Below are 142,121 nucleotides of genomic sequence, written 5' to 3' on the forward strand. Positions count from 1 at the left end.
AAAGCTGGGTGGGGACTTCAGGGAAAATAAAATTATATTCACACCCACACAAGCTTTCCAAGTCTGTGCTAGACAGCATTACTTAAATATTTCTCTTTCCAAGCACCTGCAAAACATTTTCAGTTGCATTTGTTACAACTGTCTTGCAAACACAGACAGATTAAACACTTCTGTGGGAGATTATTGAGCTGGGAGCAACTTTTGGCTGTCAGTGATCTCCTCCATAGCCCTTCGCGTAGAAAGGTACCGCCTACAGCCATTTTTAGCCTAGTTTCCTAAGGGAACATGTGTTACCACTCTGTAAGCATGAGCCAGTCCTAGACTAATAGCTTAAGCCAGCTGACCAGTTGCCACCAAGTTTATCAGAGAGGTCAAGGTCCATCGCGAACACCAGATCCCCACTGGCAAAAAAGCAGCACACAGAGCTCATGGTAGGCACTGGACCATGCACGAGGAAGAGAGCGCTTAAGTGCTTTAATCATGTAAAACGCTGCAAAACCTGCACCTTGTTAGGTAATGATGTCTCTTATTTCACAGAACCATTTCCTTCATTTCCATACCCTTCAGGACCCGGCTCTCCCTTTGAAGTCAGGTACCCAAGCTAGAGCCAAAAGTCTCCGCATCGCAGCTCTCTTGGCAAGGTGGGCTGGACTTGTGGAGAGGTGTCCTCCTGGCCAACCTCTGCTGAGTATAAGTGAACATGAAGTTTGGGATAAGCAAAATGTTCGGTGCATATATTTTCACTAGAGAAAGCCCCATGTACCTTTCACAAAAGCTGCAATTTACTTATTAAACATATGGCAAGAACAACTCCATGCATTAAAAGGGAACACTGACTACTTTCATATCTTTCCACCCCACCTCCAGCACCCCCAGCAGGGGCTGTTTATAGCAACTCTTAAACAAGTTTTTGAGAAATCCCCTATAAATTGCAAGGGATTGTAGCTAGCAGGTAACCAGTGTGGGTAGGCAACTGCCTGCAACAGTCTCTAGCCTCTAGCATGGCTCCTCTCAAGAGTAAGGAGGTGTGTGGCAGACGTTTCCCACCTCAGCACATCCCTATGCTTCAAGGCTATTTATTGTGACCCGTTAAGTGTAATTTCAAAGGTGTAAACAATCTGTCTTTTCAAACAGGTAGCAGGCAATGCTATAGGAAAACCTTTCTTGTGGTTCACACTTGTATTCTTTTTGTAATTTAATCCCACTGTACTTAAAATGTTTATTGTATTCAGTAGTTATTGTCCCTCCTCAGTCTTTAGCACATGCTAATGTTCACCATCCCTTATCATCTGGGAGCCATTAATATTAAGCTTGTTTAATGTTTCCGAGCCAATCTCTGGAGTGTTTTAGCAATGTTAATAATTAATACAGGAAGACTAGCATTTTAGAAGCCTGAAGCAGTTCATGGCAGGCTTGGTTTTGAGCCTCAGTGTAAATGATGTGTTCATCATTACAACTCCACCTATGCTCAAAATATTTCTTAACTCTCTATCAGTGCAACAGTGAGAAGCCCAATCTTTTTTCATTAGCAAAGGCACAATCCTTCCTCCCCTCAAAACTGACAAAATGATCTTTTAATGCTCCATTGCAGTGGTGACAAACTGTGCCTGTATCATCACAAGTGGGCTACCATGGGTCTTTGGGCTACAATGGGTCTTTGGGCTTCAGCAGATGGACTTTGCATCAGTTCATGACATTACTGCAGGCACAGAAAAGGAGAAAAAACAAAGGCCAGGATGCTTAGAAAAAGCATTTCCATTCCAAGCTAGGCCTCTGTGATTAACTTCTTACCCATGTTTTCTACGAGAACCATCATGCAAACAAGGGATTACTGCTTAACAGCACAGGTACAGCGAACAGTTTTGAGAACATAATTTATTGTGACCTCTGGATGGACCAATTACTTTGAATTCATTTTGCTTACTGTGGTTTCAGATGTTTCTCCTTGAAACAAATAGGCTTTTAAAAATAGAAAAGCCCCAGCTTATTTCTGAGGCTTTGTATCTGCTGGCCACCGACAAGGGCCAGGCTGGCTTGTTCAGCATGCCCACCTCTCTCAAAGCTGGCCAGGGGCTCCCCAGACCAACATTTCACAGCCCTGCTCAAATGAGCACAGTGAGGAGACCTGCTCCGCAAGAGCAGGGTCAGGACCACAGGTGGAGTCTGATCAGTGAGCTCGTTTATAGCAATACCAGCTAAACCAAAATATTTATACCCCAAAAGCAAGGCATGCTATATATACTTGCACTCAAGTGACTGGTTCCTTTGAAGCTGGCGGTGCAGAGAGACAAGTTGTCTGTCCTACAGCTGGTCCAGGAGCCAAAATCACTTAGGCAAGGTCATAATGAAAGCCACATTTCTATGACCATTCATTCTAGGCTCTGCATGCCCATTGCCAGCTATCTAAATCTGACCATAACCTCACTTCTGTCCAGCTAGCCAGAGCTCACAATAGACACAGTGTTGGCTTTGCAACAGCATCAAGACAACGGGCAACACTCTCAGAAAGCCTGGCAATACAGAGGCAGCCCATCGAAGCCTGTATATAGAGCAGTTTGCAGCAGCAGAGGGTTTACATCAGGTCAGCAGTGGCCTGTGGCCACTGTGGGCTTTCAGCATAGCCCAGAGCCCTAAAGCCACCAGACCATGGCACAGGACAACAGCAGGATTCAGACACTATCAAATACGCACCCCATACTTTCTAAAATGCCTGCATAGATATGCACATGCATTGTAGATACGCAGCTTTCTGAAAAATCAAACAAGGATTTCCAGGCCACTGTATCTCATATTCATACTGCTCTATCCCTGTTGTGGCAACTTCAGTAACTTTAAAGCAGCTCTAGCAAATCCTGGCTCTGTGGTTTAGGTCAGAGAAGTTTCACAAAGTCCTTCTGGTGTAAAACACGTTTTTTTCTGCTCCTCTACATACCCCAGCAGCAGCAAGAAAAAAAACCAAAAGCCACTTATGCTTTCAGATGTTTTCTTCAGAGACTATGAGGCAAGGCAGACAGCAGTCCTCACGGTATAATCCGGGCAGCTGAAACATGCTCCAGTATCTGTGGCTGTTCTTTGTCAAACCAGCCAAATTCAGGAGTGAGGTCACAGCCACCTGTCCCCATGCGAAATCGTGCAGCAGTGCTGTGATGTGAGCAGAAAACAAGAACCTGGAGGTACCCAAGCAAGCAGCACAAACAGTGCTCAGCTGAGCAGGGCTGCCAAGACCACAGCCATACTCTTGAAACATGCTAAATAAGAAGAAATGGGAGCATTTAGGATGAAAACTGACTGATTGGGAACAACTTCACAGTATTCGGGGATCTCCGGTGTCCAAAAATGCCAAAGCTGAGGCTAAGCAGTTAACAAGTTCTAAACAACACAAGGTCTTAGTGTTGGTTCAGCGGTGTGGGACCCTCGATGGAGATCAGACCTCCTGCACAGGGCTGCCTGCACAGAGCACAACAAGGAGCACAGGTAAACCAAGTGGACAAGCCAAGAGGAGTGGGAGAAACAAGTGAGGAGAGACAAAATAACTCTTCCCACAGGCAGACAGCAGGCAAGTGGCAAAGCTGAGGTTTTAGTCTTTCTTTTCAGATCAGGGTAGTGCCCTTATTACTGGACCCTGCTGCCTTTTCTACCCAACTGCTCTTCCTTAAGCAAGGGTTGATTTACAGTGCTTATATCGATGAGCTAATGCTTCCTCACAACAGTCATAGTCAGGAGGTACCAAGTGCTACACAATCACTGAAAAAGAGCCCTCCAGGAGCTCCCAAACTGCTCCAGAAAGATCTGTGTCCTTGTGCCTCCTTTTACTCAGAGAAAGAGGGAAGGAGAGGCAACCTGCCCAAAGTTACATAGCAGGCAGAGCCAGAAATACAAGATTATTGGAATTATTCTTGCATGTTTACTCCACTTGTTTTATTTTGACCTGCTCTGGCATTTCTATGCACTACCGAAATGTCACCGTTTCCTTCAAATCAAAGAAAAAGGCTGAGGTGGAGCAGTGGGGGAAGGTCTACAAGGGGGTTCCAGGTGCTCACATCATGCATTGCTGGGCTGGAGTATTTGATCCATATCACCACCCCCGTGGCCAGACTTGTCCTGCAAATTCTTGTGGCATAATTACATCAGGCAAGCATAAAAGTAAATGCAATCTCTAACCTCAGAAAAACAAACAATGCCCAGGTTTTTACCAATAAAGTTTATTTCTGGTAAGGAACCCTTCACTGCACCAGCACAGGTGAGCAAGGTGCCTCTCTAGCTCCATGCAGGTTACACCGAGTGCTCTACCAATCCAGTTTGGATGGAGCCACAGTCTTTATTTGCAAAGCAGTCACTGCTGAAGGAGGTCTGATCCTGAGCATCCAGGACAGCAAGATATTCGCACGCTCTGGAAGCAGGCAAGCAGACCAAGACACTGTGCAAAAAAGCTCTGGCTTCCTGACGTTGCAACAGCGTTTATCACAAAGGTTCACATCCCGGTCGTTTGGAGAACAGAGCTCACCCAAAGAAAAGCTGGCTGTCCAGATGCAGTTCTGGCAGGAGACCTCAGTCCATCTCTCTCCTCACCCTCACTGACTGGTGGCTATTTGGTTGCCTAGTTCAGAAATGATACTCCGGAGCGGACATCCCCGTTGGCTTACATTGTAGATAAGCTGCGCCCTCTAGTGGGGTCTGCCTCACCAAGAGCAGGAGAAGAGCCCGTCCAGGAGGCAGATGCCCCAGCCCAGGCTCCAGAGGTCTCCGGAGGGCATTTACACCAGCCAGGCTATAGCGCTTTGTGTGGGCATCTCATATACAGCATCTCCTTTTATAAAAGCCCTTAACAAAGGCATCTGAGACATAACACCTGCTCGGGCAGATGAGATTGGTATGAAAATAACAGAGCACGAGATGAGAGCTTATTGCAGCAGCGCAAATTGGAAACGAAGCTGGTTTTAGCAGCTACAAAGCAATCCTTTCATAAGGCTTCAAAGCCTTCCAACCAAGACAGAGAGCCTCATTTTCTACTAACAATTAGACGCTTAGTTTAGGTGCATGATGTTACCATAGCTTGTAGGTCCAAAGCAGTGGGTAAACGGGAGCAGACTGCCTTTCAGCATCACTCACTGCTGTGGGTCAGACGCTCAAATAGCATTATAAGCACAAGATCCTTGCAGATGGAGTACATACCTCCAAAGATTAAACTGAATTTTGATGGTCATCTGCATTCCCTGAGACAATAAGCATCCTAAATGTACTGGTACAAGCAGGCTTTGTCAGAGGTCTACCAGGTTTATGTTCACAATGGGAAATGTCCTGCAGCAATTCCAGCCTAAGGTATTTATGCCCCCCAGCCCTTCCCAAACCCTGAAACACCTTTCTACCCTTCTGCTGTGCCAACATGGCTGTTCACAGGGTCACACACAGACTCCTGCTTAAGAACCGATCTACCCAAAGCCCTGGAAGAAAATAAGGCTTTAAGTCAGCTCATTTCACAGCACAGCCTTGTGAAACAGGTTATGGGAAAGGGATAGGAACACCTGAACTGCTTCTGTGCTGGAAAAATTGTACCAGCCTCAGACGGTTTGGGTTTTCATAGGGTTGTTAGGAATATCTTCAAAGGATCCTCAAATCCTCTTCTAGCCTCTGCAGACCTGATGGGAAGGGACCTGGGAAGGCAACACTTTCCTTCCTTTTGGCAAAAAAACTGCAGGGTAAGATCAGCTCTCAGGCTGGAGGCGTACATGGGTATGCTCAAGCCAGTCTTGCTGTGACAGTGCAAATCTGTGCATGGACACATTCCCAAACGAAGGAAAACACTTTCATTTGGCTTGCAGACCAAAACCTGTCATGCTGATCCCACTTGGTGGGGGCACTGCTCCCGTATGATATCGGTGCAACTCCCGGGCATCTGTACATGGCATTTCATCTTAGAAATGGGAAGTAATCTAGCCACAACAGTCAGGCCTTGGAAGTCACATGACATTCTTCATTTCAAAACTGGGGTAAGAATTTTTTAAGCTTGCTTGTAGGACTTCTGCTTTTCACTCTGCTCCCTATAACCATTAGGGATGGATATTTAGAGTCTGTTTCAATTAAAAAAAACTTTAGGAGTTGTTACTTTAAGGAAAGACACTGACTATCATCAGATGAGTGACAGAAATACAAAAACTATCTTTATTTAGATTTTTAATTATCAGATCTTCCTGTGTTCACTCCAGACCTGTTATCCCAATGCATTAACATGCTGTGATCTCTCTCTCAAGATACTAGAGCTTGAACAAGAGCAGCCTTCTCCAAAGCACCAAGCCCCAGCTGCCTGTGGTAACTAGCTATTACCTTAATCAAAAGGCAGTAAAAGCCCAAGTACTCAGTTTTTGCTCACTTTGCACCTCCCCAGTTCATCTGCTGAAGCACTTTGCAAGAGAAGCGGGTGTGCTCTTTCCTGCCAGCTGGTAAACCAGCCATGCTCCTGAAAACAAATCGCTTCAGCAATCCCAGGCTCAAGTTATCTGAGTCCTTACCTTGGCACTTGACCAAAGCCACGTCTAATGTGCATCAGCAGAAATTGCTGTATTACAAAAACCCAGAGAAGGCCAGATCCTTGGCACGCTGTGGCTCTGGCTAGCCCCGCACCCAGCCCTCCCTGGTCCTCAAACCCCCCCACAGCGGGGTGTGAGCTGCTTTTGCTCCCTGTGCCCCTGGTAGCTAGGCTGGCCTTGGACCCCGAAGCATGGGGAAAAAATCCACCCACCCATTCATCCGTTCATCCATCCACCCACTGCCAAACCCCAGCATGGGAAGTGGGGAAGGAGGGAGGGAGGGAGGGAGGGGGTGCAGTGGGGCACGGCCACTGGCTCTGCTGAACATGACGGCAGTCCTGTTGTCCCGCCTTGCCCTGCTCAATGACGGGTCTAAGGTTCACTGATCTCTGGTTGCCTCTTACCTTTGACACAGCTCCCCAGGAGCCGCTGGCTGTTTTCATTTTTATCTGCCCCCGGCGCAGAGAGGCTTGGGCGGCTGGACGGGGCTGTTGCCCCTGACACCACGGACCAGAGCACCCGGAGGAGAGCAAGACTTCAGGAAGGTAAAGGCATCCTCTGCCGGGGGATTCCCTGCAGGGCAGGCCACAGCCCCGACCCACCATCTCTGAGGTACCTTTCCCATACAAGCTCCTGGGATTCATCCTCCCACCAGGAAGCAGCCCCACATCCCAGCTGCAAAGGGGCATCCACTGGGGAGGGCGGCACCATCCCTGCCCAAGGGAAGAGATTTTAGGAAGACTTAAGAAGCCCTCTGCCCTACCCCCTCTCCCAGGCAGCTGAAGAGCTGCTGCAAAGGTCTTAGCAGAGCACTTTGTCTCACCCACAGCCCAGAGCAGTCTCCATTTATTGCTGCTTTACTTCCCCAACCCACTCTGGCTGCACAGTTAATGACCCTTATTCTGTTCCCCTCAGCTTTGAGGAGAGCTTATTGCATTGAGAAATCTCCACTATGTAAATCTAACACTGTTTACGCATTAAGTCTTTGCAGTTTGGATTTTCGTATCCCCTGGTAACCTTGGCTTAAGCAAACTTTCCAAGCGGCCATGCTCCTACACCAGCACTGTGAGAGCTTTAGCAGGTAGGAGGAGTGCTTTGAGCTGAATACTAGAAGTTAATTGGGGAGGTAGGTGCATGACCACTATCTGGGGGTAAAAACTAAACTAAAACATCTAAATTTGAAAGAACCTAAAACATCATGTCCAAAACTTGCAGGGCTAGATACTGCAGACTTATACAGGTAGCACTGGAGTCCTGTTTTTTTCTGAGGAGCTGCTTAACTGTGGTTCTTGTTCACTGCTGCACCCTCGCAGAAACTCAGCAAATATCTTTAATGTTTTTAGGATCTTCTTAGAGCTTGTGGTTTAGAAAAGCTTAGACATCAGTTTGACATCATTAGACTTAAACATCATTAATTTCCCAGGAAGTTAAATGGAGTCTTAAATAACACTTCTCAGTGGCTCCATCCCCTAAGGGATGCATTTCTTTTCTTTTTTTGCTGTTTTCCTTTGGAAATAAATGGCTTATCCCCTGGCAATAAATATACCAGGATCCCCCCTCCCCAGGTTAAAAATACTGTAGAGATACTAGCTTACTGTGTGGTGAAAGCCAAGCCCTTGCTGTTGCATTCCAGTGCAAATATCTACTCTGCCACTTCATGTTTCTGGTTTTTTTATTACTAGTGTTTATGCCCATAAAACATGGGTTTGAAAGGATGCTCCTTAGCTAAAGTCCACTTTCCTGCTAATTATAAACAACTGAGTCACCCTCATAAACAGATTTGTCAGGTTCCTTCTTGGAAACATTGAGGGCAGGCTGTTCAAGTGCAGTATCACTGATCTGGCGCTGCTGCCGTACCCGGCAAACAGATGACCTTTAAGTTGATTTACATTAAACCGGCAGGCTCCATAGGGGAATCTGGTTAACAGTGGTCAGAGCTGACTCCGCATACCCACCCATTGCCCATGGGAAGGAGAGAGGAGACATCGAGACAGGGGAACAGGGGTGTCTGGCTGAGAACACAATTTCCTGGCTGCAGCGATGCTTAATCCTCCATTAGGAAGTGAGAAATGATCTGTGTCGTGGCTGTTTCGGTACTCACCTTCTAGGTAAGTGTAAGATCAGGCAAGCCTGTCCCAAATATCTGCTGCTAGACACAGCTGTCAAAATATTAAGCTGTATCTGGAGACTAAATCCACCAACAGGATTTTTACAGTTGATTGAAGAGAAATGCTTGTCTAGACTAATCTCTTGCTCTTTATATTGAAACTGAGCAGGTTCAGCTTTCCCTGTCCCTCAATGTGGCCTTTAGGCATGAGGACAGGACTTGTAACACGTCAGCTATTCCCCAGGCTGCTCCCTAAACTGCTGAGTTATCCTCTACCAGGATCAAACTAAAAAGCCCTGAAATCCAGCATCTAAGCAGTCCCAGTTCAGGTTACACCTCAGCCTTTCAAAGCCTGCATGGGAAAATTTGCTGAAGACATTTTATGTGGAAGCATCAGTGACTCCTTCACAGTTTCAAGTTTGCAGTGAGATAAATCAAACTTACTCTATTTATACCAACAGAAACTTTCTGACACGCAAGTGCACTCTGCTGGGGCTTAATTCACAGAAACCAGCAGGAAAGTTGCTTTAAATGTTTCTCCTGGATATGTTCAGTCAGCCTCAGCCCAGGGGACTCAAGGAGGTTTCCAGATGAACGAGCTTCCTCCACTTCATTGGCAGTGCAGGCTGAAAGAACAGGGATGCTGTTTACTGTACGGCAACAGCACCCTTATCCACACCCAGAGCAGGCATTGGTAACCCTGTCAGAGCAATATCCTGGATTTGCAGAGCTGACTGTAACGCTAAGCTGGGTCTCACTGACAGGCTCTTCCCCAGGGCAGGGAGCAGCCACAGAAGGGTGACCACCAGCCACATGAGATGTCTGGAGGGTTTTTCCTGTAGTCCCTTAGCCAGCAAGCACAGGGTTTTATTCTGTATGCTCCTTTCTTCCAGAGAGAGAGAGAGAGAGAGACAGAGTTTCCCCTAAATCCTATTTTCCATTGAATCAGAATAAAGCCACTTGTTTTGCTTCCTTGCCGTTCTCCTAGGGTTGAAAGGGAGACTTACCTTCTGCCTCTTAACAAGGACAAGAAATTGTTTCAAATGAGCTTTGGCAAAACTCCCCATCTCCTATAGGTATTTGCTAGTATGAAAAGTTTGTAAGGGAACTTCCATCAATGGCAGTAATTCTCAGGTGATCTTTGTTCCAGTGTCAGTGCAATCTTCTAGGGTTAAACAGAGCAGGAGAGTAAAATAATGAGAAACTGAGTTTAAGACAATGTCAGGTGTTTTTCATGCAACTTCTTGCTTTCATAGAGAGTTTAATGGCATATCACCTACGGTAGCTAACGTTAACAGCCCAGAAAGGATAACAGTCTTATTTCCAGGCCTACAAAGAGGCAAATGTATGTAATTAATACCAGAAGGAGCACAGCCTTATGCTGCGCTGCAGTGTTTATCTTTTTCCTGCTTAAAAAAACCCCAACAAACAAACAACCCAAACCTATCAGTAACTAGCTGTTCTGCACAAACTGCAACCCTGCTCTTCATCACTGGGCTGTACGAGCTGGTGGACAAGATTTTACCCCTGTTTTTCAAGGGGATGAAAGCCCATCTCAGGGAACAGAAAAACCACAGATACAGACCCAGGTTCAGCCAGCACTAAGGACCGCTCTTAATGACAGCCCGCTTTGATAACAGGCTCAGGGAAGGGAGAATTAAAGGTCTGGAGCCTGCCAGATTGCAGGGGAAGACAGGCAAAATAAAGGAGACACATGGAATGAGCAGTGTGCAGGAACAAGAGGCTTTTGTCAGACAAGGGAGCTGCAGACCCTCCCGGGCCACCTTCTTGCTCACCTCCAAGTTCTGCATGTCAAACTCCTGCAAGCCCCAGGTAGAAATTGGAGTCATTGCACCAAATCTCCATTATTAGTCTTGCAGGTCCCTGCTCTCTGGCTGATCAGGGCTTTCTTCAAAAGCATGTGGAGGGAAGCACCCTATGCCAGCAGCGTTCATGCTGGCATGGGAGGCTTTTCATCTTGGCATGCAATAGCAGCGAGAGGATCAGGACACACAGACAAGGACCAGCAGCAGGACACTAATATTTCAGCATCCTTCACAAGGCTGCTCTGCTGCCTTTGGGTGTTAGAAGATCAGATCTATATAGGAGGCACACCCCACCTCTGCACACAGCAGTTACGGGCTTGCTCGTGGCATATTTCCCCTTTGCTGCTGCATGTGAGGTAGGATAAGTGCATGCAAGGTCGCATCATGCCCTTCTCCTGCTCAGTTCAACACCCCATGACACTTCATCTTCAAGCTCTGCATGAACCTCCCTCTTTCCTGCATAGCTCTCCCATGAGCTGAGTAATTTTAGAGGAGGAGCTTTGCAAGGAGGAGGGAAGGCAAAGCTTTGACTAGCTGCAAGACAGTGTTATTCACCATACTTTACTGACAGCTCCCGCTGACATAGAGGCAGCATCCCTTCCTTGAGCTCAAGGCTCGGAGAAGGGGAAATGTGCCACCCAGGAGGGCTCACACTGGCCATCCTCTTCCCAGGATATGGCCAACACTGTGCAGTGGCTCTCTTCGAGTCAGGTTTGAGGTGACCACTGTTATTTCGGGCCATGGTCCCCTGCTGTCCCTGATGACCATGCAGCGTAGCTCCACCCCTAGTGATGCAGAGTCACACTCCGTGGTGCAATGGTCATGAGGACATGAGACTTCATGGGCTTGGTCTGCCCAGGGTTTCTTAATCCATGGTGGAAGAGCATGTGCTGTCTGCTTTGTGTGCTGCTATCCTCAAGGGTGCTTGAATCAGGTCCTCTCACTCTTGCTTTTTCACCCTGGCGAGCAACATGCTGACTCAAAGCACTGCTGCCACAAAGCCCATCAGCTCTTGGGGTGTGCAGCCATTCCCTGGACAGTGTCCTTAGCAAGCTGGTAGCAGCATCACCTCCACAGCTGAGCTCACCTCCAGCCTGAGTTAGGCTCTCCTGGTATAACTTCTAACCAAGACCCACAAAGAACATGGAACATCAGCCTAAGCTCTTCACCAGGACTTTGATGAAAGAGGCATGCTCAAGAGCAAGTCACACCCATAAGTGATGTCCCTCTGCCATTAACTTTCTCCAGCATGTCCTCTTTAAAGGAGATGCACCCAGTCCAATCTCCTTGTCTACATCCAAGAAGGCCTCTTGTATCAAATTTCTTCCTAAAGATCTCCACCCTCTGGTCATAACTGACAGTGGCAGATGGTTTGATGTATTAAATTTGATTCAGGGTATTAATGATTTTATTCTAGCCTATTTTGAGGTTAAACTACACCTGCCCCACTGCCACCAGTCAGGAATTGAGGCAGGAGGCTCAGCTGATGGACCTGAGATCACTGCAGACACATGTTGAATGAAGCTGGTTTCCTTGCAGGGCACGGCACAGAAAGCAATGCTGGGCACCTCCCTGGAGGGGATTCGACCCACCTACACCTACAAGGTGGTTCTGCTGGGGAGCATGTCGGTGGGAAAGTCAAGCCTGGCCTACCGATACGTGAAAAATGACTTCAAGGAGTTGCTGCCAACTGTGGGATGTGAGTGAGTGGCTTCAACAGCTTGATGGCTCTGAACAAGAGACCAGGCCTGCTGCCCTTCCTTGCAATGGGGTAGGATGCAGGAGAACCTGTTGGTACATCTTGCAGTAGCACAGACCCACTTTTGAACATGATACGGACTTGCCCCAGAGCCAGACCTCCCAATTCACTGTCACCTTCAGACCTCTGCAGCCCACTTTCCTCAGCACCAGGCTGTAAGAAAATCCACATCCAAATTGCACAGGTTTGGCTTAGTGCTGCTTTTTGGAGGTGGATGAGCAGCAAAACAAGTGAAATCTGGGGTCCAAACTGTACAGCCCACCTGCCCTTCACATACTTGGTCCTGTGCTGCCCTCACAGCTACTCAGACACCCCAGGAGAGTGTCTCCTGTACACATGCTGCCCTAGCCCCAATGTCCCACTGGAGCAAGGAGGTTCTGGCTGGGGTGCAGGTGGGCAGGACAGCCCAGGAGGCGGCTGCCAGCTGTGGCAGGACTCCCCAGCACTGCCTGATGGTAGGCTCGCAGCAGTGCCTTGTTCCTCTAGCCTGCCTGCAGAGACGAGAGCGCAGACCTGCCCACGCTCTGCCCCACTGACAAAGGGGAGAGCATCTGCCCCAGCACATCGTGTCCTGTGAAGCCATGCTGACTAACCCACATCCAAAGGCAGGCTACGTGCATGCTCATGCTTCGATAAAAACCATCTGGAGGGCTGTGAGAGCTCTGCTCCCTCTATAAACTCCCTCAGGCCAACACACCTGCTGGGATCAAGCTACCTCCCCTGTACATTCACATCAGCACAGCTTCCTACAGCACCTAGACGTTATAGATATTAATTTTATATGATATACCTGGGTTTTGCCCCAAGAAGGCACAGAGGATGTGGGCCTACCCGGAGCCTGAAGAGCTAGCTGGTGGAGGAGACAGAGGTGCTGTGGAGCTGCTCCCCTTGTCCCTCTGCCTTGGCTCTGGCTGGTCCACAGGCAGCCATCTGCTCCCTGGGAGCAGGAATGGAGGCTCCCCTCAGTGGCTATTCCTATTCACAGCTCTCACAGGTCTGACCCACTAGCAAAGTGGAGGTGGCTCTCTATCTGGTGGCTATTCTGCAAAACTCAGAGCTATCTGACATCAAAACTGTTGTGCATGCACCCAAATCTGCTGCCAGGAAGGGCTCCCAGCCTGCCACAGGCTGCTCTGCTTTGCAGCACGCCATCCCATCATCAACAGTGCCAGTGCTTATGAGAAACCCGTCCCAGTTTTGTACATTAGAGCATTGTTACCAGTCCTCAGGATGGGTTTGACCTCACAGCAGTGGATCTGAGCTTTCTGCTATTGCTGCAAGCGAACATGCACCCTACATCTGGCTTGCAGGCTCCTTCTTCACACAGACGCTCAACCTGGAGGTAGCCACCGTCAAGTTTGAGATCTGGGACACGGCAGGCCAGGAGAAGTACCACAGCGTCTGCCACCTCTACTACCGGGGTGCCCATGCTGCTCTCCTCATTTACGACATCACTAACAAGGTAAGGCAGGGGATGCTGATCCCATCCGTGCCAAAACTATGCCATGCTGCAGCAGCACTGGTGGGGCAGAGGTGTCCAGATGATGATGATTTTCCTTAGTAGAGCAGAAAGCAGTACACAAGCACTGCTTGAGAAGATGGATGTCCCACCTGGGACATGCCAGGGGCTGTCCCTGCCCATGCAGGACCACGCCACATCCCCAGGGGCAATTTCTGCTGCCACTTAGAAAGGGTGTATCCCATCCAAGGCTGATTTATCCCTAAAGGTGTTTGAGGGCCGGTGACCTGTTTTCCTGAGAGAAGGCAACCAAAGCTTCCCCGCCACAGCTCTTCCACCCCCTTTGATTTCGTGCTACCCATCCAGCTTTGCTATGTCTGAGACAAAGGGATTAAATCAAAACCAGGTCACTGGGTGGGTTTGTCTCCATCTCTCCAGGAAACACTCAACAAAGCAAAGCTGTGGCTGAGGGACCTAGAGAAAGAATTCCTTCCTAATGAAATTGTCATTGCTTTGGTGGGCAACAAGATGGACCTTGCTGCTGAGCGAGAAGTTGCCACCCAGGTGAGCATCTGTGGTGGGCTCCCAGAACCCCTCATCACCCCCTTGCCAGCAAGCACTGGGATATGTCCTAGCAAAGCCAAAAATTTAAAAGGCTTTCATACACCTCTTAAGTCCCTATACAATTATTGACCTGCCATGAAATGCCACCGTAACCAAACAAGCAGCCCCAGAGAGGGCTGGGGGAATAACTCTGCTTGTCTCCACCTAGGAGGGGGAAGAATTTGCAAGAACAAAAGGCCTCCTGTTCATAGAGACATCTGCAAAATCCAGCCAACAAGTAAATGATATCTTTATGGCCATAGGTGAGTTGTGTGATGGCTCTAGGTGAGAGCAGAGGTGGGTGAACTACAGGCCCCAAACCTCTGCTTCAAGCCTGTAAATGCCTTCCCCCCTGCAGAGCTGACCCCCTTCATTGCTCATGCCTGCCACTGAGATTTTCTTCCTAGCTGGTCCAGCCTGCACTGCACCCAGCAGCTGCAAGGGTCACAGCCACAGCAGTCCATGGTTTCTGTGAAATATGCCAAACCTCTTAGGGAAGAAGCATGGACAGATTCATCCCAGGATGCACCAACATCAGAGATGGATTTCAGGCTCTCTCCCAAAGCCACAATTTCCTTTTTCTTTAGTATCCAATCTAGGTGTAACGGTGCCCCCAGCATAGCTGTTCAGTAGAGATCTAACTCTGTTACTGTGGGACAGTACCAGTGGCCATCAGTGGCTCCCCTGAGGTGGGACAGGACAACCATCACATCCCATCCCACCGACAGGAGAAATGAGCCTTTTCTCACCTTGTGTTTCTTCCTAGCCCAAGAGCTCCTGCAGCGGGAACAAGAGAAGGAATCCACCCTGTCCCTGCACAGGAGGTCAACAGTTGACCTGGGGGAGAGTGGGGCAAGGATGGGGTGCTGCCAGCTCTGAGGAGAGGCAGCTCTGAACCTCAGCAGTGGCTGGATGAGGTCTCCAAGAGGAGCAATGACAAAGCAGGGGGGATGCAGAAGCGCAGAGGCAGCTCAACCTAACCACACTCCCCCTCGGAGCAAGGTCAGAGCCCATCCTGGGGGCACAGGGCCTCTTCAACCCTCCAGCACTGGCTTCATCCAAGAGGTAAAGCACGGGGGTTTCTTCCACCAACTTTCCACTTCCAGAGAGGAGCTTGACCCCCCAGCACCACTGCCACTGGCCCTGACTGGTGATATCCCCCTGCCCCAGCTGCATGTCACCTCCTCCATCTCTCTTCCCATTTGAAAAGGGAGGGGTTAACTTTCCTGAGAGAAGCAGGTGCATCCCAGTGGCTTTACACCCAGGCTGCAAATAAAGAGAATATTGCCCTAAAGGTGTTATTTTTTTTTTTTCTTCCTGACCTGGATGTCAGCCCTCCGGTGGGGACCACAGGAAGCCTGGAGGTGGTAGGGACTGGAGCCTGTGCTCCACTCATCCCACTGGCCCCCACCTGACCCATCACAGGGGTCAGAGTCCATCCTCAGGAAAAAATCACCCATTTATTGCCAATATAAGAGCCAGGTCCTAAGGCAGGGCAGGGCCAAAGCAAACACCAGGCATTGCAGTAGTCTGTGCCTTGCAGTGCCTCCCCTTTGCACATTATGAATTATGCTGTGGGAGCACACCTTGGCTGGAAGAAGAGAAAAAAATAAAAGCACCGTGGCTCTCTCCAAAAGCACGCTGGTGCCCAGCAAGGCCAGGGGGTGTCAGGCTTAGGGAATATGTTGCCCTTTCTGAGAGAGCTGTAGCAACACTGGCATGGCCACAGGCAAAGAGCAGCACCACTCACCCTGTCTGCAGGGCAACATAACTGCTGAGTTTTTGGGGCATGCCCTGACGGCGATGCCAGCCCATGGGGCAATGCCTAGCCAGGCTGAGCTCAGCCACAACGCAGCAGACACCCTTGAAGATGTTCCCCATGGAGAGGAGAGGACCACAGCACCCTTTGCCAGGTCAGCTTCCCCCTGAGGGCCACCCCAGCAGCCCACACCAGCTGGGGACACCCACCTGCAATGCTTCCCCAGGGCTGAGCCATCCTGGAGTGGGACAGAGGCTCCTTTTCAGCAGGAAGGCAGATTTGCTGCCTCCTCTTGCTTAAATCCCCTGCCTTAGGGCAGCTGGGAGACATGGGTGCTAATTGCCACTCATCCCCCTATCTGCCCCCTCCCCTCCCAAGATTAACCCTTCCCTCCCCAAACAGCCCTAGACCCTCAATGCTGGGCCAGGAGCCACAGACAGGGATGCTGAGAGTCACTCTTCTCTGTGGCCCCTCTCGCCCCCAAACTGCAGAGGGGGTAAAATGGTCTGGCTTGGGGACACAGCTCGAGAGGGGACATTTGGGGACATGCAGCAAGATGGATGGGGCCCTCCGTGCTCCCCAAGTGTTTCTGACCTGGGCCATGGAAATGGGGTGGCTGTTTCTGACCTGGACACCATGGAAATAGAGGTGTCGGGGGCACCCATAGGTGCTGGCGTGGTGCAGACCCCAGGGGATGCACCTGGGAAAGGGGGCCCTCTGGGCCTTATTTTTAGGGTGTTTTTTGAGGTGTGTGGGGATAAACATGCCATGTTGTGCAGAAGGGAAGCATTGCCACACTGCACACATTGCCAGGGCAGGCTGCAAAACCATGGTGAGTCCAGCAATTCTGAGGGTCGCACAACCCCCCCCATGACCCCCTGCACCTTCCCACACTGCCGTTTCAGAGCAGAGAGGCTGGGACAAAGGGGTGAGGAGAAGGGCTTTTATTGTTGGCGTCAGCTCAGGGGCTCCACTCCTCCCGGGGGGGCTGGGGGTGCGGGTGGGGGGGGGCACAGGCTAGCCACTGGCTGGCCCCCCCAGGATGGGTGCCCTCGCCCAGGGCTTGCCGCCGCCCGAACCGCCCCACCGGCCTGATCCCACGCCCCGTGTACCAGGAGGGGTCGATGTCCGGGTCTGCAAGGCAAAAGGCGAGGAACTGTCAGGGGGTGATGGGGGAGGAGTGGAGGGAGAACAGGGCATTGCACCCGTGGGTGGGGGGGATGATGAATGCCAGGGGAGCGGGAAAGGGGGTTGAGGGGAATAAAAGCTGTTGCAAAGGCTGTTTCAAAGCAAACCTTTGCTTCTACATAGTGACCCCCCTCCCTCGCCCCCCCCCAAACGCAGCTGAATCTGGGGATGCAGAGGGGGCTGGAGGCAGGGGGTAGGCTGCGGGGAGTCCCTTACTCCTGCTCTCCTGACTCCTGATTTCCATGGAGCGCTCACGGATGCGGCCGTGGGCGACGGGCAGGGTCAGGCAGGCGAGCAGCAGGCACAGGAGGCAGGCAGCACCCAGCTTCATCCCTGGCACTCTCCAGCTGCTGTGGCTTGGCTCTGAAGCCTCCCAAGCCCCTGGGTCTTCCAGCTGGTGCCACGAAGATGATGGCCTCTGACGCAGCTGCGGGAGTGAAGGGGTTTGGCTGTGGCAGAGACACCCCGCTTGGGTTAAACGCTTGCAGGGTGAGCCCCCCATCAGGAGGGGAAGGCTGGAGGGGTTGGGGCAACTGTATCGCTGCTGCCAGGGGGCTGCAGTGCCCATCACAGCATCCTCAGGCTGGCAGGGATGCAAAGGGCTCAGGGCAGCTTGATCAAAACCTGGGGGTTTTGCTGGGGCTGATAGCTCTGGGGAAAATATCCCCTGCAAACATGAGTTGTACAAACCTCATGTTCTTTTAAATAGGTTTCTGTCCTAGCCTCACACCTTAGGCCAGGCCTGGCATCACTCTTTCTTTCCAGGACCCCCGGTGCGCCCATGGGACTCGCAGCCCTGGAGATGGGGAGAAGGGCCACCACCAACATGCAGGGCTAGCAGCACCAAGCAAAAGCTGCAGAGGCACAAATGGGTTTTGCTGCTGGATGCTGGGTGATGGATGGACCGCAGCCACCTCGGCACCCTTGGCACCCACCCCTGGACCCAGCTGCCAAAACGATAACCCGGGAGCACCCTGTAACATGCTTTATGGCACTGAGGTGATGAGCGAGACTGTGCAGGGCGGGCTGAGCGATGGGCTTGACTTCTGCAGCCACCTGCAACGAGGGAGCAGGGCAAGGGGCAGAAGCAGGAGAGCTGGCTTAAGCAGGACACAGTGGGGACATAGCAGCAGCTTTATTTCCAAGGACTTTAGCAAAGGAGAAGTTTGCAGCGTGCCAGGCAAGAGCCAGTCTGGGCTCCTGAGAGCTCAGGTTTGCTGCAGCTGCCGACTTTTCACAATCCTGTTTTGGACCCCCCCACAGCCGGCTGGACAGATACAAGGACACGCACACAGCAGCAAAGCAGTGCTTGGGAAATTACCCAGCAACAAAAGCATCACAAGAGGGAGAGAAAAGCGGTGCTCCCACTTACCGAGGTGTGGCGAGGCAAGGTGCCCAGCTGCCGTCCCCCTGAGCCGAGTGCCCGCTGTCTGAGCCAGAGTCCCCTCCAGTCACTGTTTTTATGGCCGGTTTCATGCTGATGTCAGAGGCGAGCCCCGGCGCGGACCAAGCCAGGGCATCTCCCCTCCCCGCCGTCCACTCTCATCAAATCAGCACAGGGATTTTCATGACTCAGAAGGGACCAGCATTTTATCTTCCACTGGCCAAGACAGACAGCTTAGGAATATGTTAATCCCTGTCCTCGACCCAGTGTTATTTCAAACAAGGGGAAGTTTTCTGCTCCACCACCCTGCCCACGGGGAGCCTCTCACCCAACGCTCACTGCAGGGGGTTGGTGGGTGATGCTCCCCTGGATGCTGGGGTCCCGCTGACACAAACCTGCTCCACTGCAGGAGTTACTTTGGGTGCTACCACCCTTTCTCCTTCAACTCTCCCCCCACCAAAAGCTGCTTCAAGGAAACCAGAAAATTAAATATAGAGAAGAGCGGAAGGTGACTTGCTGGGGCACATGGGCTGGCAGGAGCAGGCTCATCCGTGCAGCGTGAGGGTTTAAAACCTCCCATTTTAAATGGGTTAAACCACCCCCCAGGTAAAGATTTCTGATGATGTTTGTTCTGTTGGATGTGATACTGGAGGAGCCAGCTCAGGTCCCTGGCACGGAGGGCTGGTCGATATCTGAACACAGGTCTACCCCCAGGCAAAACTGGAATTACTGGGACTAGAGACATCCTGAGACAGGGACATCTCTGTGTTGGCAGGATGGGTAAGACATGGTCACTGGTGGGGTATGGGCAGGGGGAAGGTCTCTGTCTGCCACCCCCATGTGGGGCTGACATTGCCCTGGGACAGATCTCCATCTCATGCCGTGGTCGGCTCCAATGCCCAAGCACAGCCACTGTTGGGGGATGGTCATGGGAGCAGCATGGGACACAGGGCAAGTGCTGCAGAAGAGCATCAAAGGCAGGGGAAAGGGATGAAGAGAGGCGAAAAAAACCCATCAGCCAAGGAAACCCAGACCCTGGGCTCAGCGGGGCTCTCTCCACCTCAGCTTTGTTGCTATTATTTAATACAGATTTAAAGCAACCCCCTCAATGTTGTGGGCTTGTGTTTTGGGCAGCTTTGGCTGCCAGATTTGATCCTGGGCTTCCATGCAAGTCAAAGCAGTGTGTTTCAGGGTCAGCCCCTCCTTATCCCCACACCTTGCATCCCTTTTGCTGGCCTGGCCTCGCCACTGGGTACCACTGACCCATGCTCATCACACCCATGGCTCTGTGACCAGCCTCTAAGTCATATCGCCATTCTGTTTATCACCATCTCCCCACCATTCTGCTTCAGTGCCACTGATTCAGCTCCTGTCTGCTTTCACCTGCCTAGTTTTAAAGCCAGGGTTGTACCAGCTGGTTAAAGGAGAGGATGGGAAGAGAAAGGAGCCTTCACTAGAATGAGCTGAAAGAACAGACACTGCAAAATGGGTCCTAGGTTCTGGACACAAAATTGGCTTTATTGCATGATTTAGTGTACATATATAATCTCTACACAGGCAGATGGAGCAGGAAACTGGCAAATAACAACGTGGGTGACTACAGCCTGAACGATGTCTTAGTTTGCACTGCTGAGGCTCACTGTGAGAACTTCTTTGCAAGGGTCAAGCAATTGAGCGGTTGCAAGGAAGGACTCAAGTTACGGCTGCAACAAGATACAGCAAGAGATGCAGCTGGGGCAAAGGCTGAACCCTGACACCAGAAGGGTAGGTTCGAACCCATAGCATTGCCCAGAGCTCCCTTCTGCCAGCCAAGGAGCTGCCATCCTAGCACTGAGGCCAGCTGAGCAGCAAGAAAGGCACCTGGCAATGCCACAGTGTCTGGGAGAGTTTCTACAACAGCAGTGGTTTGCACTAACCCTTTAGAACTTCAGGCCAGAAGGATTTAATTTTAAAATAAGAAACTGGTTTTGTTTCCAGCTGGGAAGACCAGACTATGGACTTACAAGACTGCTCTGGAATGAGCACAGGACCAATTTCTAGGCAGTTAGCAGTCTCTACTACTACCAAAGCCAAACAAGTGTGTTACTTGCATGAGAATTCACACTACTGCTTGTAATTAAAGTGGTTTTAGTTCAGATGCACAGGAACGGCCTAAAATGGTCCAGCCCAAGCGGCCATCAATGGGAAACTGCCAGCATCGGTCTGACATCCTCACTCTGGCTGCGAGCAATCCTCCCTGCATCACCCACTGTGGAGGGAAGGAGGTGGGGGCTATAAAGGACAGGAACCAGCAGGTGCCAAGCAAAATTTTTTAACATGAACCTCATCCAGAGTGACCTGCAAGAGAAAGCAACCCTCTTCTCATCCCGACACCCTGGGCATGGGTACAGGGTTAGGCACTGATCCACTGGGGTTAGTGGATGTGGAGAATTAAATGTTGGAGGAAAGGAATTTGGAGTATCTGGGGGAGGGCGTTACCAATACCACTGTCACCTGGCAGGAGCCCAGGGCCACCGCAGCCCCCAAAGGCCATCACAGCCCCTCCAAAGAATTGGATAATCCTATCAGGTTCTCCCATCCCATTGTCAGGGACAGGGGACATGCTCATCCACAAAGCACCTCTTGGCAGGGGCTGACCCATCTTGTGGAGAGGGGAAAGACTCCAGAGAAGCACCTAAGCTCTGCTTGCTGGAGCCCTTCTAAACTTGCTGATATAGCCTCACATGGAGAGGGGATATCTCCAAGAGCTAGAAAAACAAACTGATTCCCAACAAGCCCTCCAGCCTTTCTTCCACCTTTCTTGCCACCACTTCCCACAAGCCTCGCCTCACTCACGTCCCCAGATGGTCACAGCTGCTTCAGACACGGTGGCCAGAAGCCTCAGTGGGTGTTTGCATGGCTTTGTGAAAAGATCTTGGCCAAGTGCTCACTGGGAGGGAGCCAGCACTGCTCTCACCCTGCTTTGCTCCTCAGGGAAGGGAAACAATTCTCCAAGGGACATCGCAGGGAGGTGGGACCAGCGCCAGGATGCAAATCCCAGCCTGGGATGCCTGGGTCCCTGCTCTAATTGGGGTACCCCAAGGGCATCCTGTACCTGCTGTCAGCTCCTGTTCCCACTCAGCACCAGCCTGGGAGAGAGCAGGGACAGGAACTGACAGTTTTTGCCAAGTGAGGGCTGTGTCACTGCCCCCAGTCCCCATGCTGGAAAGCCATGCTGATGTCCAGCTCCCTCTGATGTCACTCCTGCTCTGCATCTCTCTGGTCCCCTTGGTTGACCGGGTACCAAAGAGCTGCCCAAAGCCAAGATCTCATGCCTCCATCCTCCCATGAGAGCCCCTGGCCACATGTTTGTACCCCACTGCGTTGCTTCTCTCCCTGGCAGCTCCCAGCAAGACCTCCTGCCCACGGCCTCTGGCTTCCCTCCTGTCCAGGGTTTCAGGGAGAGACAGGCATGGGAGAAGGAAGAGCAAGCGTTGGGGGTAAGGCGGTGAGTCTTTGCGCTGTGGTCTTGTATCATCAGTGAAATGTGGTGGCAGGAGGGTCCTCCTCTCCTCAGGACAGGTGGGTCATCACAGGCTTCTGCAAAGCACCGGAGGGAGAAACCTCAGTTCACCACCATGCCCATGCCAACCCAAGCCACCATAGCTGAAGAGGCCAGCATGCTCCTTGTCCCCTCCAGCTGCCACCGGATGGAGTGAGGACCTGCCCCATCCCATGGACCACGCAGGCAGCAAGATTTCAAAGATGTACATCTTGTTTGGGCCCCCCACTCTGGGGCTTACGGCATCCCAGACCTCAGGTGGTGATGCCCAGATGTGTCTGCTCTCACCAGCAAGCACAGTGAGACCAATGCTGAGACCTGGGGTGACCACTGGGTTGAGGAGAGCATGGGGAGGGACAGGTCCCTCTGCTCAAGCCCAGGGAGGCAGGTCCCATGAGAAGCCCTGGCCAGCAACCTTCCTGAGTGGCTGGGCTCGTACCGCAAAAAGCCTCTCCACTCTCCTGTTCTTCCCGTTGGGGTTTCTCTGCGTCAGGGAGCCACGGTAAACAGACTTGCGGTCAAAGGAGTTGTCAAGACCTGTAGTGGAAGAAGAGAGATGGGCAGCTGGTCCTCATCCACCTCACTAGAGGTTTAAATTACCCAGCAAGTCACTTGGGTTTTACTGTCCCCCACTGGCTGTGGTTTTGGATGCATCACTGCACTTGTCTCTCCAGGAGGGCAGTGGGAAGTCCTCTGAGAACAGGGTGGCAAAAGCTGCTGCTACTTGGATTTCCAGAGTGCCATGCAAGCTGGGTCAGCCTGCCAGCAATCAACTGCCAAGACCTCTGCTTTGGAAAGCTCCATGGTATGGCAAAAGCCCAGCCCAAGAGGAGCTCTCACCACCCAAGCCTACGAGTCTCACTTGACCTACTAAGTCATCTCCTCTTCTCTGCCACTAACTTCCACCAGCTGCACCTTTGCAGGCCCAACTTTGCAAGTCATTGACCTGCAGGGAGGGCGGTCAGGAGACCAAGTCACCCCATCACCCAGCCCAGGCAGAGGGGATTAGCCTTGCCTGGTGACGTCCGTCCCTACTGCACATGCCTCTATCTCCTCGCGGGGCTGACGTGTCCCCCAGGCTGCCTTTATCTTCCTGCCCTTTGAAGAAAGGAGAGCAGATGACTCCTCAGCATGAAGAGGAGGGACCTTTCCACCTACCAGCCTCAGCTTGGGAAATGGCACTGTTAATTGTCTGCGTGCACAGGGGAACTGCAATTCCTTCTCTGCATTAAATGATCTTTCCCCCCTTCCCTCCCTTCATCTTCCATTATCTGGAAGGAGAGCCATTCTTTCTGCCTTTAAGCTTATGAGGTGAGATAAGAGAGAAATAGAAAAGTCATTTCCTAATGGGTCTCGCTGATATTGGTCAGGATGAAACAGTTCCAGTGATTGCCCCCTACCACACAGGCTGCTGTGCCAAGTTTCAGGTCGCTGTCTACTTTGAAGCACTTCCAAGCTGCTGTTTGTCATAGCTGGGCTGTGGAGGGCCTCTTGCCCCCCACCAGAGACCAGTGGCTGAGGCAGGTGGACAATAGGGGCAAGGATACCTTCCCCAAGATGACCAAGTGAGGAAGAAATTGCTATCAGAAGAGACTATGGGCTTTGGCGAGGCTTTGGGGTCTAATGGCCAATGGGATGCCACAAATGAAGTAACGCGGATGTCTCCCTGGACTCTGGGGTGGCAGGAGCCCAGGCTGCAGAGAAAGTCCTGGTTCTTGGAGGACTAAGCCAACTCAGCCTGACCTCCCACCACTGTCCCCAATCCTGCCAGTTGCCTCCTCCTTTCTAAGTTATCCACCACAGTTTTCCCCTGTGGCTTTCCTAACAGGAGGCCATGAGCACAGAAAAAGGGCCCCCCAATGCAGACTGTCCTGGTTTCAGCTGGGATATAGTTAACTGTCTTCCTAGTAGCTGGTACAGTGCTATGTTTTGAGTTCAGTATGTGAAGAATGTTGATAACACTGATGTTTTCAGTTGTTGCTCAGTAGTGTTTAGACCATAGTCAAGGATTTTTCAGCTTCTCATGCCCAGCCAGGGCACCTGACCCAAACTGGCCAACAGTGTATTCCATACCATGTGACGTCCCATCTAGTTTAGGAACTGGGAAGTGGGGGGGCAGGGAATCGCTGCTCGGGGACTGGCTGGGTGTCGGTCGGCAGGTGGTGAGCAATTGCCCTGCGCATCATTTGTACGTTCCAATCCTTTTATTACTACTGTTGTCATTTTATTAGTGTTATCATTATCATTATTAGTTTCTTCTTTTCTGTTCTATTAAACTGTTCTTATCCCAACCCAGGAGTTTTACTTCTTTTCCTGATTTTCTCCCCCATCCCACTGGATGGGGGGGAGTGAGTGAGCGGCTGCGTGGTGCTTAGTTGCTGGCTGGGGTTAAACCACGACACAGACACACAACTGGATGCAGAGGGAAAGGATCGAGCGTCCCTCAAAGACCAGCCCATCCACCCGCAGGGTCCCCACCTCCCACAGGCAGAGCTGTGGTCCTTACCGGTGATTTCGAGGGGGCTGTTGAACTTCCTCCTGAACTCCTGCAGTCCCGGCATTGCCTGCAAGAGAAGGGGAACAGTCTGCCATGGGGAAGGGGATGGGAAGACAGAGGTCCCCTCCAAGGCCACCACTTTGAAAGCAGCTCCCTGGAGACCCCGGTTTTCCCCAGGCTTAATGCCATGCCACATGCACTAGCGGGCACAGATTAAACACATACTCACTTTAACATCATCCGAAGACTCCGCTGGACTGCTGCTGGTGGGACCAGGGGAGCAGAGGCAGGCAGCCTGTGGGGAGAGGAAGGCAGAGGTTTCTCTGGGGGTGCGCAGAGGAGGCAGACAACTCGGTCTGCCTTTCTTTGCATTTTCACCTCTTTTGCTTGGCCGGGGTTGATCCTAAGGTGAGCAAAAGAGGCAACACGCTGCCACAGGAGCAACTCTGCCTGATGGATTAGAATTATAAAAATCAGTATGAAAATGCAGGAGTTGAGTCCAGGCTGTGTGGTGCATGCAGCAGCCCTGCATGCCCTCCCTGCAGTCCTTGGAGGAGCACCATCCCCAGATACAAAATCCTCCTTCGATGCATGTAAGGAATCAGCGTTGTCCCACATCCTCAGTGAGACATCCACTCTTGGAGTCTTGGGGCAGAGTGCCAGGCAGCAGGGAGGGAGCTGGGCACAGCTCAGCAAGCCAGGCAGCCCTTCCCAGCTCAGGGAGCACATACATCTCGGGGCTGGGACCTCTCATACCCACCATCCTCCATGCTCACCTGTTCGCTCGACTTCTTCCTTGCCTTTTCTACAGACTTCACTGTAAGCCCTGCAGCAGACAGAGCCGCAATTCGAGATTCGATGTCTGATATCTTTAGAGGGAGGAAAAAAAACATACAGATAGTGGCCAGAGGATCCATCACTGGCTTCGTTTGCTGTCACTGGCTGGGCAAAGCAGCTCTGAGAGCCAAGCCCTCACCTCGCTCTCAGCCTGCTGCACCTGAGCAGCTGCCGAGGCCACTTTGTCCTCCAGCTCCGACAGCTCCGAGTCCGTAGTGCCGCAGTGCTGGGCCCCTTCCTCAAGCTCCTTCAGGGTCTTCTCAAGCTGGTAGGTCTTCCCAGCAGTCAGGTACACCTGAAATGCAAGAAAAAAAACCCACATTGCAGAATTAACCTCCCTGGAGTCCTCCTCTCCTGGTGTGACCACAGCCCCAGACACGACAGTTCCTGCCACTATTTTACAACTGCCTTCTTGCCTTGCAGCACAGACAGTACCAGTCATCTCTGGCAGGGCTTTTAATCTCATTTCCTCCCTTCTCTGGGCTTTTTGAGAGCAATTACCAACCAGCTGAAGTGGTAAAAAGCTCAATGGGAACACAGGAAGGACCAAAACTCGGTGACCTACTCGAGAAGCATCAGCATCTTTATGCTGTGCGCTCAGAGAGGGGGCAGGTACCTGTAAACAAGTGCAGGCTGCCATGGCCCGTGGTGGCAGCAAGCTGGGAAGGAGATAGACTGACTTTCCAAATCTGATTGGTTTTTTTTATGGGTGTCTGTGCTGCTGGGTTGCCTGGGAGTAGGGTCAGGATTTGGAAGTTTGTCCCTGGGCAGTTAACCAGCCCAACCCCTGCAAAAGGCAGCTTTGCCCAGGAACTGCTCTGGACATGCAGGAATGATCCCAGCCAAGAGCCCCAGCAAACACGTGTACGAATGGAGCCCGGCATAACAGTGGGGTGGACATGGGAGTGCTGACTGGGGATCACAGTGGCTATGAGAAGCAATGTGCTACCTTTGCTGTCTAGATAAGAAGGGTAAGAGGACCTATCCCAATAAACGCACTGGTTTTACTGTCACTTGCTTCCTCCCGGGCTACTACAAGAATGTAAGTCCAAGTAAGGCAATTTAGGAAACATTAATATGTTGGTATGCAATCACATCAGATGATCAGATGGGTTGTGGCCACTGTTTTGCTGACTGATCCCAAAATCTTGGTACTGCTAATGGAATACCTGTGCCTACAATTTTCCTGGGCTGGGTATTGCGCACAGCTGCCTGGCACAAGCCCCCTGCATACACTGAAGTACTGAGCATCCACCCAAATCACAGCAACACACCCCATGTCCCATAGGTCCCACCCATCCCAGTGCAAAACCTGAGGCCATAACAGATTGCAATTGTTTGCGGGTGCTGCAGGTGAAGCTTCTCAACCTGTGAGTCACAGGGACACAGTTTGTCGTTGGGCCATCAAACTCTCCCAGAGCCCTTGGAGGCAGTGGCATCCCTCGGAGAGCAGAGTGGTGAGCCAGCCCTGACTCAGCCGGGGCCCCTGAGGGAATGGCAGGATGAGCAACGCACCTTCCAGGGCCATCATCTACCCACCGCCTCGCCCCTGCCCCGCCGCTGACGGCAGCAGCGCTAAGCCCAAAGTTCACATCCTTCCCAGCCCTATCCTCTCTCCCAGGAGAGGGGGAACCTCAAAACCTTCATACAGCTGCCCCTCTTGCCCTGGGATGTTGCATCTGGCCAGAAACCAGCCAGGTGGTACAGTTTCTGAGCACACTCTGCTCCCAGCAGCTCCCTGCTTTTATGTATAAGCTTTCCCCAATGAAAGACAAACCACAGAGTGTGTTATAAAACCCTGCTCCCCATTGCAGGATGTTTCTGACAGCGAAATCTGACCACCCAGATGGAGATGTGACTCTTCACCCCATCTTTGAACTGTTTCTTTGGAGCTTGGTAAATGGCACTGCGGATGCAATCCATTTCCCATGGGGAATCGATTCATACGGGTTTACAGTGGCTAAAAAAATTGTCAGTGCTTCACAGTGTCACACAAACCTAGCAGGGGATTATGCTCCAGATGTAAACTTATCACCTGTACAAGGCCATCAGCCCCAGGCACAAGTCAGCCTTAGCAAACAGATAGGTCATGCTACCCTCATTTGTAAAAGCCTTGCTGAAATGCAGTGCTGGGGAGGAACCAAAGAGAAGCAGGACAAAAGCTTTTGCTACAGCTGGAGCACAGGACTGCCAAAGTCCAGCAAAGCAACACTACAGCAAGCTGGGGACCGCGCTCATCCTCTCTCCCTTGCACTCACCCAGGGGGAACCAGGAACTGAGGCAAGGGAAGCCACAAGACAGAGCATCTGCACTTCCTGTTGTGCCACCTCCATCATAAGACAGCCCTGGCCACCATGGGACAAGACCAGACTCTTTAATCCCTCTGTGGTGCCCATCCTTTTAATGCTGACCTACCCGCTAACAAGAAATTTTGGGAGGTTTCCTCTGTATTCCCTCCCACCCCCGATACCCTCCCTACTTGCAGAAAGCTCTCGTGAACCTTACATTTTCTTCAAGCTCACGGTACACTTCGGCCACCTCTTTCCCATCTCCCAGGCTGAGAAGCTGCCCAGCAGGTAGGGCACAGCTGCCGTTGCACTGGCTCTCTCCATGCAACGACTCACACACTGCTTTCTCCGTGGCGTTTATGGCTCTCAGTACTTTGGCCGTGATTTCACTCAAAGCCTGAGCCGATGACCTCTGCGAATGCCCGGCACAGCCAAAGCACAGGGTGGGAGGGGGGAAAAAATAAGGACGTTATTTTAACATGGTGTACAAACCAGCCCAAGTCAGGGGTGAAAAGGGCATCAGACCCTCAGGAGCTGTAGAAAGATGGAGAAGCAATAATTAAAGGGCTTACACTATTCCTGAAGGGCTTTCCACTGGAGACGGATGCGTGGCTAAAGCAGGGCTTTGATCTCAGCCCGTGCTTTCTGGAGGATGGCTGTTACAAAAGAAGTAATCTCAAAAGCCTCGTAAAAGAGGTTGCTGGAAGCTGTGCCACTGGAGCTGTCTGACAGCAGCAGCACCTGGCCACCTGAAGGCCACTCAGTTACTCAGCAGTTAAGATCTAATTGCAGCATATTGCTTTACACTTCAGCAGGCCTAAGCATGGATGCAAATAACTCCTTAAGTTTGTGGCAAACCCCCCCCCCGCCGCCCCAAAACACCTATAAAATTATTGTATTGCCACGCTGCCAGATCTTGGAACTAATGTCCTCTCTTCCCACCCCAAGGAGCACTGATGGCAATAATGCTTGTAAGTGCTGCGTTTCAGTTAATAAGGCACTCAGCACATGTAAAAATAGACTGAAGAAACTCATAATCTCTCTCTCAACTGATAATTCCCTAGAAACCAAGGAGATGGGGGTGATATATGCACTGGCGACAAACAGTTGTGTTTACAACTGCACATATTTCCAGGTGAGCCGTCCTGCAGAGAAACAGCTAACTCAGTCCAGCTGATATTTTTATCATTTTATGGTGCCTTCATGGTACAGCAGAGTTTTTTCACATTTTCCATTAGGAGCATCTGCTTTCATCACAGTGTTCCTCGGTTAGAAGACTTCCTTGTGACTGGAGAGAAGACTTGCATAAAAACAAACTCAGAATTATGCAAAATCCAAGCCTGGATCTGGTATAAGGAAAATTGCTGTTAAAAAATCCACACTGACATAGCCTTTAACCAAGTCTTGTCCATTTACATCGCTGCAGGCATTTCTAACTCAAAACTGCATGGAGGTATTTGAGTATTACCACAAAGCAAAAAAGCTGAATTTTGTTTCACTTCTCAGATTTGGTTCTGCTTGAGCTGTTGCAACCCCACTGGGTCTCTCTTGGCTTAGGAGCTGTCATATAGCTCCTGTGTTACCTGCCTGTATGACTCCACTGAGAGACAACAACCGTGTCTGTATCCTCCCTGCTTCATAGCTGGGTTTTGGTCAAAGAAAGTAGCACATCTGGAGAATCTGGGCTTCGTTTTATAAGAATGAAGAAGCTTACATTGATACCTCACTAACGTCTCCCTATTCCTGAGTCCAGATCAGGGGTTGAGCTTCTGTCTGCTGCAAATCAGCAGCTCACACAGGAGTTAAGTGGTAACTCACCAAACCAAGTTAACTTATCCTCTGTGCTGCAGTTAACTGGAAATTGTTACTAAGAAGTTGCACATTATTTGACTGATGAGTGGTAGTGAAGTCTAGCTGCAGCAATCATCTAGAAGTAGCTTTTAGGAAAAATGAAGCAGTAAAGGAGGCTTTCGGTATGGATGCAGCGCACCGCTGATACAGTGTCGGTAAGAACGCAGCAACCATTACCCAAAACTGTGAAGGAAGCCATCCTGGGAACAGTTGCTTGCTCTAATCCTGAAATTTTATGTAGAGCCATGTGGAGACTCATAACTGAGACAGACTTATTATGTGCACCACATGCAGTACACGCAGCCACACTCTCCAAGCCCAGCAGCAGCCAGGTTTTGCCTTGCGAGGCTGAGGAACAAAAGCATATTGGAGAGAGGCCTTGCGGCACCACAAAAGTCTCTGCAACTTCAGATGAAAGGAGCTTTGCAGGAGAGGAGAGGGGCAGCACGGCCCCCACTCGCTTCCTTTGCCACACTCGCCAGTGACTGATGTGTCAGAGCAAAGGCACACGTAGCCCATGCACTGCCAGGGCAGAAGGGAGGGGATGTACAAATAAACCATTAGAGACCCAACAAGGAATGCTGACCTCTCCATTTTGTGCTAATGGACCATCTCGGGAGGCTCTGCACAACTGTAGACACACAAGATCTCCCTTTTCTTCTGAGTCACCTGGGCTGTCATCGGTTGGTCATCCCCAATGCTGTCACCCAGTGCTACTGCCTGCCAGGTGAGTGAGGGGGAAGCGGTCCAGTGCTTCTGTCTGCTCTTGCTCTCCAGCCAGGGAAGCAATTCTCCCCTGCAAGGCTGCACATAAATGAATGCCTCTCCAGCCCTGCCGTGGGGATACATGTGGGGAAAGAAGATCCCTGAAATGTACCCAGCAGGCAGAGGGATAAATCAGAGCCATGGGGGTGAGGGACCCTCTGGGGTGATGGGAACAGGGCTGCATAGATGCTGTGATCCCTCCTCCTCTCCCTGACTCATGTTCCCACTGGTCACCCACCACTGGGTAGGGGTCAGGAGCCAGCACAGTGCTGTAAGTACAGGAGATGCTGACCTAGCAGAGTGGAAGAGGGGCCAGGGATTTTGGAACTCAGGAGCACTGACAGGTCTGGAAGAGACACTTCAGGCTGTAGAAGGTGCCTGACAAAGGCTGCTAGTACTAAATCATCATCAAGCTCTTCTCCCACCCCAGGACCCTCTTCTCCATAATGACATCCAGATCCTGAGACCACTCTTCTAAATAGGTGTGGAGGTAGTGTACCTCTCCACGACAGGCAGTAGCCTGCAAGACCTCTAAGAGACTTTGCTTTTGACTCTTGGATGAGGCTGGGAAAGCCTACAGGGAGAAAAGTCCAGATCTAACACCCTGGGACTTCCCTATCCCTTGACACTCTGTTAAAGCAGGCAGCTAAGTCAGACACACCACAGCCCTGGGAGGCATCAAGGTGGAGGTGTGGGACAGAAGAAGAGTTGCATTATCACGGTGTAAGCCATAAACCACCAAGAGCAGAAGGAACCGCAGATGGAACCTAAAACGGTGTGGGTAGGAGAACACAGATTACCTTTCGAGCATCTCTGGCCATGTCATCACTGGAGGAACTCATCTCTGGTTTCTTTGCTCTCTTCTTTTCTTCATGCTCCTCTTCTTCAGAAGAGACTTCTTTGTCACTGATGTTGCTGGCTAACTCCTCCAGCTTCCTCTTCAACTCCTCCTCCTCAGCATTGGGATCAAGTTGGGACTCTGGGGCTGGAGACTGAAGGGGCAGAAGAAGAGAGTTGTGTAAGAGTCTCCTGTGGTGGACAATGAAGCATGCCCAGGTCCAGACATACTCACCAAGACGGGCCAGTGGAGGAGCTCAAGGAGTGCAACCACAGATGGATTTTTGCAAAGGGGACTTTGAGGCCCCTCTCCACACCCATTTTCACAAGGGACGGTCAGACCGCCCAGGAGAGCAGCAGAGCCCAGTGAAATGCGCTCCAGCTCCATGCTGAGGAATACAAACCCCTGATCTAAAAAACCTCCATTCCCATTCCGTGCCCCCCCCCCCGCCCCACTCAGAACTTGCTTGTTTTTCCCTGTGGAAAACTGCCTTTCCCCCCCCCTTAAAAAGGTGTGCATGGCGGATTTGGGGTCAAAAATCACTGCATTTTCATTAGGAACCATGGCACGGCTGGTGGCTCTGAGGGCAGAGATCACAGCGACCCAAAGACATGGTCCACCAGGGTGAGAGAAGCAGCCATGTGAACTACTGCTCCCCGAGGCAGCTTTCGGAGCCTCTAGGTAATCTTTTTTGCAATGAGAAAACATGCAGCAAATTTTCCTGTAGGATAGACAGCATATTCCCACCCAGTCCTGTTATTAGGTGCGATTCATGGTACCTGGAGAAGAATCCTATTAAACTCCCAGGCACTGGAAGGGATTTCCAGGAGTTACTGAACTCACTGTCCCTTGCGTTAAGATGGGAATACAATTATCTGTGTCATACCTGGTGGGTTTTTGTCTAAGCTGTTCTTAATGACCTTGAATAATGGCATCCACAGCAGGCAATCTTTCTCCCAGGCAACCTATTCCCTGGCTCTGCTGGAAAGCTTTGCTTAATAGTTAACCTCAACCTGTCCCACAGCAGTTTAGACCCATTGCCTCTACTCTGATCTGCCCTAGACATGGGAATAAAGCTCCCTTGGTCAGATTTACTGACAGAAACACTGAATGATTAAAAACATGGCCATCCCCATTACGAATTTTAGAAAAAAGAAGAAATTGCATTATTTCACTTATGCCTAGGGGACTTCTCTGTAATTATCACTGTCCATTCTACCAAGCCATCAGCTGCCAGAGCAGCTCATGGTGATGGATTCACATGAAGGAAAATAAGAGCACATAGTCTAAAATTAGAAACCCAAAATCAATGTTAAGCAACCTAAGTATTCACAGATTTTACATCACTGCCCAGCTTTAACTTAATTTAGCTGTTTTCTTCCAAGCTTGATGGCATGGTAGGACAAGGGCAGCTCAGAAGTGATACAGAAATCCTTTTTGACTCAGCTCTCCTATTCACAATAACCAGGTGACTTCCTCATATGCACTAATTGAGTCTCCCATGATTTCAAATGAGCTGTCACAGCTCTGTGGATGTACCAACACCCACTTAACAATACTCCCGAAATTAGCATTTCATAGAGTATCAACCTGAAACCCAATTTTCCTTGTGCAGAAGGGGCAGGGGAGGCACTACCTTGCACGGGGGCCTAAATGCCATGGGTTAAAGTCACTTCTGTTTCTGTCCTGCCATGCAATGTTTTCTAAGGCACTCCATCACCTGCAACTAGAGAAGAGCCTCCAAGGCCAAAACACAGGATTAAAATCAAACAACCTGAGTAATTTTGTCTCTCCGTCTTTCCCTCTGCAATGCTGGCAGTTTCAGAGAAGCCCCTCCAAGGGGAAGGAACCACCGCAGCCCACGCTCTCTCCCTGTTGAGAATGCCCCAGCTTTTCCCGGTTACCTCATCAGAGCGCACCAGAATTTTTTCCTCCAAGCGGTTCAGCATGCGTTCGATTGCGGACATGCGTTTGTTGAGCTCATGAATCTACAGGAAAGGAGAAAGAGAGAAAAGGAGTAGAGAACAGACCGGCCCCTGCTGCCAGGACAGTGAGAAAACGGTGCAACCAGCAGAAGAAAGCAAGCAGCAAGACACCACCACCAGGAGCTGAGTTAAAAGACATTAAAAAATAATGTCTTTAAAAAATGGCCCTGGATATGTCAATGAGCCGCAGGAGGTGTACAGCCTCTCTTTGAATCTGGAAAACTCAAAATGATGCTGAGTAAGTACCCAGCACATCGCAATTCCTCCCAAAGCATCGGTAGCTTTGGTGCAGTGAACATAAAACCACATCACTGGCCCCGTTGAGTCCCTTGTCCAGACAAAAGCATCAGGCTGTAACGTAGACAACTATCTTGCATGCTGCCCCAAATTCAAGTCAACATCAATTTTCAGTTCCTACTAACGTGTTTTTCAAGCAGCTACTACCCCATCACCCCACTGCCAGTACAGCACTGGAAAGGAAGAGGGGAGAAAGTAAGAATTTCCCATGAAAAACTAAATAGATATACAACTAAACTTGAAAGTTTTCCCCAAAACACTTTGAAATTTTCTGACTTCTCCATGCATTGATTTACCAAGATGCTTGCCCCTCCTTCCTCCCTCACTCTTTCAACTAAAAAGAGGGGCATGGAGAGAAGAGTAGAGAAGAGAAAGACAGACAAAATCCTGAAAATCAAAGAGAAGTTACTTTCTATGCTCAAGAGCCAAGACAAACTTTTGTGGTTAAATCACTGAAAACATTAAAGGAAGCTTTTATTTGTCCCTTTTAGAAACTGAAGTTTTGCTTTCTTTTTTTTTTTTTTTTTAAAAAAAAGTCTTTCTCCTTTGATCCAAACAAATAAAACACAAATGCTGAGGAATATTTCCCATTTAATAACACTACCTCCCACATCACTGCTGTTCTGAGTGGCTGCCTCCCATTCAAAGGGGAATGAGCAGCAAATGGAGTAAGTAAATGCAGTAACAAAGAGATGTGAGGGCTTGGCTTTCTTTTTATGACATTTCCATCCTCTCACTTAGTTTTTGTGCTTGCTAGCGTTTGATTAATTAGATACTCTCAACAGCTTGGAGAGATTGCGTCTGCTTAAGGGAAGATGAATACAAAAACCTGACACTCTGGAGAGTAGAGTGCTGTAATTACCATCCCGAACTGAATGCATCTTTAAGCAGCATTAAACCCACAGGCAGGAAGCAATCCAATCCATCTCTAAGTGGTTTCTCAGTCCTGTCTAAGGCCTGACTCTTGCATGGCCCCTGGTGACAATGAGAAGTCTGTGATGGGCCATCAGCTTCAGAGGAAGAGATGGTGATGAACCAAGCACCGGCACTACCCTGTCTCCATAATGCAGAGGCTGGGAGAGGTCAGAGCATAACGCACAGTCTGCTGTTGATGGGCTACAAGGATAGGAGCTGAAAAGCTTGCTTTCTTTGTCCTTCCCAAGCAAGGCTGGTTTTAATGCATGGTGGTCACCCCATTAGGGTGCATCCCCATCAGGGGCTGGACTGCCCTGCACTGCTCTCTGCATGACAAAGAACTGGCAAACGGTGCCCTATATTGAAACATTTAAAGTGAAGAAACTTGAAACACAACCCATAAGGAGGGCATCAATTAGGGCAAACTATCACTTGCTGCTGGGGAGGGAAGACAGGTTACTCTAGCAGAGGTGCCGCCTCCAGTCTCTCAAATACCCAAGATCTCTAACAGAAGCTTTATGTAAAGAAGAAGAGCCAGACAGCATCAAAGTTTTGGGAATCCAGAACAACTGAGCTCCCTTGAGGTACAGCAGAATGACTTTTGGGGAGAAACTGGGTAAATTGGCACTATTCCTTGTGGCTTGGTCCTGTTCCTACTTGGCTTCTAAAGACCTGAAGGCAAAGACCTGCACAGTTACCAATTCAGGGCTTCTTTCATGTCTCTTCAGGTTTAAGAGCTTTTTTTAATAGCTGTTTTTTTTTTTAATTTTGTTCTTGCATTTTCAGCTCCTGGAGTCACAGGACTAGGGAACAGCCTCTGCTTTTGTTACTGGAAAAGTTAAGTTTCTTGTGTTTGGGAATGAACAGTGCATCCTCTCCAGAATTAAAGCAAAAGCGATTTTCAGATAAAACATTTTTTTACTAACTTGCACCTAAGGCAGTTTTAGGAAAGAGGGTTTTCATCTGTGGGGTCAAAGTGATGCAGGGCAAAGAGCTGAGCCCTCCACCTCTTGAAACCTTCAGATGCCAATAAGGTGCCTACCAGGAAAACATTGCTTTTGAAGGCAGGCTATGGGATTCTATACAGGGTTAACGGGGATTAACAAACATGCTTCTGGACCCTACACCCACAGGCCAACATCTTGAAACGCCAAAGGGCACAGCCTCTGAGAAGTGCAGTGCCAGGATGACCACTTGTACTCAGCCATCTTTGCTGTCCCCTGGGATGTCCCATGAGGGGCTGGGATACCCCAGAAGTCCTGATGATAGCTACATGACATACCCTGGAAGTGCCTGTTAGCAGCTCAAGAGCCCCTGCTTTGCTGCTCAGGACAATGCAGTTTGCTGCTTGCTGTCCCAAATCCCTCATGGCCTGTCTCTGCCCTCCTGCCAGCCTCAGCCCCTCCATCTCCTCCAACTTAAGAATGAGAGGATGGACACCAGCCTCTTCTGAACCTCTTCCAGCTCTGCCATACAGAGCTGGCTACCACCGAAACCTGGTTGTTCTCACCTTCTCTCTTCTTTGGGCTTGTACCTGGCCTCTCCTTGGCCAATGGCAACAGTGATGCACGTGTGCATCATTCTGAAGTTAATGGTCCAGCACAGAGCCAGGTCTCTTCCTGCTGGTCGAGGAGAAGGCTCTGCAGGAGGGTGGTTGCTAGCTGTAAACCCATCAGCAGCACAAAGGGCAGGAAGGATGAAGAGCTATTTAAGCTAATGAACAATGTTGGCATAAGAGCAAATGGGCTTAAATTGGGAGCGAGAAGGTGTCTCATAACAGCTAGAGTGACAAGGCTCCACAGCAGTCTTTGTACTGGTGTGACACAGCAAACCACAAAGCACACTAGACCACCCTGAAGTGAGAGCTTGCCCAGCTGATGGAGGAAGTAATCTGAAGCACTGGTAGGAATTTGGTCCCGTTTCCCCACTGCAAAGCACGGTGCACATTTCATGCCTAATGTACCATGGCCTCATTAAGGACGCCTAGTCCAGGGTCCTTCCATTTACTGTTGACTGAAAAAGGAATGGCATTTACTAAATAAAACCTGTGCCGGGAGAAGTAAAAGGCAAAGGAAAGGTTTCCCTACACAGGCACATGAAGTGTGGTGCCGAGGGATGGTTGTGGTTACAGATTCCCCCACCGATTACCCAAAGAGGGGTCCAGGACATGCAAAAATTACCAGCTGTGAGCAGAGACTGGCAGCTGGCTCTCCCTGTGTATCTGTAGCCAAACACTACCCTGAATTTTGCTGCTCAAGAGGTCCGAGAGATGCTTTACCATTCTCACCACCCACCATTTGCAAAGGTGGCATAGGGAACTGCAGGTCCTTGCTTGACAATTAAAACACAAACCCTCAGCCTTTTTGATACCCTTCTCTAGACTGTTTCCCCCTATTATCATCATTCAGGAGAGATACATGACAGGTCGTCCTGACCCAGTCCTACAGGGGCAGGAACGCTACACGCTGCAAAGGAAGAAAAGGATCTTGATGATTATTAAACATCTCTCTCCAAACCTCTGTCTGATCATAAAGCACCAGCACATTCAATTGAAGAAAGCCTTTTTGGGGACAGAAAACCATAGGTAACTAGTAGATTAATAAGAACAAGCTGGGAAATTAACAGCAACAAAGGCAGGCTTGTTACTGTGACAGCAGCATGGGCAGAGCAAAGCCTGATTTTCTTTTTGCCATGACTGCAAAAGTGGAAGGGCTGGAAGGAGGACCTGGGAGAGGAAGCACAGAGCTCCAGTGTACTTCTGCACCATCCTAAAAGGGCAGAGATATGTCTATCCTCCCTCATCTTAATGAATGAAGGAGCCTTAAATGCACCTTCCCAGGTCTCAGTCCTGCTCCCTTTTCATGACCACCTTGACAGGTCCCTCAAAACACAGAGGACAGGACATGGCCTGGGCATTCATCTCGCTGGTGCCACACAACCGTGACATGACACCTAGCTGAGCCAGCTCCTAGGTCATCCCACAGGCCTGACGTATTGCTCTGACAATGCGAAGTGGCTATAACCCCAACTTCTCAGTTCCTGAGCTGAAGAGGACGAGGGATCTCGAGCCTACGGAGATCTGGGACCCACTCTGCTCCCTCTTGGGTCCACACATGGGAAGCATCGGCACCAAACCACCCCTGCACAGAAGGGCCGGCAGTTGTGTGGATACCTAGGGCACACTAGCTTTTTTGCTCGTGCTCCACATCCATCCTGGCTGGACACTACCCTGATCGCACCCCAGTTTGCCATCACTGCTTGTCTTCTCCTCTGAACCATCCTGCAGCGCATGGATAACAAGCGCGGTTTATGGCAAGAGAGGCTTGGCCACAGACTTGGTCTCACAAGAGGTTCAACAGCTGTTTGGTACCTGATTCCCAGAGTGGTTGACGTTCTCCTGGGAGGAGGCTCTGTTCCGGCGTTTTGTATGATGGGGCAGGTAGGCAGGGAACTGGGGTCCCTTCACATCCTCATCAGAGGTGTCCATATCTGCAGAGTACCGGGACCGGGGCTGCTCGTTCCAGTGGCTGCCTTTGGAGAGAGAAGGCTTCAGCACAAAGGTACAAGAGATTAACACCCTTGAGTTCCTTCCTGGACATCGGCCCCATCCTTAAGACAAGCAAACAATGAGGCACTTCTCCAGATCACACTTTCTATCCTTTGGCAGGAGATGCTTCTGCAAGAAAGACCAAGGTTAAAGATGGCTACACTGGACCATGCTGCAGGTCCACCTGCTGTGGCCACACAGCACCTAGCTCAGCAGGGTCCCACGGAGCACTGCTAAGATAGCAGTGGGCACAAGGAGCATCACCCTTGCTCTCTCATGTCCCAAACAGCCAGGATCCTCACAAAAAACTGCTATTGCCTTCCCAATTTTGTTGGAGCCCAGGTTTGGACACTGCCCTTCATGCATTGTCCAGGTGCTGGAAGATGTTTAGCTCAGGATAGAGAGGTACCAGTCTAGGATGAAACATTTAAAAGAGCGGAAAGTCTCCTTTTTAAAGGAGAATTTCAAATGAGACAAAAAAAATGAGAGAAAATGGAATTAACAAGCCAGAGGGCCCTGCTGCTGTGTTGCTCCAGTGGGGTTCAGAGTGGGAATTTAAACAGTGCTTTAAACAGTGTAAGGTTTACACAGTGTTTCCTAGTGCCCTGAAAATACACCCAAGCAGTTGGAGACCCAGAAGGATATATTCTACAGCTGCACGTGCACAAGCCAGTATCCAACCCTCTTGGCTCTACTATCACAGCAGGAAAAACACTAGTAGTAAAAGGCAAATGCTGCACCATCATTTGCTAGGGTATTTACAGACTCACAAAATCACAGATCCTGCAGCCTGCCAGTGCACCCTGCCTAGCTACAAGGATGCTACTTAATCACCCCCAGTGCTTGCCTCCAGTTCTTGTCTAGTCTTACTCCAGTTCAAGTCCCCTTAAAACTCTAAACTTTCTGCACCCACAACATCCTTTGGCAAGGAATTGAACTCGTCTACTGCTGCCTACCGAGGAAACACATCTCATTGTTTCTAATAGTATCCATTTGATTGCATCGAGTTTCTACCCTGGACAAGACCAATAGATATGAAAGGGATGGACACCTTAAGAACAACCCTCTGGCTTTGAGAAATGAGTTTGTTGGGAACAAGACCAGCCCATTACAACTAAATAACTTCAGCCGATTATTTCAGGAGAAAAAAATCACTTTTGCAGATGGATACTTTGTCTTGACCCTCAATCCTTTTAGTGGCTTTGAGGCTGTTCAAAAAAATTAAAAGACATTTTCATTCTGGTCCAAGTCTTACGCCACTTTTCCTCAAAAGGATACAAGAGGAGCCTGGCCAGAGACACCTACCAGGTTTTGCATTTCTTTCCAGGCTCCTTGTCCGTGAATTGACGGTGAGCCGAACCTCTGTGCTGAAGTGCTGCTCTGGAGGGCTTGCACCCGGTCCCTGTTCCTGCAAGACGTGGTGGAAGACCAGATCTGCATCTGTGATCCTGGACTCCTTCTGGGAGGCATCTTCAGCTGAGTTGGGGAAATCTGGGAAGGACTGAGAGATGAGGATTGCTGCTGAGCTGCTGCCCGTGAGGACCCCTTGCCTCTCCTGACCTTCGCCAACAGCTCCTTGCTTTATCCTCCAATACATGCATGGATTGACCTTTTATAATGCCAATTCCTAATAATCCAGTTTAAAGACTTCTTTGCCTTGCTGATGAACCTTGAGCAATACTTCTCATCACTGCCAGGGGGCACTGTTAATTTTTACAAGAACTAGGCCCAGAGTCCCTTCAGCTAGGCTGCAAAAAGCTCTGGTCTTTTGAAACACCATGCCCTTTCGCTTATTCAAACAATAGCCACCTTCTGCCCCTCAAATAATCTGCAACCAATAAATCGGATTCAGATGATCTGGACAGAGGCTAGCCTTCTCTAGACTCAGGTTGAATTCTGATGCATAAAGATGGCCTTAGATAAAGAAAGAATTAATCTACTTGTTTGAGGCAAATTCTTATCAATTTGCGTGGAATTGTGTGGATTGTTTTTCTTAAACCCTTTGTAACACAACTCAGCACATCCTACTTCTACCCAGGAGTAGAATTTAAAGTATCACAGTATCATCAGAAGGAAGAAGGAGCTATTCAATGTTTTAAAAGTGAAGTTTCAACAGGAAAGGCAGACAGGAGCAGCCCAAAAATCCTGGTCTGAAGCATCTCAGGCTGGAAGGCCTTTTGCCACATCCAGGGCAGCCCCATCTGTTTTCCTCCCCAGAACTGGAAGGTGGGGATGACTGACTCCCAGCCCTTGGTGGGATCACGGGGCACAGTTCACTGCAGTTGCTCATGCTAGAGCTGTGTGGGGGTCCTGCTCCTGGTCAGGAGCTCCCAACACTAAGACACATGTAGTGTCCTGCATAGAAATAACCAGTGTTCATGCAGTTTTTGTTGTCCCCATGTTCTCCCCTCTGACTGATGGGGCCCCCCACCCCGCAGGTGCCATTGCTGCCATCACTCTGGCTCTGTGGGATTCATCTTTTCAATTTTGCAAAGGTTGTGTGCCCCATGAAGCTGCCGGCTGACTACATCCCCAGTGCCACCACATGGCAAAACCAGCCCCAAACCAGATGGGATGACGGGATGATGGGACAAGAGTCTGGTTTCATTTCGTCCCTTGAATAGTGAACCTCCACAAGGTCACTGGAAACTAGGGTGACCCATAGCCTTGGGACAGCACAAGAAAACCGCTGTCTGCAGAGAGCAAAGAAATCTACAGGGAGAAGGCCAGAGAACCTCTTGCTATCTCATCTTACCAGTCATCCTCGCTTCAGTCAGATGTCCTACTCCTGACTCAGCCTGAGGCAAAGGACTTCAAATGGAAGAAGAGATAGCAAGTGGGGCTATGGGGAACAAGGATTGGCATCATTGCCTCTCAACACCAGTTGAAGGAGGTGTTGATAGCTGAAGGACGAGGTAGCAAGGAGGAGGAATAAGAGAGGAAAGGAACCCCCCAGCACTCTCACAGTACCTGAAAAGCATCCGGGCTGCTGGCTGCTGGAGAGAGCTGCACAGACTGACGGCGAGACTGAGCAGAGTACTCCGAGTCCAGTTCAAAATCAAAGGGATGGACAGACAGCAGGCGCTTTGTCTTGCACATCTTAGCGTATGAAGTGCAAGAAAGGAAAACTCAGCATAAAACACAGTTGACCTTGGAGAAGGGGGGAGGGAGGGCCCTTGTCTCCTTAGTTTGCCTGAGTTTGCACAGCCCAAAGCAAGGCTCCTGCTTTTTGCAGAGAAAATTTGGGTCTGATGCTGTCCTGCTTGCAGGGAGCCAGGTATATAGGGCAGCGTGTGCTTATGCTGGAGTCAAGGAAAAGTGGGTTCCTGATTTCCACAGTCTCTGGCTCGGGACTATGGCCATGAGCAGACAGTGAGAAGCTCTCTCCTGGTTTATAAAGGCACTATGGGAAAACTGAACCAGGTTACAGCTCAGAGAGATCCAGGAGATGCTTTTGAGTCCTGATGCATCTCCCTGTCTTCAGAAAAAGGATGCTGTGGGCAGATCTCCCTGGATATTTGGGAGGTCATCAGCTGCCTTGGGGCAGGAGCAGCTTGGACAAGCCTCTAAGACTTCAGAAGCAGATCAAAATGAAGGATTAAGTGTGTGAAATGCAGCACATACCCGTAGCCACAGGCTGAGATGGTATGTGTGTAACAGCATGTATGTAACTGTACCAGCACTTCAAACACACTGGCAGGTTTCACACGTGCTGCAGGGACAAATACACTTCCCATCAGCTGTCTTAATCTGTACACATAGTCCCAGGAAAACCCAGGAGATAAATGGATATACTCACGAACCTAGCTGTGCTTTGCTCCTCTACCAGGTATCTCTTCTTCTAGTAAAAAAACAAGTGGGTTCTTATTATATGGGTGGGAGTTGGGAATTTTATATTGATTGGGGACATCCTTAGTGTCAAGAGTGGGTCTTTTTTCCAGAGGACAAGTATTTGTGATTTTACTGACTTGGTTGTTTCTACACAAACTGGGAGAGGGGTTTATTTCAGAGAAGGAAAACAGAGAGAAAGGCCCAGTTTTGAACGTGGCATAGAAACCCACCACCACCACCCAAGGCAGGCCAGCAACAGCTGAGGGCACAGAGTGAGGCAGAAGGGGCCTCTGAACAAAACGCTTACTCTGCTATAGCACTCTGCTTCAGCTCCACGGAGGACATCATCTTCGTCATCACTTTCATCCCCAATGTCACCGCTGGTGAGGAGCTGGCATTCACCTGGAGGCGAGACAACGGCACACTGTGTATGGGCAGCTCCTGCACCCTGTTCCTGGGGGAAGTAAGTCCCCACTGTGGTGGTCACACCAATGCACCTGTAGGTGAGGCCATGCCTCTTATATGGCGTGAAAAGGTCCAGATTAGAAATACCTCCCACAACTTTTTTTCTTCTTTAATTTTTTGCATATTACACCATGGCCAGTAGGTTGCACAAGTAAAGGGAAGGAGACAAAGGATGGGAAAGGGACAGGAGCATCTTAAGGTAGCCCCACTGCTGCAGCTGGCATACAGTGACCACAGCTTAAGGTCTCTGGGGTGGAAGATCTTCAAGGTGCGGTTTGCAGGCAGCACTGCAGATACCCTCTCTTAGCACTTGATCTTGCAAAAGCTTGGCTGGCCTCTCATTGCTTCCCTTTCCAGCTGTGCACCATCACAGAGGTGGAAGTGACCACCGCAGGAAGAAAAAGTGCACCTGCACCTCAGAGAGCACCCCAGGGTCCACCCGGGTGACTCCAGTGTTTGAAGGCACTCCAGCTCAGCCCAACATGGCTCTGCTTCCACTGTTCCTGGTTCCCATGAGCCAGATCCACTATCTATCAGTGACCTGTTCCTTTCTGGGTCCCCGTCTCTGTACCCAGATCACTGCCAAGCCCAGCAGTACATTGGGAACAGAACAAATGCCAGACCAAGTCCAAAGCCAAGGTAGGCAAAATGCTCTTTCCTTTATCAAGTGGCAAGGTGCAGTGAATCTTTCCTGCAAGGGCTCCTAAGGAACGCAACCTGAAGTCCAAAATTCAGTGGATTCCTTAAGAATAAGGCCAGCTTTAATGTATGATGTAGGTGCATTGAAATGATGAGTACTTGCAAGCTTCAAGTTTGGCATGTAATTAAAAGCCCTGTTGTATCTGAGTCTGCCCTTGGATACCCCAAGGTGTACCGCAGGGCAAGAGATGAGCATTACGGTCCACCTCCACCACGGTGGAGAGACTTCCTCCCTGGTCCAGCCACACCAAACCACGCTGGAGTGCCCGTAGCCAGAGGGTGTGAAGAGAAAAAGACATTGGAAACCTCTCTTGAACTGCAAGCCACATGCTGCAATTCTCTTTTTTACTTACTGTTAATGTCTGGCAGGCTATAAACTCTGTCATGAAGACCTAAATGAAAAGAAAAATGGTGGAAAAAATAAATAAGCACATTTTCTCCAGGTACCTTGCAGAGAACAAGCCTCAGAGCTATGGTTTACTGGAGTTCTCATTCTCCAGCCATCACAAGACACAATCATAAAAAAGGCTCTATAGAGAGAACAAAACAGGCACTTGGAGACAGGACTTGACTTTTAAAAGTCAAAGAGCTTATTGTCACCACTTCCACAGTCCTGATGCAACATAGCCAACAGCAGAAGGCCACACAAAATGCAATGGTCTCACATCATTCTGCTGTACCTCCTGCAACCAGAGATATGTCCCAGGAGGAGATACTTGCTTGCTCAGGGGTCAAGCCAATTCACTGGTGTTAAGAAAGTAATGACAACAAAATCATTTCTTTTCGAAAAAGACATCCTCACGCTTGCTTTGGTTTTCTCTCAGATTGTCCCTTCTGTACGGTTTGATGCATTTTCAGACTGAATGCTGCATAAATTGTCTCTCAGTCCATTAATTTTATATTTAATGCCACTACTCTGCATGCTCTGATATTTCTGCCATGAGTGGTCTGGATAAAAGAATGATTGGACTACTTGAATCAGCTCATGGCTATGGTATTTGTGCAAACTTTTCTGTGGCTCTTCAAGATGGGAATAAAATCCACACTGGTTTTCAAAGGCAATAGCTAAAGCAGTGCAGGAGCTGTATGAATGTCAACTAGCAGCTACTCAGTAAATAATACTGTATTAACAGCAGCTTTCAGCATATGTTTATGCACTATCAGACCAATATCAGAAATACTGAAGATCCATAAGCTCTGAAGAAAATAGCTATGGTGACAGGTAACTCACTAATTTTGATACAGTTTTGTCAGTGCCAGAGCATCATCAGATTGGCTGTAAAAATCATTAGATCACGGGGTAAAAATGAGTGCTGGCTTTATCCAGCCAGCTGGATGTTTTGGACCTGCAGGTTAAACTTAATTTCATAAGCTCTCCCCTGTGATGAAAGGAACTAAAAGAAAGAAAAACAAGAGCTGCAACTCTTGCATACTTAGAAACTGCAGGACATGAGACTTCTAAAACTAAGCACGAGATCTTCTCAAGTCTGTGGTAAAAACTTAAATCTTAACAGAGGGAAAAAAACCTAATCCACCAAGAACATCTGCTCTGGTGATCTCAGTATGAACTCACAACTCTGAACCTCTGCTTCCTCCCCAAGATGTTTTGAACTGTCTCGAAACCACACGGCACTCAGAGTTGCATCAATGCTGATGTTCCTCCCTTGGTGCATCCCAACGCTGTGCTGCACAGATGCCCAGTGTACAGCAGGGCAGGAGAAACCCCGATGCTCCTCCTCACCTAGAAATGCGGAGTTCACCCCCTGCCCTGGCTGCAGCCTGCCGTAGAGGGACTGCAGCACTTTGGCACTTCCAAACCTCTTGAAACGGGATCGCACGTGTTCGTAATACCACTCCAGGGAACCAATCTTCACGATCCTGCCCAAAGAGAGGATGCACATAGAGGTGAGCCAGTCCAGCCACGCTCATGGTGACCAGACCCTCACCCGGAAACCGTCCCTTAACCAAAACACAGCCTGTTTTCTAACCAGCATAACTGGTTTCTAACCAGCATAAAGGGATGCTGACTTTGGGTGACTTCTTGAGCCTCAAGCCCTGAGGCTCGCCTTGCCCCTTGGCCTCCATCACAGGAGTGGTACCTGGAGAGGCGGCAGGGATCACAGACCCAGCCTTGCTCCTTCTTGTTGTAGCGGCTGCAGTTCTTGCAGGTGTAGAAGCGGCAGTCCAGGCACTGCCGCTTGCTGTTCAGCAGGAACTTGAAGGGCTGGAGGCAGTGGACGCAGTGGGTTTCGTTGAGGTGGGACTGATTCGTCAAGAACTCTCTCTTGTTGCTCTCCTGGTCAATCTTGCATTTCAGCTCCCTGCAGAAAACATTCCAAGACACAGGAACTTGGGTTTTTTAGCATTTCACTGTGAACTCTCACATGGAAAACCCCATCACGCTTCAGTCATTTCAAGAATGATTTTCCAGGGAACATCCTGAGTCCCGCAGCTTGTGGAAACAGCTGTAGGGCAAATCTAACAAATAACACATCACAAGTTAAATAAGCTGAACAAAGAAGTGCGGTCCAGATTCAGGGCAGGTTACTGTACGTTAGGATCTGCCGCTATTAAATTTAAGATTAGATTTGATTGTCCTGTTTGCTTCACAGGGTATTGATCATAAATCCCAGGAATCTCAGGAGAGCAGCTCTTTTTGAAGTCTCTGGCTGCATCCCAACCCAACATAATGTTTGAGCCTGAAGTCCAGCTGGGAATTAAAAGCTTTCTGGAATTCTCAGTTAAACAAAAGGGAAAAAAAAAAAAAAAAAGGCAAAAAAAGCAATCTGAGATTAAAAAGTATTAAAAGGTGTTTTAATCTAGTCCTTCAGTGCTAAATTCAGTGGAGACTTTTATTAAGGGCAGAAGTGATGTGCAATGAGGTTCTGGCTGTTCACAGGACAGCAGTAGGAGGAGATGCTCACAACAGTCCTGTGAAAGCCCAGCCAACAGGAACGTTTTCCAAGAGCACCTTCTCCTGGCAGTCCATCACTACAGGCTTCCTTCACTATCCAGATCTGGCTGCTAGAGCAGGTCCCCATGCAAGAAGGTGCCTGTGTGGGGCTGAACCCCCAGCGACAGCCAGGGCCAGCTAAAATGCTTGCTGAGCTGGTGGGGGCCCACTGCACTACCCAAAGGCTTTCTGTTTGTTCCCTGCACCACGCACTACCTCAGGTATGTTTGCCTTTGGGGCTATGGTTGAGAGCAATGTTTGACTTGTAGGGAAGGTCCTACAAGATTGTTTTCTGTCTAGGCAGGGTTAGTAAGCTGCATTCTTCAGAGCAGATGTCCGCCTGGGCCAAAAACCTCAAGCAATCAAGTCTGGAGGCTGCTTCAGGAGCACAATGTGGACCACAAGGCTTCTGGTGATGCTCCCAGTGTCCCCCAGCTGCTGGGGAGATGGGCTGACGCTGGGGTGACCACAGCCAGAGCCTTGCTGGTGTGGCACTGCTGTGCAGGAGGTCCATGGGAGCAGTGATGTGGCTGGTGGTGGGAATGGCATGAATGTAAATCAAGCTAATCTCTGTTTGACCAAATCAGTTTGCACATTAGGGATCAGCTCTCATTTTTTTTCCCAGGGAGACTTTTCTTGCCAGCACGCCTGTGCTGTGTTTGTTGTTACACAGGAGCGATACCAACTTGCATTAACTGAGGATCTGGGACATGTAGAAATCAGTATAAAGACTGAACTGGGCACCTAGTTTTTATATTCAGCTATTCACCATCCTAACAGTGTTTTGAACAACTCAGTGCAAATGTTCAGCAGTAAATTTATATGCGGCTACTAAAAACAAACCCCCAAATAGAAAAACCTTGGGTTGTGCTCAGTGCTCCTTTTCCACTCCCCTGCTAACGCTGTTTCCAGCAAGATCCAATCTTTCACTGGACTGCTTTTTCTGGTTCCCAGAGACCGGTCGGATCCCTTTGCCTCCTCTCCCTCGCCCATGAGACCTGCCAAAAGGACAAGTCTCAGCCAAACCAGTTTAAAACCTGCAGGAACTACACGCCTCTTGTCTCCTATTACCAGCAGGAGCACAAGCCACCCCTTTCCCTGCTCTGCACACGGCAGAATAAATCAGCGGCATGCCAAACTGCAGCGAGGTCAGTCCAGCTGAGCTCCAGGAGAGACACAGGGAGCCATCCCCAGAACAGGGAGTTGCTGGCACGGAGGTCTATGGAAGGAAGCAGGGAGAGCCCTCACAAAGTGGCCATTATTTAATTTCTCGGGCAAAGCATTACCCTCGCATGGTTATGCAGTTTCTGGCCAGCTGAAGCCTTTGTCTGTTGTTGGTGAATAGCTTCTGCCAAAAAGAAAATGCAGAGAAGCAGCAGAAAGGGAAGAAAAAGACCAAGCTGGGGGCAACATTTCTTCAAGGCTTGCAGGTTGAGACAAGCCCAGTGAATAGAAGAGCAAATGAATAGAGAATCAAATGGGGATGGCGAGAGCACAGGGAGCAGGGTGAATGGCTGCAGGGTCTCCTGTAATGTCACATCAAGTCCCAGCTTGTTACAGGCAGAAAATGCTCATGTAGTTCCATGTCCAGCTTGCAGGAACATGGCAGACTTTCCTAGACTGGTGGTCTGGTCTATGCCAGACTTTACAGAAATATCTGATGTATGGCCTTATCTGAGCTTGTGGAGAGAGGCAACCAGGCCTTGGACTGGGTAACATGCTCTATGCTAGAGACTCGGGCAGTGACAGGCACCACTGGTTAATGCCACCCCTCTGTGGGGCAAGATTAAATGACAGAATGAAAAAAGAGCCTGAAAAAAAGAGCCATGACTGCTGGGGCAAAGGGAATGCTGCTTAGGAGAAGAGATAGCAGCTGGGTAGAAGTGTCCTGAGACCTTCCTCCTATCTTACACCTCCATACCATGGCACTCAATTTGGGAGCCTCCTGGGCATCAGAGTGGGCCCAGATAAGCCAGTCTGGCACCAAGGTCAAGTAGGTAAGGAATTCACCTCACCCACTTCTTTGCTGCCAGGCACAGCAACGTCGGTCCCCACCTCCTTCCTCCAGGCAGAGCTCAGATCCATCACAGGGGAGACATTCACCCTTTCCAGAGTGATAATTTTTTTAAACACCCTTGTCTGATCTCTGTCCTGCACTTCAGAGCAACCAGCAGAGGAAGACAGTAGATGATGATACTGAATTATCTCTGCCTCCCACACAGGCTCGGTTTTCTTAGGCAAAATTAATCAGGAGGTTCAAAAACATATGACTGAGAGCTTCTCATGGCTAATGGTGTAAACAGAGAGGCTCCTGCACAGCCTTGCATGGAAACCCATGACGGCAAATTTTTGGGGGATGCTTCGACAGCTCAGATGCAGATATCCCAAATGACGAAGGATGACTCTCACCCCTCACCTTTCCCTTTGGATCTGCTAGAGGAACCAACGAGCTCCTGGCAATGCCGTGCCATCAGCACCATCTCTGGCTCACAAAATTCAGAGCTAGGAGAGTACGAGGACTCAGCGGGAGTGCAGCACTGCCCAAACCCTGCCTGGGAGCGTGGGACATCTTGTTGGGATAATAATGAGAACCTGGCCAGACCCTGAACAGGGACACTGCAGCTTCTTGAAATAAAGCTAAGAAATTAAGTTCAACGCCTGACGTAGTTAGCGAACAAGGCCTAAACCCCCAAGTTTCTCATGCTCAAAATCTAATCTAATCTGAACATTTTTTAAACAGCACTTCTGTCAAATGCCCTGTTTATAAGAACTTAGAAGATACATTCATTTGCTGCTCCAGTGATTTTCAATCTTTTCCCAATCTGTGGCCCCCTAAAACTTTCCCAGGACAGTATGGCCCCCTGTGAGCATATTTAAGGCTACTACAGTAGGTTTACTACTCCTCTCAGTTATTTTTCCAGGATCCTTCAGGAGTCTGTGGATTCCCAGGACCCACTGAATCACTGAATACCCCTCCTGTCCTAAACACACGAGAACCAACACATGAAATAACAGCAAGGGAGCCAAATCCCATCCTTTGCTCCAAGGTAAGGTCTCCCCGTGAGAGCCGTGCCAGCATCAATCCCCACAAAGGCATCTCCTGAGCAGGGGCCAGATATTTGTCCCCATAAACTACCGTAGTGACACCGATCTGCATTGCCGCCAATGGCACGGCTCCAGTTTGCACCTTTGCAGCCCAAACGCATCACCTCGCTGCTGATAACGTAATCTATTAGCCACTGGCTTTAATTTTAACAGCGAAGTCCTGGCTGTTCCTCCTCGCCCGCAATCTCAACGTGTCGCTTTATTCCTACCACCCATATGCAACAGGATGTACGGGGATCTGCGGCTACGGTTTGCTTGCACCCAACCTCACGGGCCACGGAGCAGATACTCACTCCAGCCGTTCCTCCTCTTTCTTCCGCAGATCAAAGTCCCGTTGAACGACTTCCCAAACGTGCTTGGCCTCTTCATCGGTTAGCTTGGAGAGGTCCAGCTTCCTCCCCATCTCGTCCCGGCGAGGGCTGGAGTCGGTCCCGTTACTCGCTACCCCGAGCGCTCACTCTCCCGTACCCTGGGATGCTGACGGAGGGGGAAGAGCTCAGCCCCACCTCCGTGGCTGCCCATATAAACGGGCAGAGGCAGAGCTGCGGGCAGGCCAGCCGGCTCCTGGCAGCACCGCAAGCCGGACTGCCGAGCGAGCCTGCTCACGGAGACGGGCAGTGAGCAAGACTGGCACGGTGCCTATCGGCTGCGGGGACTCCTCGCCATCCGGGCGGGCAGCCCTGCCTTCCCCCGGGGTCCTGCCCAGAGCTGCAGGCAGCTCCAGACCTCGTCCGCCTGGCTGGGGTTGAAGGAGATGTTTACTCTCAGCCGAGCTGCCTGCTTTATGCAGGGTGTGCGAATCAAAGGCAACCTTCAAACGCCTCCCCAGGGAAGGCAGGCCACGGGGTTTTTTTGGGAGGGGGCTGAGCATCCCCGGGAGGAGCTGTGTCTGCACACCCAGGGGGACCGGATCCATCACGGTGGGTCCTGCCCCACCGCCTGCCTCTGCTCCCCTGCTGCTCGCTCGGCAGCTGTTTCTTCTGCGTCTGCTCTTGTTAAACCAATTTCGCCCCCCGGCCAACGGCTTTGTAAGGAAAAAATTCAAGAGCATCTGGCTTCCCCCCACCGGTACAGCCACACCAGAGACTGGCCTCCCGCATTTGCTAACTGCTCTCACAGCAATTTGGGAAGCAGACCTTTGCTTGTAGCAAACAGCTTAATTAGGACGCAGTGCTCCCCTCATTTACAGTTAGCAAGAAAGGATGGTTTGAGAGGATTTTAAGAAAAATGCTAAACACATCACACACCTAAATGGATATATATTGCAATAATCCAACTACCAAACCTGTTCTCTTGCTCAGTAAAACACTCCCTGTGTGTCTAAGCAGGAATTCCCCGGACCTTGGATATTAAAAGAAACCTGTTTCTCATCTTCATCAGAGCAAATATTGATACTAAACATACCTTTTTCCCCAACAGGTATCTACACAGGGAGCAAGACAGCAAAACTGAAGAGGAAAACTATTCTGCGTGGTGGGACTAGCCTCCTTGCTGCTCAGACACTGTGCTTGCCCATGGGTGCAGGGAATTATCTACCCCGGTAACTCACTTGAAACAAAGATTAGATTAAACTCCATGAACAGAGCCAGAAAATGATTTTGAATCCAAATTTGGACGAATTTTGTGCAGAAAAGGCGACAATTACAGATGCAATGTTGAGCTTGGATATCAGGACACATGAACTTTGCTGGAAGCCAGAAACTGATTTCTAGCTCCTCTTCCAGCAGAGATGCGGTCCTGGCAAAAGCAATTAATTTATTGGCAGGAGCCAGACATCAGTTGAGCTGTTCCTTATGTAAGCGTATTTGAGAGCCCGTGTGTGCCCCACTGCATCTGAACAGCAGAGCGGGTCAATGGATACTAATTAACATCACAACGAGACCCTGTTCCAGGGCCTGTTGGTACAATCACGCCAGGAGCTCCAACGCTGGGGTTTGCGGTGGCCAGATCCAAATATCTTCTTCTCCAAAATGGTAAGGAGGTTGCATAAAATCAGGAAGATGTGGCCTGCTACGCAATGAAAATGTGAAAAATGCAAGTGCTCAGCAGTGCCAATACCCCCCAAAAAGTGCTGGTTTAGCCAGAAAACCACTGCGTGGGAAATGTCCCAGGTGCAGGTCCACAGAATAAATGTCAAGTATTATGTTGGCCTGGGAACTGTGTCTCTTTAGGGAAACTCCCCTCCCCCAGCTCAGTGGTTTATGTACCAGCAAAGAAAAACTTTTTTTTTTCTCTCCTCTTTCAAAGCAGTTTGTTGAATTTTGTAGTGGTTCAGACCCAGCAACCATCAGCTTCCAGCAATCCTCTGCTTTGAGGACGACAATTAAACCTGCCTGCCCACAGCCCTTTCCCCCATCATCCAACCGTGAATAAAGGCTCCCAAATCTTATAAAATTATGCAAAAAAACCCCCAACCCAAACAAAAAAACCCAAACAAACCCAGAGCCACTCACCCAGACACTACCACATGTTGTAGGGCCAGACGACACTATATGAAGTTCACCAGCGCCTGCAGTGACCACACACGCGTGGGGTGGAAGTTAGGTGCAGGGACACAAAGGACAAGGTGAGTTATGCATTCCCTGTTAGCCAGAGGCTCAACCGGACCTCAAGCCCAGTTAAGTTGGGGGTCCGGGCACCTGGGTGGCAAAAAGGGAGAGAGGAGTGTTACAAGCTAAACCTCTCTTGGGAAACCAGGTATGGATGGAGCTTGGGCTTGATTTCTGATTTTCAGTCTTGCCAGATGACAAAAGAATGGGATCTCTGGGGTATCTTTAAGAGAAACATGCCCTTCCAGAAGCAGGGCCTCTCTTTTAAAACTAATATTCACATGAGCTGTTATCTTTGCAGTTCTTGGTAATCTTTTGTATGACAACTGTGAACTGATATATAGGAGAAGTGGCCTGGACCTTCTCCAGCCATCTATTTTACGGTGGGTTTTCTGATAACTGGGAGTAAACCCATCCTCTACAAGCAGAGTTCAACAAAACCAACGGATGAAGATACTATTCAGTTGTCTCTAAAGATAGCAAATGCCACCCCAGTGAAACCAGGCAACACTCTCACTCCCCCATCTTCATTTTCAGCCTGGCATCTCCAGGTGCAGAGAGCCCTGCTTGGCCAAACCAAAAAAAACCCACCCCAAAACCCACAACAATTTCTCTGAGTATAATAATACCTGATTTTCCAAACAGCTGCCCCAAGTGCTACAGAGGGAAGATGTGCCTACACAAGGTTCCCACTACGCTGCATGTAAAACCAGTGCTGGCACATACAGGCAGCCGCAACCAAACCAGATGGTCAAATGGCAAATGGCACTTGGGGATGCAGGAGAAGGACACGCTACGCTGCTTCCACCTCATACAAGCAGTGCTTTGCATTGGATCGCCATGCCAGGGTGACTGCAGCACAGCATGGTGCGACCACAGGCTCAGAGGTGGGAAAACAGGGTCTTGCAGGCAACAACCAGCAGCTCCTGAAATGATGCTCGGGGAGTGGGTAGATTTACAATGGTACCAACTCCAGCTTTGCTCCTCACTCCATGGATGACTCTGATGGGTGTTTTGGCTCCCATCAGCATAGGGTTATCCCAAGCACCCAGCCAAACTAGAGGAGTTTCCAAAAGCCAGGTGGAGTCAGACCAGGAGCATCCACCAGCAGCTCTAGCCCATCTCCAAGCCACAGGCAGAGAGGACACAAGACCCTTATTCACAGGAGCATAGCAAAAGCAGGGCAGCTCCAACAAACAAGGCAGCAGCAAAAATGTTACTGCTGACTCTAAGGAAGCCTTTGCTGCTGGCAGAGGCAATTTTACCAGTGCCTCTGCCTCTCCCACCATCCCCCTGCAATCATCTCCAAGTCATGAGATCTCTTAGGGCTGGGATGGCATTCCTTCTCCCTTCAGCTTCTTGGCAGTTTTACAAAGACCTCTCGTCATCCCCATCATGCCGGAGCAGAACAAGCACGACAGGGCAGGGGTGTACAATACCACTGCTATTTCTGTATGTGACCCGCGAGGGATCATTATGGGTTTTCTCTATTAATACAACTGTTTAATTATGTTACAGCATGACCACATCTTATTTGGAATGACCCCAACGGCCTCGCTTAAAGAAAATGGCCATTCAACATTAATTATCACAGACAACGATGCTCTGACATCTGTTGCAATTAGAAAAATATCATCATGGAAGACTTGAAAACAAAGTATCTTTTATAGGTTGGAAGCTGTAAGGATATTTTTCCTAACCATGTGAATGTTATGGAGCTTTAGTCTGGATGATGGCACAGTAGGATATGTGATCTCTCCCTTCTCTTATCTATCCCAATTTTTCTAACATGGATCTAATCATATTTCTGACGGATTATGCCACAAGCCTACTGTCAACCTGACGTGAGAAGCACTGCATGTTTACATTGTTTACAGAGGGACTATGCACCAAAACCTGATCCAAGTTCACTGCCCTCATATTGCTCACAGCCCTGTATTCCTATGTATCAGGAATTATCACAGCTTTCCTCACCTGTTTTAACGACACGAGTGAGACTGAACCATCCCAATTCTGTTTCCAACTTGCCTTTGGAAAGGAGCAAATGCTACAACCTCTATTCACTGATTAGCGCCTTAATATGAAAACCCAGACACTGGGAGAGCTCCCACCAGAAATTAAGGTTTTTCACAGGAACAGGATTTTTCCTAGCAAGCTAGGGGAACTTGGTCCTGTGGGAATGCATCATTTGCAGTGATCAGAAATATATTTCAAGTATCTGCCTTTGGGCAGGTGGTAAAATACTTGGCAAAAGCCATCACCCTCTACAGCTCATAGAAATTACCAAGGTATCTGAACAGTAGCTGAACAAACATGAGTAAATGCCTACAAAATCAACACAAATTCAAGGTCACTTCCAACACAGGTGTCTTAATGGATTATGTCCTATCACAACCCAGCAGCAACAGATGAAAACAAAGACTCTTTTGGGTGACGTGGACTGTGGAGACCACACAAATCCTGCCCACAGTCTGGGACATGTGGTTTGAGAGAAACGTTCGGGGTCAGCACCTGGGTCCCGCTAAAGTTCATCACCGACTTTAACACGGATGTGGGAGTTATGCCAGAGACCAATGATTCAATACATCTTAATGCAAAATGCTGATAGATTGGGCCAAGAGTACTTTGATACTTCAAAGATCACAAGAGCTAGGATGGAGGATGCTGTTCATTAGACAGGCCAGTCCATTCCCACTCCTCTACAGCTGGCAACAAGAGCACTGATCTCCCATCCTTCCCAGTGCTCCACAAGGAGACGAGACCAGATCATGACGGTCAGGTTTCTACCCCTTCCCTCTGGAGACTATGTCCTAGCCTACCTCAGAGGGGTAGGCTTTAACCCACGTGTTCAAATACCCTCCATTGCAATGGCCTAGAGTAGCTTGAGGACTCCTCAGTCCTGGCAGCGGTGAAGGTCTTTGCAAACAGCTTAAACACAGCACAGGCCATAGTAATCTTGTCTCAAGGCAGGGGATGGACCAGCCACATTATTCTAGGATAGTCCCATCTAGTTTGCAGTAAAACCTAGAGTTTTTCACACCATTTTGACAATGATGAAATGGAAGCTTTGCTACAGACATCAAACTCAAGTGATCCCAGCACATGCCCAAGAGGGTCATCCTGACAATTTCCATCCCCCCCCCCCCCCTTTAAATTTTAAATGCAATTATGCTGTGCCTGGGGTATCAGCCTGCAGCAAGGACTTGGATTAACACTATCCCTATGGAAAGCAACGCCATGGAAGGGACTGGAGGCTTCACCACTTACACTGGAGACAGCCTGAGCATCTACGAAGTCATGAAGAAGATCAGAGTTATCGGGTAAGGGCACTAACTGGATGTTCCTGTTCAGACAATTAGCAGGGTCAAAAATGAAACAAACACAGTTTTAGAGAGCTAACCGCCTGAGAAACGAAGCAGCTTGTGCACGTCTAGGGTGCTTGCTCCAGGCTGTCTGAAGGCGCAGGCTGTCATTGCTGAACTCATTCCTGCTTTGCTAAAGCCCAGAGGGGTCTCTGCCATGATAAGAGGCTGATATCACTGCAAAGAAGAAAAAGACCCCAAACATCTGTCCTTTGCTACTGCCTGTCTGCTAACAGAAGATGCTGGGGAGACAACGTAATGAAACAGATGATAACAAAGGATTCAACTTGTCTAAAGGACATCAGAGGCAAGTCCTTCGATATCAGTGGGGATCTACAGGTGTCCAAACCAGGAAAGATCAAGCCTAAAAACAGCCTGGAAGAGGCTTCATAGATGGGAACAAGAAAAGCAGATCATTCCCACCAGAGGGAAACCCCAAATCAGGAACCCTCCTGGAGGTCTTGTTGACTGCCCATGTAAGCAATCACAGCTGGCTTTTGCTTTTTAACTCACCCAAGATAGTGATCAGGACAAAGGACCAGGAAGAGACTCGACATCTTCCACAATGAAAGCCCTGAGGCCCAGGAAAGGCAGAGGACCCCAATGCAGACCCCGTGGACTAAACCACAGCCTCTCCAAGGCCAGGCTGGATGGTTTCTGCTCTGGAAATCCCTGTGTACCCTGAGTGCACTTACCTCACTGAACACGGGATTTGGGGCACATGGGAACCAGGATTGGAGCTGGTTTGCCTTCTGCTTCCCAAGGGCTGCTCCTGGGCACTGGGTTGCAAATGAAGTCGATGTCCTTTTCCCTTCAATATTTAAACACCGGAAACAGCAACCAAACCGTTGTGAGTCCACAGAAAGAGCCGTCTAACATGAAAATCCTAAAATCTAAATCCTTTTTACCCTAAAACCTTGCACACAACACATTTCTCAGCCTCCTGAGGAGCATCATGTCATGTGGTGGAGGGGCAGACCTAAGCTATGCTTGGCACCTGACCAGGAGGAAAACATGACTTTCTGAGAAAAATAAGTGTATTGAATCCCTAGAGCCAGCACTGGGGGAAAGGGCCCAAGCTTGGCTACCCCTGACCCCTTGGAGGAGGCAGAGTACTGGTCACTGCTGCTGAAGAGCAGCTTGGCACACCTCTACCAACCTCACCTAAATGCCCTAATAGCAAAACTCTCCTTCGCTCACCCTATTAGCCTTATTTATTTTTTTCCTTTGTAGAGGCTGAAAGTTGTTCTGAGCTAATTTGTTACATCTGTACAGGCTCACCATGCCTCAGTCACTGGCTGCAGGTGTGTGCCCATGCTGGAGGATGTTTTCAGCCTATTGCTGCATTTATTTTCAATAAACCTTAAAACAATTATCTTTTCTTCTGTTACTTCCCAGTAACCTGTTGTGATGTGAGGCAGCATTTTGGCACTCCCAGACCTGCCCAGGTGCATCCTGCTCAGAGATGTCCCTGTCTTTATGCCAAGCAAGGGTGTGAAGGAGGAAGGTATGTCTCAGGCTGGAGAAAGTTTGGGCAGGCATGGGGCAGATGTAGGCATGGAAAGGAAGGTGCAGAGCCCAGGAGAAGGGCCCCAAGGCTCAAGCCCCATGGACAAGCAGATGGGCAGCACCTTTGGCTTAGCCCCGTGGCGTGCAGCTCCATAGATGTCCAGCCAAAACCCATCCCCTCCATAACAACACAGCTTTTTTTACCACTGTCCATGCTACCTGCTGTGGTTTAGGTTTGGACCGACCAGCAGAGAGCCTGAAGAAGCTCCCTGTGATGGTTTGCCATCAAAGGAGACCAGCTCCATTCTTGTCACCCAGCCCTGGGCACCTCCTGGCTGTCCCTGCCCTGGCAGTCATCCCCGTGCCAGTCTCCCCATGCTCTTCAGCAGTACCTTTCTTTGCTCTCAAGCTGGGTGGCTTGGGCACCAGCCACGGGATTTGTTTTGAGCTGCAGCTTGTTGCCAGCCCACTGACCTGCCCTAGGCTCTATTCTGAAACTTCAGCTTTCAGGAGGCTCCCTGGTCCCTCCTGAAGCTGTCCCAGTGCTTCATTGCCCTCCTTCTTCAAGACGTGAGATGCCTTCCAGCTAGAAAAGACAGAATGTGTTGCTTTTCTTTCCACCAGACGCAACCCTGGAGGGACGGGGAGGACCGGTGTGAGGCAGCCAGCAGCCTCGGCGCCGTGCAAGCGCTCCCAGCAAGGTCGCCTAAGGAGAGCCTCGCTGGTCGATCTGCTCTCTAATGAGTTTCCATGCATCCATCTCTGCCCTGTACTGCCAGTGAGCACCATTATTCCCGTCCTCTTTTGAACATGCTGCTGGCTGCTGGCTCCCATGGCCTTGCTGGGATGAGGTGGCCACTTGCCAGGGCTCAGAGCAGGCAGGGGGAGGGAAGGCAGAGTTGTTCTTCCAAATATGAAGAGGCTGCAGAGGGGGAAGGGTGAGGAAAGAATCCTTCTTGCAATTATCTGCTCCCTGAATCTGGAAAGCTCCTTGCACTACCTTGGCTTGGCACCACTCCCTGGGGCAATGGGGGGGAAGGCAGGGTGCATCTCAGAGCCCAGGCACCTACCATCCCTGGGGATGCGACAGCCCAGAGGGCTGCTCCCTGCTGATTAACAAGTGTCTGACGCGCAGGTTCAAGCTAGGATCCGGCTCCTATGCTTCTCATCACTGTTCCTGCTTGTCTGCTGCTCCAGGCCATGGAGTCAAAGCCAGCCCTTGTCCTTTTTCCATCGCTCACAGCCTACCCCTGCAGGCAACCATGCTGGGCTGCCACTAGCCCAGTTGGAGCAAGAGCCACTTGCATCACTGCTGGATGCACAAATTATATAATATTACATATATATATATGATACAGTGGTAGTGCAACCTAGCATCCTTGGAGACTTACCTGGCCCTGAGGCTCTGCGCTGAGGAGCAGGGGGTTTTGGCTGGGATGGCTGTGCCCAAGCAGACCTGACTGGGGCACAGGGAGGCTGCAGGAGGTGCTGGGGGCAAAGCTGAGCTCCACCTGCCCCTCCTGTTTGTGCGAGCTCATGCTTGAGCTCGCCAGCCTGCTGCTACATGGGCTTGCTGGTGGAAATACTGAGGGATGAGGTCCTTCATCTGAGCATCACCCATGAAGGTCCCAGCTAGCACCTCAGCAGCAGCTTTGCACTGTGGTCCCCCAGCTCAGGTCCTAGCTGACGTTCTCTGTAGCACCTCTGCTATCCCAGCCACATGGGCAGAGCAAGAGGCCTTTGTCTCTGCTAGGTTTTAGGTGCCTCCTAGTTGGTGAAATGCCAGCCACCTCTCCAAAGCCTCTGCAAACCTCATCACCTCCCCATACTAAAAAAAGCCCCCAGCAACCCCAGGCCTTGGCTCCACAGAGGTAAACATGAACCTGGCAACTTGCACAGCACCGAGCAGGTGATGGAAGTGAGCTGGCATGAGACACCTCCCCAGCAAAGCTCTCTAAACTGCACAAACTACCCGTGACATGCTGGCTCCGTGGGATACAGCTCATCTTGCTTTGTTGCTGGAGATGCTTGGATAAGTCATCTGCGTATCAACACCCTCATTACACCTGGTAGTAAATGAACATAAGCTGCTTTTCTTCTCCTCCAGCCGTTGAGGCAGGCTGAATGAGCAAGCTGGAGGGGAAACCAGAAGCCTGGCTGTGTTTGCATGGTTTCCGGTGAGTCATGAGAGTCCTGTCCCCCCCATCTAAGCTGCCAAGCCCGCTTCACCCTGGCAATAACAGTGACAATGAGAGTGGGCTGGCGCAAGAAAGGCATTTGTGGTATGGTTTGAAATGGCAGCCTGGGTTTTTTATGTTTTTTTCAAAGATGCAAATTGAAGTGTCTAACTTCTGGTGGCTTGAAGCAGGCATGACTTGCTCAGTCTGGAGAGGGGAGCTGCCACTCAGAAATTCTCTGGCTGGAGGGGTAAAGGATGGTCTGCAGGACATGACAGAGTTGGCAGGCTGCAACATGGATGACTCCAGACTTGAGAAGAAGCACCAAGGCCATGAGCAACGGAAGAGGCAGAGCTGTTTTGCCAGGGTCCTTGGATTGATAGGAAAAGGGAAAATTTTTAGCCCATTCCAGCCAGAAAGCATGTTCCACTTCATAAAAGAAAAACAACCTCCTGTGCATCTGTAGCTGTGGTTTCCTCTGCTGGCATTTCTGATAAAGCTCCAGCCAGAGCCAGACTCAATTTCTTGCGGCTCTTTCCAGTATAATTCAGGTTTCACCCTGGGGTGCACCCAGGGCTGGGGGCATCGTGGGTACCCGATGCCACAAGGGCCCCAATGAACAGCTATGGGGAAGGGTGCAGGCATCAAAATATGACCAGCCCCAAATGCTTTCTTGTTTTGCAAGCTCCCAACAACAACAAACATTGTGCTGCATATCACCCTGCTCAGCATGTCCTTTCTGGGCACCCAGGAAAACATTGCTTGAGTTAAGAAGGAATAATCCCCATGTAGGATTTTTTCAGTTCTGCTGGAGGCTTGAGCTGAAGCCCCCCAACCAGTTGCTGGTGCAGACCTAGTGCCGAAATATGCGGTTTGGGGAGCCCGAGCAGCCCGGGGATGCTCCTCTGGAGAAAGCAGTTTCCTTGTGCCACCTTGTGGAGTCCAGCAAAAAATACAGGCAGCTAGCATGGGAAGCCAGCACGTGAAAAGGGACTTTTTATATTAAAAAAAGGGTTGTTGCTTTGCAAAAGCAGCTCTCTTTTTGCTACTCCCAAGCCGAGCCCTCTGATTTCTTATCTGTTCATTAACCCCGAGGAATCCTAAGGAATCCCTAATGTGCATCTTGATGCCTTCCAATTCACTCTCTCCTGGTCACCAGAGCAGCAGTAAGAATAGCTAGCTACCTGTTGAGTATATAAACCCCCTCATCACCTGAAATGATACCTCAAAGCTGGAGGTATTTGCCTTAGCTCTGGATGCTGAAGCCACCCCCCTTACTCTGCTCAGAGAAAGCAAATCTGGGTCATGACCCAAAGGAGGAAGCATCCAAACATCAACACTAGCTCTGGGCAAGGAGCAGTGTTCATGCCCCAAACTGGACACCATTAAACAGCTCTGCCCACCTTCTTCCTATCAACCATCTAGTCCGACTGCCTGACTGCTCCAGGGCTGACCAGAAGTTAAAGCCTATTATTAAGGGCATTGTCCAAATGCCTCTTTTTAAGGCACTGACAGGCATGGGGCATCGATGACCTCTCTAGGAAGCCTCATGCCTCTGCTCATGCCCGCACTCCAGCTGAGCGAGTTCGCCAGGTTTGGAGTGTTGAGCAAGGCCTTTGGTGCTGGTGTCGTGCTTGGGAGTTGTTCGTTGCAGCTCTCCGTGTCCAACCCCAGAGCCGTCAAATGATTTTCCCCGGCCCTGCCAGGTTCAGGCAGCTGGGGCAACCAGGGGGCACACTCGCAACAGCAGAGCTGAGCTGGGAGGGGAAACTTCAGCCTGGGGAGCTGGGAGGGTTTCCTTCTTGAGGGACCTGGGCACTTCTTCCACCCCTCCCCGGGCCAGCCAATGACCCTGGCCTCTCTTCCTTTTCTAGTGTGACACCCGCTGCTGCAGCGCTGGTGAGACGGAGCAGCTCGACTTCCCCAGCTCCCTGAAGCCCACCGCAGCACGTGGAGAGCATGGCCATAGAGCTGGACAACCGCTGTCTGACATGCCTGGACAGCTGGGACGATGCTGCCTATGTGATGCCATGCCTCCACTAGTTCTGTTACCAACGCATCTTGTGGTGGGCTGAGAGCAAGCCCGAGTGCCCCCTCTGCAAGAGGGGAGTGCAATCCCTTATGCACTTGGTGCAGGTGGACGACAACTTTGAGAAGCATGTTGTCACACCATCTGCGGCATCACCAGTCATCGGCCGCCAGGCAGGAGGAGCTCTTGGCCATCCAGCTGCCCACAGCCCTGCAGCAACAGAACAACAGCCTGTGGGGATGGTGCCCAGGGCTCCTCTGGGCAGCCTCCAGCCCACCACCTGGTCATCCCTTTTCCAGGACCACCCAGCTCTCCCCCAGCCCCTTCTGACCTGGGTGCATCAGGAGCTGGGACAGATCTTTGGGAACAGGTGTTGCAGCCGTAGTGGAGGACCTCATCATGCCCCTCCTGGTCCTCTTTGGGCTGGTTGAAGATCTACTGGTCCAGCTGCTGAGGGCCACCCTCCAAAACCATGTGGCTACATTTGTGCACCAGCTTACTGAAGTCGCCATGCAACGGTGCAGCGGAGAGGCCCACCATTCTTTCTAGAGAACCTCTCTAGAAAACCCCCTTTGCAACTTCAGGCAACTACAATCTCCAGTGATGTGATGCCCAGGAGCAGCCGAGCTCAGGCTCCTGAGCTTGGACACATTCTGCATCCTCTGCTGCCCCAGCTCCACTCCACTGCCCCGGCACCCCTCCAGGCGTGGAGACAAAACACTGGGATTTTTGTCTATAACTGAAGACATCGCATATTTCTCTTTCATAAAGAAGTTTTTGACACCTCTCTTGCCAGGTACTGTCAAGGGTGAGGTGTCCTCCCCACTCTTTCAAAAGCTTAAACCATGGAAAAGAAACAAACACCATCTTTAAGAGTCCCACATTTTATTTTTTTTTTACCTTTGGAAAGCTTTCCCAACCTCTGGGGACAGCTTACAATTGCCTTTTTCTCCTCTCTGTTCCTTCTCTAAGTAGAGAAGGAAAATCCCAACTGCTATCCCATGACCGGTGAAGTCCAGCCAGGGTTGGCCTCTTACGGGGGGGGAAAAAACCCAGATCTCCTCCTCTCTCTGGTATTCCTCATCCTAGTTGAATACAGGCCTAATTGGCACTTCTGTGAAGAGTTTCAGGCCATTTATGTAAAAATCATTCGTGCTGTTAAATATCAAAGATTTGACCCTTGTTTGCTGTACATCTAGGCCCCCCGCTACAGCATCCTCCTTTAAATACCCCATAACCCACCCCAGTTAAAAACCTTATGGCTAACTTTGTTGTGATGACTGTGGGCCACCAGTCTGTGATACAGAAGTACCCTGTTTGGGGAGAAAAGGAGTGTTTTCCCCTTCTCTTTGTGCCATTGACCTCTTCGGTCTCACCCTTTGGACCGAGAGCCCCTGGGGACCAAGGTCATTTCCGACCCTATGTTTGTACAGCACCTTGCACAGCCTTGACCCAAAACAGTGCTCCCAGGCTTCACTAAAGCACAGCTGGAGGAAATCACTGCCTCCAAGGCACTCCTCCATACAGGACCTCGTATCTCTAAAGCCATATATGTCAGCTTAAAGCCGCATAACGCACCCCAAGTCCCCAAAACATCAAGACTCAGCAACCTTTGGGAGACGTTTGACACAGAGGTGGTCCCTGAACACCCTCTGAGCTTGTTCCCTTTCATGGGGGATTTATCCACCTGCCAGGATGATGCCGTAGGCATAGGGAGAGCATCCCCCCACCAGATATCCGGTTACTGCATCACCTCACCGAAATGGTCCTTCTGCTGTTAAGGCATCGGCCAGATCAACTCTTCCAGGGAGACAAAGCACCAGCACCCTGCAGACATTCCCACTGCCTGCTCCAAGATGCAAGTCTCAGCAGGGGGTTAGTTCACGTACAATGGCTTTTCATTCAGCCCACAAGCATCTAATTTGATCCAGGGACTTGCAGAGCAGAGAGCTGGCAAAATTAGATGACCAGATGTTTTCTGAGGAAGCTTGTGCTCTGTGGCACGGTGAGAAGGATGTTAGTGGCAGCCTTGCTCATAGATATAGATCAACAGAGAAATTAGTGAGAACATGCTGCTGTCAGCATAAGCGACGTACATGCTGTACTCTGTACATCACTGCACGTTCCTGCTCCACCAAAGCCTCCCTGCTGCAGAGCAGAGAAGGAGGTCAAATTACTCAACTGGTGCTTTGGATCCACAAAAATCCTTTGGTGTTAGCTCTGTAGCGGGTTGCTCTCTGCCCTGGCATGCTCCCTTGAACCAGGAGCACTGGCTGGTATTTTTATGCTCATTAGGTGCCAGGCTTGGGAGGTGAAGTGGGAGCGGGATGCTCTGCAAGGCTGTTTGGCACCCAGGTTCACCATAGCCCAAAGGCTGGACCATGAGCTGCCACGCAGCAGGGTCCCCTCCTTGGTCTGGGCATCATGTAAATGTCGTGCCCGAGCTCACCTTCTGGTGTGTGCACCCAAAACTGGGTGGGGTGGGGGGGAAATGGCATTTTGGAAAAGCTTATGGTCTGCCTCGGACCCTGATGCTGCAGCCTGGGCTGTGCTTTTGCAGGATATGGCCTTTTCAATCATGTTTGAGCTGCCAAGACGTGTGCCCTGCACTGGACGGGTCTCCAGCAGGAGACATGTTTCTGAGCTGCAGTCTAATAAATATATTCACCCCTGGGAGGGTGCTGGCATGGCCAGCCATCACTAGGTCAATCCTTACATCGTTAGCAGCCAAAATGCTGTTGTCACCAGCAAAGGTACCCTCACTGAGGCAGAAGATTAAGGGCAACCCAGTGGAGCTGAGTGCTGAGACCAGCACAAGGAGCTGGAGAAGATAAGGCATATGGGGGAATTTAACTCCCTGCCTTGAGAGCCCATCAGCAGGGAGCTCATCTCACCTCCTCCAAGAGACAGCTGCAGGTTGCTTTTGTCTTCCCCATGTCTGTGCTCAAAGTGATTTTGGGTTAGAAAGGGTCATGCATTAAGGCTTAAGCCCCAGCCTGCCAGGAGCATTTTGTTCACAGTGGACAACGCTTCCCTTACAGGCAAAAAAGGACTACAATCACCCAATATATAGCACAATTATTTTCTGGCTGGTGATATATTCACCTTGAATCAGCACAGCAAGAAAGGTTTGGGATAGGGACCCAAAATAAGCACTTCGAGTAAGTAGCAAAGGTGGCCCTGCCATGAGGCTTCCTCGAAGGTGGGCATAAGGACAAGCTCCGCTCATTTCCAAAGCCATTTCTGGGGGGAGAGGCTGGGATGAGGTTAGCCAGAAGACAGGGTCACAGCCAATGGTGCTGCAGGTATGCTAGCAGGTTTCAGCAGAGCAAGTGATGGAGTGCTTCTTGGAGCTAGGCCCAAGTATGTGCTGTTGTAAAAGGCAATTTCCTCTTGTATTTCTGGGTTCCCATCCCAGGTACGGTAATGCACCTCTGAAGCCTTGCATTTGAGAGCAGTGAACTCATTTAGCTTTTACCTTCATGTCTGACTCACATTAGAAGTGATTTTGGGACAACTGACAACCTACTGGCATTTCACTTTCCTGGGAGGACTGACCAAAACAGTAACTCACCAAACACCTCTCCTTGTTGCCAGTACCTCTACCTTTTCTTTGCAAATGAAGCAAAAGCTGGGGAGATCCATCTTCTCGCAGCGCCTGCCACCACCTCCCTGCCAAAGCTGCTCCCACGCTGATGGCAGGCGACAAGAGAAAACCCGTCCTCTATGCAAGACGCTGCTGGCACGAGACCCTGCAAAGCAAAAACACGTCAACAGCGATCAGGCTGGATGTGAGTCTTTCTAATTCAAGAGCAATAAGTTTGATGGATTGAGGAATCAAAGCTGCCAGTGCCAGAGGACAAAAAAAAAAAAAAAATCTTCAAAAGTATTAGATTGCTCCAAAGGCAGGGAGAAAGCCTAATGTAGATTAACTGTGATTTGAGAGAGGAAACCAATGAAAGAAATGCTGGTGTTTGTGGATGATGCTCGTTGGCCACTTGGCATCCGTTTCCTCTCTGGAGGACAAGAGACCCCTGAGTGTTAGATAAAGCAGTAAAAAACAGCGTAAAGCAAGAAGATCCAAGCTTTGGGACCCATCCCCAAAGAGGAAGAGGAAGGAGCTTCTTGGTACACAGCCTCCAGTCTCACAAGAGCTGATGCACACTGGTGCATCCCATGGAGGTAAAGCTGGGCTTTGAGCTTGAGCATCAGTCATCTCAGATACAAGACCTTGCCCTGGCACGTGGCTGCCTGGCTGGGCAGCAGCAGTCTGTCAAAGCTGCTGGGATGCAGTATTTTGCATCTTTACAAAGCCCAGAACTGGTCTGAAATAGTGGCTTTTTGTGCCCAGCAAGCCTCTGCTGATCCAGCATTTACCAGAAGGTGTGACAGAACAGATGTTTAAGATGGAGAATGTTTGCTAACCCACCTCGTTTATCAGACTGGAAAAGCCAAGTTTTGACTGCTCCATCTTTTTATGGAAATGACTCCTTACCTGGTCGAAGGTGGACAGCCCCCAGCATATTCACCTTCAACCCAGCTCCAAATCACCCCCACTTTGACAATTTACACTAAAACCATCTCAGCCTGCAAATAGCCTGAGACTGGGACAGGATGATGGAGATTACATATACTTGGAGGGTGTTGAATTAGACTATTTGCTCGCAAAAGGATAAAACATCCCCTGTGAAAGCTGATCAGGCTCAATACGCTCCAAGGTTTGAACTTTGGAGAGCAGGTTCAGATGAAAGGAGCAGGTTGGACTCTGCTGTTGCTGGAGGAAAGCTCACCTTTGCAGGCAAACCCTTGGGGTGACAACACAGTGTGTCCCTTTGCGGTGGGTTCGGGAGCAAGAAATTAGGATAGAGCATCATCCACCACGAATTCACCATCTCTGCATGCCTCCTCCTTAGGAGCAGTGATGTGTCATCCCAGAGGGAAGGGGGCAGTGTGCCTGGCCACATTATTTATGGACCACAGGGAGCCAGAACAAATCCATCAGGCTTTGCTGGCACTCAGGCTCGCTCCTGCTGAGTTTTACTCACATAGATGCTCGGTCCCATAAAGATCAGCCCTGTCCCAGATTTCTTGTAGTTGACAGGTGACTTGCTGCTAGGTAGTGCAAGGATTTTTTTAGGGACAAGCATGCTGTTGTTCTACCTTGGGAAATGATGTGTTTTTCACGTGTCCCTGCCACAGAAGGAGTGAATGAGACGTTTGATGGAGGACGCATTCATAAGGCTGGCAAGCCTGCTTGCTCTGGGTTTTATAAGGAGGGCTGAAGGCTTTTTTTCCACTCGTTTCTGCCATGAGCAGTCGGAAAGGGTGATAAACAGCAACGGTAACCATGCAAAGCTGCCCCCACCTTTTCCTGCCCCAGGACAGGTTGATCTTTCACATCCAGGGACATCCCCAGCTGAGCGACTACAGCAGGGTCCTGGCACCGTGGGAGCCACAGGTACCAGCGGAAGGAGGCAGTTGCTCAAAGGGATGCCTATATTTGGGGAAAGGTTCATTGCTGCAGAGGTTGCCCAGTAATTGGAAGATGTTTCCAGCTGCAGCAAAGAGGATAATAACCTCCTGAGCCTCTGCAGCCAATGTTTGCTCCCAAAAACTGAGCTACAGGAGAAAAAGACTCAACTTCTCCTTTGGCTTTGTAAAACCAGGCTGGTTTCCTCAGCTAAAAAAAACCTCAACAAACAACAAATGCACTTGCCAAACTTAGAAACTTCAGTAAAACAGCATTTTTTCCCCCAGGCAAATAATTTGCTAATGCCTTTTTTTTTTACCCCTTGTATCCAGATTTTAAGTAGGAGCTTACATCTGGTCATTTGCACAGCTTAATCTGATAAATTATGGTTTTTTTTCCACACCTGTGAGACCTTACTTTGGTATTGAAGTTAGTTTCACTTTCTTACTAGTTTGCATTTGATTGTGTGTGAATAACCTGGCAGTGCTGAGGAACCAGTATTTGCTTAAAGAAAAACTCTCCAGTTAAAGATTGAGGTTGCATTTGCATTTCTGATGCAGCTCTCATGCAGAAAAATACATTGGTCTGAAAATTGCCTAGACCAGCTGGAAATGCACCCACACTTCGGGTGAGTTTCTAGATGGATTTGGGCAAAGGCCTTGGCTTTTTACCTTCCAGAGGAGCTCCAACAATTTACAGGGGAAAATTCAGCATCTCCCAAGTGATGCCTCATCAGCTCTACCCAAAGCAGTGAACAGCACAGTGGAACACCTCCTTGTTAGGAACTCCGCACCTCCAGATGCCTCAAACACAAACAGCTCAAACACAAGTTGTTCCATATGCTCGGTGCAAATCACAGACAAGCCCCTGAGGAATAAATACATACCAACCACGTACATGCTATTTCCTGGGTTTTTTTTTAAATGCTAACTCCAAACAAAACAGCTACGATGTGGAGACGCTGTTTATATCAGCTCCCCATCAAGCGATAGGATGTTTATAAGGGGAGAGAGCAACATTACGTAGCCTGGATCCCCGTGCCCACCCAGCAGGACTCCCTGGCACAAGGAGCCCTGTGCCACCCAGCTGGGGACAGCAAGGACCGCCCCCACCCCATGGAGGAGAAGAGGAGAAACAAGTGCCTCCCATCCTGGGTACCTTTAGCAACAGCAATGCCAGGATGCAACGCAAGGCGAGGAAGCTCAGTAACTAATGCTACTTCTTGTTATCACTGCGAAATATGGTGTCACCCTCCATGGTGCAGCAGATCCATGATGCCCTGGGGAGCAACAGCCACCTCTGCCCATCATGACCCTCCCCAGGCAGGTGAGCATGCTTCTGCAGGAGGCAGGGCTTTGCTGCCAGCACCCTGCCAGCTCCTGCAGTCACCCACACCCTGAAGAAAGAAAATACCAGTCTGATATTAAGGCCCAAGAGACCAGAGAGGGAGTATCAGGTGTGGGATTAAGCCAAAGGAATTAAGCGCAGAGAGAAAACCAAGAAGCTGCACAATGGGAGAGAGTGGAGGTTCAACCCTGCTCAAATCCATGTGATCACCTTGAGCAAAATGTGGGGGTTTTCTCCCCTTAGTTCACAGCTCTCTTCAATTCAGGAGAGTGGCCTGATTTTCATAGCTGAATTAAGCCTGTTCAACTTAGCATCACCTCCAAAGATTAAAAAGAAGCAGTACTTCAGGCAGATCACCTGGCAGAAAAGCATGGTGAGGGCTGATTAAGGACCTGGTGCCTCAGCAAAGAAGTAGCAGCCCAAGTGACGTTGGGATGTGGGTCACAATCCCCATGGGGTGTTTCAGACTCCAGTGTCACTTCTCCCCTGGCTTTGTTCTCACCTTACGCACCAGCAAGAGCCGCTCATGGAAAACTCCATTTATCATGGAAAAACCCACATGAGCAAGATAAAAATATATATTCTTATTCCTTTAATAGGGAATCCTAACAAGAACATACACCCTAGGGACTGGGATGTACAGTACATCAATACAGAGCTTTACATTTCCAGTGCTGTTCTCTCCCTCTTACCATAACACATGATTTTTTCTTTTTACCACTGATGCACAGTGACCACCGGTTTCCAGTGAACTGGCTACAGCAAACCCTCAGGTCTTTTCCCTCCGTATCTTCCTGACTAACATAACACTCATTCATGGGTATGAATAATTCCCTATAATTCCTCTTTGGCTCGTCTGCCATTACATCATCCCATCCGCGTGGGCAGTGAGTATTTCTGGCTTCACGCAGACTCCAGCTCTTTTCAAGCCACCTCACCTCTCTCCCCAGTAATTAGTAACAGTTGTTTCCATCACAAAATGGGAAGTTTCACTGAACTGTTGAAATTCAGCCTATTTCAAACGGCTTTTTATGCAGCACAGGATTTTGAAGTGGCCACAGGACAAAGATTTTTTTGATCCCCTTGTGCAAGGCATTGCCTGGAAGTATCTAATGCAAGAGAACAGGAGCAACCCAAAGCAACAGCTGGCAACATCTGCATTGACCAAAACACGTCTCATGCATGCTCCCCGAGTTATCTTTTATTCTGAAGAAGAACTCAGCTAGCATCTTTCCTAGAAGCCAAGCATCACAGTTCACATTAGTTTACTGACCTACAAGCTGCACATTGTGTTAGAGGGGAAAATATTCACATTATTTACATATTTGAGAGTAGTTTGTTCCTTGTCATTGCAGAAGCTGAAAAGCCCTTCCAGCAGAAGGGCTTTCTGCAGGATGCTGTTGGTCAGGGCTCCAAGTTTCTTCTTTTGAATTATGATCTCTCCTATAGACCATGGATTAAGAGTGTATATATACACTCAGATAATGCACACAGCCCTGGTGTAGGTTTACTTTTATTGCTTCTTCTGGGGTTAGCCTATTGCCATGATTTATTAGCAGTACTAGCCTCAGAAATGTTCCAACAAAACAGGCACCCTTTTAAGAAATCACTGATTTATCAAAAGCAAAATGTCTTCTAGCATACATAGATATTTTTAAGAACTTTGACTTGGGGGGAGGGGGGGAGAAAATTGTAGAGACCAAGATCAAAAGACTCCAGCCTGTGCTCAACTCCATAAGACACCTCTTTCCCCTGCAGCAGTTGCACTGATCCTCATTTTTTTGCCCTTCACATAAGCTAGGGAGGCAAACCCCACTATCTTACAGATAAGGGAGTGAGGCAGAGCAAACAAATTACTTGTAATCATACAGTCAGCAGCAGAGAGATCCCAAGACTACGGTTTCGCTGGGACTACCCCAGGGAGCTGTGGGAACACACTAATATCCACCCCACCACCCTGTGCGTGGTCACAAAGCTCCCTCCCCTGATGCCAATTAGGTCATGTGGCCTTGATTGTAATTAAGCCCAGTTTGCACTCAGGTTGCTGGGATGCTCATAGTATCCCCAAGCCTTTCCCAGCCCCCCTCCTGGTGCAGCTTGCCTTGAATCCACTATCACAGCTTCATCCTTGAGGATGGGAGGGAGATTTTGCAGCAGTGTTTTAATTTTTTTCACCAGGGCTGTGGGATAGGAAGGGCAGAGCCAGGTGGCTCTTCTCTTGCCTTAATTTCCACCCTGACCTGCTCAGCTTGCTTTCTCCCCACTCTCTCTGCACGCTCTAGAGATGCTCCTGCCCTTTCCCCTGGCTGTTTCAAAGTCGAGGGTGGTATCAAATGTGGCACAAATACATCAAGAGATATTTGAGCAGAGGCAGACAGACAAACAGAAAGCGTAGGAGAAAAGCAGAACCAAGAAAAGCTTCAGAAAATATCTTCTGGACCACTTCCTAACCGGGGTGCTGGTGGCAGGGGAAGTATTTGGATAAAAGCAACAGCAAACCCTTTGGAACTAATGAAAACCATCTACTGCAAGCAAAATTCAAATGCAATCCGCAACCCTACCCTTGTTCTAACAGAGCAGCTCTCTGCCTTGCTTTGCAAGCAGGAGAAAGAGCTTGTTCTTTGAGATAGGGGTGTGAGGACCACAGCCGGACCCCAAGGCTCCAGTCCACTGTGCGGATGCTCAGGTTGGTGATGGAAAAATAACGCAGCAACCCTTGGTTTTGGTTGTACCTACTAATTTCAGAGTAAGCAGTGGCCCCATCTTGCAGGAGTAGGTTTTATTTGAGGGAAAGAAGGTGACCTTGGGTTTGGTGGATGCCTGGGGAGTCCCTAGAGGAAAAGCCACCAGATGGTGCTCAAGGATGGAGCCAAGGCAGGATGCTCCTAGGTGTCCCCACACATACATGACCCAGAGCCCTGTGCTTGTGTGAATCACATGGGGAAATCCACGGAGCATTTCTTAAATTGGGGGTAGAAATGGCCCAACTGAAGCACATCTGCATGCAGAAGAGAACTGCAAAATTTCACCACTCTGCCTGTTTCATGGAATTTTTTTTTTTAAGAGTCCCAAGCCAAGACCCTTATTCTGGGGATGGGAGGACATCATGGTCCCCTTTGCATTCGGGCAAGGATGTAGCACACCAGGCTTTTTTTGTCGTAGGTGGAAAGAGAATTCCTCAAAACCCTCTTCCTGACTCATAGCATTAATCACGTCTAGTTATTAATATACAAGGGAGGAAATCTTGCTAAACTTAGTCCCAGCTGTCTCTAGAAATTACCAGTGCAATGTGATTCAGTCTTTTACTAATTATCAGAGAGGATTTGTTTGGTGTCAGGGGATAGAAAGAAGTCTGTCCCTGCAGACATCACCCCTTCCCCAGGGATTTGACTCAGCCCTGGAACATTGCAGAAGCCATGGTGGGGACATGCCTAGGTTCCCCACTGCTACCGTAGTGGACAGGGACTGCTTTGCAGGGGGTCACCAACACAAGCATAGAGAGAACTGCTAAAGGAAGGATTGGAAAGCATCGTGAGTGAAAGGAAAAAAAAAACCCCAACACCATAGCCCCACCCTGAAACGCCTTCAACATTCTGGCTGGCTGCTCTCCCCCTGTGCACCAGCTACAAAGCCCCTTTTGGGAAAAGAAAACCTTTCAGCATTGTTATTACAGTCATAAAGGCAATCAGATGGGAATTTAAGACCTCTCAGTCTCATTTAATTATTGGGGCACTTGTAAAAGTCACTTCAATATTAAAACCACATTAAGACAAATTCTGCATTGCAAAAAGAATAAATACTACTTCCAAGTTAAATATGTTCTCAATTGAGCTGTGATAGGCATACAATGCAGCTCATATGTGTTTTGCCAATATTGTTACATTACTTATCTCCGATCCTCTACCTTGGCTGTTTTTCACTGCCATTCTGGGGTGGCTAGAGCTTTCCTGTGTTTCAGTATTTTGTTTTTGCCAGTCACTTAAAACTGTTTTCCTGCGTTCCTTCATTGCCACACAGAAAAGTGGTTTTTTTGAAAGTTATCTGAACTAATGGAAATACAAATCCCAGTTGCTGTTGAGTTTGTGTGACTGAACCATACTGGTTTCCACTGGTGGCAGCAAACTGGAAGCACTGGACCTCACTCGGTGGATGTAATTCTTGCCAAGTGTGTCATACAGGTGACAGCAGAGCTGAGATGCACAGGAGAGGTGATAGCCTAAAAGCCCAAAGGCAGGAGAAGATGCAGGGCAGCAGCACATTGCCCGCACCTGCCTGTTTCAGTAGGAGGCTGGCGACAGGGCGAGAGCACCCAAGGCCATGAGCTGCTGCTTTACTGGGATGCTGGTACCGCTGCAACATCTCAGTTGGGCTTTCCCCTGACAACTGAATTCAGAAGGAAAATTCTTTGGTTCGGATGCTTCTGCCAATGTAGTGCACCTCTATCATATGTATTTTATCCTTTAGCAGCTGTCCCTCACCCGTCTTGGCTGCCATTACATGTTCATCATTGCTTTCCAGCAGACCCTGTGTTATGGGTTTGTATGATGTGGGTTTTTTTGGTACCGGGAGAGGGGGCTGCAGGGGTGGCTCCTGTGAGAAGCTGCTCGAAGCTTCTCCGGCTCTAAGTCAGACCTGCCACTGGCCCAGGCCGACCCCATCAGTGGCAGTGGTAGCGCCTCTGGGATAATGAATTTAAGAAGGGGAACTGGGAGTGAGTGGGGGGATTGGAATGTGAGAGGAACTGCTCTGCAGATACCGGGTCAGTGAGGAAGGAGGGGGAGGAGGAGCAGGGGAGGAGGTTGATGCCTCTGCAGCCCATGGAGGGGAGCGGGGAGCGGAGCCCCCCAAAATGGCCGTGACTCCATGGGAAAGCCCACGCTGGAGTAGTCTGTGACTGAAGATCAGCCCGTGGAAAGGACCCACACCAGGGAAGTTGTGAGGAACTGCAGCCCATGGGAAGGACTCACGTTGGAGAAGTTCATGAAGAACTGTCTCCTGTGGGAGGGACCCCATGGTGGAGCAGGGGAGAGCAGTCCTCCCCTGAGGGGGATGGACCAGCAGAGACAAGGTGCAAGGAACTGACCGCAACCCCCAGTCCGCATCTTCCTGCACTGCTGGGAGAGGAGGTAGAGAAAATCAGGAGTGGAGCTGGGAAGCAGCAAGGGGTGAGAGGAAGGTGTTCTAAGGTTTGGTTTTACTTCCTAATATCCTTGTTTTGATTTGATTTTGTAGTAAATTAAATTGATTTTGTTTCTTCCCCAAGTTGAGCCTGTCTTTTGCCCGTGACCATAAGTGGTGAGTGATCCCTCCCAGTCCTTATCTCGACCCACGAGCCTGCCTTTGTATTTTCTCCTCATCCCACTGTGGCCAGGTGGGGGGCTGGGGGAAGCAAGCAACCAGCTGTGTGGTGCTTTGTTACCGGCTGGGCTGAAACCACGACACCGTTTCCTCCATCCCCTGTTCAGCTGCCCACCAACACCCAGCAAGGAGCTGCAGCTCCCTTTTGCCAGGCACATTTATTATTTGTGAACAACCTGCCTTTGAACTCCAGCTTGCCAGATTTGGGGGGCACATGACACCCTGCTTGCTTCTGGGTGTGTGGCTGGGGATGTTTGCGCTGGATCCCTTTGCAAGGCCGGCGCTCAGTCTCTGCAAGGGCCAAGCCAAGCACCATTTCTAAAATAAGCTATTGCATCAGTTCAAGGGCTCAGCACTTTCCTGAAGCATTCCAGCTGTTTCTTTATGCGGCTAGTCTTTCAAACGGCACAAAACCTAGAGCAAACATAATAAATCCCCATTTGAAATGAAGAGAATTTGACTATTTGATTCCAGGGACGCCATCTCGGTTCCAGCCTTATATGGAACCAAACAAGGGCAAGAGATAAGAATTAATGTTTCCATACCACCGTTTCTTGCAAAACACAACCCAGTCCAGAATGAAATGTTTAAATTCAGCCAGTGACATGCCATCACTTGAGGCAGAGGGCTAAAATCAGCCCCCCAGATTTACCTGATAGGCTCTGCATAAGAAAAGGTTAAAGGTATTTTTTGCACAGCACAAAGGTTTAAAAAAAAAAAAAAATTACCCATCAGGAACTTGCTGACTTGATTTGTTACCTTTCAAACTTTTACTTTAAACCTTTCAGTAGGCTATATGTATTTTAAAATATTTATCTTTATGCTAAGGGGCTAACTTTTATTTATAAGTTATGCTATAACATAAACCCTCCACTGCTTCCTCCCCATCTGGGCAGGTAAAAAAAACCCCAAAACAGAAAAAACCCAACACTGTTACATGTAAATAGGAAACTGCATTAAGAGGCTCTCTCCCCCCCGTGCTGATGCTTGTAACTGTTCAGGGGGAGAGGCTGAACTTTCTGCAGCCTCGAGCATCTCCAAACGGCACTTTGCCGGAGCCCTGCGTAACTTGGTATGGTCCTTGGCACATTCTGGCTCCTGCAAACGTCCAAGTCCAGCCCTTCATGACTGAAAGGCATAGTTAAATCGGCTCCTGCAACCCTGGAGGAGTTTTTTTTTCATTTCTTTTTTTTAATATATATTTCTTCTCACTGATAACAGGGAGAAGCATTTTGGAGATGGCAGGTCCAGCACAGGAAGGGGAAGCCACACAGCACAGAGGCATCCCCTGGGCCCGGGGGTGGGGGGGGACGGGACCGTGTGTGATGAGCAGCTCTGACCTCAGCCCCGGGAACGCCAGCACCAACCATCTGGATCCCATTTGCGACGCCAGATCGCCCGGCCCCCCGCACTCCTGCGCCAGCCGCCTCCTCCGACCTCACTCAGACCCGCGGCGACCGTCTCGCGGGGACCAGCGCACCCCCATTTCTCTCACCCCGCTGGTGCTCGCACCCCACCGAGCAAGGCAAGCGGGGACCGGGAAGGCTGAGCGGCGCCAGCACACCATGAAGCAAGGGTGAGAGGCACTTCGGAGTGGAAAATCCTGGAATAAGCAACTTTTCTGGGGGTTCTCTCAGGGGTAAGTGTTGCTTTCCACGCAGGGGTCCTTAGCCTGGGCTCAGCAGCTGCTGTGCTGCATTACCCCTCCTCGGTTGGGTGTTAGTCCTTAGGGAGTTTTCAAGGAGCTTTGGACAAAACCCATCCCATGAGCAGAGCAGTGTCCTCAGAGGAAAGCACCCCCAGGCTTGCATTGCGCTTGGAAAAGCAGAACAATGTAGCTGCCTTGCTCACACCAGGAGCCTCCTCCCTGAGCCGATGCACCACAGGTGCACAGGGACACTCTTGGCTCCACTGGTGCAGGGGAATTAAATTAATTCAAAAGCACTGAGTATTTCCCCCATTGTTGCAGGATGGTGTTTGCCATTGATGCCTTGAAATCACTCCAGAAGCAGCAGCTTGGTGGGATGGCAGCGGGGCGGCAGCCCCGAGGAGGGCATGTAGTGGTTTGGGGGGCTGCTTGGGCACAAGGAGGGGGATGCATGAATGGGACCCTGCAAGGACTCCAGCTAAGGGGGTGTCTTACTGCCCCTTTCCTGCTCCCGAAGCATGCCCCAAGGGCTGGGGGGTGTTTGCTAGCAGCCCTCACCTCTCCTGCCTCAAGGTGAGGTAGGATGAGCTGGCCAGAGAAGCTTTTCAGCCCACCCACCCCACACAGGTCCCACTGCCAGGCATGTCCCTGCTGCTCCAGGGTGGGCCAGCACCATTCTGGTTCCAGGGACAATCCTCATCCTCTTGTGGTCATCCATGGAGAGGGAAATTGGCCAAACATCAGATATTTTTCCCCCTCAAGGGCTCTCCAGCCTTGCATGGAGCCACCTTCCTTCTCCACAGCCCCCATCCCTGCTCCTTCCTGCCTTTCCCAGCCTTTTCCACCCATAGCCCCAGTCACCCTCAGCTCCCCAGGGCTTTGCATGCAGTGATGCTCTTGCCGAGGGGGTGGCTATGACTAATCATGGAGACACCCCACCACTGTCCCTTTTGGCTCAGCAAAGCCCTCCCTTCCCAACCAGAGCCTGAGGCGAGAAACAGTTGCGGCCAAACTGGTTTCCTGACCAGGCATAAGGGCCAAAACTGGCTGGAGCAGAGGTGGCCAGAGCCACTCTGGTTCCAGTGGGTGCAATGGGAAACTCTCAGCTCATTTCTGGTTGCTGCGATGATTCATGTATGCTCTCAGGGGAGGAATGCTGCATTTTTCAAACTTCTGGCTTTACACCATTACTTACTGTTTAAAAAAAAAAAACCAAACAAAAAACAACCACCAGTATTTATGGTTGGATAACTACTGTGCTTGTATAGTGCTGTTTCAGGGGCACAACTACACAGCTTAGGACCTTTGTGGAGGCCAGAGAGATGTCTCCAGCCAGAGGCTGTTGTAGGGAGCTGGGGCACTCTCCGCGGTCACATAGGAATGCAGTGGCAGAGCAGAGACTCAATTCTGCATCTCCCCAGCACCATCCCTTGAATCACCAGTACCAGAGCTCAGGGAAACAGGCTTTCCATCCCCAACCTTATAACCCTCCTTCCACCCTGGTCTTTGCAGAGACATTGACCACGACCAGGGGTGTGATGGCATTTCCAAGACAGGAGCGCAGGGATGCACGCTTACTGCTGCGGCCCCTCATCATTCATTCATTCCTTCCCTTCCCATTTTTCAGCAGTCTCCCTGGTTCCCCTTCTGGTTTTTCAAACATCTTTGCAATTTTCCATTTAAATGCATTAACTTTCCCTGATGTCAGGGCAAGCTAAACCAGCCCCCACTGTATTCCCAAGAAGAATGTCAAGGAGAAAAAAAAAAAAAAAAAAAAAAAAATTTGTTCCTCCCCTAACTTTTGCTACGTGCCTGTCTGGGAAGAGAAGGGAAGGGAACATCTTATTCCTTCCACCAGTGCAAACTCTGGTAACTGCACAGTCTTGCCAGCCTCGGACTGTATTCTCCCAGCCTGGACACATTTAGTTTGCAGCAAAGGGATGAACCTGCCCCCATACTGGGTGTGCACGGCCGCAGGGCTGGCTATGGGTGGCATTGCATGCCTGCTCTCCACTGTGAATCATAGCCAGCCTTACCACTCCACGTGCCCATCACTTTTTCCACCTTTTTAAGTGATCTGTGTTCCACATTAAGGATCTGATTTGTTTGGGTGGAGAGGCTCTAGGAGGCTTAGGTTACTATACATAAAGAGTCATTGATCTTTGAGGGAGTTTCCTCATTTTTTAGCAAATACTCCCTTTCCTCTTATTAACTACTCTATTTTAGTCTCAGTGTTCAGATGAAGAAAACAACCAGATTTTAAGCCAACAGCATGCTTATAAGAACAGAAATGAATAAGCGATTCATATTAAATGCTAGCATCCAGGGAGCTTGCCTGGGTAGGATATAAATGCAACAGAACTCTGTTGCTTTGCTGAATGCTGGTTTTCAAAGTCAGAACTCAAGTGGTTTGCAAAAGCAGGAAGATTTTCCATCCTTCTAAGGCTTGTTTGCTTCTAATGCTCAGCTCTACCTTTGTAGGAAGAAGTGTTTTCAGGAGCAGCCCTTAGCCCAACCACCTTCACCTTCCCAATGCCAACAATGCCAGATGGCAGCAATGTTAATGGAAACCCTTCGAAAGAGCTGATGCAAATTGAAATGGCTCCACTTGGAGCCATGAATAAATTCAGAATCTGTCCTATACAGCTCATCCTGTGTCTCTAGAAATAGCCTTGCTTCCCCTGGAGGCTGTGGGGCCAGGTGAGATTTAGTGCTCTATGATGAAGAGGTGGCCAGGTTAGAGGCTTGGGACACTTATGTCCCTTTTCAAAGGCGACTGAGCTATTTCATATGGAAAAATCATGGCATTTAGCCTCTTAGGTGTTCAAATCACTGCTAGGAGTAGCTTTTGGCTAACATTTTCCCCAGCTCAGAGCTCTTGACAGTGCAGAGAAATTTAAGGGGGGGGGGGATTCATCCAGCCGAGAGAGGAGCATGCATCACCTCCAGATGGCAATCTGTGCCACCACAGCCCCACATCAGGATTTCAGGAGCTGTTTCTCTTCCCTGCTTGCTCCACAGCCACAACTGAAAGTATATCCCACTGGTGGGGCTGCAAATAATTGTTCTGGGTAGCCAGTGACCACTTTCAAGCTGCTGGCAAGGCTTGCTGCAGCCTCATGTCTTCACTGCTGCCCCCCAGGGACATGCATATAGCAGAAAACAGCCAAGTCAAAGGGATTTCAGGCTGAGCAGTTTGGTTGGGAAACAGGGTTATGATGAAGCATGAGGAGATCCCCACAAAGCAAACGCAAATGAAGGTGGAGGCCCCTTGGTTTTGACCCTGACATCCCTGTGGAGCAGACTTTTAAACGGGTCTGGAGGATGCTCACAGTATCTCACCTCCTGCACCATCTGTGGTAGGATGCTTTGCCCTCCCTCATGTCCTGCCTGATCCCCTTTCAGAAAAGCTGTTGGGACCCAGGTGCAAATCCACCTCTTTCTCCCAGCACAAGATGATCCACCCCACATGCACAAGGGAATTTAAGGGCTGCAATTGCTTTTCAGGTTTTTATTCGAGATATTTTTGGGGGATGCCCCAGGGTTGGCCAGGAAAATTGGACCACATGTACTGTGGTCTGGGGCAGTGAGGCATCCTAAAGTTCCCTGGCTGTGCCAGCTAGCAAAGCTGCACAGGCTGCCCAAGGCCAAACCCAAACCCAGGCCATTTGTCCCCAGAAGAAGAGCATACAAGTCATAGCTCTGCCTACCACATTTACTTTGGGTCCTCTGTCCTTTCCCAGAGGCTGCTCACCTCTCCACAGCAATGTGTCATGGAGAGGGAGAGCTGTTGGGAACAGATTTCACAAATAAATCACTAGTTTTGGATTTCCTGGTTATCACACCCCAAGAGTTAGTTCTGCCCAGCTCAGTCCTTTAGCCCTGAAGAAAAGCATCAAGCAATTACAAAAGGCTTGTACAGAAAACCCCTCTGACAGCTCAAGCTGTGCTGATTGCTTTCTCTCACAGTCCAGCACAATAGATAGCATCAGTGCCTGAAGCACTGGACAGCTAGGAGTTCAGATTTAAGAGTATTTTGCAACAACATTAGTTATTCCCTCTAGCTGCCATTGCACCCATCTATATCTACACAGGACACACATCACATTTCTATTCACACCAAACCCATAGATACTTTCCCTCCCTCTCGAAGTCAGCCAGCCCAGCTGAGGGGCATATATAATGAATCAAAGTGATATGTAACAGCTGTAGTAATTTTTCCTGGCTTTTATGTTTTGCTTTTTTTTTTGTCTGCTCATCTGCTTTGCACTTTTACAGATTTTATTTTAACTACACTTTAGTGAAAAAACACACACAAGCAAACAATTGCTTAGAAAGTGAATTTGAAACATCCACTCAAAAAAATTATGTAAAATGTCAAACTTTATGCACAGAGAAGTATGCAATAAGTAAAAAATAGCTGCTGGGGAAAATATTTAAGGAAATCACTTCATTGTGTTGGTGGTAGACATGATTGCCTTTTGAAAGCATTATTAGTAACAGATGTATGTCTTCTGATGAAATGGAGAACATACTGTGATATTAAGAGGTCACCATACACTAAATAAACTCTAGACAGACATAAAAACTTCAGATTACTGAAGACTACATGAGTTAATCTTTTAGCACATGAATTATTAAGAAACTAGCTGCCCAGGTTTTGGTGCTAATTCTTAACAGTTCAGGAAAATACTTGGCTTTTCTAAGGGTACTCAGCAGTCAGGTTTTTCAGCATTTTTTTTTCCAGCTTACAGTGATTATATCAAAAGTTCAACCAGAGCTTTCACCCCCACCAGGACTGTAAGGAACTTTTCATTTAAAAAAAAAAATCCAGGATGAAATTGCCGTATTGAAAATAACAACAATCCAGAAGAATATGGTTGCAAAACAGATAGTTGCCATAATCAAGATTTAAAATGAATTAACATAAGTTCACATCCCTGGTTTAATCCTCCACCTCCCGTGAGCTGGTGCTATCTCCACCTTCTGTGACCAATGATAATCTAGGACACAAAGCAAGAACAGGTTGAGCAAAGCAAGTTACTTGTTGCACCTCACCAAGGCAAGCCAAGCAAGACCTACCTCCAAGCAATAAAAATCACCTCATTTACTGTCTTAAACCCACTTTTCGCACTAAATCAGAGACTTGCTGTCGGCTCAGTCAAACCAGATTTGAGCAGAGTTTTTGTTCAACCCACCCAAAACCCTCCCAAGGAGCACATTGCCTCTACAAAAAAAGCTGCTATCCTTGCTTCTTCTCAAGGGCCATCCCCTACAAGAATATAATTTCCGCACCCACCCCTTTCTGTAAACACCCAACTCTTCCTCCTTTGCTAACAAGGGGGCCATGGAGGGGGCCATATAAGAGAAAACCCTCAGGAACACCTGTGCTTAAATGCACCTCTTTTCCATAAGTTATAAGTCAGTCTCTAAGAAACATCAATAATTTCTTTCTACAAGGCTTTGCTGCTTCTTTCCATCTAGTAACTAATCTCAGCTCCTGTGATTTTAGGATGGTTTTGGGGAATCATGATGTTAAAACTCATTTCTTGTTGATGAACTAGTCCCCCTGCGTTCATATAACTAAAAATACCATGATGGAGGTCACAGAGAAAGCTGGAAATAGATCTAGAGGCCTCCTAAAGGCTAAAATAGAAAAGAAGGTAACTAAAAAGAACAGTCGACTTATTATTGCTTGAAAAAAGCATTGTATTTCCCAGCTGACCAGGGCAAATAAACCAAAGCTGAGACTGGGCATTGTATTAATACACTGTGATATCCAGGTTTATCTCATGGTGCCCCATGGGCTGACTTGTGACTTTCAACCATTTGGGTTGGCCAGAATGGAAGTACCTAAAATACAGCCAGTGGTTTCTCTGCCGCAAAGCTTCAGGACTGAACCACGACCCAAAGGGACCTAATGGAGGTGGGCTCGGCCCTGGCTCTCCCCGAGGCTCCTTGTTTGAACATGGGCAAGGCAGCCCTAAAGATGTAGGTGGAGATCCACCACTGAGTTTGGAAATCCCATTTGATGTAAAGCCCAGTTGCCCACCACTGCGGGAGGGTCATGGGGGTTGCTGCGGGCAGGGGAGATTTCATAGTACTAGGGAGATTTTCTTTTCCCTTTTGCTGTGTTTCATGGCTGTAAACAGCCCTGTAAGGCTCTCTGCAGCTGCTCAATGTTCAAACCCAAAACCCCCAAATGTTTGCTTCGGTCCTGTCATTTATTAGCTGGCAAGACATTAATTTTCACTCGTTTATCTTGATGCTCTGCTCACCCCCAGCTGTTGCGACTGCAGAGGGATAGGATACCAGCAGCTAATAAACAGGATGATAACATAACTTCCTGCGTTGCAGAAAAGAATTACTAGCACCTTTAGAGCATACATTACTTTAACAGGCCATTTTTTCTGTAGTGCACATTTTATTTCACATTTTTCATTCTTTGCTAGGAACATTTTTACTCCCAATGGATGCTGCAAGGCAAGCCCGTCCAAAAAACTTGCAGCTCTTCCATAAACCTCTTCTGCCCAGAGGGGAGGAAGATGGTCCAATGGGGTTGGATGGGTGGTTGTCACAAGCTCAATGCTTTTTGCAAACCTCAGCTCTGAGACTTACAGACCTTTCTATATTTGTGTGCTCAGAGGAGCAACCCTGCAGCAGTGCCCATGGCTAATCCTGCACCCATAGGGAAGCAGAGCCCAGGTTTCCCCTCCCCATGCATCCTTTGGGTGTACCCAGGTTTTCTGGGAGCAAGCTGTAAATCAGGGACACAGTCCAGCAGAGCGGGTTCACTCCCACTGGAGGTACTGGGAGGTTTGGCTTGGCCTGAAACAGCCAGGAGGATGGATGGGTGCCAGCTAACCAGGATGACTTTTTCGTCTTTTTATGAATGGTAGTGATACCTCTGGGCTGCAGCAGCTGCCTCTATAAATCGAGGAGTTGCCAATAACAGGGAAGACTTGTCACATCTTAATGCTGTGTGCTAGCTGCTGGCTCTGGGTGCCTATTAAATGTCTCTCCACCTGGCATTATTATTATTATTATTATTTATTATTATTATTATTATACACAAATGTGGGGGGAGAAGTAGAGGCTAGCTTTTGCCTGATTCATGATATATGGCATCCATAAGTGCCATCTGGAGCACAAGGAAGAGTGAATGCTGCAAACCCCTTCTCCCAAGAAGGACCAGACCCCAGCCCAGCTTTGACACGCAGGGAGCCAGTGGAAGTGTCAGGATCACATCAAGGTTTGGGAAACAATGTGGAGGTTGTCCCCTCCTTTCCACTGACCCCCCCTCCCACCCCTCTGATAGCCCTGAGGAGCATCTCTTCAGTGGAAGTGGGATTATCTGTTCAGGTGTTTATTTCCAAATTTTCCCTAATTCCTGGCACATGGTTCTGTTTCTGGCCATGTCAATGATGGCCATCTGTGTAACTACCACAGCTCTCCTTAAAAAGGGAGTTAGTCTTCCTCCCAGCCTTCTCTAGGCTCTTGTATTGGTCATAACTCTCTGGATTGATGGAGTTAGCAAGGATGGTAATAAGAAAATTGATTTTTTTTATACTTTTTTTATGATGACCTGGTTAATAGATTGATGTATTTGAATCACTTTTGGCTCATTTGAGTAACTGAGCTCCTTTTGGGGAGTGAAAAGTATTAAATCACTGCATTCCCTTTTGGGAGGATATTTTCTCTGTTAAGCAAGCCTTGCTGGTTTCTGCTCTGTAGGCTTGGAAATGAAGATTAAATAATAAATTGGCCATCTCTATGACAACAGATACATAGCTTTCCTGAAGGAGACATTGTTTCAGAAGACTTGCCAGGTGGATCACAGATAAGAAACTTCCATAAATGACATTTTTGGTTCCAACATGTAAAATATTATTCTTGGTGCCTTTCCCAAATCTGGTCAGGCAGCACAGGCTATTCCACTGCCGGGGCTGCAGGAGTCCAAGGGCTTTTTGCTGTACAGCCAGATCATGCGGCTCACTTGGGTCTGGAGTAATTAAATTTCCATTTGTATGTTTGGGACAGCTGAAAAGGTGAGCTGAGGCAGGGGGGTGTTTAGAGCAATTATTATTTTGGCGTTTGTAAAAAATAAAATAAGAAAGGGCAGCAGCAAGAGGGAACACGTTGCCCAAGATGTTTCAGCTGGTCATCCATGGGTGAGGAGGACAGGTGAAAGGCCATCATATATTTTAAGGGTTGGTGGTAGAAACCTAGGCTGACCATTTTCCTATATTATTAGGTATTACCTGGTACAGCATAAGTATGAAGAAAGTCATCTGGGTCCACAGGAGTGATTAAATGCCAGTTATGTGAAGGATGAGTCCTCTTCCAAAGAAATGCTTGCTACGAAGCAGACTGGCCAGCACTAAAATATTTTTCTCCTGCCAAAGTGCCACAAAAGCATTGCAAAAACACGTGGTTTGGCTTTTCTATCTTGTGTCTCATCCATGCCTGGCCAGCACTGCCGCTGTTTCTTACTCTCCCTGTTTTTCTCCCTCAGGTCTCACACTGGGTGCTTTGAAACAAAGAGAATAAAAGGAAAACTCAGATAAAAGACCAAAATGAGGAAACACAGACATTTGCCCTTTGTGGCAATGTTTTGCCTCCTGCTCTCAGGCTTTTGTTCAGTTCATGCCCAGCAGCAAGCAGGTAAGACCAGACCGCTTTACCTGACTTTGCCCCTGTACAAATGTGCCGCTAGTTCACACCAATGCATTTGCACTGTTTGGTTTTTAAAATGCATGTCAATAGTATGTTGTGTTTTACCTTCTGCTCCTCAGTTACCGCTCGGCTGAGGGTCCTTTTGGACCCAGACCTTGGCCAACGTGCGCGCGATGCCTTCCTGAGCATGTCACTGGCCGGTGACGTGCCACTGAGGATGCTCTGCGGGGGACGGGGGTGTGGGACGTGCACCTAGGGTGGCCCCAAGTGGGTTTTCTCCTGGGCAGAGCTGTTTTGCCCTCCTTGCATGTGTAGGAGGGCATTTTGCAGTGAGACAAATGCTGCCAAGAACCTGCAGAAAGGCTGTTTGTTTTTTTTTAAGAGGAGGCACTGGTGTCTTTGGGACTGTAGCTGGTGTCATGGGGCGGGGGGGGTGGTGGTGGTGTTAGCAGCAGAAAAAATATGGAAAACTCATGCCGGCACCTAGGCTGCTTAAATTGAGCAGCTCTTTCTTCCTTGAGCACCACCATGGAGCCGGCAAAGCCCTGAGCCAGCGAAAAAAAGCACAGGAGGCCATGGGTGGTTTGAAGCCAAACAAGCCCAAATTAATACGTGAAGCCGCAGGCGTCTTTGTCTGGCTCAGGGCTGGTGTCCAAACCCGTGCAGTGAGGGTCTGGGAGGGGAGAAGCATCTCGCCTCCTCCTCCCCTTGAAGGGTAGGTCGCATGCTGTCCCCTCCTGTCTCCCAAAGCCTGCGCTGTCGGGGCGCTGATGGCTGCCTGGTTTTTCCCCAGAGGTTCTCGTTTTGCTGCGGGCGAGAAGGGGAAGCTAAGCTTCACTTTCACCATGCGAAAGAGGCCGTCGGTCGTTTGGGTGAGGAGGAGGAGGAGGCATGCTTGCGCTGACTGATAGAAAATCCTAAACCCCCATCTGTTTTTTTAAAGCTGTCAAAACCGTTGCTGTGGCTGATATAATATTTCTAGTGGATTCCTCTTGGAGCATTGGGAAGGAACATTTCCAACTCGTTCGAGAGTTTCTGTATGATGTTGTAAAAGCTTTAGATGTGGGAGGAAATGATTTTCGCTTTGCCCTGGTCCAGTTCAGCGGAAACCCCCACACAGAGTTCCAGTTAAATACCTACCCCTCTACCCGAGACGTCCTGTCCCATATTGCCAACATGCCTTACATGGGGGGAGGCACCAAGACTGGAAAAGGATTAGAGTACCTAATCGAGAACCACCTCACTAAAGCTGCTGGAAGCAGAGCCAGTGAAGGCATCCCCCAGGTTATTATAGTGTTAACGGATGGACGATCCCAGGATGATGTGGCTCTGCCATCATCTGTCCTTAAATCGGCCCATGTAAACATGTTTGCGGTTGGCATGCAGGATGCAGTGGAAGGGGAGTTAAAGGAAATAGCGAGCGAACCCTTCGATATGCACCTTTTCAACCTAGAGAATTTTACCGCTCTCCACGGCATAGTTGGAGACTTAGTGGCGAGTGTCCGTTCATCCATGACTCCAGAAAAGGCTGGGGCCAAAGGACTTGTTAAAGACATCACAGGTAATGGCTGACTGCTGATGGCTCCCATCAGCATGGTATCTGCTGGCGTTGCGCTGTTTAAAGCCTTTGTAGGGGCAAGACTGAGATGGACGTTCAGAGGTTTAAAAACAAAGGTTTGAAGTGTGTGGCCCCGTGTTTGTAGCTATTGAGCGTGCTGTTGTTTGCAAACCCAGCTGGCATCCCTGCCAGAGCTGCCAGGAGGTAGCACAGGAGCCCTTGGATGGGCAGCAGCTTGTTGCAGCCATTTTTTCGCACCCATGGCATGGAAATGTAAACGTAGGAAGCTCTGCAGAGTTATTAAATTGCCCCAAGGCAGGGAACTAGGAGAGGAACACACCAGCTATGATGGTGACTCTTTGAAGCCCTGACCAAAAACCCTCTGGAGACTGAGAAGGTCGCTGATGGCTGCAGGGACACCATGAAGGATGTCCCCTTGCAGCTAGCAGGGGAGATAGGCAATGTGCTCTCCAGAAAGTCACCTTCTTGGCTGAAGACAGCAAAAGCAGATCGGTGGAGAACTTCTTCGCTGAAACCCTGAGCTGGCCCTTAGCCTCTCTCCTCATCCGCCTGGAGAAGGTGTGTGGTTGTAGAGTCCCTTTTGCGATGTCACTCAAATGCCTTCTATACAAGCCGATGGCCTCCACATGCTGGAGTGCTGGACCCTTCCTGTAACTGAAACCTCTCTGCAAACCATGTTGGCTTGAACAGATCTGCGCTGACCACAAGCCAGGGGCCCAATTTGCCTGGCAAAAAATAAGACAGTCTTCCTCCATCCCTTCTCTGTTTATGAAATTTCAGCATGCAAAGGGCCTTCTGAGCAGCTTTGTTGTGTTTCAAAACAGAAGTCCCAGAGATCAAACCTTTCTTTTTATTCCTGAGACTCCATCTGAAGGTCAATAGCTTGTGGGGTGATGTAAGGCAACAGCAGTGTAATGAGGCAGTGTGACATTAATCCCCCTGTGTTGTCTTGCCTGATTAACCCTCACGCCAGCTCCACTGGGTGCTCTCCATCACTGCATGACACCGAGCAACACCAAAAGGCTGTGCTCACGTGTGTTTTTATTGTGCAAAGTGCTTGACAGGGCAAATATCCAGATCACGTGAAAGCCACAGGGAAGAAAAGCAGCCGGCCCAGAAAGATGACATAAGGTTCTCCAATTCTAAGAAAATCATGTCAATATATGTGAAAAATGAATGTTATACCCAACCTGCTGACAGCGCTGCAGTGGCTGTTTGGCATCTTTGCTGTGAAGGACCCCAGTGCTTCCCTGTTGAAATCAACAGGGGAATTGGTCTTTGGTGGCTGGTTGTCATCCTCTGGGGCACACCAGCAGGTAACCCCATAGTACATAAACATCTGGAGTCACAGACATTTCTTTAAAAGCTTTAAAGGTAAATTCCTACTTCATGTATATCATGCATTTCCAAGTTCATTTCTACTGAAAGATATTTTTTGCAAGTGTCTCCGTACCCCACTGTAACACAAATTTAAGCTAATCCTACTATTGTAGTTTTGCCCCTGTGTGACTTGCATGGGCGATCTACGGAATATCATCAAACCTGGGAAAAGATGTTATGGGTCCTAAACATTGGATGACAATAGTGTGCAAAGCATGGTACAGATAACTGTTTGCATAAGGGTTTAAGAAGTCATTTACTCAGCTGATAACTCCATGTAGTATTAAAAAAGCCATGGATGTTATGCTAGAAATGAGCCCTAATATGAAACAGAAATGTAAAAAAACCCGAGTCCTATAGTATTTCCAGTACAGAGTGCCAAAGCTGTTGGTCTGTGGCAGTCCCCAGAGCTGACTAGCGTAAGTATGAAAGTCAGCCCTAAGTTTGCCCTGATGTATTCGTTAAATCTTAGCTGTCTGTCTCATCTGACCCTCCTTGCTTAGTTGTGTAACAAGCATGCTTTTATTTGTTCTCCAGCACCAGCTTGTTCCATAAATGTGCACTGAAGTACAAGTTTTTTTTACAGTGATGACAAATTATCCAACGCATCTGTTTCCTATCTATTTTCTCTCCTGTGTGAGTGACCCGTGCTGCCGTGATGACACCCATCGGTGTCTGAAATCTCATTTCTCAAAAAGATGTCCAGGGCATCTAAAGCAGCGCTGGGTACAACCGCTTTGAGATTTCCCTTTTATTTATATGATTAAGTAGAACGTGTACATCCCAACTGAAAATGGCACAGTAAAGACAACCCTAAGCTCCCCTAAATTTCAACTCAGTGATGGAAAAATAAATCCTGGAGCCCTTTGCAATTCTGAACCACGCTGATGTTCTCGAAGCCAACACTGGCTATTGAGTTGGCCCAGGGAAGCGATGATGCCCTTGGAGACCTTCTCCTTTGTCGCTAGAATTGTAGCATTATTTGAATCTCTTGGTGGCATTGGGATGTATGAAAATATTTACTAGAAAAACAACTGAACAGGCAAAAACCAAAAAAAATTATTGACACGGCTGGTTAATAGCAAAGACTGCAGGTTTATTCTTGGCCTTGCTAAACTACATGCCAGTTTTGCTACTGGTTTCACCTTCGGCTTTCAAAAGTTGAGAGCTGGGTTGGATTTCCAAATGTTGCTTGTCATTCATTTGCAAACAGTCTGAAATTTGATTTCTTAACAAGATTGGAGAGTAAGAGCATGGAAACATCTGAGCATGCTTTGGGGTCTTCTCCTCCCCCTGCCTCCTTTTTGCATGCGTATAGCTGTTGGTGACGTTGATGGTAAAATTAGTTGAGCAAAAGGAGTCAGAGCAGACACCAGGGCATTTTGGGTCTGCTTCGGTAAGTCTCACAGCAAAAATGCTTCCCTCAACAACCATGTTCATGCCATATAAAAGTTTTGTTCAGTGTGTGTATAATCTCAGCAGATGATTGTGATCATCTGGGTATGGTCACAACAAATAGAGTTGGATAATTGTGTCATGACTGATTTCATCACCCTGTTTTAACCTGATTCTGCATTCCTTGATTGAATATCCAGAGTCCATATGAAAAATACAGACCAGACCCCTCTATCGATAGTCAACGCATCTTTGTGCAAAATAATTAATGCAAGATAATTTTTGCATGGCACATGTTGACAATTGTGCGGGTCAGTTTGCTGGACAAATACCATCGTGTGTATGCTGGCAGCTGGTAAAAGAGTTACAGTGCAAGAATAATAACCAAAACCTTTTCAATTGTTTCTAGCAAATGCATTTCAAATAATAATCCTTCATGGTGGGAGAAGCCAATATATTCAGCTGCTGGTTTTAACCAGCAAAAGAGCAGAACTACAACAGAGAGGCTGAAACTTTCCATGCATCCAGTAAATGGTGGCTTTTTTCTTAAAAAAAAAAAAAAAAAATACTCCAATGAGGAAAATAGCCTACGAATATTACTGTCCTCACCTGCTATCTTCAGGCTGAATTACCATTAAAATTCATCTTTTTCTTTTGGCTCTGAATAAATAGTTGGACAGTATTGGCCACTGATGGAATGGATCTAGATTTCCAAAAACTATATTTCGCCAAGTTTTCTCCTCGCATGCCAATAATGCTGACCTCCATGTAACTGCAGCTACCGGCTCGGTTGTGTTTGCTCGAGCCGTCTCTTGGTGGGTAGTGGATGCTACTGCGATGGGGCTGGGAGCTCGTATTCAATCAGAATGCAGAACTAAGAGGCAAATGTCACCTCCTCAGTGAACATGTGTTTTGTTTTCTCATTTTCGTGTTTCTTACTGGTTTTCCAAGAAACATGTCAGAACACTGTACAACCGCATGTAATCACTCATTTTAATGCTTTCACCTTTTGCATTTCTTTTTTTAAAGCTCAAGAGTCTGCTGACCTTATTTTCCTTATTGACGGATCAAACAACATCGGAAGTGTCAATTTTCAAGCCATACGTGATTTCCTTGTAAATTTGATTGAAAGCCTCAGAGTTGGAGCTCAGCAAATACACATTGGGGTGGTGCAGTATAGTGATGAACCCAGAACCGAGTTCGCTTTGAACAGCTACTCCACAAAAGCGGATGTTCTGGATGCCGTGAAGGCACTTAGTTTCCGCGGTGGCGAGGAAGCGAACACTGGTGCAGCACTGGAGTTTGTGGTGGAGAACCTCTTCACCCAGGCGGGAGGCAGCAGGATAGAGGAAGCGGTGCCTCAGATTTTAGTGCTGATAAGTGGTGGAGAGTCTAGTGATGATATCCGAGAGGGCTTGTTAGCGGTGAAGCAAGCTAGTATATTTTCGTTTAGCATTGGGGTCCTGAATGCTGACAGTGCAGAGCTGCAGCAGATTGCTACTGATGGAAGCTTCGCATTTACTGCCCTGGATATCCATAACCTTGATGCTCTTCGAGAATTATTACTGCCCAACATTGTTGGAGTGGCCCAAAGACTCATTTTGTTAGAGGCCCCAACCATTGTGACTGAAGGTATGTATGCCTTTCTGGACTGTTGCATTTTGATGAATCGATGAATGAATGAGCTTTTGCACGCTTTAAAACACTTTTTTTTTTTAATTTAAATTCTTCATTTTTTGCAATGCATCTCTCTGGTCTGGTCATGGAGAAACAATGGGAAAGACAAATAGTCTTGCAGCTAATGTGCAGAAACTCATTTGCTCAGTGGGTTATCTTTTGAAAACTGTGAGGTTTTGTGCAAATAACTGGCATGGCACGAGGTTTTAAAGGACACAAGCAGAGTATAAAGAAGCTCATATAATCCTTATTGGGGTATCTAAGCACCCCAGGAGTAAATACTGCAGCACTGTCAGTTCTGAAAACATTTATGTCATGTAAGCTTACATTATACGTCAGTTGAAAGTGTCATGAAAATGAAATTTGTCGGGGGAAGCTAACGGGGATATTAAATGGATCCCTATTCACAGAGTTGAAGTTATCAGCTTGCTAAAACGGTAAAATTCCATACCTCACTGAAACTGTGCACTATCCTTGGGAGAAGAGTGAAATTCCTGTGTTGTTGAACTTAAAAGCAAAACAGCCCTTAGTTCTTCTGAAGTAAAATCCCTACCTTGCTAACATATATTTCCCTTCAATCTGTAAGCTGAGGAAGCTTACAGCTTTCCATGAGGCCATGGGAAATGAAAACATAGGTGTCAATATTCGACTTAGGTCACTTTGGACTCTTAAGTCCCCATTGACATTATTTCTGGACTAGCATTAGTTTGGGTGCAGTAGAATAAAGGATACCTTGATTTATGGAGCAAGCAGGTGATTAAGAGTTTCTCGCCCTATGGTTTTATGACTAAGTTAAATTTACTGATAGAGAGGCTTTATGAAAGACACAGTATGTCGTATTTCAGAGGCCCCTGGAAAGGCCCCGGCTGGAGTTGCTGCATTTAATTACCAGGACGCTTAATGCGAACAACACTTTTGGGATCCAAGTGCCAGTCTGGAGTTCTGTACATACTGTTCAACTCGTGATGTACGTTGACATGTAAAACTGCATTCCATATGTCTTCACTGATCTATGTCTAAACATGATTGCTATCCTGTGGCTCAAATCAAAGGGAGGAATTTTCCTAAAAGGTCATTTTATGACATTGCCTTGATTATTCCAGGAAAGATATAAAGAACTTTTGCCTGTAGTACCCTACAAGAACCATATTTAGCTAAATAAGCTGAAGTCGGCAAGTCTAGCTAAAATGAGCATGCCACGGCCCATCCAAGTCAATGGAAAACCTCTCTTTCTGCCCTTCTAGTTTTTAACAGCTTGAATGGCAAGATTCAAAATGTTGGTACATTTGGTTTCATCTGCACTTGCATATTTTTCACTTAAAATGCCAGCTCATTTTAAGAAGGTACTACAGTAGCATCAGCCTGTGCAATTACATATAGATGGATATGCTAAATGGAGAAGTGGGTATTTTCAAAGGAGTTTTAGGGAATTCCCTTTTCCTAGCATCCATGGAAATTAATTTTGACTGGTGTGCTTGATTCACATCAGTGCCTTGGAAGTCTGCAGCATAAAGCACTGGTTTGGGAGACACACCGCAGCCTGAAAGAAATACCAAATCCATTGAGGTGCCAAGCGTTCCTGTGAAATACTAAAGTCACCTCGCTTCACTTTAGCTCTCTGGCTGTATGCTAGTCCTCCTGGGATGAATGGATGTCTCAAAGTGCCTTTCTGCCTCTCTTCTCCCCTCTCCTTTAGCTACTGGGGGAGCCTGGATGATAAATTAGATGAGGTGCTTCACTAAATATAGCTGAGATGGCAATGAGGAGGCAACTATGTAGGGCTGGGTTCAATATTGACACCCTCCAACATTCCCAACTTTTAGAGTCAAAGATATAATGCTTTGATCCCAAATCCTTTGAAATTCCTGGAAGACTTGCCATCAGCTTTACTGGGCTCTGGATCAGACCCTCTGGGATGTGAACAGCCTTGCTTAACTGCTTTTGCTTTAATTGTGTCCATTGAAAATAGCACCATGGGGTGTTTCTTCCTGTGGGTTTTGGTTTCGGTTCTTGCATTCCTCTTCTCTAAGGAAACATACTGCAGGATTTGAGAGCTGCAAGAGGAATGAGTGGTGGAGGGAGTTATTCCTTCCCAGCCTCCCTCAACTTTACAAAGCCCCTTTGATGTTTCCCACAAACTACTATATAAAGTCAAAGTTTCCAGGGTCTCCATTTTTGGGTATCTAGCTGCTGACATGCTAAGGAAGTGCTTTGGACATCTCTCCTGGGTGATACAAGGCAGAAATTTCAGCCTTTGTTATCCATTTGGAAAGGTTTCTGTTTTCAGTCCTCTCCTTCTCGGAGTAACTGATGAGGAAAAAAAACATGGCTGGGGAGATAAATGTTGGAAATCATGGTTCTGGGAAAGGGATCATTTAAACAAATCCTTGTTGCTTTGTGAGTAGCTCTGTTTTGACAGCCTCGGCAGTCAACTGCAAGACACTGTCAGCTCATGTGAGGCTGTATCTCAGGGAGGGTACCACCATATCTGTTTCGTGCAGGTTGTCATCATTTTGTGTCCAACACCACAGCGGGCTATTTTAAGCTTTAAATTTTGACAATCGGTCCTTAATCAAACAATTTCCAGCAAGACTCTGAGAGACACTTTTGCAAAGCCTCACACTAGCTGGCAGAGGCAGGTGTCTCAGGGTCCAAGGGCAGAAGGGGCAGCCAAGTTGCAGATGTCATCTTGAGCTCTATGTCACTCCTTGGGGTAGCCCAAACTCATGGCACTCACCCGTAATGAGAAACCTGACAGAGACCGGCCTTGGAAGCACTGCTTTCCGTGGCCAGCTGGTGTCCGGCCAAGGAAGACTGCAGCCAAAGCTTTGTTCTTTGTTCAAATCCAAAGTAAATAGCCTCCACACAGAGCAGCCCTGATGGGCCGAGTGGCTGCCCTTTTACATCCAGGCAGGACAAGAGAGTGTTTGCTACCACTTGCCCTGAGGGGTGTGAGATCCCGACAATGCTGGGTCTCCTCTTCCCCCAGGCTGTGCACTAGGTGTAACAGTGAGCCTGGGAGGTGATGGACCTACCACCTTGAATAGCTCTTAGGTGGGTAGGTGATTTAAGGTCACCCCAAGTCCAACATAACACAGTGATCCGTAATGCCCCAACATAACTTGGAAGCAACACAAGGTTTCCTTTTTCACTTCCATGGCATGAAATTGGGGAGGTGATGATGTGAGTGGGGTTGTCTAAAAGATGGTATTAAGATTATCTCCCATGATGATCATGTATAATGCTTTTATCATAACGGTATTGGTCTTGTTAGTATTTACTGTTTTTTTTGTGTACATTTACTGTATTAAATATGATGATGCTTTGGTTCCAATGCTGCACAACAGGTTTTTTTTTCCTCCCTAACCTTTCTTCAAACTTAGCCAGGGAACTGGAAAGCTAATTGTGCTCTTTGTGTCCTATGCCATCATCAGTAATAAAGTTTCAGAGATTACAACCTAGGCAACCGGTTTTGTTAAAGACATGGCAACCAGAATATAATACAGCTCTTCCATGATGGGGCTAGCTGTGCCAAGAAAAAACATAACTTGTTTTTGTTAGATAAGGAATAAGATGTAGGATGTGAAGACCCAAAGTCCAGGTATGTTGAGTAAGTGAAGACTGTTCTTTTCTTGTGTCATTGCTCTTGGGAACCTAATCCTTCTGAGACCAAACCACACTCTGGCATGATTCAGATGGCTCCACTGCAGATGGAGCATCACCTGGTTATTTTATCTTACGTGCCAGCTGAGTGCCAAGATTTCTCCTGACTGTTTGCCTTTCTTTCTTGTTTTGACATGTATATGCATTTTAATACTACGTTTTATAAACAATGCCATTCTTGCAACTCTTCTGTGTTTTAGAAAGGGGAAACAATGAATTGGAGTTCTTACTAGCCCTCTGCTAGAAGCTAAAAAATAATTCTGTTTTGAAAGCAAGACCCTTTTAAAGGTGTTGAGACTAACAGTACTTCAAGCAAACGAGAAGTCCTAAACATTGCTGAATTATTGACATAGAATTGATGCACAGAGTGTGGTGAAGGTTTCTGCTAATATTATGTTCATGTGTTACTTGCAGTTATTGAAGTGAACAAGAAGGATATAGTCTTCCTGATAGATGGCTCAACTGCATTGGGGACTGGCCCCTTTAACTCAATTCGTGATTTCGTTGCCAAAATTGTCCAAAGGCTGGAGGTTGGACCCGACCTGATCCAAGTTGCAGTGGCACAGTACGCAGACACTGTGAAGCCAGAGTTTTATTTTAACACCCACCAGAGCAGAAAGGATGTGATGGCTAACGTGAAGAGAATGAAGCTCATGGGTGGTACGGCACTCAACACTGGCTCGGCACTGGACTTTGTGAGGAACAACTTCTTCACCAGTGCTGCTGGGTGCAGGATGGAGGAAGGGGTGCTCCCTATGCTGGTACTCATCACTGGTGGTAAGTCCAGGGATGCTGTTGACCAAGCTGCGGCAGAGATGAAAAGGAACCGGATAGTGATCCTTGCCATTGGGTCGAGAAATGCTGATCTGGCAGAACTTCAAGAAATTGCCCATGAGAGAGATTTTGTGTTCAACCCAAATGACTTCCGTGTTCAGTTCATGCAAGCCATTCTTCCTGAAGTACTGTCACCTATCCGGACACTCTCTGGAGGACTGATTATCCAAGAACCACCATCAGGTAATTAATTACCTTTTTCTAATTAAGAAGATATGGTTTATATGTTTGTCAACTCTTATTCTATGACATGTAGAGATAAGGGGGGGAAAAAGCATCAAGCACATGTTTCAGCATAGCTAAATGTTGTCTCTTGGACTTGCAAAATGTGCATGAACAGATCGGTGAATTTGATAGCATGGTGGTTGTTACAGCTTTGTCATTCCTTTCTGGAGATTTTTGTCCCATTCCCAATTTGTCACCAACATTTAAAGGCCTGGACGCGGAAGATGTGCTTTATTAGTTAGGTCCTGAAATCATTCAGTGGAGGCTTTTTGTCTCACTTAGGGTTTGTGTAACCTATGAACAGGACACACTGTGAATGTTATAATCTCTTCCCCAATTTGAAAATCATCCACAGTAGATATTTGCTCAAGAAAGCTTAAAAGTTTCTTCTGAGTGTAAAGAAAATAAGCAGGTTTGTTCATGGAGATGTTCAGAGAAAGCTAGCCTGGCATTGTTGGACTGAAACTTACCCTTTAAGAACATATTTACATTTTTCTTATCACTTACTCAGCTCAAGCCCTAAGAGGCTCACGAGACTATTGCAGTGTTGATTTTAATTTAATCTGTTTAGAAGATGATCCAAAGCCCTGTGAAGCCAGTGGATTCTTTTTACTTGGTCTTGCCATTGACATCAGTAGACTTTGGAAGCAATCCAATTGCTAGTCATGTCTTTTGAGGCAGTTTCCCCTGCATTTCAAAAGGTGTTCTAGCTGCATAGAGATTTTATACCAAATTTCTCAGGATTTCTTCCCAATAGAGATGCTTGAGGTTGAATTAATGTTGCGCTGGGTCATATTTGAACCTTGCATTTCTGTCTCATGGCATACAAACATTAGAAAAACAGGACTTCTTCCAGCTGCCAGTAAGGTTAATAGTGAGGTTCCCATTGGCTTAAGTAGGTGTTGACCCACATCCATATTTTTTCTAGTATCTCCAAGTAATTTAAAATTATAAGATGCAGTGCAAAAGAAACTGAGGTTTTGGAAAGGGTCCTTAAAGAATTAAAGCTTATGACTGATTTACATGAAGAGGAGACATTTTAAAATCAGTTTGCCAATACTTGTCCTTAATTAAGATGAATATCACAGGACTTATCATTTCATAAGCTTTTTTTCAGAATGTGTTTCCTGCTAATACAGTTTTGCATGGCTATACACCAAACCTGACATTTTTGTTTTTCAATGTAAATTAAAAATGTTCCTATACTTCCTTGTTCTTTAAAGCTCATTCATGCAGCTTCTCTTTTTTTCCAGTCCTTTTGCTCTACTGTACTCACAGCTATTCACATACACAGTAAGCAAGTAATCATATCCTACTCCATAAAATACCTGTTATTAGTAACATAACTGATTTTGACACTGGGCAGTCAGTTACATTTCAGCTAGGTATTGTTTCACCCTGGGCCTTGAATGACACTTTTCTGGGAAAAATTAAAAATACAGAAAGCCAAGACAATCTGTAAGATCTGAGAGCAATGCCTGTACTCCAAAGAGCCCTTTTATCCCTTTTGGTTTTAATATCTCAGTATTTATATAATTTATATATAGGACAGCAAGCGTACAGGGAGAAGGCAAGCTAGAGAGATGGATGAATATAGACATAAACCCATAAGTAAATGCTTTAAACAGAAAGGTAATGAACAGAATTAGCAATGGGTATAAATATATTCTCGAATAACTTATTTGGAGGAAGGCATCCAGGGGGGATGCATTGGATAAGCCCACTCATCAGTTCTCTGAGATCTTATTTAAAGTTTCAGCATTTTGGTCTGTCATCTGGACATGATGTGTTTAGAGAAAAAAAACGCAGGGGCATGATCCTGTGGTGTCTTTGGGGTGACACTGCAGATCTGTGTCTTGGGTCTCAGATGCTGGGAGACAGCCCAGGAAGGATTTAACCTTAAAAAAGGAGCCGAGAACTAGCTGATTACTGCCAAAAGTGGGAAATTTCTCCCTCTTCAACAGCCCACAAAATGGATGGCTACAACTGCAGACATCAAAATGCAGTTTGCTGCATCAAATGCAGATGCCAAAAAGGCAGGTGTCTCAAGCGGCTATTGCAGTCTCATCTGGACCAGCTTTTCTAAGCCTAATAGTAAAAGCTATTTTTAATACCCATTCAAAATACCAACCAAATTGGTTACTTGGCAGAAGTGTTTTCCCATGCAAGTGGAGCCTAAGTCTGTGCCGTGGGCCAGCCACTGCTGGCTGCACAGCATGACCATGGAAGTCACTGCAGGACAGGACATGGTTCTCTACATCTAGGGATGCATGGAAGCACCCCTGTGGAACAGGGGATTACTTAATAAAGGGGGCGATAGTGCTGGGTGTCAAAGCACACTTTAGATGCCAGAAAGCAAAAACGTTCCCTAAAGCTTTTTTGGAAAGCCCCAAGTAAATGCATGGTGACTTGCAGATAAGTAAGATGGCTGTAGGCATAATTCAGTGTTGCTCCACCAAACTCAATGAAGCTGCCTTTTGCTGGCTCAGGCTCTGGCCCACAGCATGCAACTCTGGCATTAGCAGCCATTGAAAACATCTGCCACGACAGAGAGTGAGCCCCATTGATAAACCTGACATTTAAAAGACTTTTCAATACAAGTCATAAACCTCCCCTGCCCAATTTAGTCATTTCCAGCAAGGTCCTTGTTACTGCTGTGCTGATCACACTCTTTCTCTTCTCTTTTTCTCCCCACTTCCTCCTAACAAGGTTTACATGCGTGTACAGCGTATGCTGTATGCACACATGAACAAGAATTCTATTTTTGTTTTCTGTGATGTCTCATGTTATTTTCTGTGCTCTACTGCAGTTCAAGTAACCAAAAGGGATATCATCTTTCTTTTGGATGGATCACTCAACGTTGGAAATGCCAACTTCCCCTTTGTGCGTGACTTTGTTGCCACCCTAGTTAACTACCTTGATGTCGGCAGTGACAAAATCCGAGTTGGCTTAGTGCAATTTAGCGACACTCCTAAAACTGAGTTCTTTCTATATTCATACCAAACCAAATCAGACATAATTCAACGTATGGGGCAGCTGAGGCCCAAGGGGGGGTCAGTGCTGAACACTGGCTCTGCACTGAACTTTGTGCTTTCAAATCACTTCACGGAAGCTGGTGGGAGCAGAATAAATGAACAAGTGCCACAGGTCCTAGTCCTGGTGATGGCAGGGAGGTCTGCCGATCCCTTCTTGCACGTTTCCAATGAATTAGCTCGGGCTGGAGTGCTGACTTTTGCTGTTGGAGTTAGGAGTGCGGATAAGGCAGAACTTGAACAGATTGCCTTTAATCCAAGAATGGTATATTTTATGGATGATTTCAGTGCTCTGGCAGCTTTACCCCAGGAGTTAAATAAGCCTATAACAACATATGTTAGTGGAGGTGTGGAGGAGGTTCCACTCGCCCCAACAGGTAATACCTACCTTCCTTCATGTTGACTGCATTAAGTTAATCTTGTTTTTCTTGACTGTTTGTTCCCAATGTACACCTTCGCATCTGTCCAAGGCCCTGAGTCACCAAAGAGGTTAGGGCTGTGCTTAACCATCAATACGTGGCTTGACACTGACAGCTCTTAATACTGTTCAAGTCATTGCTAGCACACTTTAAAGACAGTACAATTTTAAGTCTTTTGGCAGGTCAGGACTGAAGGAAGATCCGAGTGAGTCTATGCCCACCAGTTGCTTACTCAGGTGTTCCTTTTCTGTTGCCATAATAATGTCACAGCCTGTAAATGCATTGTCTGCACTAGCTCAGGCAATGGGAGCGTGCACTTTTGGCCACAAGCTGTGGTGTGGAAAGGTTAAGCTTGTGCCAAAGAGCACAGAGGAGCAGAGGTCTAGTCAGGTACAGATGGCCGAATCCTTCCCCAAAGGCACTTTGTCAAAGTGCTGTTGTCATGCTGTCACAGAGGCTAAATTTGACTCCCGATATTCAACGTTATCCTCCAATATTAAACCCAAAAGCTGTTGGCAAGTTTAACCCTTTTTAAACAGGTATTTGCTCACTAATTCCCTTATTGTGGCTATGTACATATGAAGACATAAGAACAACCAGGATTGTTTAGTATGGAAAGGAGACCATTAAGATTAATATGAAAGATGTTAAGACACAGATATGAGATGTTTGGTTTTGCCTTGGGTATTCAATGAGATTAAAAGGGCATCAAATGGAAACAGGTAAAAGTTTTTTTTTCTCCTCCAAAGTCATAACTCGCCTATGTATTTAGATGCTCCTTATGATGGAAATGGGAGAGGTACTTTAAGAGAATACAGAAAATGCTTTGTGTGTGTATGTATGTATGAACTAATGCATATTTGTTATACTGAGCCTTTAAATAGAAAAAAAACCCCAACCCTCCGCTGCTGTTGTACTTCATGTCTGTATTATCAGCATACTGCTAGACCATAAACATCACTGACCTAATCTGAAACAGCCAATTTATGATATGACTGATATGATGTGATACAATATATGATATGACTATCTGGTGCCTGACTCAATAAGTCTTAGGATAGAGGTGTCCTTGCTTTCCCTTCTTCCTCAGATAAATAAGTCTAAGGTACTGTTTAGTCCTGTAACATTTGAACACTTTGGTAAATGAAAATCACTTGCGTTGCGTATTGAAATCCAGCTAATTTGCAGAGAAGTTTCTAGGATGACTTTTAAGAAGAAAAATGCCTTCATATCTTTTTTTCCCCTCTTTTCATTTGTGAATTTATTCTAGAAAGCAAGAAAGATATTTTATTCCTGATTGATGGCTCAGCCAACCTCTTGGGTAGCTTTCCTGCCGTCCGGGACTTTGTACACAAAGTCATTTCTGACCTGAACGTGGGTCCCGATGCCACACGAGTAGCTGTAGCTCAATTCAGTGACACCATCCAAGTTGAATTTGACTTTGCTGAACTCCCGTCTAAGCAAGACATGCTTCTCAAAGTGAAAAGGATGAAGATAAAAACTGGGAAGCAACTGAACATTGGAGCTGCGCTAGATGAAGCTATAAGGAGGCTGTTCGTGAAGGAAGCTGGAAGCAGGATTGAAGAAGGTGTTCCTCAGTTTTTGGTCCTCCTTGTTGCTGGGAGATCAACCGACGATGTGGAGCAACCATCAGATGCTCTGAAGCAAGCTGGAGTTGTGACCTTTGCTATCAAAGCCAAAAATGCTGACCCCGTAGAGCTGGAAAGGATCGTTTACGCCCCACAATTCATTCTGAATGTTGACTCCCTCCCTCGGATTTCAGAGCTTCAGCCAAACATAGTCAACCTGTTGAAAACTATTCAGCTTCAGCCAACAGGTACAGGGACCCCCAGGGTTTCCAAGAGGCTGAAAGACACCACTTACATGCCCCCTTTCAATTTGGTAACTGGTGCAATTGTATCTGGTGATGTTTAAAACAATTATGTAGAAACTGCTATTGTACTTGGATTTTCTTCTGGTCAGACCCTGATCCAGCAGAGCATTAAGGTCCAAACTGAATTCTAAAGATGAGTAAGGAAAAAGCCTTTTGTTTGGCTGCAAGAGTTGCAGTAGGTGCTGTTACCAGTGTGTAAAACATGGTATAAACCTGAAACAAAAGAGAGTCGTTGCCCCAGAGATCTTGTGTAAATTGATGTGCAATGTTGGGCAAGGGCTAGAAGAAGCAAATTAAGGCTTGTCTCGATTTCTCTTTCCGTCCTCCCTTTTCTGGAGGAGTGGTAGGGAGTAAGGAGCACTGCAGCACACTGGATTCACTCTTGCTCTGTTATTTCTTACAGGATATGACGGCAGTTTCTACATTTTGTACCTACACAATAAATTAGATGCTCTTTACTCAGTTACCGTTACAAGCTCAGCAGATGAGTATGGATTAATTTGAAGAATAAAAAAAATATGTAAAAAGAATCACACGGCCACAATTATAAATTCACACTGCAGTACTGGGAATTATGCATGGCCAGCTGTGTGATTTCCTGAGACAGCCCTAATTTGAGAATTAACCTGTCTCCCAACAGCAGGTGGGGACAAGGAAAAGTGTAATAACATCTACGGCATCTCTCTGTAAAAGTTCTGGGCAGATGGACTTAGAATCATAGAAACATAAAAAAGAAGTAGGGATGGAAGGGATCTCAGGGTGCCATCTGTTACATACCCTTGTCCCCAATGGGATCTTCTTGTCCAGAATGAGCTGACATTGGTCTAATCTGTTCTGAAAACCCTCCAGTGGAGGAGATTTCCCAGCCTCCATAATCAATCTGCTCAATTGCTTTTATCTCTGTCAGTAGATACTTTTCCTTAGTGTCAAACCTCAGCTTTTCTAGTCATAGTTTAAGCCTTTTTACATCTCCCTCAACTCAAGAGGATACAGATGTCAGCTGATTTGTGAGTTTTGTGTGACAGCGTTTCATTTACTTTAAGCTTGCCATGTATGTCTTGTCTTGGCCTTCATGTCACCAGCTGTGTACCTAGATCATTCGATCTTTCCTTGTAGGTCTTGTAGATTTTTCTAGCTTTTCACTCTTGTCCCTCCAACATCAGCTTGCTCCAAATGACCAGAGTGTAACAATGGTGTCCCCTGGTCATCTTTTACCCCATCCTTTCCATGTGGAGTCATCACCCTTCCCGTGTTTGTGCAACTTCTGCCTCAACATAGAAGAGTGCAACTAGTGATCTTGAATTGTATCCTCACTTTTCACACCGTTTCTGTCTTGTCAAGATCATTTGGAATCGCTTTGACCACCAAGTGCTGTGAATAATTGTGCTAATTGCTCACAAATAGTGCATCCACCTACTTTTCCTAGTATTCTTGGCTAAAAGAGAGCCACCTCATAAGAGTACCCATATTTTTTTCTTCTTTATCTGCTACCCAGACACTTTTGATAGGACTCTCTTCCCCTGCTCCTAAACTTTAGAGGAAGTGTATGGAACTGGGATACACCAGGCAATGTCTGCTCCTTCTTGCTACCTGTATTGCTCAACACAAGTATATTAATATTCCAGTCCTATGCATTAACCCACCAAGTTTCCAACATTCCTCTTAAGTAATAAACTTGATCTGAAGTCTGCATTAAGACTTCAGCTGCCCTTGTTAACTCTTTATATGTTTAGCATCCATAAGCAGATATTTAAGACTTTCTTCAGAGGGATGGATCATGCTCCTGCTTGTCCTACTTGACCCTGCTATAAACAAGCCAACAGCACTTCTGGGGATGTCATCCATCAGTTGCTGTGTTTGAGAGGCAGTGATGTTTTCTGCTTGGCTGAGCCAAAGCTTTGCAATTCTGTTAGCCTATAGCAGAACATGTCAACAGTTCTCTGATCTTTGATGTTTCACAGTCTTGTTTTTTTTTTAAAAAAAGAATGTTTAGTCACAATTAGCATTTTTTTGTGCTTGAAGTTAGTAAAAAAAAAATCAGTGTCTAGCATTTTAGAAAAGCATTTCAGAAAAGCATTTCTGCATTTTCAGTTGGATGTCCTTTCCAGAAAAATTCTTATTTTGTCTGAGCATGTGCAGGATTATTAATTTCTAAGTTCAGTAATACCTCAGAAAATCTTTTCTCTCCTTCTCTTCGCCAGCTCCTTGTGAGCGCCTTCTCTGCAGCATGCCATTTCGTTCAGAAATTCATTTTTCTCTGGGAGCAAAAGATCCATGATGCTTCAGACTCCTGTTGCACATTGCAAAACCATGTGCCAGATTCCCAGCCCCCTCGGGAGCAGATGGCTTCTGCCAGCCTTAGGTAGGAGATGGCACCCAGGGTCCCTTGGCACCCTATTTCCTATGGGTCTATGATTCTATGACTCGGTGGGTAAGGCACGGCATGCATTGCACTGCGGTTTCCACCGACTTCCACCCATCTGCCTCTTCACCAGGGATTGCATCTGATGGCAAAGGAACTGAACCATCCATCCTGACACCTCGCTTCCCCCTCCCCGAGCTTTTGTACTCCTTCAGTTCAATTTATGCGGAGAATAATAATCACTGCAAAAGAGAATCTCACTTATTCCCCCCTTCCCTTACTTGTCTCAAACAGTAGTTGAGAGAGGTGAGAAGAAGGATGTGGTGTTTCTAATCGATGGCTCGGATGGTGTCAGAAGAGGTTTCCCTCTACTGAAGACATTTGTCCAAAGAGTTGTTGAAAGCCTGGATATTGGTCGTGACAAGGTCCGTGTCGCCGTTGCACAATACAGCAATGTCATACAACCAGAATTCTTACTTGACACCCACGAAGACAAAGCAGATCTCATCAGTGCCATCCAGGAGCTGAAGGTTATGGGAGGATCTCCTCTGAACACTGGAGCAGCCCTTGACTATCTCATCAGGAATGTGTTCACGGTGTCGAGTGGCAGCAGGATAGCAGAGGGTGTCCCGCAGTTCCTGATTCTGCTGACTGCTGACCGGTCCCAGGATGATGTGAGGAGGCCCTCGGTGGTCCTGAAGACAAGTGGCACGGTGCCCTTCGGCATCGGGATTGGAAATGCCGACCTCACAGAGCTGCAGACGATTTCTTTTCTCCCAGATTTTGCTATATCTGTGCCTGACTTCAGCCAGCTGGATACGGTGCAACAGGTCGTCTCGAACAGAGTCATCCGGCTGACCAAGAAAGAGATAGAGTCACTTGCCCCTGATCTGGTTTTTACATCACCCAGCCCAGGTGAGGAGATGTTTGTGTGTGCACCAACAGCCAGTGGCAAAATATGATGTTTAGTAACATCATGGTTGCAACACAAACTGAGAAAAGCAAAGATGGTCACAGCTAAGACTCCAAGTCCATCTTGGTCTTACTGTTGATGTACTTAGGGTTGGTAGGAGCTATGTAATCAAGCTGAGCCACCTTTAAGCCCAGTCCCTCAAGGTGGTCCATGTTGTATTCACATGGAAGACCCACAAAGTGAATGCTATGACCTTAATGTTATTTTAAGTTGATGGATTTTAAGTCCATGCTATTCCTCCTGGAATGGAAATTGCATCATTTAGATGCTACAGGGACACCTTCACACCACTATAAATCAAGGTCAGCTTTCTGCTAAATGTAAGACCTGCTGACATGTCTTACATTTGCCACACTCATTCACTGGGGGAAGGGAAACTGGAAGCAGGCATCAGGAAAAGGATCAGATCTTCCATTTTTGGTCTTGCTTGGAATGAAATCCAGCCAGCATATGCCTAGGATGAAGGGTGCCCACCCCAGATCAGTCCCTCTGAAGTCCACCATCCTACTCTATCTGTTCCTTCCCTTCAGAGCCAGACTGCTTTCTTCCATCCCCATTTACCAGTGTGATATTCAGTGATAATTCAGGCTCTGACCTGAACTACCACTGCAGAAAACATTTTATTAGGAAGCAAAAAGTCATCCTGGAAAGGCAGAAGCTGAGAGAACAATAGGATAGAAGCTTTCCTAGAGAACTAATTGTACTGAGTGTAAAACAACCCCATGCTGCCTGGCAACCTGCCCTGAGTAAGGGCCATCACCAGGCTACGTTTCCTTTGGTGGAGATCCCACAAGGAATGATTGTTGCAGGTTTCCCCTGCTCCATCTTGCTTCCTTTGCTCTGGAAGTTGCTGTTCTTGCACTGCTTGGGGATGTGCCTAGCAGACTGGTCCTGCCTCTGGGTTGAACCCAGAGCTGCCTGCTGTGGCTCCCAGGAGATATCGCAGGCAGCGGAACAATAAGCATCCTCCCCATGGCCAAAGGCATGGGCCAGTGATGTAGATGATGAGCTTAGCTGCTCTTCATAAGCAATGCCTGATGTCTCTTCTGACTGCTGCCTTCTTTCCTGCAGCGGGTGTGAAGAGGGATGTCGTGTTCATGGTTGACGGCTCCCGGTATGCCGCCCAGGAGTTCTACCTGATCCGTGATCTTATTGAGAGGATAGTGAACAACTTGGATGTGGGCTTTGACACCACCAGGATTTCAGTGGTCCAGTTCAGCGAGCATCCCCACGTGGAGTTCTTGCTCAATGCCCACTCCACCAAGGATGAGGTGCAGAGTGCAGTGAGGCAGCTGCGGCCGCAGGGTGGCCAACAGGTGAACGTAGGGGAGGCCCTTGAGTTTGTGGCAAAGACCATCTTCACTCGGCCCTCCGGGAGCCGCATAGAGGAGGGCATCCCTCAGTTTTTGATCATCCTCTCGTCCCGCAAGTCCGACGATGACTTAGAGTACCCATCACTCCAAGTCAAACAAGTGGGCGTGGCACCCATGGTAGTAGCGAAGAATGTGGATCCTGAGGAGATGGTACAGATTTCCCTTAGTCCTGATTATGTATTCCAAGTCTCCAGTTTCCAGGAACTTCCCAGCCTCGAGCAGAAGCTGCTGACTCCTATTGAAACCCTGACTGGGGACCAAATCAGACGGCTGCTGGGAGATGTGCAAATCCGCGAAGGTAAGGCTCTGTCAACACCAGCTGCCTCTGGGTTGCTATTCAAGTAAATGTTGCCCAAATGTGTAAATACCTTTCCATCCCTTCTCTATAAACCAAGGTTTTCCTCAGTTAAAAGCAAAGGTGTAGCACATGTACAGTTTTAGAAGGAAACTTTTAGATATGTGGAAATTCTGCCCAAGTACCTAAATACATTATAACTTACAATTTTCAAGTCAAGTACCTAAATACGTTACCTATTTTGATTTTCAAGTCAAATACCTCAATGTGTACAATTGCCTATTTCCATTTAGCATCTCTATAGGAAAGAGACTTAAATCTGGGGCAAAATGAAGTTGGAAACATTGACAAATCCAGAGGAGAGTGTTAATGAATGAAACAGATAAGGGTCTGAGTAATGCATGCTTTGAATATTAGGCAGACTGTTAACACACACATGCACGCTTGCACACAAGCCCTTTTGGAGAGGCTCCCTGAAACACCATGCCTAAAGTTGGCTAAAATATGCTGTGCAATTTTACATCACACGAGAGCAGATAGCACAGAAATACTCCAGAAAAGCTTAAGCAAAGACTTGGCACACAAATAATTTCCTCTCTTCTTGCTTCCCTGCAGATATTTCTGGTGATGAAAAGGACATAGTCTTCCTCATTGACAGCTCTGACAACGTTAGGCCTGATGGGCTTGCTCACATTCGGGATTTCATCAGCAGAATTGTTCAGCAGCTGGAAGTTGGGCCAAACAAAGTGCGAATTGGCGTGGTGCAGTTCAGCAATAATGTCTTCCCTGAGTTCTACTTGAAGACCCACAAGTCCAAAAATGCCGTCCTGCAAGCCATCCGCCGCTTGAGGCTTAGAGGGGGGTCCCCTGTGAATGCTGGCAAAGCCCTCGACTACGTGGTGAAGAACTACTTCATCAAGTCTGCAGGAAGCAGGATAGAAGATGGAGTGCCTCAGCACCTAATCGTCATCCTTGGAGACCGGTCCCAGGATGACGTGAACAGGCCTGCTAATGTGATTGTTTCATCGAACATTAAACCTCTGGGTGTTGGAGCCAGGAATGTGGACAGGGACCAGCTGCAGATCATTACCAATGATCCTGAGCGCGTGCTTGTGGTACAGGACTTCACGGGACTCCCAACTTTAGAAAAGAAGGTGCAGAGTATTCTTGAAGAGCTTCCGATACCTACAACAGAAACCCCTGGATATTTAGTACCTGGTAAGACTGCTGCTATTCATCCTGTAGACTTTTCTGGATAGAGCACAGATAGAATTTGTGTAATGTGAAAATGGTTCCATAATAACACCTTTTGATTCTCAACCCTTTAGCTGCATTGATTTAAAGAACACTTTGAAGATTTTGTTGAACATAGGAAAGAGCAGAATTAAATTTGAAATGAGATGAGGGTGTCTATCACAAAAACAAGTAATGTATGAAGTGTCATAAGTGTTGTATGAAACTTTTCTTCTTGTACAGATGTAAAATCGTGCCAAAGACCAATGAAACTAAAAAGGTAGAAACGGGAGAGAAACGCAACGCTACTTCACAAAGCACTGAGCATCTTAAATATTATAGATGCCGTAAATTATTAATAACTGTGTTTTCTTTGTGATCTTTTCAGGAGGTAAAAAGCAGGCTGACATTGTGTTTTTGCTGGATGGCTCCATCAATCTGGGGAGAGATAACTTCCAGGAAGTTATCCAGTTTGTCTACTCTGTGGTGGACGCCATTTATAGGGATGGCGACTCTATCCAGGTAGGACTGGCCCAGTACAACTCAGATGTCACCGACGAGTTTTTCCTCAAGGACTACTCCACCAAACCTCAGATTTTAGATGCCATCAACAAAGTCATCTACAAAGGCGGCCGAGTGGCAAACACTGGCGCAGCTATAAAGCACCTCCAGGCAAAACATTTTGTGAAAGAGGCTGGCAGCCGAATCGACCAGAGGGTGCCCCAGATTGCCTTCATTGTCACGGGTGGGAAGTCCACAGATGATGGGCCGAGTGCCTCCTTGGAAATTGCACAGAAAGGCGTCAAGGTATTTGCGGTTGGCGTGAGAAACATCGATCTGAAGGAAGTCAGCAGGCTGGCCAGTGAAAGCGCTACAGGTTTCAGAGTGTCCACAGTTCAGGAGCTGTCTGAGCTGAACGAGCAGGTCCTGGTTACACTGGAAGCTGCTATGGAGGAGAAATTGTGCCTAGGACCGACGGATGTTACAAGAGGTAAGCACGATCCTTTCATAATGTGCTCAGGTCATTCCCGAGGGTGGCTTTTAATATTGAACACATTTTGATGGACTTGTCTAGCCTGCTTTTGTGCTTTGCCTATAGCTGGAGGTGCAGCGTGGGCTCAGACCTCCTTCATGAACGTGGTGGTAGGCTGAAAACCTTTGGTACGAAAGCTGCCTGGTTTTGTGTTTCAGCATGTGAGCAACTGGTGTACCGTCACTGCAGAGGTGCCATCATGGCACTTCTTGGCCGTTCAGTCCCTGGCATGCATCGTGTGCTGGAAATCAGAATTTCTTTTGCTTGATCATTCAGGGTGCCCACTTGATCTCGCGACAGGTTTACGAGAAAAAGCTAGGGCACAAGCAGTTGCAGTTTAAGGTAAAATTGCCTTAACAAGGAATCCCATGATTTGGCTACTTCAGAAGCCAAGTAAGGGGAATTGGGCTGAGTAAGTGAGCTGGTATTGTTGTCAAACCAGAATCCCAGCAGCTGGTTTAACTTACTATGGTACAGCAAGTCCTACTCCCAGCACAACTGATCACAGCTCAACCCTCTGGCTTTTGAGCAAAGGCATCTCCCGAACCTCTGGAGAAGCTGAAGGAGAGCCACAGGAGCCCTGAGCTGAGCAGCAGCTCCACCCAAGATAAAAAACTGAGAGCAGGGAAAAGCAAACCGCTGCTGGTGGTAACCATGAGTGCTTCCTGAGCGCAGCACCAATGTGATTAATATCAAAGAAAATTCAACACCTCCCTGTTTGAAAGCCTAGGTAGGTGCAGGAGACATTAAATCTAGATGAAAGGCATCCAAGAGTTCGATTTCTACGTGCTCCAGACCAATGGGCAGCTCACTGGCTGCAGGGTGGCTCCAAGCCCACGCTAAATATTCCTGCCAAAAGGCAGACTGTGCATCGCATCACTAGCTAAGGCTGAGCAACTTCAGTGCCTCTTTCTGCCCTAATTCCCAGCTATCCCATAGAAATCCTAGCTACACCTTTCAGGGACTTGAGATCAGTCACCTGGTTGTCACCTCCCTCTATATCCCCATGACTGGAAGACGGTCAAGCACAGGCAGAAGGTGCATGCACACTGTGCAAGTGCTGACAGGTTTTCACGCAGCGGAGAGAAAGCAGCAGTCTTGGCTGCCTGATGAAAATGAAAATTTCTGTTGGGCTTGATTTAGTCAGCTCCTCGCAATGCTATGCAACAATTGCACAGGAAAAAAAATTTAAAATTAATAAAATGCAGATTTTCCCAGGTTATCATTGCTATGATGAAAGGAAGTAGAAGGCAATTGTGTATCAAATGGCAGCAGTGCTTGATGCAGAAAATATCTTCTCTAATGACTAACAGAATAATTAGGAAAGTCATTACTTGAAAAGCAATTTTATTGCTCAACGGTATTGCCCTCCTCTCTTTCTGCATTTCCCTTTCAGATTGCGACTTAGATGTGATACTTGGCTTCGATGTCACAGATGTTGGCCCTGGCCAAAATATATTCAATTCCCAGAGAGGTCTGGAGTCCAGAGTCGAGTCTGTGCTGAACAGAATAACGCAGATGCAGAAGATCAGCTGCACTGGCAACCAGGCACCCAACGTCAGGGTAGCCATCATGGCCCAGGCTCAGGGGGGACCCGTGGAGGGACTGGACTTCTCCGAGTACCAGCCTGAGCTCTTCGAGAAGTTTCAAGGCATGCGCACCCGTGGGCCCTATTTCCTCACAGCAGATACGCTGAAGTCCTACCTGAATAAATTCAGATCCGCACCCTCTGGCAGCACCAAAGTAAGTCAAAACCAAAGCCACTGGGATGGTGTTGGCCAGGAAAGCTGACTTCTGATGTATTTTAGTTGGTAAAGCAACTGTAAATTCATTAATAAATAATAATAAAAATCATTAAATAAATTTATTCATAATAAATTTGGTCACTTCAGCCCTACTTGTTTCCTGCACTCTCCCTGCATTGTCAAGGTCCTGTCCTGACAATTGCTGAACATCACTGCAGCTGGTATCCATGAGCACTGCTTGGTTGCAAACTACTGCTTTCCAGATGTTTCCCTGTTCATGCAACAAACACTTGCATGATGCAATGTACAGAAACCTGGCACAGACATTCAAAGCTTTGTGGGCTGGAAAGGGCACAACAATTCCCCCATCTCCTCTCAGACAAAGCATCCCTTGGAAGAAGGCCCTTCAGGTTGCAGTGATTGTGTTTCATACCTGAAATGTTCTGGGTCCTAACATAAATTTCTTTCCCAGGTCATAATTCATTTTACTGATGGTGCAGATGACTCCATAGATCAGCTGGAGGCTGCTTCGTCTGCTTTGCATACAGAAGGTAACTTTTTTACTCTTCAAGGCAGTGATTATGGTCCATTTTAACATGAGGCCCATTTTACAACCATTTCTCATCAGTTCACCAGCTTTTGATAGTAACGAATAAGGATTTCATGATTTCTACATGCACTTGCTGTTCTTCGTTGCCTTCTGTCACATTCAGCTGCCTGCTGGCACCTAAGCATGTGGCTAACTTGCACTGAATGTGCTTAAAGATGCTTGTTCTCAATTGAATAAGCTCTGCTTGCAGTCGAAGAGGCAGATGATGACCCAACCTTACAGGGGAGGGTGTGCAGGCTCTGCAGAGCACCTTGCCCCATCATGCAACCTCTTCTGCTTTTCCCCCTTTCAGGTGTCAATGCTCTCATCTTCGTCGGGCTGGACCGAGTGAGCAATTTTGACAAAGTGATGCAGCTGGAGTTTGGTCGTGGGTTCACCTACAACAGACCACTCAGAGTTAATCTGCTGGACTTGGATTTCGAGCTGGCAGAGCAGCTTGTAAGTAACTTGGCACAGGCAGCACTGCCTTGTAATGCTGGAGGAAAGCCGACGGCTGGATGTCCTGCGGGGCTGAACCGTGGCTGAATTACACTCTCTTGGCTCTGGTCCTCTCCCCTCCCTACCTCACGTCAGCTCTTTTTACAGATGCCACAGAAAATTATGTTAAGAGCAGATCATGGCGCTGCCTCGTCTCATACTACTCCTGGAGAAGCCCTACTCCAGCTGAGGCTACAGAACATGGGATTAGGTCGAATGGGATGGGATAAGATGCCATCAAAAGCTGCTGTGTCAAAAGGCCCACCCTCCACCCACATTTATGCTGTTGTTTTTTTTAACCTTATGGGTAATGCACTGTCATGCCTTGTCAGTGCTAAATCTCTTGCAGAGGGACTGCTTTCTAGGTTTCTTTCCCTGAGTTGATACACTGCCTGTATTTCAGACATGCTTTTAACACATGAAGGAGTTATTCTTTCTTCTTCATAGATTTTCTTCCCTCCCATGTATGTAGTCCCTCTCAAGTTTGTTGAGTTAATTTGCTATCAACCTCGGTATGTCCAGTTCCTCCCAACTTCACATTTGCTACCAGCAGCATTAAGCTCCTTTTCCAGTAGATTTAATAAGATTGGGCTTAACCACTGATCCCTGTGGTAACCTTGCTGGGCCTTTCTTTGCAAATCAAAGTGCAGCCACTTGGGAATGAACCTTGGGTTTTGGGTTAAGAGCTACTCTTCAGCCCATCCCCAAGTAATTCAGTTGCCTAGGAAAATCCTTTCAAAATGTAAATGTGCAAAGCTGGCAGGAAATGTTTGCAGCCAGCAATGTACTTGGCAGAGAAAATAACTTTTTTCTTCCTATTGGATGATGCAAAACCAAGCTGTGATTTCTCTGAATCCATATCTATATTTTTTTCTTTTTTTTTTTCTTTTTCCTCTTTTGCTGTGTGCTTGTAAAATGTTCTCAGCCTGTGGGTTGCTGGTGAGCTACTTATTGCAATGACTTTCTCATGGCCTATTCCACAGCCTGGATTTGTTTCTTTGGAGATGAAATTGCTCTTTTTGGTGACAGGCACCGCACTGGGGACTGATCTCCTACTAAATGCTCTCTACAAATTCTGCCTCATGCAGTTCCCATTTAAACCCTTGCCTCTGATGTCCAAAAGATAATGTTTACTGCTGCCTCCTAACCATGCAACCTAATTGGTCTGCCAAAACACACCTCCTTCTCCTGCTGTTGTGGGTGTTTTGAGGCAGAGACCCCAAAATGCTGCTGGGCTGATGTTATGCTTGGCACAGGAGCCATTGCACAGACTTGAGGGCTTGCACGAGTTAACGGTGTTGGGGCTTTGCCAGGTTTCTAACACCTTCCCATTGTGTCATGTGCATTTTGCTGCAGGACAACATCGCAGAGAGGACGTGCTGCAAGGTCCCATGCAAGTGCTCAGGGCAGAGAGGGGACAGAGGTGTGCCAGGCCCCATAGGACCAAAGGTAGGTCCCTTCATCTGGGGATGAAGGCTCCCTGTGCAAAGTCATTGTCCACCACGGTGGTGATGGATGGGTGAGGTGTGGGCTGCATGCATTGTAATGGGTGATGCTAACAGGGAGGTCATCTCCACTTACTCCCCCATTTTAAAACTGGCCCTGGGCCATGCACAGCAGTTGAGAGCTGCTCTCCTTCCCTTTCCTCACAGCTTCTGTGTTGTAAAACAACCAAGAGGGCAGGGATGAGTGGCTGGAAAGAGGGAGTGAAGTGTCTGGTGAATGAGTTTAGGAATGTCAAGGGGAGATGGTTTCTCTTATTAAATTGTTTACACAGATGACCAAGCAGCTGCTCTGTGCAAATCTAGAGAAATCTTAATATCAATTTAGAGGAAGATCACAGAACTATGAAAGAAATGCAGGATCATCTCTGTTGTCTTCTAGGGTACCACGGGTGATCTCGGCTATGGAGGCTATCCTGGTGATGAAGGAGGACCGGTGAGTGATTGCTCCTGCTCTGCATGGTACTGCTGAAATAAGGTATCTCACCATACTGAAGCGTTTGGAGGCTTTTTCACTAAATATTTTCTGCTGGGGATGTGGGCATGGATTACATGAGAGAGCAAGCAAAACTTTGTGTTTCCCCCATCCGATGGCCTGAGTTGCTGGTCCCAGCTGCTCCTGGGAGAAGGTCAGTAAGAAGCTCCTTGAGAGCTGGAGAAGGCATGATGGGGGGAATAAAGCCCATTATTTGATGTGACCCAGCTCTGTGCTATTCCTCCAAGGCAGGTGGGAATGTTTGCAGCTGGTTCCAAATGCCTGTGAGCACAATAAAATCCCCAACTTCATTAAAGCTGCAGCCTGTGCCAAAGTTATCCATACCAAATGCAGCTGAAAGATTTGAGTTAGTCCAAGAATGGGACCAAGAAGGGGTGTTTCTATCCATCACAGTGGCAGACAACATGAGTCCCATGACTTCTTACTAGCACTGTTTCATCCAAACTCTTACTTCATGAATCCCACATCACCCCTGGAGAAAACAACTCCCCACGCATCAGGCCTGGGAGGTGAAGCTGAGGCCAAGGGGCTGGTGGTGCTCATCGCTTTTCCAATAGCAGAGGCAGAGGCCAAACGCTGCTGTCAGATATCACGTGTGATGCAATGTTTTCCCGGGGCTTTAAGGTCAGGATGAGATTAGACATCTATGCAGAGCTCTGAGGGTTTTGTCTTGTCATTTTATTTTTGAAGGAGAAGTTTTATAAAGTTATTCCATAGCTGAGAGCTTGGGAAGGATGTTTCTCTCTCGGAGATGAAGACTTGCAGTTGGTCTTTATATGAGGAAGGTTGCGGGCAGAAGATGGTGGGGTGGCTGGGCATTGACCTTTCAAACCCTGATGCTCTGTTTGCTCCTGTGCTTCCAAGCCACCTCCTGCGCTTGCTGATGCATGCAGTTAGTTGAAGAAAGGCACTCAGCAGGGAAACCCTGACCATTGCATTTTACCCTCCATGCAACAGGGTGAGCGTGGACCACCAGGTGTGAACGGGACGCAGGGTTTCCAGGGATGCCCCGGGCACAGAGGAACCAAGGTACGTGCGGAAGGAGCCTGCATGGAGCAGACCCAGAGTCCAGCTGGTGTGAGTCCACCAAGGGCAACTCCTGCTGCTTTGGGATGTCACACAACAGCCGCCAAGTCCACTCAAGTGGTGGTGTCCACCTGGCCAAGCACCAAGACTTTCAGCAGGTGTCATGGCTTTAGAATTGCTATGAAGAGCAAAAGGGCAGCCCAGTGACCCAGGCTGATTTATTTTCTGCAGTCTGGCTCTAGGGAAAGAAGTAAGAAGAGATGGATTTGTTCTTAACACCAAGAAGTGGTGTGTGCGTGTCTTGGCCCAGGGCTGGGACAGCATGTGGATGGAAATCTGCTGTTGGGGAGGAAGGAGAGAAGTGAGCCACAGCCGCTGCTTTGAAGAGGAACACTGAGCAAATGGTTCAGGACAGCAGCCGTGCCACAAGCCAGAAAAGGTGGTGAAATGTATAATATTTATGGGAAATATTCAGCGATATTAAGGGGATGTTTCCTACCATTTGCTCTGACCGTAGGGTCCTCTGGCAAGGAGCAGAGGAGTGCGTGAACCAAGCCCATTAGTTGCAGCTGAGATACTGAGTCTCTTTAAAAAGCTGTCCAGCCTTGGACAAAGGCACTGAGACTGGATCTGAATTAATATAAAAATGGGTGCAGGGAGAACAGAAAGTCAGTGGAGAAAGAGTTGTGGCTAAGGAGTAAGCTGTTTTATTCAATCACCTAGCTAAACACCATGCACATATTTCGTCTTGGCACGAGCATTGAGGAGGCAGCTGAAGAAGAAAATTGGTATAAGAGAAATAAGGGACAGCCAAACCCTGGTGCAGCACGCCCTGCCTGTCCTGCCCTGGTCCTGGCTCTGGGTCTGCCACCAAGCACAGCCCCCCTTCCTCACCACATCCCACGGTGATGAACTGGGCAAAAGTGGAGTAACTCCCTTCTCTGATCTCTTTAGGGTTCTCGGGGATTCCCAGGAGAGAAGGTATGGAGCTATTTCCTTATGCCTTGGCCATGAGTGTGAACTTATGGACGCATTGGTATCCCCCTCCTTGTTCCCCTTTCCCTCAGTGAGCATTTGCCCCTCGCCTCTCTTCTGCAGGGTGAACTGGGAGAAATGGGTCTGGATGGCATTGATGGAGAAGAGGTCAGTCATTTTAATTGCTTTTCTCTTTATAACGAGATGTTTCAGTAAAGCATCTAAGAAGCACCTTGAAAGTAGCAAATATTCTAAAGTACTTTTCTTTTTTAGGGAGACAAAGGTTTGCCCGGCTCCTCTGGAGAGAAGGGATACTCCGGCAGGAGGGTAGGCTTTTATCACATTTATGATGGGGCTAAATGATGGCGAAAAGGTGAATTTGAGCCAGGGGAGGGTGGAAAGCCATCACACTCCCCTTGAGGCTGAGGACTTGGGTAGAGGTATGCGGCAGCAGAGATGCTTTCAGCAGGCAAGGGCTGTTCTCGCTAACTCTCTGTCTTTTTCTGCAGGGTGATAAGGGAATTAAAGGCGAACGAGGAGAACGAGGTGACCATGGGCTCCGTGGAGACCCGGTAAATGTTGCTAAGGCATCTTCTTGATTTTTCACCCACTTTCTACCAGTTCTAGGGGTCATTGGCAAGCATGTGCTCAGGCTTATTAAATGCCACTTGACAGTGGCAGGTCCAGTGACAGAGCAAGGACTTGGAGACGACATGTGGGTAACACAAGCCTCTTGATACCAACCTGTCAATCACTGTTTCATTATATTAAAATTCCCCTTCCTCCTCCTCTTCAATATTATTATTTCTCAGTTGAAAAGCTGTGTCTGTCTGAAAACACCAATAATACTTCATCTAATTCAGTCAAAAAAGGAAAAAAGAAAAGAAATGTTGGTTCTGAGCTATAGCAGAGCAGTTTATGATGTCTGACTTTCATGTCCCACTTACACAGATGGTTCTTATTGCTCTATTGCTTTCAGGGAGATTCAGGAGCTGATAATACTCAACGGGGCTCCAGAGGCCAAAAGGGTGAAATTGGACCAATGGTAAAGTTTCTTTGTTGTCTTTTGTTGTTTTTTGGTTTTTACAATAGGATGGGACAGAAAAAGTAAGAAAAAAGGATGCTGCCAAAAAGGTGCAAATTTTTTAAACTCATCGTGCCTTATTAGATGGAATATTTTTCCACTAGAAAATGTTGTTGGTTTGCAGCCAAAACTTTCTCTGGGAAGACATCATTTTAGAAGATATTTTGTGTAAAAAGTGCTTTTTTTTTTTTTAGTTATTAGTTTACAATGCCTTTTGGGATATTGTTACTGAAAACAACTTTGTACTTGGAAATTAACTTCATATGTTCTTGCGGGTCATATACAAAAGCAGAGAACTGCTTAGATGATTCCAAATCCGAACATCCTGATTCACCTGAAATCATTGAACTCCCCCCCCCCCCCATGCTCCTTGGAAAATTTCAAACCCCATTTCTTTTCATATCAGCTCAGAATAAAAATGCATCTTAAACAGTCAGAAGGCATTTCCCAAAGAATGGGAATGTTGGCTTGCACTAGCTCAGAAACTTGATGGAAACTCTCCATGAGTTGTTAGAGGGATTTCCACCAATGTGGGAATATCAAATAACTTGTGTGAGAGTGTGAAAGGACCCATTTTTTGAGAATGGAACCTGTTTTCCCAGTGCCTGCTCATCTCAGGGCTCTCACCTGACTTTTGCTTTTGCTTTAGGGAGAACCAGGACCGGTGGGGCTGAACGGCCAAGACGGTGGAGTCGGGAGGAAGGTGAGCTGCCAGACCTGCAGCCAGTGGGCGCCAAGATTAGACTGACAATAACTTTTTCCTCCTGCCTTCCAATGTATTTTGTCTCACAAGTGTCATGAGTTCAACCTGAAAAATAAAACCAAAAAGACCCCCACCAAACCTCAAAAGGAAAATGCCTGGTGGTTTGCTGGCTTGTATAGACTTTAAAGTTCTAATCCTTAATTTATTCCCATGCAAATATCTCAGTGCTCGGATGAGTGGAGCTACATTTGATTTACTCTGACATATGCCTCTGCATTTGGCTGCTGGTTTTTAAAAGGCAAAAACCAAACTGGAGCTGGTGTAGCTGGGACATCTGAGGATGTGTTCCCTGCTGCTCTGCTGCTACCTGTCCCTTGGGGCATGTTGTCCAGGGACTGTGGCACACTCCTGCATGTGTAAGGGAGCAACTCACCTATGTGGTGGAGGGTTGGGGGATGCAAGGAAGGAGAAAACATGCCAAAGTTTGATTTAAGAGAGCTGGCCATGTGGATTTCTTTCTCTCCCTCTCCCCAGTAGTTCAAACTATTCAAATGTAATTTTGGACTAAGAGAAGCGGCAATACACCAATCTAAAAGCAATAGAGAAACATGTGCTTACATACTTGCTTAACAAGTCTCATAATTTCTTCATTTGCAGGGTATGACAGGACGAAGGGGACCAATAGGAGTTAAGGTAAGTGGTGATGGGGATGATACCTGGGGCTCCTGCCACACCACCGGCCAGGCAGCCACGGCACCCAGAGGGATGTGCCAAGAGAAGAGACATTCAGGCTTTGCTTCTTCCTCTCTGCCTCCTCTCTCCTCCAAATTTCTCTCCTCCTCCTCAGGCTCATCTCCCCATATGCTCCTTACTGGATGTGGTGCAAAACCAGCCATCCACATGCCTGGGGCTGCCCGTCCTCTGCATCATTCCCTGGTCAGACGCTTCATCTCTGTGTGCTGCTGGAGCAATGTAACTGGGCCAAAGCATAAAGGAGACTGATGCCTGTTGATTGCAGGAGGCAAATTACCCCACCAGCTCTGTGCTCATTCTCTGCTATAAGCATATTCTGCCAAACAAAACCCCCAAACAACTGTTCTTCCCTGCTCTTCGTGCAGCTGTAAATGCCCTGAGATCTCCTTTCCCTCCCCATGGTGTTGACCACCCCACCCCCCCCCATGCTAACCTGTGTTGTCCTATTTTGCACTTCAAGGGTACCAAGGGCTCACTCGGTCAAGCAGGGCCAGCTGGAGAACAAGGCATGAGAGGGCCACAGGTCAGTGAACTTACAGCAAAGTAAATGCCTTACCTCATGATGCTGTTGCATTATTTCATCACAGCCGCTTCCTCAAAGAGTCTCAGCTGTGAGGACTGTCAGGATTTGGGTATTTTTGGGTGTGCTGTGGCCTGGCTGTCCTGCACCAGGACATCAAGCCTGCCATTGCATTCACACCAGCCAAGCTATGACATGTTTGAAAACCATCTCTGAGGCACAGTAGCATTTGCTTTCCCTTGTGATCTTGTGTAGCACTGGTGTGTTTCTGCCCATATGTGTTGACACAATCTCTCTTTTTCCTTGCACAGGGTCCTCCCGGCCAGCTTGGCACGCCAGGCATAAGAGGAGAGCAGGGCATTCCTGGACCCAGGGTAAACCCTTCTGCTGCTTCTCACCCAACTATGCTTAGCAAGAACATCTCACTGAGCTAATAAGATGCAGCCAATGTGTCTTTCCATTCCCCCCCTCTAGGGCTCCAGCTCTGATTCATTCTTTTATAACACACCCTTCTAGTATGATTCTCCTCTCAACTTATGCTAAGGATTTCTTGATCAAGAGTTACAGAAGAGAAAGAGTTAAAAGCAACCACAAAGGGGTCAGGACTTCAGCATTTGGCCCATTATAGTTTGCGATCTTAATTAAAGAACATCCCTGAGTGACTGGCAAAGAATCCTCCATGATGTTTCAGCTTCTGAAGCCAGAGCATGATCATCTCACGTGCTTGCTGGAGGGCCCCCATGCATTTATTTCTCCCTCCTGCTGCATACCCCAGCAAGACTCATGGCCATAAAGCCAGACACATCTTGCATTTCCTTATCTTGAGCAGGACTTTGCCCCTCCTCCTCACACATTTCTCACAGGGGTTCTCTAGGGACAATATAAGTTGCTGCTGACATTTGCATTGAACTGAACTGGTCCTTCAGCTCTTCCCAACTGTCAGTTAGACTTCTGAATTTCCTAAGGTGCTTTGAGAGGCATCAGCCCCGGTAGTTAATTCATAATTTCTATGGTCACTCAATCCCCTAGTTTCTCGCACCCAGTTTTCTTGACAAGTTGCCAACATGCCTCTCCCTGTTTCCATTCCAGGCTGGTGGTGGACTACCAGGAACTCCAGGAGAGCGGGGCAGGATCGGTCCCCTGGGACGAAAGGTATGTCTTCATGAGCATTGGGCATCAGCAACTAAAACAGCAATGAAAAGCTTCTGGATAGGAGTGAGCTTAAAAAAATACTTGAGATGAACCTCTTGGAGTGAAATTAGTTTGTTTTCACTGGCTTGCACAATGTAGAGTAGAGCAAGGTCTGTGCTCTGTTTGTTTCATTAAGGCTCCTGTTTCATTGAACAGAGAGGCAAAAGTAATTTAGTAACTGAGATTCCCAAGTGATTTTCCAGGGCAGATTCCCAGTCCATGCCCACATGGGAAGGTGGTTGTGTTGCATCTCTCCAGACCCTCCGTATGGTTTTATCTCTCCAGATTCACACACACTGGTTCATTTCTATGTCTGCTTCACTGCCCATTTGCACTGGCAAAATCCCCAGAGCTTGGGAGCTTTTATTTTTGCAGTATTTCTAAAAAAGCAAACACCATCCTGTGGTGGAAGCTGACTGGTGTCCCATGTCCCACTGCCCACCTTTCCTGAAATCACTAAAGGTCCCACTAAAGAGCAAGCATTTTGTAGCGTTGCTGGCTGTGTAGGTCCAGCCATGGCTTTCTGCTGCAAGGACAACTGCAGACTGGTCTATGTAAAGACACCAGTGCCGATGGGATGGGAAAGGCTCAGAGTTGCCTGGAGTTTCAGCACATGCTTTAACAGATTCTTCTGTTTTCAGGGTGAGCCTGGAAACCCTGGGCTCAAAGGGCCAAATGGACAGCAGGGCCCACGAGGAGAGATGGTAAGTGTGGCCATGCATTCACACCTTTAAGGATGCTGGCCTAAACTGTCTCCTGTGGGAAATGGGCCGCAGCCCTTCGTAGCAGAGCGTTTAGCTCCCCTACAGACTTTGCATCCTCCATAGTACGATATGAGAGAGGGAAATCAGCTTTATGTCTTCAACTGTCATGAGCATAGTTGGTAAGGGTAGTCCCTCTGAGGAGGTGAATTATATTCACTTGAAAAGTGACTTTTAACATCTCGGAGATCAGTCCACAGGGCAGAGGCTGTCCAGAGTTTCTCGGCCTTGTCCTGGCTCATTGCATGAGGTGTGGGTAGACACCCTGAGCTGACCCCATGTGCTAGCCCAAAGCAACCTATAAAAAGGATGTATGGAGTAAGTGAGCGCTTTTATGGGGCCTGATTCTCATTACTCTGTATAATGAGGAGCCAACTGAGGAAAAAATGGTTTGCGCAAAGCAAGGGAGGACAAGCTTGGGTCAGACAGAGCTGTTAAGTACACCCTTGGCATTGACTGACCTCCTAACCTGCTCCCCACTGCTGACTTCCACATGGGTTTTACACATTATATGCATATACTAAGCAGGTTTTTATTTGTAGTTTTGGCACCACCTTTTGGTGTTTATTTTTCTTGCAATAATTTCATCTACAGAAGGACTTCTCAAAGGCCTGTGACATCAGTGGGTTCTTTCTATTGATGCTGCTGGATCTGTGAGGTTTAAGCTATTCGCATGTGACTGCATATTAATGACTTTGGCTTTCCTATTTCAGGGTGATGATGGACGAGATGGAATTGGTGGCCCAGGTCCTCAAGGCAGAAAGGTAGGTGTATGCTCGTCATGCCCATCTACCAACATGAGTTACAATGGACAAGGAAGTAGCCAAGGTCTCCAGTGCAGATAGGCAAGGGCAGAGCCTAGGTGAAGTCAGACACATAGAGGGACAAAAATCAGCCCTATGTGTACCCTGGTGAGAAAAATCAGGCAAGGCTCTTCAAACTTTCCCCTCTGCCTTTGTCTTGGTTTCTCCAAGGAGGAAGCATAATGTTTTTGTACCTTTTAGCCAGAGAGCCCCATGAATGTCTGTGGGACTTTGAAAACTATGCGCCAGCATCTCTGACAGCTCCTCTACAGTTGTAATTAGCCTTACAGGAGCAACCAGACCTTAAAAAGAGTGGCTATTTGCTTTTTATTAATCATATGAGGAACAAAATTGAAAAATTAATTTGCAGTCTCTCTCGTTTCCCTCCATCATTTAATTCCTTCAGTTGTTACAGATCTGCCTGCAAAACCAGGTTCATTTTCTAAACCGTATTCAACTAAACCTTCATGTTGTTTCAGGGAGAACGCGGCTTCTTAGGCTACCCAGGGCCCAAGGTACGGTGCAGTCTATGAGCTATGCATTTATTTTCCAAGCAATGTAGCCTTTACCTATGGTCCTGTGCAGATTTAGAGCTACTGTTTGTGGTTTTTCCCCAACCAGGGTGGACCTGGTGACCGCGGTGGTGCTGGAGGCCCTGGTCCTAAAGGAAACAGAGGCCGCAGAGTAAGTTGGACCATGACATAATTTTTTGCTTCTGCATGAACTACCTGAAAGATGCACACACCTTTTCCCCCAAGTGTTGACCCATGCTCCTGGGAGTCCTCCTGCAAATGTTCACGGAGAGGACTTCTCTGCTCTCTCTCTCTCTCTAGGGAAATGCAGGAGATCCTGGGACACCAGGTCAGAAAGGAGAGGTTGGATACCCTGGACCATCTGTAAGTGTTCATTGCATTGCTGATGGAGCCTCTGGCTTTCCCCCTGGAGAAACTCCTCATTGCTTCTCTGAGAAATGTGGTAGTCCCTGTTGGTGCCAGGGCTTGAAATATATGCCCATCACCACCTCCTGCTGATTTCAAGTTGGGCAAATTCCTCTTTATTTGTCTTTGATGTGTCTCTATAAATTCCTAACTAGCTGTTTATCATTGATAAATATTCCCCCCTCCTCTAACTGCAATGCACAACAGAAGGAAAAAGTCAAGAGACAGGCTCTTATCAGGCACTAGGATTTCCCCATGGCAATATGCCACTTAAAGCTCCTTCTAGGAAGTCCTCACTTCTTTATCATTTATCACCACACACAGGATATGGTCCATGATGTAGATAGGCCAAGATGACTTGGCTTGCTTTGCACATGAACATAGAGCATTGTAAATGTCCCTTTTGGGTTTGGCCTCGACTAGGTTTAATCCTTACATGGGAAAACATTTCCCCCTGTTGCTGGAAACATGACTGAAAACAGGCAGGTTTTCCCTTAGCTTCTGCATGACCCATGGTTAAATAATTATTCCAACTGGGTTCATGGGGCACTCTGAAAATACACATTGCACTCAATTTTTCTGTATTTTTTAAACAGGGACTTAAAGGCGATAAAGGAGAATCCAGAGATGTAAGTGTTGGCACAATTACTCTCTTGTTTTGAAATACTCTTTTGTTGGCTGTGTCACATATCTCTTTTTTTCCCTTTCTCCCTCACTTTCGTTTTATTTTCTAAAGCAATGTGCTCTTGTGCGGAACATCAAAGACAAATGCCGTGAGTACATCAGTGCTTTGCTAATTCCCTGTTTCTACCCTTATATGCCCATCATGTTACACGAATGGCACTGACCAAACTGCCTTTTTTTCACCATCTTTTCCACAGCTTGCTGCTATGGTAAGTCACCTTCAGTCCTTTAAACCCCAGTGTGACTGCATGCCAGAATTGTTGCTCTTCCCACACAGGTGGTATGAATGATTTACCCCTGCCAAGGACATGGTCCTTGCACCCTGACAACTATTTGGGGCACTATTTTTTCCTAACACATGTTTCCGTCAGGTCCCAAGGAGTGCCCTGTCTACCCAACCGAGCTGGCCTTTGCTATTGACACCTCCTCAGGCGTTGTGAGGGATGTTTTCAACAGGATGAAGCAAACCGTGCTCAGAGTGGTCAACAACTTAACCATCGCTGAGAGCAACTGTCCTCGGGGTGCCCGGGTGGCTCTGGTCACCTACAACAATGAGGTCACCACAGAGATCCGCTTTGCTGACGCCAGGAAGAAATCAAGCCTCCTCCAGCAGATCCAAAACTTCCAGGCGACCCTGACCACAAAGCCACGCAGCCTCGAGACCGCCATGTCCTTTGTGGCCAGGAATACCTTCAAGCGTGCCCGAAGCGGCTTCCTTATGAGGAAGGTGGCTGTCTTTTTCAGCAACGGGGACACGAGAGCCTCCCCGCAGCTCAATGATGCCGTGCTGCAACTCTACGATGCTGGGGTCATGCCCGTGTTCCTCACCAGCAGGCAGGACCCAGTTCTCACCAGAGCTCTGGAGGTTGGGGTCATTCACTCTTTCTTTCATTTTTCTGCTCATGATCTCAGTCTGATTTGCTGGGGAGAGTGATGGCATTTGCTCCTACAGGCAGTAGTTGGCTTCCACAGGCCTTTCAAGCGCTTAGCTCTGAGAAAGCAGTGCTGGCCAAACTTATCCAGCACATCTATTAGGAGATTAATCCATAACATGGTGCATGCTGTGAAACGCTAGTGAGGTTATGATGAGTCATTTGTTTCCCAGACCATGGGTCCAGGGTGCCAGGTGTGGTATGAAACAGAAGACAAGACAGTCCCCATAGTGAGAAAGGTCTGACAGAAAGGCAAATGGTGGGAAGGTGGAAGTATGGTAGCTTTGTTGGCAGAGGGAGAGCGGACATACAGATATTTAAAGCAATAAAAAAGCTGCAGATGAGCACACTGAGCGCTGGTTCAAGTGCTTGACCCTTTTCTTGGAGTTTGTCTCTAAACTAGTCCCACTAATGGATGTTGGGGGCATTAGGTTCCTCCAAATGGGATCCACCAAAAGCAGCGTGCTGAGTAGAGAATCTCTTAGAGTTGTGGATTGCCTCCCCTACTTTGAGCTGAAGATAACAGAACACAGCATTACCAACACTATGTTTTTCTGTTTGCATCTAACCAGATCAACAACACAGCGGTTGGACATGCAATTGTTCTTCCAGCCAGTGGCAGTCAGCTGAATGAAACTATCCGGAGGGTCTTGACTTGTCACATTTGTCTGGGTAAAGCATCCAATTTCTTCTCTATACAGTGCCAAATCCTTCTGGTCACAGAGCAGTCAGTTGTCGGTGGTGCAGAAGGGAAGCCCAGTTGGGAGTCAGCCCTTTTGCTGTTGAAGACAAGGGAAGCACTTTCTTAGGTTGAGCAGAAAACATTGGTGTTGTGAATGAGGCTCACTGGGCATTCTCCACTTTGTAAAGAGAAGCTCCTTTTTTGGCTGGTTCCCACTTTTATAGCCCGAACACCGACAGCTAAACACACCAAAATATGGCTGCCTGCCATTTATGACAGAGTGCTTCAGGGATCTGTTTGGACAAAAGAGCATGTAAAAATACTAAATGCATAACTGAGTGTGTTTTGGGATGAAATGACTTTGGTATTAGGTAATGCACCAGTGAATGTCCATGGCTTGATAGTATTTTGTATGACACAAGGGATTTTTGCAATGACGAGGGAGGGTCATCTTCAGTTCCTCCAGGTGAAACCTACTATATTTCTTCTCTAGATGTGTGTGACCCTGATCCCATCTGTGGTTTTGGTAGTCAGAGACCTGTATTCAGAGACAGAAGGGCAGCCCCAACAGATGTAGACACTGACATAGCCTTCATCATGGATAGCTCGGAGTCCACCACCCCTCTGCAGTTCAACGAGATGAAAAAGTACATTTCCCACCTCGTAAGTAACCTGGAAATCAGCTCTGAGCCAAGAGTATCTCAGCACCATGCAAGAGTGGCAGTTCTCCAGCAAGCTCCTTATGAATACGAAACCAACTCAAGTTTCCCACCAGTAAAAACTGAGTTTTCACTAACTGATTATGGATCCAAAGAGAAGATCATTAATTACCTTCACAACCAAATGACCCAGCTCCATGGCACGAGGGCTATAGGAAGTGCAATTAAACACACAATGGCTCATATTTTTGAAAGTGCACCAAACCCTCGGGATCTAAAAGTCATGGTTCTGATGATGACCGGAAAAGTTAATAAACAAGAACTTGAGAACCTGCAGAAGGTTGTTACGGATGCAAAATGCAAAGGGTACTTCTTTGTTGTCTTGGGCATTGGCAGGAAAGTGAATGTCAAGAATATCTATAGCCTAGCTAGTGAGCCAAATGATGTATTCTTCAAACTGGTCGATAAACCAGGTGAGCTTCATGAAGAGCCCTTACTACGCTTTGGGAGACTGCTGCCGTCTTTTATCAGAAGTAAGTATAACATCCTGCAGCCAAAGTATTATGGAAGGGGCAACATATGACCTCAGAGGGGTTAATCTGTTGGTCTACTTGACTGTTGGTTGTGTGGGCTTTAGCCTGACGACCTCTTTGGGCAGTGGAGACCACTAAAGTTAGTCTCTTTTTATATGTTCTGTACTATATGGTCTGTTTGTTGCTGCTCATAAGTCTACCTAGTTGAATATGTCTGGGTTTTGGTCACTTTGCCCTCCCCAGGCTATCCCATACGGTCTGTTGGTCTGCCAAGTAGAGTTTGCACTTCTGTCTGGTTTGACTTGGTCTCTATGGGATCACCTGTGAGATCTGACCTAATCCTGCCTGGCTTGCTGGTCACATCTGCAACATGTCCCATAGGGTCTGGTCCTGCTGAGGCTTTTGGCCCAGCAGCCTGCTAGCACTCCCCCCGAGCTCCCTGAACACCCAGCAAATCTTTCTTCCCAGCTTCATCATAAACATCATGTCTAGCAGGCATTTGGACAGCTTGGGCTGAGATCTGGAGTTACTGTGTGCAGATTTAAGGACCAGATGAACAGGATTCTTTGTTCAGGGATAAATAATACTGCTGTGTTTGGGATGTGCAGATGTGCCTTGAAAATTTGCATCTCAGCTTAGCTAGAGACCACAGGCTGGACCTCCAGCTACAGCCAGCTGCCAGAGATCCTAAACAGACCTGGCCAGCAAGCACAAGAAATAGGCCTTTTCTAGGAAAGCTAGGTATATCAAAAGAGTCCTGAAAATCAGTCTACTGGTCTAATAAACCACTGATTCAGGAATATCTTGCACTAAACAGGAAGCAAACATGAGCACATTTTTCCCTGGGAATAAATGCTTAGGTTTTCTCAGTTTGTTTTTTCCATTTACTGCTTGCAGGGGTCCTGGAAACTTCTAACGCTTGAAAAAATATTAACTGTGTGGTTGGAAATGCCTTGTTATAAGAAAGCTGTTTACATGTGACAGACTAAGACACACAGCCCTCTGGTATCTTGTAGTTACTGCTCTCATGTTTGTAAACTGGAATAACAAATCTCCCAGCCCAGGATGCTGCAGTAACCACACCAAAAGTCAAGAGATATTCCATAGCTTTTATCAGAGCAAGCAAGAAGAGGGGTTTTTAAATCAATAACAAATATATGTAATGTGTTGTTGGTAGGTAACCACCATCCACAACACCACTGTTTAACGCCAGGCTCTCTCTGTCTGTAGGCGACTTTGCTTTCTACCTGTCTCCAGAGATAAGGAAACAGTGTGAGGGGCTCCAGAGTGATCAGCAAGCCAAGAGACAGAGCCCTGGGCACACCGGGAATAAAGTAGTGTAAGTAGTGGCTTGTCTGCGAAAGAATGAACTGTGCTAACAGCCTGTCTGGGGGGGGAGCCTTCACTTCCCAGTCTCTGTTTGGAAAAAGAAACTTCAACACTAACCATCAGGATTATCAGCATTTTACTAGTTCTTTTAGTGCTGTGTCAGAAGAGCAATGGCTATATCTACTAGAGAAGGGTAGACAAGTACACATAATTTTAAATTTGGGTTAAACTTCATATTTATATACGTATATAGGATATGAAGGAAGTATATGCTACTGTCATCATGAACGTCAGGAATTCCAGAAATTACTATTAATTTGGGGTTTTCCACTCAACAAACTATTTTCAGAGGCTGGGCTGCCCCAGACTATCTGATATCCAGGATCCATCATAGAATATATACTAATATTTTCTGAACAGAAGTGAAAGCTTGTGTCACCAGGATTCACTCATTGCTGGCACAGAGCTGTCCTGGCTTTGGAAGGTTAAGCCCCCTGAAATCAGGCATGCTACAGAGCTGCCTACTGAATTCACCCTTCTGTGTGTAAAGTTGGTGTATAGACAGACTTATGCCCCAAGGGAGAGGCAGTGCTCTGCAGCACTTTTCACTGCTTGGTTGTGGGTCTTTCTAAAACTGACAAAGACTATTGACCTTGGGGCGGAGGGTGGTTCTTGCTGATGGTTTCTATGTCAACTCCTCTCCGCTTCCCAAATTCTGCTTATATGGGGGGAAAAAAAAGCCGCATCAGCTGCTTTTGCTTTGACAGGTACGCAGCACCCAATGCGACCATAAGCCGGACCCTTGGTGCCAGCACCACAGTCAGTGCGAGCATCAAGCCTGTTGCGAGCACCAACACCCGTGCCAGAACCACCACAGCCAGCACCACAGCCCAGACCAGAGCCACTGGCCAGACCACAGCCAGCACCACTGTCCAGGTGAACGCCACCACGCAGAGCGCAGCAAGCACCGCCACCCACACCAAAGCCACCAGCCGCACCACCACGAGCACCACAGCCGCCGCGGCAGGTGGCAGGAGAAGACAAGGCAGTACGTGAAAGGCTCTCCCCATGCGAGCAGCACCTCTCGCTTGTCTGTACAGCAGCGGGTTGTGGCTTTTCTTCCTCCCTGCCAGGATTATTCCTATGGGAAATGTCACCAAAAGGCTAAATTTCATGCTTGCAGAAACAAGTTTTTAGGTGCAAAACTGGAAATCTGCACGGGGGCGGGGGTTAAGGCTTTGTCAACTTGAATTGAGAAATTTGTGCAAAACTGGGTGGGGGACAGGCTGCCTCTAGGCAAAACACAAGCAGGACATCTAAACACGGGACAATTCATCTTCTGCTGCTTAGCTCAGTAGCACAGCGACAGAGCACTTCTCTTTGTAGTGTGGCCCGTTTGCTTCCTGTGTTTTCCTCGTAGCATTACCCCTTGGCTAAGTTTTGCTATTTATGGTGTTTCATACAATGGCGTTGTTTGAATTCTCCATCAGCTAATATAAACGGTTAGTTTATCACTGAATCCATGTAGAGACCTATTTGGGAATGCTAAAGCTCCTTCATGTGAGTACAGTTCATGTAAAGGAGTTTTCCCATGTGTTTTTGCAAGGGGGTGCAGGCAGCTCTGCACTAGCTGAACAAGTAACAAAGAACATGTGTCAAAGGACAGGGATGCTTAACCAGTCAATGAATGCATGTCCCCATATAAATAATAAATAAAAAGCAATAAATAAAAGCAAGCAGCTTTCGCAAGGTTAATGCTTTCATCAGCTTGCGGGGAACAAACATTTCTGGGTGCTTCTTGCTCCACTGTTGCTTCCAAGCAGCATTTATAAAGGTCTCATCCAATACTCTGCTGTAGCAGGAAAACCTTTCCCTAATAGCTTCTTTGACCTGTTCAATCTTAAGCAGGCTTTTCTTGAAGATCTTTAGCAGCTCAGTGAATCCATTGCACCCTAGAGAAGGATCTGACTGGACACGTTCACAGTCGTTGGGAAAGTTGTGCTGGGAATTGCATTTCAAGCTGTGTAAATCTCATTAAAAAAACTATTAAAAAATAAATAAACCACTGGGTAAATCATCTAGGCTATGAAAAAAAGCCTCCCTGCAGTGTGCTGGCTTGGGCATCTGAGATAGCAAAGTTACAACCCGGTTTGCACATGCCGCAACTGGCTGCAGATAAATTTATTTGCTGTGGATTGGGAAGGAGATCCTGCAGCACTGAGACACTTTTTCCTTGAGACCTTTCCTCTTCAAGTCTTTGTTTAGCGTTTCTTCTGATTTTGCATTGCAGCCAAGACCCACGACATCCAGATCACAGATGTCACCGAGAACAGTGCCAGGCTGCGCTGGGCCAGCCCCGAGCCACACAACGGCTACACTTTTGATATCACCATCACCTTAGCACATGACCACTCTCTCGTGCAGAAGCAAAACCTGACCGGCACTGAACATGTCATCCGAGGACTCAGAAGCGGACAGAAATACCTTGTTGTCATTACCGGCTACCAGAAATCCCAACCTAAAGTAACCTACACAGGGACATTCAGCACAAGTAAGTACCTCTTAAGGAAAACACACAAACATTTATTTTTTCATAAAATGGACACAAAAAATGGAAAAAAACCATGTAAGGGACAGGGAATCAGTTGATGCCAATGATCCCAGCCCTGGCGATGCTCAGTTGTGTCACTGCAATTCTGGCATCCTCCAGTCCAGCAGCAGGACCCTGTTATGAAATGCTGTGAATCCGTTTCTTTGGCAAATGTAAGTTGACACTTCAGTGGTGCTAAATTGACACAGACTGTGGGAGAATTAAAGCCAGTCCCAGAGGGGCGATCGTCTTATTGTGCATGCAGGAGGCTTTGCACAATGGGTCTTGGTGGGGTCCAGTCGGCATTGCTGTAATTAATAATAAGAGTCAAACTGGGTTAATACAGAATAAATTCAGTCCAGCCTGACTGCAAAATAAGCAAATCTTCTTCTCCAATCGCCATTTCCATAGCCACCTATCTGCTTCGCATACCATATTATCCCCCCAAAAACCCACAAAGAGGAGATTAAACGGAGGGTTTAGTCCTTTGGGGATCCAAGCTACATGTGTACAGAGCACATATAAACCTCACCAAACCCTTTGGCATGGCCAAAAGTTGCTATGTAAGACACAGCCAATTTTTTTTATATATATATAGTTTGGCATAGAGGTGACTTGGCTTGGTGGTGTGGAGAAGTTTGCGCTGGTCCTGCCAGTGCTGCATTTGGCTTCTTCTGGCACTTCAGAGCCAATTTCAGTGCCCATGGAGAGCCTTTCCACTGGCTTCAGTGGTTTTGGATTAGGTCTGAAGTCTCTTACCTTCACGAGCAATAAACATGCCCACAAAAATGTTGAGAAAAGACATCAATGTGTAGAAGAAACATTTGCATGTGCTGACTTTGGAGCTCTTGATGCAGGGAAGCTGCATTTCACATAGAGTAAATCTCAAATGGGAATGAATTGGGTAGGCAGTGGTGACACCACATTTGCTCACAGGCTGTGACCTGGACAGTGGGAAGGACTGTCACTCTTACTCACACCCATGCCTTCCACCAGAGAAAAGCAAATCCAACCCTTCCCCACAGAAAATGAGCCACAGATTGCCCTGGGAAGGGGCGTGATGCCATAGGGTGCAGTCATGTAGAGCATGATGCAACATGAACCATGTTCTCTTTTCCATCACAAGGGTTTTCTTCCCCCAGTGACAATCCTCAACAACTTAGTTCCTAGAGGGATGTGAGGCCTTGATGGGAGGAGTGTGGTCAAGGAGAGGCATGCAATGCATGGACAGTCCTTGAGGGCTGCAGGGGAACAAGAGAAGATCCATCATGGACTATTTGGTCCCCTGCAGGATGCCATTTTTTTTTCTGCCATCTTTAAGGCCAGAGGAGCAAAGCTAAACTGGTGAGAGAGAGACCATATCCAGCTCCTTCAGCCCCACCCAGTCACATGCTGTGGGGTGAGTGGAGGCCATCTAAAGCAGTTGCATGGGCCCCTGAAGATGCTCCTTCGCAGTCACCCCTGAGGATAAGCTCAACCACACAGCAGAGCCGCTGGCTGAGGAGAGCAAGGCAAACTCGTCCCTGTGCGGCTGGGTGGTTGTGGATTACTCATCCTGTAGCTGCCTCCAATAAACATTTCTGAAATGTATGTGCTAGGGTAAACAGATCCAGACCCGACTCCCGCGACTTGTATGGGTCCCCTGTGCTGCAGCTGGGGCCAGTGAGTTTGTTTATGGCTGCGCCGAGGGCACTGCTGCAGATCCCCTTCCCCTTGGCTGACCCCGCTGCTTCTTCCCCCCAGAGACTCAGGCACAGCCCAAGGTGTCCCTGGCCAACATGATGCTCAACACCGAGCCGCTGGAAGGGCCCGAGAGTGGTGAGTATGGGTGATGGTGGGAGTGCTGGGCTGGGGGGCTCTGCCAGGACCCCCAGCAAGAGCCTGGCCATTTGCACTGGTCTTCCCCTTGCCTGCACCTAAACCCATCCTTTCTCAGAGCCCCGCTAGGACCAAAGGATCTGCGAGTCTTTTGCTCTGCAGAGCCAACAAATCATGATGTAGATGACATCCTTGGCCATGCAGGTCTAAGCCCTGTATTGGGGTGTCTGCCCCATGCTGGAGCCAGAGCCCCCTGAAGTCGCTATGATCATAATGTGGGAATCAAACTGGGTCCTGTTTCCATCGCAAGAATGGGAGGTGAACCAGGGCCCAAGCACTGGCTGCTCTCCAGGGACAAGCTGTGCCCCATGGCCTCCCCGGCATGTGTAGATGCAGGTGTGAATGCAGAACATCACCTGATGCTTGCTCGCTCCCTCTTTCCCCATTTGGGGCAAAGAATAGGTCTTGGCTCCTTGGTTTAACACACAGGTCTCAAGAAGGGCGTGAGCAACAGCCAGGGATTGCAGAGGAGTTAGTGTCAAACATTTGCATAAATTTGACTAATTGGTAGCCTCCTTCCAGTTTCACCCATCTGCCCATCCCCTGTTTCTCTGTCACCAGTGGTGTATGTAGTAAACTGCTAAATGAGCGAGCTGTCTGCTCCTACTCTGTTGTTAATACTGTTAACCTGTGTTAATAACCCATAATCACTGTAGCTGTTAATACATCATCTCATTGCTTTTGTTGACATCAAGCTCATTATATCGGCACTATTACACTCCGTTGTACTGTAAGTGCCAGACTGCAACCCTTCCTCCAAGGGGCTGGAAGGGCTATCAGCCTTCATAAAGCAGCACAGGCACAGCCCTGTCACAGGCACCAACTATGGATCTGGCATCCAGAACTCATCCCTGAATCTTCACTCTCATGTTTTTCTTCAAGCATTTTGCTTGCACTGTGGTTCATTTTCTTCCTGAGGTGGTTTGAGAGCATGTGGAGATACTGCTGCTCAGTGCGTTCAGCCAACAAGAGTTGCAAAGCTGCTGTTGGGGTCTGGCTCCTGGCGTTGAAAGGGATGAGCATGGACCTCATGCCTGGCTGGTGGTACCAGCAGAGCTTGCTGCAGCGGAGGGGCTGAGGGCTTGCGCCTGGCAGGGACCATCTAATTTCTGCCTTGCTGCATGTCCCATCATCCCACCCTTCCCATGTGTTCCCACTCATTGGGTCCCTCTCCCTGGCACTGGCATCCCCTCTGAAGCCTCCACTTGGCTTGTCCCCACCAGGTGACACGCACCCCCATGTCTTTGTTTAACCCATTCTGTGTCAGCCCTTTGGAAACAAGGTGTGTAGGTCTGCCCGAAGGAAAATGGATGTGCTGTGTGCTCCCTCTGTGCTTCAACGCAGACCTCGCAATCTCAGCTCCTCTTGTTGACCCACTTGCAGCAAACGCCTCTGCCCGAGGATTTATGGCAGCCAGCAGTTTGGGGGAAACATTCCCTGAGGATGCTAATCTGAAGTTTTTCAACAGGCTAAGGACATTAAACAGGGCAGGAGATTTGGGATGGGTTGTGTAGCTGAGTCTTTTCTAGTTCTCTGTGCAACAGGAGAGCCCCATGCATAAATCTTCCAACAGCCCTCAGAGGAAGCCCCAAATTCTGCCCTCCTTATATAGGCAAAGCAGCTCCTAGCATGGATGGCCTATCTTTGCTAATAAAAACTCTGGGATTTGGACCTAAGTTATCATTTCTGGGCAGGAAAGGAACATATGTTTAAATCCTCATCAAGCCTTAAAGTCTACCAGGTGCAACCTGCCTTTAGAGATAAAATAAACACACTTAAGGATTCAAAGTTACTGCCAAGACAAACAGCTTTGAAAATAGATGGGGGAAGTTGTGTGAGGGCCCAATCCTGTGTGCACCAGTGGAGAGTAAGGGGCTCCCACCACGTTGGTCCAGGGACTTTGGGCTTGGATGTGCAATGAAATGAAGAGCAGGGAGAGGCAAGCTGGAGGCTGGGGAAGGTTTGCATTTAGCGAAAGAAATCACACAACAAGGAAATGCCACTAGTCCTGTACTGCGCTTTTTTGCTTTTTTGCTTTTCAATCTCTTTGCTTTTTCAGCTTTTAACCCTTTCAGAGTCACTTAACCTTTGCACCTTTTGACATGCAGATTGGCCAGACCCTTGCTTGCTGGACTTTGACATGGGCATGCAGTGCAAGGACTATCAGATTGTGTGGTTCTTTGACTACAAAAACAAGATCTGCAGCCAGGGTTGGTATGGTGGCTGTGGTGGTAATGCCAATAGATTTGAGGCCGAAGCTGAGTGCATTAGCAAATGCTTAAAACCATGTAAGTACCATGTGGGGATTAATCCTTTTGCATTTTATCATATTGTCAAATAATGTTTGGATTGGAGAGAAAACGTTGTTTAAAATTCAAACCCACGCACTTTCTCCTCCAGCAGCAGCTGAGAAAGCCATGCAGCAGCCACCCCTTGAGAAAAGATTGTCATCAGGTAACACCCCCCCCAAAAAAAAATCACAAACCAAAGCAAATCCATTATTTCACCTTCACCATTCCATAGCATGCATCCAAGCTTGTCCAATACAAGATCACCAGTAGTATAGACTTGGTTTTCATTTGCCTCTTGACATGACCATGCCCTACCATTTGCTTTGCATGAACAAATCACCTTGCATGCATGTTGTCACACCAAGACATGTTGTGTTTGCACGACCTGAGTGCAAACCACAGTTATATGGCAAAATCAGGCACTGGATTTCATGAGAAGCATGGGGTTGCTGAACTGGAGCGTGGCATGGTCCCAAAGCAATTTCTGTCATCACTGCATGACTAGCAATGCCACCATTCAGTAGTGTGCCTTTGCTGAGATGCAAAGAATTGCAAACGTTTCACTGCCTGTAACCAAAACACTTGACGGAAAATTACTCTATGGGGCCTGGGTCTTGTGTGCAGATATTTTCCTTTTGCACCAAAAGATAAAAATCAAAGTTGAGGGAGGAGCCCACAGGAAAATGGCAATGACCTCCTCTCCTCAAGGAGTTTCTGAGATTAAGGGGTTGTGTATGCAAACCTCTTCAAGACCTGGGAAGGAAGTAGAGACTTGCAATCACCTGTTTTGGTTCAGCAAGGGGTTGGGATGGGAACCTGACCCCAGAAAAGCCTTGCTGTCATAGCAGCTTCCCCCTTCTAGTGGTGTTTCAAGGCCGCTTGCAGAGATGGGAGGGAAACCTAGGAGTGAGGCAAGCTCTGGTACCTAATGGCAGGGCTTTAATCCTCGTAGGGGCATGACAGGGTTTGAAAAGTCAAACTAAGGTCTGTCCTCCCCCCCGCCAATTTGATTTTCTTAGGTATATTTTAGGGTCCCCAAATCAGACTTGAGAATTTTTGTCAAAATTGTCAGTGCTGTGGGTGCCCCTGCAGAAACATGCAGGCAAGTGAGGAGGGGGCCACCACCAGCCATGGAGATGCCTGCGGTGGCAGCTGCTTGCAAAAGCAGATTGCAAGATGCTTCTGGGCTGCAACTCAGCATCATGGACAAAGGTCCATTGGTTGCAGTTTGAGGACTTTTCAGCCAGAGGAAGCAGCGTATGGCTTGTGCAGAAACCTGTACCTTCAATCTAGAGCAGAATTTCATTCTCACAGAGCAGGGAAGCTTCCATGATGTGTTTTTCTCCAGAGGGTGCATGTTTCTGCTAGCCCCATCCCACAGGCTAGCCCCTTCTGATCATCATCACATGCCTTGATGATGTTTCCAGCAACTGTTGTTCAGGCTAAAGTGATATTTCATGAACTTGGCGCCATTCTGCCCTGGGCAGATAGTCAAGAAAAGCAACTGAGGGGCCCTGGAGGGATGCTCGCATCTCTGCCTGCCCTGCACTATTCACCACTTTATTCTCTTTTCATTTTCTGCAAAACCAGAGCTTGAATCCACCATGGAAAAAGAGACACAGGAGTTCATGTGCAGCTCAGCTTTTAAAATGCTGGGCATTGGGTCAGGCTCTCAGTTCAGCCTACACCAGGTACCGGAGCCAGGTGCAACACTGAGAAATGAGCTGCTCTCCCAAACGTTAGGGCTCTTTGGGTGCGAAAACGTGCACCAGACCCACCTCCCCTTTGAAGCCTTTTAAATGCTGTGCTAACCTTTAATTATTGAATTTTTAGATATAGATTTTTTTATTATTATTATTTTACCGTGACAAAATTAACTGTAAGTGCAACTGAGGAGCCCAGACACATTTTCTCCATAGGATGAATTAAAACCCTGGCTGATGGTGGCTGTCCCCATCTTTTGAACCAGCCAGAGCCAGCCACACCTTAAAACACATTTTAGCCCCCTAGTTCTTGCTCTCCATCAATTCTTTCAAATTTTTGGATAAGCTTTTGTTTCATTTATTGTGTTTTGGGCTTGGGATTTTTGGTAGTGGGGGAGGTTTGGGTTAAAATGCCATCCAGTGGTTCAGCCAGAGGAGTTACAAGATGATGTTTGATGGTGCTCTGAAACCGAAGAGTGGCACAAGTCCACACAGTGTGAATATTAGGGCAGGCGAACTGAAGATTACAATACAAGTGAATTTTCAGCATTTTTCCTGAAGCCAGATCTGCCTCTAAAGTGCTGGTTGAATTTCCCTGTGCATCTGCTGATCCTGAAGGCTGCTTCCACTCAAAGGGGATGAAGGGGGGTGAAAGCTGGGCTGCCTGGATGCCATGCCACAGAGAAAAATTGTATTATACCTCCCATCAGCTGAATGTTTTGATTACTGGTTGGGTTCCTGAAAGGGTGTGCAGGGTTTTGGGTAGAGTCATTCTTGTATTCACATCTGCTGGTTTTCAGTGTTTTGGAAGGCAGGGAAGAAGGGAGATGGACTTTGGGAAAAAAAAAAAAAAGGCATATAAAAAGGCAAAAAGCCTGCCAAAGGCATGGGGAAGCTTTTGGCTGTAGGAGCCCAAAAGCAAAGCTGAATTGGACAGTCTATATTGATTTCAAATTCCAAGGAAAAACGGAGATTAAAAAAGAAATCCTGCTTCAAAAAGCTGCATTTAGAACAGGACAATGGGCAGAAGCGTCCCTTCAGACATGTCTCCTCTCTCAGAAAGGACATATTCCCAGCTCCTCCCATCTAAACAGTAAACCCACTGCTCAAACAAACCACCCAATCTCCGTCATGACCACAGCACGGACCACTTGAGTCTGACCCCTTTGACGAAAGCGCTGTTCTGGCAGTGATCCGTTCAGTTGCTCACAGCACGGAGGGACTCCTGCGTGCAGAAGAAGAGGGAAAAATGCAACTAAAATGAGTGGGCAGAAAGGGTTTAGATGTTTGGCAGGGTCTACCCAGAAGCATACCTGTGGCTGGGCTGCAAGGTCCCTGACACTGGTCTGGGCATTTCCGTGTCCATCCCGGGAGCACCCCGGCCTCGCTGCAGCGTTCCTGGGCTCTGGGCAGCTGCCAGCACCAGCCGCAATTTCCTTTAAAGTAAACCCGTTGCCAGGGCTTTCTTATTGCCTAGGGTCTATTGCCAGACCTACTTTCAAGTTGGGATTTCAGGGATAAGCTTCTGTGCCTTTCTTCCTGTGAAAACTTTAGAAGGGCTTAGTATGCTTTTGCTTTCATTAGGCCCCAAAGAAACTCACTGGCAAATGCACCTTTTTATATATTCATCCTATATCTATATACTCTTTCCTGTTTGTGGGTATGTTGGAGCTCTGTTTCTGGTAGGACAGAGGCCTGGTAAGATCTCTCAGCCCCTTGCAACTAGTGGCCGATTGCTTTTTCTTATTGGTTGGGACAGGCAGAATCATAGAAAAGTGAATATAAAATTATTTTTTACCAGCATTGAGCTCTTGATCTCACAAAATCCTGCCTTCACGTGAGCAATCCGAGGATCACAGCTAGTTCAGGCACCTTTGCTGTTAGCAGAGAGCTATTTCTGGGGGCCCTGTGTGATTTGGAAGGGGGCTACAGAAGGCTTGGGGCTGTTAACCACAATTTCAGACAAGTCTGTTAAGTAGCTTGATTTCTGGCACCTAGTTTACAAAAGGCATGATCCTAAGACAAGATTATCAGAAGATAACTTCAAGACCTGAATTTCCCCAGCAGTCATTGCTGGTGTACTCCATACCCATTGATTTAGCTTTGCTTCTGGAAAAAAAAAGAAGGTAAAGGACCTTTTTGTTCTTAATTTAAAAGGGGGTCCTGATTGCAAATACCCCTCTAGTAAGAGGAATTCCACACTTTGCCTGTCTGACTCCTCCTCATCCCAATTCATTTTTCGGTGCTGGCTGTTAGACTGATTTACTTGTTTGACTGATGACTTATGATTTTTACTCATGCCCAAGGCTGGACAGCAAGAGTTTGAAGACATACCACTAGTAAGAGCCAGCGATGAGCATGATACCAGAAATTTTTGGGATCTGCCCGACTCAGGGCTATGGTAACAAGGCTTTTCCAGGACAAACCGTCATGGCTGATGGTTATGCCGTACTGAGCAGAGGTGGCACGAGCTGCTTCTGCCTCCCCTTGTGCAAGGGATGCCTTGTTTGTGACTTCGTGGTAAATTAGTGGCTAATATCAGAGTCTTTTATTTTCTTTTTTCAAATCTATTCGGCAATTTCATTTTAACACATCCAAGTACTTTGTTATTTTGTTCCTTGCTTACTCAGCAAGGGATGCAGAATGCCACGGGGCAGTGTGTAGTAGGTCCAGGAGCATCTTCAGATAGAAGACCTCTCTTTTTCACGGAAGACAGTATTTTTAATGGGAAAATGATGGTGCCAATACTTTTTCCCTTGCAGCCCAGCCAGTCCTCTCCCAGTTCTGAGACCTGTCAGCTCATTTCCTGCAGATCCAGGGGATTTGCAGACAACTGCTGCTGTGCAACACTCTTCCTTTATCTCAGCATCACTCCATGAATGCATGACAGCAACATGGCTGAGGGCTTGTGGATCAGGGCTGGTGACCTCCGAACAAAGACCTTCTTTTTGCAAACTAAGAGATGGGATTTAGTCACAGGAGACGTGCAAAGTCTATGCTGTGGTTGCCCTTTCCAAGCTTGCATGCCAGCCCTTCTTGCAGGCATTTCTCTGCCATACAAATACATTCAGAGAGGCTGTGTTTCACCCAGGAGTGCTATTGCTGACTCTTTTTGCTCCTGCTTTTATCTGCAGTCACAGATATCTGCCGGCTGCAAAAAGATGAGGGGACCTGCAGGAACTTTGTGCTGAAATGGTATTACGACCCTGAGACCAAGAGCTGCGCCCGGTTCTGGTACGGCGGCTGCGGAGGCAACGAGAACAGATTTAACACGCAGAAAGAATGTGAAAAAGTTTGCGTCCCTGGTAAGCAGCATATGTGCAGCTGGAGAGGGGGCCAGCCAAGTCCCAGGTATTTCCAGTCCGGTACATGGCTGGGGTGAGCTTGGTTGTTGTGCTCTGAGCTCCAAAGCAAGTCCTGGCAATTAACTCAGTTACACTCCCTCAACGTCCTGCACGGCTTTCCATGTGTGGAATAACCTCATTTATTTTTCTTTTTCTCCACGAAACCTTTTCAGGTAACATCAACCCTGGCGTGGTGACAACAATAGGAACATAGAGCCAGCGACCTGTCAACACATACCTCTGAGACAGCCAGGAGCATCAGCTGTTGCCACCTTACCCCTATAGAAGCTAAGGGTATAGACTACCTTGCACTGTACTATTTCATGCTTTTAACTTCCAAGCAAACCTTGAAGAAAGTGTTTTGCTGCATGACCTACCAATATGGTGCTAAACTGTTTGTGGACTGAGTGCTACATGTGTCTGGGTTATATTGTATAGCTTCAACATTACCAAATATTTACCTAATTGCAGATTGTTATTGTCTCTGAACACGTCTCTAAATTACCCTTTCTTTCCGATTCCGGCATCCTGCCTATCTAAGGCACTGTAAAAATGAGACAAACCCCCCTCCCCCATAATAATTTCACTGCAACTGTTACGTGCTTGCTTTTATTGTTTTCATAACTGAGCATAACTTTACAGGGGAAGCCTTCATGTAAGAGAGTAGCTACTTCTGATAAACAAGCGGTTCAATTTTTCATTCTTCCTTTTTTTTTTTTTTTCTCTTTTTGCTGGATTAGATTTCAAAGTAGATCTCTTGTATGCATTTGTAACATACATGGCCAACCGAACTAGCAAGGAAAAGGAAGCAAGGTTTCCAAATGCAAATGCACTGCTGGGACCAAGGCCTCAGTTAAAAAAAAATTAAATTGTGGTGTAGGATGCCTCTGGCATTCTTCTGATGTTATATGTTTTATAAAATACAAAGCAAAGCAATTTGGGGAGGCAGGGTGGTGGGTGGGAGGGGAATTTTATTTTTATTGTGGATTCTGTGTCAGGAAGTCTATACAAAGAACTTTTAAATAAAGTCTAATGGAGGTTTTGAGAAACTTGTGGTTTTGACTTTGTAAAAGCCATGGTGGGCATCACTGGAATAATTTTCCAGGGTCTGAAAAGCATTTATTTGGAGGGAAATCCCACTGGCCCTTAAAGGGAGGACGGATGTAGTATGCATATTCAGGGGGACATCGCTGAGGTGCTGCCTGTAACCTGGAATTTTCCAGCTTGGAAAAAGGTAGAAACTGAGATATCTCAGTTGTGGAATCTCCATCCTGGAGGAATTTAAACTTGGCTGGACATGGCCCTGAGCAACCTGGCTTCAGCTGGCCCTGCTTTGAGCAGGGTGTTGGACCACAGGCATCTGGAGGTCTCTTCTATCCTGCCTGACTCAATGACCCCATGGGCATTTTTGGGTGTCTCCTCTGCTGTCCACAGTCATGATGATTTTTACCCCAGGGTATTCCTGTCCTTATCTGAGCTCACCCAAGGAAGCCAAAATTCACAGAAAGAATGCACGTTTCCCTGCCCCTCCAAAAAGTCCCCCTAAGAGCATGAAGCAGAGGAACTTGATGCCCCCCACGGCACGGGGCACTGCTGGGCTGTGGGGTTGAGGTCCTAAATTCCCCCAAGCCTCAGCTGTGGTCTGCAGGTGGGGGCTGAGAACACCTCCCATGGCCCGGTGGAGGTGCTGAGAAGGAAGACGTGAGCCTTGCAGGCACACACCATAGAAGAGGCAGCTGAATGCCAAAACCAGAGCAGGTCCACAGGGTTGCATTGGTTAAATCTTGAAAAGGAGACCAAGCCTACAATTTAAGGCTTATCCAGTGTCTTTCTCCGTGGGTCAGGGTGGGACTGTCATGAGGAGAAAGCAACCTGGTGCTCACCTGCCCCATACTTTGGGGTGCTACTTTCCGAAGCACTTCAGGTGGGTCTTCAAGGACCGTGACATGAGACACTCCACGTGTGTCGTACATGATGCCTTTGAAAGCAGCTGTCCCAACAGGACAATTTGCCTTCTGTAACACTATTTACAAGGCTAAATTAAGCTGGCCAGGCGCCTCAGGTTCCCCATTCAATGCTGCATATGATCCACAGGGGTCAAAGAGGCACACCTTGACTCGTCCATGTGCAGATTCCTTGTGGCAAGGGGAACGAGTAGGGCTGCTCTGGGCTTTGTCCCTGCAGGGATATACATTTTTAGGTGTCCCAGCTTTTATGCCATTCCTGGCACGTGGAGCGGCCCAGCTCCCAAAATTTCCCATCAGTACCAAGCCACTTGTGCAGGACTCGGGGATGGCAGGGACACTGCTCGACTGGGGATGAGCCGAGCCCTCGCAGCTGTGCTTGCAAAGCTGCGCTGTTTAGTTGGCACCGTCTCTGAGCACATCACAAGGGCTTCTTTAAAAAAGAGGGGAATGGGTAACTTTTTTTTTAATTTATTATTATAATTGGCTCTTGCAACGGCTGCACCCGGCTGTGGCTGCTCTGGAGGACAGAGCAGCCTGCCCTGCCTTTCACCGTGCACAGGGGCATGCCCAAGACCCCCTTTTTTGCTCTCAGGGGGTATAAAAATTGCAGCTAGGTTAAAGTGACCCGCAAATCACCCTTCCCTCCAGCCTCCCACCCCTCTGCAGCACAGAAGAGGTTTTCCCAATGCCAGTGCCACCTCCATTTCCCAGGAAACCTGCTTCCAATGGGCCGTGCAGCGCTCTGGGATGCTAAGGTGCAGCCCGGGTTTTCACAGTGTGCCAGGGGGAGCAGGCGGCTTGGGAAGGGGGCCCCCCATCACCTCCTATCCCATCCCATCCCTGGGGCTGCGGGGTGTTGCAGTCACCTCTCCCAAGCCTTTTAAGGAAGGACGTTACGCCCCGGGCCCCCGGCCAGCAGCCACACAGGGTTACACATGGAAGTCATCTGCAGCTGGGAGCGCATCTGCCAGCGTGGCTGCGGGACCAGACCAAGAGTAAAAATAGCTCAGCCCAGCCCAGCAGAGCCCCAGGCAGCATGCTCTGCTCCTGGCTGCCTATGGTGAGACCCGACATCAGCACCCTGCTGCTCTCGGGGTGGCCTTCACCACCTCCCATCGCCATTTATTAGCACCCCTGTGCTGCAGATCCAGCTAGCACACCCCCCCCAGTCACCAAGTCCCCAGTGTCAGGCGAGGGGGCTGCTCCCCTAATGTGTTTTTTCCTGCAGACAAATTAGCTCTGGCTAAACAGTTCCCATCCCCTTGTGAAACCATTTCTTTGTGGCATCCTAAATGAAACAGAGACACTGTGTTGAACTCAAGATGGATGTGATGGATGTATGTGCTGTAATCCAGAGGACGTAGTCCTTTAAGCAGGACTTCTTATGCAGAAATCTGCATCAAAAATGCCCATCACTTTGCTTTGAAAGGTACAGTGTCGGTCTTCCACCCCTGCCTGAGAGCAAGACATAAAAGCTGGACTCAAGCCTAGCATTTCCCCATAAGCTGAGGGCATGTCGTGAAATAAAAGACCTTCACTGGAAGAAAAGTCTCCTGGCGAAGACCTGTTCTGGGCTGTAATGCTGTTCAGAAAGTCTCTCCACCTTTCAGCATGAGCCCTGACAAAGTTGCTGGAGGACATGTCCCATGGTTGGGCTGATTCTCTCAAACCCTCAGGCTGTAGCCTGAAAAGGACTTGCATGCCTGAAAGCCTGCTTTCTTGAGGCACATCAGCCTAATAAAAGATACTGTCACTCCCTATAAACTGCACCTCTCATTGCCAGACCACAACAGCTACATCACTTCTACTAATGGCCAAGATGTCTTGTTAAAAATTCAGTGTCAGTGGAGAGGGTAAGCTGGCATCCTCCTCCTACTCTGAGCTGCTCGCATCTTCTTTTGGATAGGCTTGGCCACATGTTTTAGCATAACTCGCCTGTGGGACGCATGCCCTGAGGCACCCTGAAGTGATGCTATGAAGGTCTGAGCATCGATATAGACAGTACAGGTGGGATATGGTTATCCACATCTGGGCTTGACGTGTCATTTCAGAAACCCTCAGGCACTAGTTACAAGATGCAGGTGGGATCTCCTTAACCTTTGCCATGTCTCCAACCCCATGCAGATATTGTCAACCACCACTGAGCATCTTGACTTGCAGTAGGGGCTAACATTTAGGCAACCAGGACCCATTCCTAAACAGAGGTTTGGATGCAGGAGGGGATGTAGGACTTTTTGTGTCTTCCTCTGGGCAACCTTACTGTGAAATACTCCATGAGGACGGTCATTGGTAAAATAAGGGCTGGTGGCTCTGCTGACTGGGACAGAATTAGCATCAGGACTTGAAGACAAAGCACTAAATCCAAGACTCACTTGGACTTATGAGGGTCTCCAAAGCAGGGTCAACCCGACGTACATCAGCCCTGCAAAGGTTTATCTAACCTGTTCCCAGAAAACTCCAGAGATTTAGGGCAATTCTACAATTGCCCTAAAGGGTGATAGTGGACAGTCCCTGGGACAAGCTATTACATGGCTTTTGCAATAGCCAGTCTCAAATCTCACTTGCTCTAATTGAGAACCAGAGGGGTTTGGATGAACATGCTGCCCTTGGATGCAAGCGAGCTACAAGTTGGCTGGTGAAAACCATAGGGTTCAACACCAGAGCAGAGACATAACCTTTTATGATACTGATGGTATCATAAAAATTAAGGGTAGGACATGTAGCAGAATTAAGCATTGCAGCCAGACCCTTAAATTTAGGATAGCATCAGCATTTAATGCTTGGTTAGGTTCTCTAAATGCTGTAGCTTTGCATTTAATCATAGCCTTCTTGGGAAACCTTTACAAGGAGAGGCAAAGTGGCTCTGACACATTTTATTAGCCAGTATTAAATTTATTACACCAGTAAAAGAAGCCAGTCTAAAAGTATATGGATGTACACATGTACCTGCCTAGCTCCTTTCAGTTGAAGCAGGTTTTCCAGCAACACCATGCCAAAGCAATGCCCTACACTGCAAGTGTTGACATTGCAAGGTCAAGAGTTTAAGGAAAAGGATGTCCTCCATGCCGGGCGGTCCTGGAAATTAGGACTGTATCCAAGTGCTTCAGCATAGATGCAGATAAACTTGAAGCAGCTGAGCCTGGAGAAAAGGATCTTCAGATAATTGAGACATAAGTGTGGGCATTTCCTCGGCCACGGGTCTTCTGTGTGGCCATCACCCTACCCTTTGTCCCCTCCTGCTTGTGAGATGGGTATAATACATCTCCCAACCCTAAAATCATTAAGCCTCTTGAGTAACAAGGACATGATAAGCTGAGATAAGGGGATTTGGAAAATGCTAGATTTTATAGGTGCTCGTTTTCCTTCTGCCTGTGAGTTACAGCCCCTGCATGCCCATAAGCTTTTTGGGGCAGGGTGGTGACTCCCAGGG

At 48.0% G+C, this 142,121-nt stretch overlaps 3 protein-coding genes across 8 annotated transcripts; 2 read left to right on the plus strand and 1 right to left on the minus strand.

Annotated features, from left to right (window-relative positions):
- Positions 1 to 12,014: 12,014 nt before the first annotated feature.
- On the plus strand, positions 12,015 to 15,157 carry RAB17 (RAB17, member RAS oncogene family). Its single transcript, XM_010577994.1, has 5 exons — positions 12,015 to 12,156; positions 13,527 to 13,678; positions 14,114 to 14,239; positions 14,448 to 14,541; positions 15,045 to 15,157. The coding sequence occupies exons 1-5, from the start codon at positions 12,015 to 12,017 to the stop codon at positions 15,155 to 15,157; spliced, it is 627 nt and encodes a 208-aa protein (XP_010576296.1).
- A 5,462-nt stretch (positions 15,158 to 20,619) lies between these two features.
- On the minus strand, positions 20,620 to 49,544 carry MLPH (melanophilin). 6 transcript variants are annotated; one of them, XM_010577884.1, is made up of 17 exons: positions 49,317 to 49,544; positions 45,065 to 45,286; positions 44,707 to 44,843; positions 43,319 to 43,357; positions 42,109 to 42,203; positions 40,941 to 41,069; positions 39,276 to 39,471; positions 37,794 to 37,954; positions 33,131 to 33,214; positions 31,189 to 31,380; positions 27,990 to 28,184; positions 25,624 to 25,779; positions 25,424 to 25,516; positions 24,877 to 24,942; positions 24,657 to 24,714; positions 22,590 to 22,687; positions 20,620 to 22,188 (listed from the first exon to the last, which is right to left on the minus strand). In XM_010577884.1, the coding sequence occupies exons 1-17, from the start codon at positions 49,424 to 49,426 to the stop codon at positions 22,162 to 22,164; spliced, it is 2,058 nt and encodes a 685-aa protein (XP_010576186.1). In that variant the 5' UTR covers positions 49,427 to 49,544; the 3' UTR covers positions 20,620 to 22,161. The 6 variants fall into 6 exon arrangements, with proteins under 6 accessions (XP_010576186.1, XP_010576191.1, XP_010576188.1 ...); XM_010577889.1 differs by lacking the exon at positions 27,990 to 28,184 and having other exon boundaries at positions 39,276 to 39,378; XM_010577886.1 differs by lacking the exon at positions 33,131 to 33,214.
- Positions 49,545 to 83,048: 33,504 nt separating this feature from the next.
- On the plus strand, positions 83,049 to 137,281 carry COL6A3 (collagen, type VI, alpha 3). Its single transcript, XM_010577891.1, has 43 exons — positions 83,049 to 83,136; positions 84,092 to 84,709; positions 88,532 to 89,134; positions 93,257 to 93,859; positions 96,711 to 97,310; positions 98,623 to 99,189; positions 101,903 to 102,523; positions 103,653 to 104,252; positions 104,865 to 105,467; positions 105,871 to 106,473; positions 107,912 to 108,258; positions 108,733 to 108,811; positions 109,163 to 109,308; positions 110,704 to 110,796; positions 111,232 to 111,285; positions 112,303 to 112,374; positions 113,326 to 113,352; positions 113,470 to 113,514; positions 113,620 to 113,673; positions 113,856 to 113,918; positions 114,326 to 114,391; positions 115,080 to 115,133; positions 115,791 to 115,826; positions 116,347 to 116,409; positions 116,718 to 116,780; positions 117,496 to 117,558; positions 118,239 to 118,301; positions 119,072 to 119,122; positions 119,641 to 119,676; positions 119,783 to 119,845; positions 119,995 to 120,057; positions 120,696 to 120,728; positions 120,836 to 120,872; positions 120,981 to 120,992; positions 121,155 to 121,648; positions 122,288 to 122,387; positions 122,891 to 123,589; positions 124,820 to 124,928; positions 125,686 to 125,966; positions 127,209 to 127,469; positions 129,252 to 129,326; positions 136,515 to 136,685; positions 136,898 to 137,281. Exons 1-43 carry the CDS (start codon positions 83,049 to 83,051, stop codon positions 136,936 to 136,938), a joined length of 9,420 nt encoding a protein of 3,139 aa, XP_010576193.1. The 3' UTR covers positions 136,939 to 137,281.
- The last annotated feature ends 4,840 nt before the right edge of the window (positions 137,282 to 142,121 follow it).

The sequence above is a fragment of the Haliaeetus leucocephalus genome, unplaced genomic scaffold (genome assembly GCF_000737465.1).
Source record: "Haliaeetus leucocephalus isolate CR32 unplaced genomic scaffold, Haliaeetus_leucocephalus-4.0 Scaffold587, whole genome shotgun sequence".
Classification (NCBI taxonomy): Eukaryota; Metazoa; Chordata; class Aves; order Accipitriformes; family Accipitridae; genus Haliaeetus; species Haliaeetus leucocephalus.

What these genes read in the sequence shown, in the direction of transcription:
- RAB17 (XM_010577994.1), top strand. Translation starts at nt 12,015, where the DNA reads ATGCTGGGCACCTCCCTGGAGGGGATTCGACCCACCTACACCTACAAG. An exon ending in TTTACGACATCACTAACAAG is followed by an intron (nt 13,679 to 14,113) that starts GTAAGGCAGGGG and finishes CCATCTCTCCAG; the next exon opens with GAAACACTCAACAAAGCAAA. An exon ending in TGATATCTTTATGGCCATAG is followed by an intron (nt 14,542 to 15,044) that starts GTGAGTTGTGTG and finishes GTTTCTTCCTAG; the next exon opens with CCCAAGAGCTCCTGCAGCGG.
- MLPH (XM_010577884.1), bottom strand. Translation starts at nt 49,426, where the DNA reads ATGGGGAGGAAGCTGGACCTCTCCAAGCTAACCGATGAAGAGGCCAAG. An exon ending in GGAAAGAAATGCAAAACCTG is followed by an intron (nt 37,955 to 39,275) that starts GTAGGTGTCTCT and finishes CTCTCTCCAAAG; the next exon opens with GCAGCCACTGGAACGAGCAG. An exon ending in TCAACCACTCTGGGAATCAG is followed by an intron (nt 33,215 to 37,793) that starts GTACCAAACAGC and finishes CCTTTCCTGTAG; the next exon opens with ATTCATGAGCTCAACAAACG.
- COL6A3 (XM_010577891.1), top strand. Translation starts at nt 83,049, where the DNA reads ATGAGGAAACACAGACATTTGCCCTTTGTGGCAATGTTTTGCCTCCTG. An exon ending in GTCTGCTTTGCATACAGAAG is followed by an intron (nt 108,812 to 109,162) that starts GTAACTTTTTTA and finishes TCCCCCTTTCAG; the next exon opens with GTGTCAATGCTCTCATCTTC. An exon ending in GCTGGAAGGGCCCGAGAGTG is followed by an intron (nt 129,327 to 136,514) that starts GTGAGTATGGGT and finishes TTTTATCTGCAG; the next exon opens with TCACAGATATCTGCCGGCTG.